Source organism: Bubalus kerabau, chromosome 3, assembly GCF_029407905.1.
Source record: "Bubalus kerabau isolate K-KA32 ecotype Philippines breed swamp buffalo chromosome 3, PCC_UOA_SB_1v2, whole genome shotgun sequence".
Taxonomy (NCBI): Eukaryota; Metazoa; Chordata; class Mammalia; order Artiodactyla; family Bovidae; genus Bubalus; species Bubalus kerabau.
The window spans coordinates 142,258,450-142,385,654 of NC_073626.1; the positions used below are offsets into that span (position 1 = coordinate 142,258,450).

At 38.6% G+C, this 127,205-nt stretch overlaps 2 protein-coding genes and 1 long non-coding RNA gene across 9 annotated transcripts; 1 reads left to right on the forward strand and 2 right to left on the reverse strand.

Moving 5' to 3' along the window:
• Positions 1-21,468: 21,468 nt before the first annotated feature.
• FTCDNL1 (formiminotransferase cyclodeaminase N-terminal like) lies at positions 21,469-64,333 on the reverse strand. Of its 3 annotated transcripts, XM_055573039.1 has the most exons (7): positions 64,231-64,333; positions 61,988-62,114; positions 59,220-59,315; positions 57,535-57,687; positions 32,671-32,856; positions 22,361-22,436; positions 21,469-21,988 (listed from the first exon to the last, which is right to left on the reverse strand). In XM_055573039.1, the coding sequence occupies exons 2-6, from the start codon at positions 62,100-62,102 to the stop codon at positions 22,390-22,392; spliced, it is 597 nt and encodes a 198-aa protein (XP_055429014.1). In that variant the 5' UTR covers positions 62,103-62,114; positions 64,231-64,333; the 3' UTR covers positions 21,469-21,988; positions 22,361-22,389. The 3 variants fall into 3 exon arrangements, with proteins under 3 accessions (XP_055429014.1, XP_055429013.1, XP_055429015.1); XM_055573038.1 differs by lacking the exon at positions 21,469-21,988 and having other exon boundaries at positions 22,064-22,948; XM_055573040.1 differs by lacking the exons at positions 21,469-21,988; positions 22,361-22,436 and adding an exon at positions 57,012-57,058 and having other exon boundaries at positions 32,726-32,856.
• A 30,969-nt stretch (positions 64,334-95,302) lies between these two features.
• LOC129646612 (uncharacterized) lies at positions 95,303-110,149 on the reverse strand. 5 transcript variants are annotated; one of them, XR_008712063.1, is made up of 7 exons: positions 109,939-110,149; positions 104,835-104,921; positions 103,338-103,406; positions 102,320-102,494; positions 100,775-101,000; positions 96,912-97,038; positions 95,303-96,796 (listed from the first exon to the last, which is right to left on the reverse strand). It is a non-coding gene; the product is annotated as an uncharacterized LOC129646612 (long non-coding RNA). The 5 variants fall into 5 exon arrangements; XR_008712062.1 differs by having other exon boundaries at positions 95,303-96,799; positions 109,939-110,146; XR_008712065.1 differs by lacking the exon at positions 96,912-97,038 and having other exon boundaries at positions 95,303-96,799; positions 109,939-110,148.
• Positions 110,150-110,246: 97 nt separating this feature from the next.
• On the forward strand, positions 110,247-124,408 carry C3H2orf69 (chromosome 3 C2orf69 homolog). Its single transcript, XM_055573037.1, has 2 exons — positions 110,247-110,729; positions 121,216-124,408. The coding sequence occupies exons 1-2, from the start codon at positions 110,382-110,384 to the stop codon at positions 122,041-122,043; spliced, it is 1,176 nt and encodes a 391-aa protein (XP_055429012.1). The 5' UTR covers positions 110,247-110,381; the 3' UTR covers positions 122,044-124,408.
• The last annotated feature ends 2,797 nt before the right edge of the window (positions 124,409-127,205 follow it).

A 127,205-nucleotide genomic window follows, 5' to 3' on the forward strand; every position in this document is an offset into this window, starting at 1 on the left:
CTATTGGATTGTGATTGAAAAAACACGAAACTGAGTTAAGACCCAGGGGAAGGACAACACCATAAAGCACTACAGTTTAGTCACTATGGTAACCTGCAAAGTATTTTTGCAGAGCTGTTCTCACAGCTCCCACATGTACAATCAAAACAAATATGCTAAACATTAAAATTTAAAGAGAATTGGTCATTTTATTTGTTGTATTAACACATTTAATAGTGTCATTGTACATAATGTGAAATTTATGTTAAATCCATATAATATTATACAGTCAAGGCCATCTATTTTTGTTTATTTATGACTGTGGTTTGCAAAGGATGGATAGTATAAAGAAAAATTTCTGATGCTATAATACAAGGTGATGAGAGAGGCTACATGCAAATATAAGGTGTCCTTTTCAAACATATACACATGAAGGTATGCATATATACATATTTGCATACACTGTGCTGTTCAGTCACTAAGTCATGTCCAACTCTTTGTGACCCCATGGACTGTAGTACGCCAGCTTCCCTGTCCTTTACCATGCTATACCATATTTGTATATGTTATCAGATTTTAAAAAATCGTATCGCTTATGTGAGTTCATTTCCATAATGGTACTAAAAGAATTAACTATATTACCCGCTTTAGAAGATAAAATTGTAGATGAATAATGTAGAGTGCTTTCCATTATGAATTTTATCTTTTTTCTCCTTATAATTTTATGTACTTGCCTGCTAATGCAGGAGAGGTAAGAGACACAGGTTCAGTCCCTGGGTCAAGAAGATCCCCTGGAGGAGGAAACAGCAACCCATTCCAGTATTCTTGCCTGGACGATCCTGTGGATAGAGGAACCTGGTGGGCTACACCCCATAGGGCTGCAGAGTTGGACACGAGTGAAGCAACTTAGTACACATATTACCCTCTTTATAAGATAAAATTGTATATGAATAATGCAGAATGTTTCCATTATGAATTTTGTATTTTTTCTCTTTATAATTTTATGTATAAAAATAATTCACTGTGAATTTTGTTAAAAAGAAAAAACACAAAAACCCAAAAATGATGGAAGATGAATTTTGGAGAAAGTTAAAACTTTTCTATTGTACTTAGTTTTCACAAGTATGAAGTCCCGAAGCAATGTGCAACAGGGTCTCACAAAGTAGTAGGTCTTTCATTAAATTTAGAAATAATTGTTACTAGATAATTAAAGAACATGGAAGATTGTTTCTCATCAGAGATATCACTTCTATCCAATGAAATCTTGGTATTTCTCTTGTTGAATCTCCCTGCTCTGTTCTTCAAATTCTACCTCTCTTTCAAGAAGCCCGCCCAGACTCCTCTAGAAGCATAGGATATTTTACTCTTACCATCTATTCTAACCTACTGATGCTATATTAGGTGGCTTGCATATTCTACTCCCTGCATGGCTGTGAGCTCCTTGAGGGCAAAAACCAAGGCCTGGGACATTCTAGACCTGCAGTGTTGACTGCATGCTGCTGCTGCTATTAAGTCGCTTCAGTCGTGTCCGACTCTGTGCGACCCCATAGATGGCAGCCCACCAGGCTCCTCCATCCATGGGATTTTCCAGGAAAGAGTACTGGAGTGGGGTGCCATTGCCTTCTCCTACATACATGCATACAAACAGCCCATTTAGGTACCACTTATTTCCCATTTCTGTACTCTTATTTATGGTATATCATTCTTTAATATTCTCACCCTTCTCAGTAATTTGTGTCTCCTAAAAAACTGAATGTATTTCCCTCTGATGATTTCTTATTTCTACTGACCGTTTATGCCCAGCATAGAGATTTATCTCCTTCTTGTGTCCAGGCACTGCTTCAAATTGCTCTCTAATTACTCCATATGTTCATTCTTCGTATCTAAAGCTAGATCCTAGACAGAAATCATGGGGACTGCTTTTTAAATTTTCAAATATCCTAGTACCAAGCACAAGTATTTTAATCATTAATTATGGTTAAATTAAGGAGCACAAATGTATTTTTCACTCTCTAGAGTCTCATTGTACTCTCAGATATGTTATTAAATTTATAATTCTTTGATTTGTATTTAATGGGTGGATTCGGGAGCATACACACCAACACAATGACTTCAAAATGCTGCTAGAATCACACAATGGCCCAAGGAAACCCTAGGAAAGTGATGAAATGAGTCTTTTTTCTTCATATCCCTACAAGATGACTCAAACTCCTAAACTAGAGATAGTCCTTGATCTTAATTGCCATCCTTATACATATGAAATTAACATCTCAAACTGCCTGCAAGTATCTCTCTGTCCAGACTTCCCTTAGAAGCACAATGAGACTGTTGGAAATGCAAAGAATACATGAGGTTGAAAAATAATAATAAATTAGGTGAGATAGGAATAAAGAACATATAACCCAAAGCATAATTCTTATCTGGTTTTCCACAGAGACTCTCTGGGGGTTAGTGTGAATTGCCTGGGACTAGATCAAGGAGGAGGGTATTTACCTGAGAAGCAACTGACAAAAATATAAAATCTACATGAATGATCATCAACTTAAAAAATAATAAAAGTACCAAAAAATGACTAGAGAACAAAGAAAGGATAAAAGTGCTGAAGTTTTAAGTACATTTATACACTCATTTTGCTTTTGTGAATCTTTACTACAAAATCTTATTCACTCTTCAAAACTAACCATGATTTGACTACAAAGACAGTTATAACTCTAAGCCAATTTTGAGCTAGACCTTTGCATTAAGAAGAAAAAGCAGAATCCAGTATTAAATGCACAGCACACATGAATGAAGAGAGGGTCTAAATGACTACTGAAGTGATATTTTCCCCTACACATATGGCATTGACATCAAGAATTCATAACCACTTGGACCAAGACCTAAAACCAGCTGTAACATGAAATCTGCTAAAGAAGTAAAGAATATTTCTGTATTGCATTAAACTTTGGTATCTTTCCAGAGCTATTATTTTAACAGATACTCATTTAACAAAGCACTGCACTTTGCTATCACTTTTTTCTCTCCAAGGTTAGTTCAAAGTGTAGGACCAAAACCTTACAGAAAGACATAAAGAGGAAGATCTGCATCTCTAATCATCCCAGTCGAAGATCACTTTTCCATACACTGATGTTCACATGAATCAGTACCCCAGCTGACATGTCTTAGATGGATAGAAATACCTAAACTTCATCATTTAAAATACAGATGCCTTAAAAAATGTATAATTCCAGATGAATAGTAATGGCTATTAACCTTACTAATATATATTTGAGTACAGACTGGAAAAGGTGGGAGCCAGCAAATCTTCAATATATTTTCAAGTATGCATAAAGGAACTGGGTAGTTTTTACACATAATAGTGAATTGTCTATATCTTTTTTAAAAAAGAATCTTTGTTTATTGACTTATGGTTGTGCTGGGTCTTCATTGCAGCACGCGCTTTACTCTACCTGCTAGGAGCAAGGGCTACTTTTCCTTGCATTGCACAGGCTTCTCATTCTGGTGGTTTCTCTGGTTGTGGAGCACAGGCTCTGGGGCTGGTGGGTTTCAGTAGTTGCAGTGCCTGGGCTCAGTAGTTGCAGTTCTGCAACTCTAGAACACAGGCTCAACAGTCCTGGTGCACCTGCTTAGTGGCTCTGTGGTATGTGGGATCTTCCCAGATCAGGGATCGAACCCATGTCTCTTGCATTAGCAGGTGGATTCTTTACCACTGAGCTACCAGGGAAGCCCCAGTGAGTTGTCTATATCTGTATAGATAAACCAACATACCTAATAAGGTACACAAGTTTAAAGATAAAAAACCTTTGCGGCTAAAGCAGATATTTCCTACTTAAGAGAAGAAAGAAATTACAGATTATTTGAATCAGTGGTCCAAAAAGTCAAACGTACAAAATAATAGCCATGCTACCACTTCTCTGTGGCTAAAAATCCTGGGGCCTCTAATGAAGCCAAACCAAGGTTGGTAGTCATTTGCTATTGTGACTTTTCCTAGTAGACAATTCAACTTTTCTCACTCAGTTAAGAACTCTAACATTTGCCGCATTTTCAAGCTATTTTAATAACGCATTCATATGGCCATTTCCCCAGGCATTTTACCCTCTTGGGTAGGCAAGAGCATACAGGAAGGGACTTTGGGGTCAGACTGACACAAGGGCACGTGCTGGTTCCACCATTCAAAGCTATGTGGGTCTAAGCAAGTCACTTAACCTTGGTTAAGCATCAGTTTCCTTGTTAGAGAAAAGCATATCATTAACACTGGAGTGGCGGCTGCGTGGTACTTGAGCAACTGTGAGGAGATACCCCACATCCAAGGGCAGAGAAACCCCAGCAAGATGGTAGGCACTGGAGCAGCGGCTGTGTGGTGCTGGAGCAACTTTGAGGAGATGTCCCACATACAAGGGCAAAGGAGAAGCCCCAGCAAGATGGTAGGAGAAGTGAAATCACATTTAGAATCAAACTCCATACCTGCCAGAGATGCTCAGAGGGCTCAAATATACCTTGTGTGCACCAGGACCCAGACACCCACAGAGACTGAGCCAGAACTGTGTTTGAGTGTCTCCTGTGGAGGCACATGTCAGCAGTGGACTGCTGCAGGGGCAGGGGCTCTGGGTGCAGTAGACCTGTGTGTGGCATAAGCCCTCTTGGAGGAGGTCGCCATTAACCCACCATAGAGCCACCAGAACTTACACAGGACTGGGGAAAGAGACTCTTGGAGGGCACAAACAGAATTTTGTGTGCACCAGGACCCAGAAGAAAGGAAGAGTGACCCCACAAGAGACTGACTTAGACTTGCCCATGAGTGCCCAGGGCTGAGGCATGGGTCAGCGATGGCCTGCTGCAGAGTTGGGGGCACTGAGTGTAGCAGTGTGTGCATGGACGTATTGAAGGAGGACATTATCTTCATAACCTCCACCATAGTTTGGCCTCAGGTCAAATAATAGGGAAGGAACACAGCCCTGCCCTTCAATAGAAAATTGGATTAAAGATTTACTGAACATGGCGCTGCCTATCAGAACAGGACCCAGTTTCCCTCTCAGTCACTCTTTCTCATCAGGAAGCTTCCATAAGCCTCTTATCCTTTTTCATCAGAGGGTAGACAGACTGAAATCACAATCACAGAAAACTAACCAATCTGATCACTTGGATCACAGCCTTGTTTGACTCAATGAAACTGTGAGCCATGCTGTGTAGGGCCACCCAAGACGGTTGGGTCATGGTGGAGAGTTCTGACAAAACATGGTCCACTGGAGAAGGGAATGGCAAACCACTTCAGTTGTCTTGCCTTGAGAACCCCATGAACAGGATGAGAAGGCAAAAAGACAGGACATTAAAAGATGAACTCCCCAGGTTGGCAGGTGCTACTGGAGATCAGTGGAGAAATAACTCCAGAAAGAATGAAGAGACAGAGCCAAAACAAAAACAACACCCAGTTGTGGATGTGACTGGTGATGGAAGTAAAGTCCGATGCTGTAAAGAGCAATATTGCATAGGAACCTGGAATGTTAGGTCCATGAATCAAGGCAAATTGGAAGCAGTCAAACAGGAGATGTCAAGAGTGAACATTGGCATTTTAGGAATCAGCACACTAAAATGGATTGGAATGGGTGAATTTAGTTCAGATGACCATTATATCTACTACTGTGGGCAAGAATCCCTAAGAAGAAATGGAGTAGCCATCATAGTCAACAAAAGAGTCCAAAATGCAGTACTTGGATGCAATCTCAAAAATGACAAAATGATCAGTTTGTTTCCAAGGCAAACCACTCAATATCACAGTAATCCAAGTCTATGCCCTGACCAGTAATGCTGAAGAAGCTGAAGTTGAACGGTTCTATGAAGACCTACAAGATATTCTAGAACTAACACCCAAAAAAGATGTCCTTTTCATTACAGGGAACTGGAATGAAAAAGTAGGAAGTCAAGAGCTACCTGGAATAACAGGCAAATTTGGCCTTGGAGAACAGAATGAAGCACAGCAAAGGCTAACAGAGTTTTGCCAAGAGCACTTGTCATAGCAAACACTCTATTCCAACAATACAAGAGAGGACTCTACACATGGACATCACCAGATGGTCAAAATCGAAATGAGATTGATTATATTCTTTGCAGCCGAAGATGGAGAAGTTCTATACAGTCAGCAAAAACAGGCCTGGGAGCTGACTGTGGCTCAGATCATAAATTCCTTATTGCCAAATTCAGACTTAAATTGAAGAAAGTAGGGAAAACCACTAGACCACTCAGGGACGACCCAAATCAAATCCCTTATGATTATACAGTTCAGTTCAGTCACTCAGTCATGTCCGACTCTTTGAGATCCCATGAATTGCAGCACGCCAGGCCTCCCTGTCCATCACCAACTCCTGGTGTTAACTCAGACTCACATCCATCGAGTCAGTGATGCCATCCAGCCATCTCATCCTCTGTTGTCCCCTTCTCCTCCTGCCCCCAATCCCTCCCAGCATCAGAGTCTTTTCCAATGAGTCAACTCTTCACAGGAGGTGGCCAAAGTACTGGAGTTTCAGCTTTAGCATCATTCCTTCCAAAGAACACCCAGGGCTGATCTCCTTCAGAATGGACTGGTTGGATCTCCTTACAGTCCAAGGGACTCTCAAGAGTCTTCTCCAACACCACAGTTCAAAAGCATCAATTCTTTGGCTCTCAGCTTTCTTCACAGTCCAACTCTCACATCCATACATGACCACTGGAAAAACCATAGCCTTGACTAGACGTTACTTTGTTGGCAAAGTAATGTCTCTGCTTTTGAATATGCTGTCTAGGTTGGTCATAACTATTCTTCCAAGGAGTAAGCGTCTTTTAATTTCATGGCTGCAGTCACCATCTGCAGTGATTTTGAAGCCCAGAAAAATAAAGTCTGACACTGTTTCCACTGTTCCCCATCCATTTCCCATGAAGTGATGGGATACAGTAGAAGTGAGAAATAGATTGAAGGGATTAGATCTGATGGACAGAATGCCTGAAGAACTATGGACAGAGATTCATGACATTGTATAGGAGGCAGTGATCAAAACCATCCTCAAGAAAAAGGAGTGCAAAATGGCAAAATGGCTGTCTGAGGAGGTCTTACATATAGCTATAAAAAGAAGAGAAGTGAAAAGCAAAGGAGAAAAGGAAAGCTATACCCATTTGAATGCAGAGTTCCAAAGAATAGCAAGGGGAGATAAGAATGCCTTCCTCAGTGATCCGTGCAAAGAAATAGAAGAAAACAATAGAATGGGAAAGACTAGAGATCTCTTCAAGAAAATTAGAGATACCAAGGAAACTTTTCATGCAAAGATGGATACAATAAAAAACAGAAATGGTACAGACATAACAGAAGCAGAAGATATTAAGAAGAGGTAGCAAGAATACACAGAAGAACTATACAAAAGATCTTCATGACTCAGATAATCACGATGGTGTGATCACTCATCTAGAGCCAGACATCCTGGAATGCAAAGTCAAGTGGGCCTTAGGAAGCATCACTACAAACAAAGCTAGTAGAGGTGATGGAATTCCAGTTGAGTTTTTCAAATCCTGAAAGATGATGCTGTGAAAGTGCTGTACTCAATATGCCAGCAAATTTGGAAAACTCAGCAGTGGCCACAGGACTGGAAAAGGTCAGTTTTCATTCCAATCTCAAAGAAAGGCGATGCCAAAGAATGCTGAAACTACTACACAATTGCATTCATCTCACATGTTAGTAAAGTAATGCTCAAAATTCTCCAAGCCAGGCTTCAACAGTACATGAACCGTGAACTTCCAGGTGTTCAAACTGGTTTTAGAAAAGGCAGAGGAACCAGAGATCAAATTGCCAACATCCGCTGGATCATCAAAAAAGCAAGAGGGTTTCAGAAAAACATCTATTTCTGCTTTATTGACTATGCCAAAGCCTTTGACTGTGTGGATCACACCAAACTGTGGAAAATTCTGAAAGAGATGGGAATAGCAGGCCACATGACCTGCCTTCTGAGAAATCTGTATGCAGGTCAGGAAGCAACAGTTAGAACTGGTGGAACAACTACAGAATGGTTCCAAATAGGAAAAGGAGTGCATCAAGGATGTATATTGTTACCCTGCTTATTTAACTTATATGCAGAGTACATCATGAGAAACGCTGGACTCAAAGAAACACAAGCTGGAATCAAGAATGCCGGGAGAAACATCAATAACCTCAGATATGCAGATGACACCACCCTTACGGCAGAAAGCGAAGAACTAAAGAGCCTCTTGATGAAAGTGAAAGAGGAGAGTGAAAATATTGGCTTAAAATTCAACATTCAGAAAACTAAGATCATGGCATCCAGTCCCATCACTTCATGGGGAATAGATGGGGAAACACTGGAAAAAGTGACAGACTTTATTTTGGGGGGCTCCAAAATCACTGCAGATGGTGACTGCAGCCATGAAATTAAAAGACGCTTACTCCTTGGAAGAAAACTTATGACCAACCTAGACAGCATATTAAAAAGCAGAGACATTACTTTGCCAACAAAGGTTCATCTTGTCAAAGCTATAGTTTTTCCAGTAGTCATGTATGGATGTGAGAGTTGGACTGTGAAGAAAGCTGAGCGCCAAAGAATTGATGCTTTTGAACTGTGGTGTTGGAGAAGACTCTTGAGAGTCCCGTGGACAGCAAGGAGAGCCAACCAGTCCATCCTAAAGAAAATCACTCCTAAATATTCACTGGAAGGACTGATGCTGAAGCTGAAACTCCAATACTTTGGCCTGCTGATGCAAAGAGCTAACTCATTTGAAAAGACCCTGATGCTGGGAAAGTTGAAGGCAGGAGAAGGGGATGACAGAGAATGAGATGGTTGGATGGCATCACCAATTCAATGGACATGAGCTTGAGTAAACTCTCGGAGTTGGTGATAGACAGGGAGGCCTGGTATGCTGTAGTCCATGGGGTCGAAAAGAGTTGGACACAACTGAGCAACTGACCTGAAAATTTGTTCAACTTGGAGACTGCTGCAAAATACCCAACCCAATACCTGCCACACAAGACATTCAATAAATAGTAGATCTTTTGGTATTTACTGGAGAATCAAGGACCGTTTGACCTAAATACTCTTGTAAGTTGTCCCTTCCCCAGTTGTGATGCCATGTCAAACACATACTGAACACAAGGCAGCTAGAGAGGAGGATTTTGTTTGTTTTATTCCAGCTGTCTTATTGCCCTGCCTTTCTTTCATACAAGTACTCTTTCTTTCTGCCCTGTCTCAGCTCAAAAGGCATCTTATCAGTGAGGCATTCTCTGACCACCTTACAAAGATGCAAACTGCCCTAGACAACCACATCCTCCTCATTCTGCTTTTATTTTTATGTCAAACTTCATCTGACAGGTGTGTAGGGTCTTAGTTGTGGCATGTGGCATCTAGTTCTCTGCTCAAGGATCACACCCAAACCCCTGCATTGGGAGTGTGGAGTCTTAGCCACTGGACCACCAGTTAGTACCCTGACCATTTTTTCTATTCACTTATTTATTTGTAGACTATTACTAGAAAGCAGTGGAAACAGTGGCAGATTTCATTTTCTTGAGCTCCAAAATCAATGCAGATGGTGACTGCAGTCATGAAATTAAAAGATGCTTGCTCCTTAGAAGAATAGATATGACAAACTTAGACAGTGTCTTAAAAAACAAAGACATCACTTTGCTGACAAAGGTTCATATAGTCAAAGCTATGTTTTTTCCAGTAGTCATGTATGGATGTAAGAGTTGGACATCAAGAAGGCTGAGCGCTAAAGAACTGATGCTTTTGAACTGTGGTGTTGGAGAAGATTCTTGAGAGTCCCTTGGACTGCAAGGAGATCAAACCAGTCAATCCTAAAGGAAATCAACCCTGAATATTCATTGGAAGGACTGATGCTGAAGCTAAAGCTCCTGATGAGAAGAGCTGACTCACTGGAAAAGACCCTCATGTTGGGAAAGATTAAGGGCAAGAGGAGAAGGGGGCGACAGAGGATGAGATGGTTAGATGGCCTCACTGACTCACTGGACATGAGTTTGAGCAAGCTCCAAGAGATAGAGAAGGACAGAGAAGCCTGGAGTGCTGCAGTTCACAGGGTTGCAAAGAGTCAGACATGATTAAGTGACCAAACAACAACAACTAGAAAGCACGTTCCCTGAGCGCAAGGGCCTTGTCTCATTCACAGCTCTATCTTCCAGGACACTGCCTGACACACACAAGATGTTCTATAAATAGTTATTGAATAAATACTCTTCTGAGAAGAATAAGCTGCCTCCTGCCAGGTAATGACCTGAAAGCAACAATAGACAGGCACTTCTTCCAACCCCTCTTTGGGGTCTCCTTCAAGGAGGGGATCTCTGTGCTCACTTTCAGGCTGAAAATGCAGAATTTGGGGAATGCTGGTCGCTCTGATCTATTTATCACATTGTTATTCACCCTTCTTTTACTTTTCTAAATGCCATCTCTCTTAATTTCAAACTTTTAGGAAAAAGCACTGGGTCTATATTATTTTCTACCACCAATAACTTTTAGGTGCTTAGTAAATGCTTAGAGGTTAGGATTTTTCGCTCTGTGGAAAACACAAAGCCCCCTGAATTTTAGTTTATTAAAGATAATCTTTATACTCTGGAAATAGTACACAGCATGTTTGATGATATTTCCTATGTCTTTGAGATTTATGTTATAAAAATGACACAATAGAACACATGGAAATGACTGCAATTTTAATATTTTACAACAGATTTAAAATAAATTTTTTATTTTTTTGTTACTGTCATTTAAGGTTTTGTGTAAGCTCATCATGGTGACAATAAAAACAATGAATATACCAAGTAATTCAGAAAAAGCATAACTTTACCAGAATTATTTATAATGGCTGCTCCAAATTGCTACTTTCCTATGTATCACATTAAATAATGAACTAAGAAAATATTAATAATCAAAATATACTCATTCAGTGGACTTATTCTCAACTGAAGTATCTTTCTCTAGCAAATAGTATCACCATCAGAGTCAAAACATGTGAACTTTATTTATAAAACTCACAAACTCTATACTTCTTAAAGCTGACTTCACTGGATTGCAATTAAGAGACTATTGACCTTCTGGATGTTGAGTGCACTTGGTTTTAACTTTAAACAATCAACTCTAGGTCAGTCATTGCTTCAAGTCTAGATTTTAATGCGTAATTGAAGATTTCAGATCACATACTCATAAGCTGATTAATTGTGACTGACACAGTCTCTGCTGCTAAAGTCTGGATCAATAGCAAATTTACTCATATTACAAAATTTGTTCATGCAGTGATTTTTTTAAGTGCTATTCTTAAAAAAAAAAAAACAAACAAACAAAAAAAAAAAAACAAAAGAAAACCAATCTGCTTACCCTCAAATGTCCCTTCTGGCTCAGAAAAAAAGCAGTAAATATTTAATAGCCTTTTAAATGTCTAATTCTTTACAAAGTAAGCTGTATTAAATGGTAGAACTCAATGCTTTTAGCCTCATGAATCAACTCTACACTGGTGAGATCTAAATGTGACCAGTAATACTCTTTCCTTTTCAGCTTCTCAAGAAACTTAAACTAAATATACCAGAAAAAAGTAAAACATAAACAAATCCTACATTTTATTTTATTAGAATCACAACCACAATTATTGCAATAGAGCATTATTGATAGGTAGTATGTTAGCTCATAAGCTATAGAAATCGTTTCTAATGAGAAATATGATATTGAATAGTGATAAAAAATATACTTTCAATTTCCTTTTCAATCTATGCTCATTAGCAATAGTGGAGGCTAAATCAAGTAGAAATGAATTTCAATATGCAGGATGAATGAATCAATTTATATTGCAGTTGAAATTCCATGAGATAAACATATATTTACTCTAAGAAGTAAAAAGCTATGTCTTCCACTGTCTGGATAGGAATACCTGAAATTTCATGCTTTGGAGTGCTTTAATTTTTTTTATTTACAAAAAAGTCACACACCCAAAATGCTATTTTAAAATCAAAGAAATCTGTTCGGAATCTCATTTTACTATTTAATAGAGCAGCTGAAAAATGACTTAAAGATGTGGCCATATGGTGTGAAAATCCAGAATCAAGGAAAGAATGAGATACTGTAAACATGTAGAAAGCAATAAGAAGAGGCAACTCTGAGCTCAGTTAATGAAAAGCTGATGATGGAGACTGTCTTTTATTGATGACATTTGAGGACAGTGACTCACTGGTGTTTTCCAAAACATGAATTCTGCATTTCAAGTGTTGGAGAGATTCGGCTACGTCTCTTTGCCTCAGCCTGCAATTGTTTGCACAGAAAGACTCCATAGAATAAATTACTGAACCTTACAGCACAGCTCAATTAACTGAATGAAACAGGGAGAGAAAAGCTCCAATCTGGTACCCACAGAACAGAAACTGGCATCATTTTTACTTAAAGACTGTTCAAGTGGATCTACAGGACATTTAAAAGACAGTCTGAATCTAAGTAATGCCAACAGGAAGATGTGGGAGGCACTCACACTAACACGTTGCCCTCTGCTGACCTTTCCATGGGGAGTTAAGAGTCAGGTGTCTGCATCTGGAGTCACTTTCCTGTGTGCCTTCATGAAGAATTTCAGTGCCTCCACCCTGTTTCTGCAGTCTCATACATACACTGAGCCAGACTTTCTGTTCCCCGGAAGTTCCACATGGTTCCTTCCCTTAAATGTACCTCCTCGGTGTAACTTAACTTCATGCAACAAAATCTCAAGTCTGTTGATGAATGATTAAACCATCTATGCTTAAGAGCTGACTAGTTCTGACATTCTCAGTGCTCTGAATTCAGTTATTTGGACATTAATTCATTTGACAAAGATTTTCTCATGCCAGGCACTGGTATTACCAAGGTGAATGAAATAGTCTCAAAGAGCTCACAGTCTAGCGAGGAAAACATCCTTGCAAACAAAATTAATAACAGAGGAGTTAAATATGCCAGCCAAGGTATGCACAGTTTTCAGAGGGGACTTCCGAATTGGGGAAACACTACAGTTTCTGCTGGGTTATGGTTTACCCAAATCCACAGAGCAATTTTAGATTTAATTTCTTAGGAAACACGTGGATGCTTTGAAGGCATCTGAGACATTTCCCTTGCTTCCTTGAGAGTGAAGTGTGGTCCTTCCTACCCAGCCCTTCCCCTTAATTCCAGCACGTGGGTGGGTGGCAGAGGGAGATCCAAAGGGGACTGCTCTGAGGCTGACTTGCAGACAAAGAACTGAAGACTCTGCCCCTTGGCTCTCGCAAACCACTTGGTGACAAGACAACAATAAAGGAGGAATAATGCTAACAATCATAGGGTTTTGCTTACACATTAACAACCGACTATTGCCCTCAACCATACATGATCCCACAGTCAAATAAGTCAGTAGCTGTGGAAGCTGCGAAAACCACAACTTAAAGGCTGAAAGACCCACATTGTACCAATGGTGTTTCCTTAAAAACAGACGACATCCTAGTCAGTAGCAAGTGCTGAAAACACAAAGAATGACTGAAAGAGAGGAGGGGTGGGTGTGTGAGCAAGCTAAGAGATGTTTGCGAGAGTTGAGAAGAAATCCTGACACACCAACCTGACCCCTCCCCACAAAATCACTGGGTCTCCTTTCAGCCCAAGGCCCCCTCCTGCCTGGGGAATCTGGCCTCATTCCAATGGCAGTGCCCTCGTGTGCTGCATTGAAAATAAAACAAAGGATGCCATTCATCATATTTTTCAACAACTGGTTTCTTTTCTTAGTTTGGAAGAAAAACTTGGCAATCATAAAGCTCGGTTTTTTATTTTTATATATTTTTTTCTTACTGTCAAAATAAACTGAAAAAGAAAAAAAAAAATGCCCAATGTTAAGAAAAGAAAAATACACAAAACCCTTCAGAGCTTAGTCGGCCACACACTGCCATTCGGCTGACACCAAAGCGTGGAATGCAACACTCTTAAGTTCTCCCAACCCAAAGGGCTGGCTGCCTTCTGCTTCTGTAAGATGTGGCTACTTAGGGAAATTCACATAGGCTCCCAGTGTTAACTGTGCTGCATATTTACTTTAATCAAAGTGACATTTCCCAGATGGTGTTATCCAGAAAACCTCGTTTGAAATGAGGAGTATAAGAGAACTCAGTTGTACATTCCAGGGAAAATTGGATACAGGTGTTCCCCCATTTTAAGAAGCCTCAGTTTACAAAACCATAAGACGATGAAACAGATACATGTATGGCATGTGGCCAGCACTCTTACCCCCTTAGAACTGGGTACCTGGTACCTAGAATGGGAACCAGGCAGCCATATGAAGGTGAGAATGAAGAAATGATAACATCACTCCTTTACCGAATGTACCACCCTAACACACCCTGGTGTTAACTCGGAGCCTAACATTTTGTGGTTCCCAGACCCCACCACCACCTCCACTCGGGGTGGGGAAGAGGACAGGTGAGAAAGAAAATGTCTGGAGCAAGAAACCACTCAAAGATATCTCTGAAAATTAGTAGACCAAAAGGATCTCAATGGACATGAGTTTGAGCAAGCTCCGGGAGTTGGTGATGGACAGAGAAGCCTGGTGTGCTGCAGTCTATGGGGTCGCAAAGAGTAGGGCACGACTGAGTGACTGAACTGAACTGAAAGGATTATACTGATTATACATGCCAAGACTCTATGCTGCAAATAGAAGGTTTCCTCCATGGAAAGCGAAGCATAATAATGACATTTACTTTAGTATTTAAACTATTGTGATGTGGGTTCTGAAAGAAACAGCAGGCATCATGCAGCCTATATCCTAACCCAATGGTCTTAGAAGATGTTTCAAAGGAAATGACTCATTGCTCCAGACACTAGAGAGCAATGGGTAAAAATCACAAGCTTGAGAAAGGACAAACCTAAATGCAAATCTGGTCTTGCAACTTATCAACTGTATGACCTCAAGGAAGTCACTTAAGCTCTCTGAGCCTCAGTTTTTTGTTTTTACTCAACTTAGGCATTTCTGGTGCTGCATATCAGAGGACGTATTCATTTGTGACAAGCCTCTGGCCCTGTTTTGAGTGTCACAACTGTGAGTGAGCCATCACAGTTGGGGAGGGTGGGGGCGGTAGTTCCTGGAAGCCATTTCCCTACTGGGAGAGTTGGCAGTAACTTAGCTATGAATGGAAGTGACTATGAACCACATACATGTATCACACTAAATCCTAATTATCCCCAACCCAGCCTCCCTTTAACTTGGTCCAAGTGCCCATGGCCACTCCCAGAACCAGCTACACAATCTGTGGGGCCCAGTGCAATGAAAACTTATTCAGAATTTCAATGACAACAGAACACTAAAACACGCAGAGCACCCTGGGCTACTGCGCAGGCTGGAAGCCCATGAAGCTGACCTGGCCGCTCCAGTATCACCTGTCACGAGGAGACGTTTCAAGAAGTATTATTAGGAAGAGACAGCAGTTTCAATAAACTGTGACTAAAGATCTTATGTTTGCAAGTTTTACAAAATCATACAAGCCCATGAGTTTATGACCAGGGCCTGTCCCAGGCCTCACAAGGGCTTCACACAAGCGTGGGCACTTGCAGTTTAGATTTCATTCGCACAGTGGTATATTTGCCCTGCTAAAACACAGTAGGTGCTCAATAAATACGTGGGAATGAAGCCTTACCCTCAGAGACTGTACAGTCTAGCCAGCAAGCCAAACAAGAGATCAATAAAGCCCTGCTACAACTCAGCATATCAAGTCCGAAAAACAGAATTGTATGAAGTGTGGGGACATGAATTCAAAGTAGAAAAAACAAAAGACTCTACAGTCGGCCAGGAGTTCTGGGGTGCTGGCTGCACAATTCAGATTCACCCTGGTCCTAGCTGCAGTTTTGGCACCATCTGGTGGCAGTTTTCCTCCCTGATTTAAATATCGATGGGCACCACCCTGGGCTTCCCTGACAGCTCAGCTGGTAAAGAATCTACCTGCAACGCAGGAGAGCCGGGTTCAATCCCTGGGTCGGGAAGATCCCCTGGAAAAGGGCATGGCAACCCACTCCAGTATTCTTGCCTGGAGAATCCCCATGGACAGAGGAGCCTGGCAGGGTGCAGTCCATGGGGTCACAAAGAGTTGGACATGACCACGACTAAGCAAAGCACAGTACAGCACAGTGTGGATCACCCTAGGTCCTATGGCCATCTTGGCTCTTTCAGGACAGTGGGAAGATTCCAGGAATCTCCCCATTAACTGTGGCAAGTTTTGTGGCTCAAGCCATGGAAATTCATCTGGAAAAAACCTGGGAATAGGGAGATTCATCCTCTACCTCCTCAGTTGGTGAGGCAGGGATGTACTTAGCAGCAGCACTGGATCAGTCCTACAGAGGAGGCGAAGCCAGTCTAGGGGAGGAAACAGTGAAACTAGATGTTGATGGATCTTCCAGGAGGAGGAAGGAATAAACGGGCAAGAACTCCATATACCATAATTGTGTAAAACACAGATCTGAAAGAAATTTTAAATGAGAAAAGAGTACAGAGGCACTGGAGAGCAGTCTAAGTTCTAGAAGTTTCAGGATTTTGAGGTGGGCCATCCTATGAAACTGCCATGAAAGGGGAAGTTCAACCAACTGGATATACAGTTTCTGAAACTAGAGACAAAAGCTGGCCAGGCCTAGGACAGAGAGGCCTGAAGTCCTGACGATGGGGGTCCCCTGCGCTGTTTAGGGTTAGAGTGGTGGTATAAACCTGTAGAATAGGTATTATGGTGGGAGGAGGCTCCTGATTGACTGGATGGGCTAAAAAGAACTTTGGGGATTTTATTTCTTTACAGTCCTCTATGGGTTTTATTTCTTTACAGTCCTCAAAGGGTTGTTGGGGAAAACCACATAATGGTCCTTGACACTTAGTTGGAATTAAGTGAAAGATAGCACAATTAACCATGTGAAAAGAGTTCACTCAAGACTTCTTTCCTGCATCTTGCTCTTTCATCTTGCTTTTATCCTTATGAAATAGTGGAGTGGATATGCAGGAAGCTGAACTATTAAACATAATTTTAAGGTAGACAGAGAGTGAAAAGTGAAGTCGCTCAGTTGTGTCCAACTCTTTGCGACCCCATGGACTGTAGCCTACCAGGCTCCTCTGTCCATGGGATTTTCCAGGCAAGAATACTGGAGTGGGTTGCCGTTTCCTTCTCCAGGAGATCTTCCCAACCCAGGGATTGAACCCGGGTCTCATAAAAATTCTTTATACTTACTAGAAACAATATAGTTTTATAACAATAGGTCATTTCTAGACTACATCAATCATAGAGATTACTTTCTCCAGAGTAGTTGGTTTCATGAAAACAGAGAAGTTAGGAAACTTCTAAGAAGTTAGGAAATGGTGACTAGTTGCATATGGGGTTTCCTAAGAAAAAGTCAGTAGGATGGTGCACAGAAGGTTTGAGAAAGATGTTTGACTAGGCACCTACCACCAGCTAAAAACCATCATCTATCTGGCAGGTGAAGGAAAGGAAAGACATGCCCTATTAAAAGATTGAAAAGATTTTAATTCTTTAAATAATATTAGTCTACATTTTTAATGGTGCAATAAGCTACTATAAGAAAGACATTCACTGGAAAACTCCATCCAGTGATTTACCATATTTCCCATCCTTACCCCAATTCAATACTTGGCTTTCCATTAGCTGAAAGAAAAGCAAGACCGTCAGAGGAAACACAGAATGTGACAACAAGAAAACGATGAAATTCAGAGACTACAATGCGAATGAGAAGGCGAGTAATCATCAACAAGCTGTTTGCATCAGGAACTACAGATCCACACTGAGTATCTTCTGCCTTCTCCTTTCCTTCCATTTGGTCTGTTGATAGTTTGTTTCTGACAAGATCCAGTCAGGAAGACGGAAATCACACTAAGTATTTCAAAAGAAATAACACTGAAATTTTGGGGAACAGTTGTTGGAGAACTAAAAGAGCTAAGAGAGAATCTGGTACCAGACACCTAAGGAACTGCAGGAAGCACCAGGCCCTGAGGCTGGAGGAACATGGGAGGAGGCAGTGTACTTGGAGCCTAGAGGCTTAGAGAGGCCTTGCAGACGAGCTGGGGCTCAGCCACTGCTGGAACTTCTGAGGGGCCTGATGAGGCCAGTTCCGAAAGTACCAAGAAAAAAAGCTAGAGCCTGGAACCAAGAGCCATTGTATCAGGTCAAGAGCCACTGCTGTGGTGGGGCTGCCAGAAACCGCAAGGAAGCAGCAAGAGCAAGCCCCTATGCTTCTTTAGCCCTGCAGCCTCGCGTCTGGCTCCGGGGAACCAGCTAGCAAAGAAGAAAGGCGGTGTGCAGGGTCCTGGCAGCATAAGCAGTGCAGGGAATGGTCGGTGTGGGCTGAGAGACAACAGCTGAACCGTACACACACCATGCATTTAAAAAGAGAAACTCATCGCATAGTTAGGTCTCTGATGCATATCTTAACTCACAATAAACTAATTTGCCCCAAAATACTGTAAATAGGGCAAAAGAAGTGACAGAGTAATCCAACATCAGGCTGAGTTCAACCAGAGCCATGCTCACCAGGACCTTTCCGTGCACCTTAGGGGAGCACTCTCAGAGACTGCTGTTAGTGTCCTAAACGTTCTTACCTATGAAAAATGGGCTCCTGCGAAGCCATGTGCGGGCCTGCTTAAAACAATAAGCTTTTCTAACCCCCAAGCGCGACATACTCCGGGAGCATGGTCTGGATGCTTATCAAACAAGTTCCTGAGCCATTCTCTGAAGTTTCTGGGCAAGTACAAACAACAGAGTCAAATAAATGCCTTTTAAAAGCGAGGCAGTGGAGCACGTACCCTGTCAGTGGGATCTTCATATCCCCACAAAGTAAACAGTAACATGAGAATATTTATACTAAACAAAACTGTATATCAAGTCTGCTTTGGCTCAGCCAGAGGGAATGATAAATTCCTTGCAGATCTCTCATAGAGTGGTCCTTTGTGGTCCACGGACGCCACTTCCAAGACAGTACAAACCAATTACAGAGCAAGGCTTTTCATTATGTTGAGGAATGAAAATATCACCCCCCATTTTGCTTTATTTTACAGTTATGTTTCACTTAGCCCGCCCCTCCACCTTATGTTAAAGACATTTTAACATCGTGGAGTTAAGCCCAAATTCAGGATGGAAACAAATGACATTGCCCCTCACCACCACCAACAAAAGCCCTTATCACCCTCATAGACTAGCTTTTTGCTTTCCTTATCCCTCTTCTAACAAACTAGAAGTTGAAGTGGAAACTGGGGTAGAGTTTATAAAGAGTTTATGAAGTTTATGAAGAGTTAATAAAACGTAAACTCTATTTGTCCACATCAATTCTGTCCCGTTTACAATAGGCACAAGTCATGGGCAAAGTCATCTGGCAGGAGACAGCAGTTAAACAAGCTATGAAGCCACATTCCATACAATGTCCACTTTAAGGTCCAGTGGACAAGATACTGCAGAACATTAGCACAAAGTGTTGGTCTGCTTGTAATAGAGCAATATGAGGAAAAGTTAATATGAATTAGGGTATTTGTTAGTTTGTGTATCTGTAGTTTGGTCAGATTTTCTCAACCCAGTTTGATAATGCTTATCATTATAGATCCAACCAAGCTGCTTCTGTCAGCTTATACATAGAACGAGCTGATGATACCATGTCTGTCCCTACGATAAACCTTCAGCAATTTACAACTGTTTCAGATTTTCTGGAGAAACATGGTGGAGCAAGAAAGAAAGGGAAGACAAAAAGACAATAGAAAAAACAGGGAAATTACAATATGAACAAGAGGTAAGGAGTAAAATTGTCCTGGTTTTGAAAATTATTTGTAACAAAAATAGTAAATTATTGTTTTAAATGGATAGCTGTATCATAGGCCAAATTTAATTAACTCTATTTTAAACCAATGAACTAAGCCTCAAATGTAGTACTTGAGATTATCATAATAGATGAAAAAGGGAAAAACAGGTCTTACATGCTTGTATACTTTAATGGATATTACAAATTTGACAAAATTTTATTTACGAAGTGTGGGGCTAGTGAAATTATCTTATTCAGATTTTTTTTGTTTTAAACTTTTATGAAATTAATATATAATTTTCAATAATTAATTGTAAAATACACATAACATTTACCATATTTAAGTGTGTAGTTCAGTGGCATTAAGTGTTTGTATTACTGTACAATCATCACTACTATCCATCTCCGGAATTTTGCTTTTTTTTGCCTTCAAGAACTGAAACTCTATACACCCATTAAATAGATGTTTGGTTGTAAATAAGCCTTGCTCAAAACCAGCAGTCTGGACTACAGTGATATGAATCTGGAGAGGTTAAGAAGGGAAATGGCAAATGAATCAACTGCTACTACATCCCCAAATGACACAGTGACATCCTGTATTTTTACTCTCAATCACCTGCTTAATGAAAGTGTTAGTCACTCAGTCGTGTCCGACTCTATGCGACCCTATGGTGTGTGGCCCGCCAGGTTCCTCTGTCCATGGAATTCTCCAGGCAGAAGTACTGGAGTGGGTAGCCATTCCCTGCTCTAGGGGATCTTCCCAACCCAGGGATCAGTCCTGGTCTCCTGCATTGTGGGTGGACTCTTTACCATCTGAGCCACCAGGGAAGTCCCACCTACTTAACGGTGATGACCAAAACTGAAGCAAAGCTCCAGGTGAGATCTGGAAAGAGTGCTGATATTTCATTTTTACATTACAGCTTACAAAGTACTTCCATTTAATTCCCCAGAACACAATCTGGGTGGAAACTCTTTTCCCTATTTTACAGGTAATTAAACTATAGCTCCATGAAAGATAACAAGGGCCAGAACCCAAGCCAGAATCTGCTGTCCAGTGCTTGTCCTATTAGGCCACATGGCCTCTGCCAAAGCAAGAGAAAAGCAAGGCATGACTACTTCACAGCTCTCCCAGATCCACTGGGTCTAACTGGAGAGCATCTTCTCTTTTCACCACAGCAACTACACTTCCCTGCATCTGAAAACCACACGTGGTTCATCATTACTCCATCTTTGTTGTATTTATATTGACAGCAAAAAGAAAACACCCAAAAAGTATAATTCTGAAACAAAATTAATGCAATTGCAGTCAAGAGTCAAATGTAAGTCAAAAAAAATATGTTAAGATACAGACTCCCCTGGTGGTCCACTGGTTTTAGAATCTGCCTTCCAATGCAGGGGATGCGGTTTTGATCTCTAGTTGGGGAACTAAGCCCATGGGCTGCAACAGGAAAAGCCCACATGCTGCAACTAGAGAAAGCCTATGCACCGCAACAAAGAGCCCCGCACCACAACTGAAGACCTAGTGCAGCCAATGTACAGATGGGATAGATTACCAGATCCTATGGGCTTCCCAGGTGGCTCAGTGATAAAGAATTTGCCTGCCAGTGCAGGAGACACAAGACACCTGGGTTTGATCCTTGGGTCAGGAAGATCCCCTGGAGGAGGAAATGGCAACCCATTCCAGTATTATTGCCTCTAGAATCCCATGGACAGAGGTGTGTGGTGGGCTAGAGTCCCTTGGGTCTCAAAGAATTGGACACAACTGAGAATGCATGCATGCACTGGATCCTATAAAAAGACTGAGTTCAACCTCTTTTATTTTTAATTAATTAAATTCACATTATGTGCTCTTATTAACCAAAACCACAATTTATTTGCTAAACAAAATCTATGGAAAATTTTATTTCGTTGTGTTTTATAGGTAGAAAAACGCCTTGTACTAAAAAACATAAGCACTAAGGATTTACATAAAATTGCCAGAATTAGCAAGTGGCTTCTTTTAGTTCACAAAAAGGCAACATATTTTGATTTCTTTCAAATAAAATTCTTCCACCAATACCCTTCACTTCACTCAAGAGTAATAAATTCCCTAAACCTTCAGACTTCCATTTAAATTCCAAAAAGGATAAATATAATCCCTTGAAGTCATGCCCAACACCACCATTCCACATCCCCACATAAACATAAAAAAATTAGACAAATCTGGCTTTTGGAATTATCTCCAGAATGAACAGTAGGTCATCCTAAATAAGACAAGAAAGAACAAAAGAACATGATTAGTCTTTTATTTGGTAATTTTAGTTTATAATTCTCCCCATTTAGTTACTTAGTACTTGATTTTTAAAAGTGCACATTAAAATAAAAATGATTACTCAGAAAATGAGAGTTGAATACAGGACTTTGGAATAAAGAGCTCAGGAACACCAAATAAACAGAGTCTATTTTTAGTTTAGTTCATGATAATCAAAGATGATTCCATAACTATGGCCATTTTATCCAGCTCATTCAGGGGGGCTTCTAGTACACCCAAGTGCATGAACTTGATACAGAGGAAGATTTCACAAAGTTTCAGTGATGACTAGAAATATCATAAGGCAATTACAATCTATAAATACCTGTTGCTGTCGTTGGACAGAGAAGGCTTCTAGTTTTCCAATTCATACCTGGAACCAAGCTCTTGGATCTTCTTGTCTTCACATGCCAATAAGAAAAGTTTGCAATGCCTGATATTTTTTTCTTACAATTTCAACGAAACCTTAGATTGGCTCACATGAAAACACCTTCACGTATCTTCCAGAACTCCCCAATACTTTCTCTTATTGCATATTCAGCACAGCTCTTGCACTCTTGGGGTGTAAATCCAATTAACGCTCTCCCTATCGTACCAATTCCTCGATCACTTGCCAATTTTTTAACTTGAGCTTCTATGTAATGAGGAGATACATAATAAAAATGGTCCCCAAGGACACTGTAAGCCATGTATTGAGAGCCTTTGGAGGTTTCTGTAACTTCTTGATCTTCAAAACTCTCTACATTGCAAGCTATCTCAATTTTCCCTTCATGAGGAAAAGCCATCGTTTGGACGCCCTTCAGACCATTCACATTCGAGCCCCGAATGGCACTAGCAATTTCTTTTCCCAGAGCCAAGTCTTGAGAATCTATGGTAACATTGCAGTTCATCACGTATGGGCTAGCGCCGATGCCTGAGTCATTAGAAAAGCATGTTAGTCAAGCAAAGTAAAGCCTCACCTTGAAGATTCTATTCTTTACCCAATTCTCTTCTATTCTATTAACTTTACTTAATTTTATTTTAAAATAATACACAGAAATACTCCTCATTCTCAACTCAAGAATTTTCTAGAAGTCATACATATTTTTTACCAACAGAGTTATCTGAGCTATAAATAGATATTTTTATCTACTCTAAATGTATCTGGATGTTTACTCTAGAATGGTTAAGAAAAGCTCAGACTTTTGAAAATATCAGCAGATATTTCAAAAGGCACGTTTGAAAATTAAATATCAATAGCAGTAAAATGTATTGGCCTTCCATTCATTTCCAAGGCCATCTCCGCAGGGGCTGGAATTCAGTGCCAGGTCTATGGGTCTGGGAGACAGGAATAAATCACACTCTGTATTCATCTCTTCCTCCCCAAACACAGACCTGTCATCACTGAGCTAGGTTAAGATCATATTCGAATGAACCTCAACAGTCTTGGCTAGTAAAGGAGGTCACTAAAAAGTGACAAATAGTCTTGGAATTGGGAAGGACAAAGGGACTCTTGTGTCTCATGATGATGTAGGTTTGGCAGGGCAGGATTTGGAGCACTATGTATACCTTCTTGGTATAACCAGTTGGAGGTATCTCTTTCTTCCATCCTCGGCTTCCCAAGGGACTAGGACTGTCATTGCTATTCCAGAGCCCAGTTACTCTAGAGCATGTTTTACCCTGCCTTGGGGATGATGCAGCTCATATTACATAAATATCCCTGCTCTAATTATAGTTTACATTATAAGATGGACAACTTGGTTAAATTAGCATTGGTATAAAAAGCTTAGGTTTGCAGTTTCCTCATTTTGGGGCAACTTCACATTTCTAAAAGCAAAGTTGACTAGGGATTGATGAGGGATAAAAGGCTGACCTCATCTTCAGCATAAGACACTTTTTTAGCTACTATTTCAACATCATTTTACTGTCATTGCTTTTTCTTACTACTTTCAAACTTACTGCTCACGATGTCAGTATCCAACGAGAGATCCTGTTGAATTCACTCTCCCCTTGACAGCCGTGGTTTGGGGGCTTTGCTGCCTAGCCTGGGTACTCTCATACTAATAGACGTTTTACAGAAAATCAGCACACGGAAACCACATTTCATCTTTTTCCCACACATGTACATAATGAAACATTTCAACTCCCGAGGCTGGGCCTCTTTCTACTGGGAATTCTGCAGGAATGAATCAAATTACAGTATTTCTCCATAATGCTGATTTCATAAAAATTAAATTTCCTAACAGTCAATACATATCTCTCTCAACCTCATACACCAATCACTTACTCTAAATATCTTTGAGAATTATATCAGTTTTAACATTTCACAGAGTACAACTGGAAATTTTTTTTTTTGTCAGTGCTAATGTCATTCATTAATCGAAAGCATCCAAGCATAGTCTCTCTCTCCTCTACCCCTGAACAGGTAGTGTTACAAACAATCCAATTTCCTCGTATCTGATACACATACCCTATTCTGACTCAAGAAGTGGCCTCACCTTTATCACCATTCAAACAAATAGCTAGATCATGCTCAGAGTTTGCTGAAAAGTATGTGTGTGTATATATAAATATACATATATAGAGTTTCATATGGGGGGCGCTTATACTAAGTACTATTCAAAATATCTATTGGGTCTATTGTGCTCTGCTATTCCAGAACTTTGATATGCCTAGCCAATGTTCAGATATTTATATGTAATTTATCAGCTTGGGGGAGCAAGTCACTTTCAAGGCAAGTTCATTCATATGGACCCAGGGCCTCCTGACAATATGGTAGCATGGACCATTTGATCCCTAAATACATGGGACAGGACTTCCTCTAAATCCTCTAGTAGATTGCAAGGCACCTTTTATCCCCATGTGCCCAATAACTGTCCCTTTTGTCACCGAGTTTCTAAAATTGATCATTCTTGCTAATAAATGAATTCATTACCTCAGATAAAAGGTAATGTAAACAATAGTTCACCTAAGATAAATTATTAAATGCATAAGAAATTTAGATGTTAAGTCCAGAGCACAAGAGTGTCACAAAGAATTCACTTGTCCCAACAATGACTTAATCAATTAAAATAAAACTCTACTTAAAAAATTCCTTCAAAAGCATACTTTAAAATTAATTATTTCTTAGAAAAATAAAATTAAACATAAGAAGTAACGTTTATATTCTCTTTTGAATAAAGTAAGAGTAATCACTTATATAGAGAATGATACTTTCTGGTGTATGTCCTTGTTACATGTATTTTAAATTCTTCTATTAAGCTTTAGCTATACAATACTTGATTTTGTTTTACCACTATATCTTATTCAAGCAGTGAATAAACAGAGACAAGTCAATGAAGCTGAGAAGTTTCTGGTCTAAGCAGGTATTAGTTTTCACCCTGAGGGGTTATAAGGCCATGATCCATTTCTGCCTTAGGAAAAAGAAAGAAAGGAAGAAAAAAAAGACAAGAAGAAAGGAAGGAAGGAAAGAAGAAAGAAGGAAGGAAAAAGAGAGAAACTGTTTTCTGCCCAAATGCACACGTTTCTAATTCTTCCATTTAATTCTTCCCAAGTCCAACACCAATATGGTGATCCAATTCTAATCAATCAAATTCTGCATTTAAATCTAGAAGTCCCACTGACCTTATTAAGATGCTGAATTTGACTTTTTATGCTAATTTAAACTTAGTAAAAATTTTTTAAATAAGGGAGGCAATTAATCCCAGCAAATCGTATTTCTAGTTAAATGTCATATAATTAAAGTAATTCCATTTTTTGCTCTAAAATTAGAAACCTGATGTGAAAGTTTGTTTCTCAGTTTGCGGTTTCGCTCGGCTCCTGCCTCCCGCAGATTGGCACTCGGCTGCTCTGGCGGCAGCATGAATCTCACTGCAAAGCTGAAATTCCAATTTTATTCCAAAGCAACTGTCACAACGCCCTGAAGCAAGCTAAAAACAAGGAAAAAAATCTTTGGTATGATTTCACTTTCCATGTGTTCTTTAATGAAAAATTTATCATTCTAAATATTGGTGTTTACTCCTAAATACTTTTTTTTTAAATCAAAAAGAAACTGAGATTCAGTTGCTATTATTTCACAGGGAAATATAACAGGCCTGATGTTTTCCTGACAATTCTGTTATTTTCCTGTGTGGAAACACTGTATTTATCATATACTGTACGGCTGGTGATTCAGATATTGTAGAGACCTTATGGTGAACTGATATAGATGTAAACTCTTTATGCCAGATTGTTTAAGCATAAAAAAAACAAATGCACTTAATTAACATCTGATGTGTAGTTTTTACAAACACAAATGCAATATTTGTGTTTGAGCACTGGCAGTAATGGCTGTGAACCATGCTATTAATGTCTGGTTTAAAGATGCTTGTGGTAGGACCACGTCTGGAATAACAAAAATAAAAAACTGCATTCAGACAAAACAATAGTGAAGAGCCCATTAGAAAAAATGGAAAAGCAGCACTCAGAAAAAACATTTTTTTTCCCTTTAGATCAAAATTATTCTCAAAAATTGTTCCAGGCACCATCACCTTCAATCAATCAATGGTGAAAAGATTCTCAATATTTTCCTCCAACAGAAAAGGTTTTATTTTAGGGGGTCAGAAGTTTGCCAAGAGATGTATTTAAAAGTTCTCTTTATTATATTAAGCTCTTCTTTGATGGCTTAGCTTTAAAAGATGCGTGAGGAGGGAACCGAGGTAGTGTTTTGGAGTATATGGCATTTTTATGTCTGAAGAGAGAACTTCAAATTTATAGATTGCATTACAGTTTGAATAAATAAAGAGATTCTCATGAACTAATGTGTGGCTCTCTTATTAAATATGTTTTTACTGAAACCTGCTGAGTGCCAGGAACCATGCAGGTTACTGCGTGTAAAAACATGAATGTTAAACAAAGATAAAACCTAGCCTAACTGTGGGCCTTGCTTCAGAGTAACAAACAGAGCAAGACGACAGACTTGGAACTCGGGTTCAAAAATATAAACAGCTGTTATTACACTGAAAGCAATTAGTCATCATTACATATTGGTATTTTACATTTTTTAGAACATGTATTAAAGAGAAACCACAGCTGAAACAGGACATTTGATGACTAAAGCCATAAAACTCAAACATAATTGCTAAGTCCGATACTCCCATGGCGGGAAGAACGCAGGACTCTTGTGCATGTGGCCAAATCCACAGAAGAGAAAGCTAAGTGACACTGTGCGGCACGGGGCTGGGAATGGCTCCCCAGGGGTCTGAGTTCAAGTTCCACTTCTTCAGGAACACTGCCTCTGCTCAGCTGTCTTTCTGCAAAATAGCTATGACATTTTCCCACTCTGTGAGGAACCGTTAAGCCTCAATTTCTCAACTCTGAATCTTTCAGAGTAACAGCAATTCAGAGATGAAATCACAGGGGTAGATACATGTTAACATCATCATGGAATGAAGCCAGCCCAGGTGAAAGCAACCTCAGGTGACTTCCCTGCTCCCAGGTTTTCTATAGAAAAGTGCCTTTCACTAGCTCATGCAGAGACATAGTCCTTCATGTTTCAATTACGGGTGACACACTTAATTACACATTGAGACTTTCATCTTCCATCATCCAAATAGATTTACAAGCAAACATAGAAAATTACAGATATAGGCTCCTGAAAACAGGACTCATTCTCAGGCTAGAAATTATTTTTCAAAGACTAGGTAAAATTTGGGGTATGCAGTAAATGGCATTATTCAATGTCAAGAAAAGTGCCTGATGCAGCAGCTTCTCATTTACAGAGAGAAAGAAGTAAGCAGGGGCAGCTCTCAGTAACCCACTCAAATAACTAAACAGAAGTCCCTGATTCCAAGATGCGCCAGTTACCTCCATCTATGATTCCTACGGCATCATGTGAAACTACAGTTCAAAGAATTGTCCCTCATTTTTAAACAATGATGCATATATGCAGGCCAGTCATACAATATATCAGCCAGCAGTGTTTAAATTATCCCATAAATGTTTAGGGTTTTAAAATATATATGTATAAAGTATTTATTTATAGATCTAAAAGTATCAACTATTACTGCTTTGTCCTTATTTATGTTCCTCATGAGTTGGCCAACTACAAACTTTTAAAAGGAATTTGGTTTAAAAGATTTTGTGTGTTTGGCACTGACTCTGGGTGTTAATCATTTCTGAGGTCACTTTTTTCTCTTCTGTTTATAATATTCTCAAGGAACTTCAAAACAGAAACCTGTTCCCTTATAGATTCTGCTTCCTTTCGGGTACTGTATAGATTAATTTGTCATTGGAAAGTTAACTGTAAGTGTTCAGTTCATAGCACCAATCATTTCTATTTAAATTTTTTAGGAAAAGAAATAAACATAGCAACAATGTGTTGAAGCTTTTCTGTTTTGATGGGAAGAGCGGAAAATTATGTTGAGAAACACTGATGTAAATAAAGAATGTTAGAAAAATATATAAAGCCATTAAATTTAAAAATAAGGAGGGAAATTGCCACAGTTGTGAACTAAGCTTGTTGAAAAATTAGATGAATAATATTTCTACCCTAGTGACAGAGGTGCTAGAAATTCTACTGCAATAGATATTACTTTTAAAAATGAAACCATTTTACTCCTTCTTACATATGAATTTCTTAATGGATAACTTGGGCAAGTAAGGTAATCTAAGATTTCAGTGGATCATGTGACTTAAACTCGAATTACAATCTTGTTCATGAAACCATTTATCTATACTCTATGTTCCTCTCTGAAACATTTTAATTTTCTATTAGAATCTGCTTTGAGCCTATTAAATGAGTCCCTCAAGGAGTAACGGTCTACCTAAACTTGGCAACTTATAATTTTCATGTCTTTTGCACAAACTAAAGAGTCTACCACTTGAAAGGAGATATTAGCAAAAAAGACATATGGGGGGAAAGTTGTGCTGCTTTTCCTTTCTTATTTGACTCTTTTTTGTCAGCAATATGAATGAATGCACTGAAATCCAGCTTCTACAGACCTGATAAACCTCAATAATTGCCCTTTATGAAAGATGATGGAAATAATAACAAGATCAATTTAAAGAAATAGTGAAAATAAGTTGGAAGCTTCAAGAATTTCCTTTCCTTACAAACATATAAGATAAATAAAAGAAATAGGTGCATATATATTTTACAATATTGAAATCACACTACACAGCTTTGTATCCTTTGGCCTTGACCCTGGATGTTCCTTCTGCCTGAGTCTCCTGTCCACATTTCCACGTGGCCAACTGCCTCTCTCCTAGTCTTTACTCCAGTGCTGCCTTCACAATGAGGCCTACTTTGGTTTATCCCATCTGAAAACCATAGTTTACTCCCATTCCGGGCACATGATGTCCATTGCTCTGTCTGATTTTTTTATTTTTTTTTTTGGCTGTAGCATTTATTTTCTAGGGACTTCCCCCATGGCTCAGCAGAAAAGAATCCACCTGCCAATGCAGGAGACCTGGGTTCAATCCCTGCGTAGGGAAGATCCCCTGGAGAAGGAAACAGCAACCCACTCCAGTATTCTTGCCTGGAAAATTCCATAGACAGAGGAATCTGGTGGGCTTACAGTCCATGGGGTCACAAAAGAGTAGGACATGATTTAGTGATTAAACAACAACACTTGTTTTCTAACATATCATATAATTAATTATTTATTAAGCTTGTAATTTTCTGTTTCTCTTTTCACTCTCTTCACCTATTCCCCACTGGAATATAAATTCTTTGAAGGCAAATAAATTCTATTTTTCCATTGATAATAGTCCCTGGCACATTTAGGTACTTAATAAATATTTGTTGTGTTAATTAATAAACTAAAAATTTTCTCTACATTGTACTGTATTTTCCACTTGTCTAAAAATTCCTCCAAACCTTCACACTTAATTGCTTGCATAATGGTCTCTCACCAAGGTATTCCATAGTTTATTTAATCACTCTCAAATTCTTAACATTTATATTATTTCCAGCATTTATTATTATAAATAGTTCTTTGATAAACATACTGGTACATAAGTATATGTACCTTTTATTGCTTCCTCAGGAATAAATCTACTTACTTAAGATAAATCTAGAATTAGAATTTCTGCAAAGCAGTTACATATATTTTTAGAGCTTTTGATGCACATCACCAACTCACTTCCAAAAAGTTTATATCAATTGATACTAATTTATACCATTAGTTGCATGAGTGCCTCTAACTGCATCTTTACCAGATGTCATATATTACCTTTAAAATACCATCTTTAAACATTTCTGTGTCAATCTTGGCATTTTAAAGTAAACTTAGGATTTTCAGATGTTGATCAAATTCTCCATGTAAATCACAGATCTCCATGTGGAGTAAAAAATAGAGAAGGAATCAAAATCCCCAATGGGTTGTCCATTCCAAACAAACAATGTAAAATAGGTGAGATTATCAGACAATCATTAGGTGAGATGGGGGATCACTGTTCACTTTGGTTTAAACAGTTACAAACTCAGTCTGTTCTTAGAAGATTGAACATGATTAGTGATAACATGAACATTTAGTTTTTAACTCAGATACGCTTTTCAGAGCAGGTTAAAGTTCTTTCCAAACACCAACCCATTCAGCCCCACAACACTGCAGAAATGAGACTTAAGTTTTCCTAGGGACTGTCTATGCTATGCTATGCTGTGCTATGCTATGCTATGCTATGCTATGCTAAGTCACTTCAGTTGTGTCCGACTCTGTGCGACCCCATAGACGGCAGCCAACCAGGCTCCCCCGTCCCTGGGATTCTCCAGGCAAGAACACTGGAGTGGGCTGCCATTTCCTTCTCCAATGCATGAAAGTGAAAAGTGAAAGTGAAGTCGCTCAGTCATGTCCGACTCTTAGCGATCCCATGGACTGCAGCCTACCAGGCTCCTCCATTCATGGGATTTTCCAGGCAAGAGTACTGGAGTGGGGTGCCATTGCCTTCTCCGAGGGACTGTCTAACCCAGCACTAAATCCTGTTCTTCTGTTCTCTAGTACTAGGATTCCTGCTTCTAATTCCCATCCTCTAACTGTAATCTCAGTCACCCGGCACTGTGCTGACTAGGTTTGTGGAATAATCCTTTCGGTTTTCAGTGAGGCTCAAATTAGAAACCAGGAAATAGCTTTCTGAAAAGTTAGTCACAAACTTACACTTCTCCGTTTGTGAGACAAATCGTGGGAAAATATGTGAGGTTCAAATTGGCAGGGAGCAATCAACTTCTTTTTTTTCCACAAGTAAAGACTAAAACACATTTATAATCACTTTTTAGATAAATCTTTTCTCTAAACGGAAGGAAAAAATGGTCCCTTGGTACCATGTTTGGCACTTAATAGTCATCCTTTCAACTTTAGTCTCATGAGGGAAAAATAATTAATATGGCCATTTTAAAGATATGGGAACTGAGGCTTATTGAGCTAAGGAACATTCTGAAGTCACATGGCCAATGAAGAGCAAGGTCAGGATTTGAGCATAGCCTCAAAGCCTGCACTCTGGGAGTCTCTGGTAGCTCAGATGGTAAAGAATCAGCCTGTAATGCAGGAGACCCAGGTTCACTCTCTGAGTCAGGAAGATCCCCTAGACAAGGAAATGGCAACTAGTATTCTTGCCTGGAGAATTCCATAGACAGAGGAACCTGGTGTGCTGCAGTCCATGGGGTGGTCACAAAGATGGGACACGACTGAGCGACTTTCACTTTCAAAGCCTACACTCTTTTCATTGTACTGCTGTAGCTGATGATGTCATTGGTTTGAGAGCAGAATTCTGCACCAGGGATTAGTAACCAAAAGCCTATGTGTAACTGTGCCTTGAGGAAATGTGTTTCTTAAGGTCGCCCACCTCTTGCTTCTTGGGACCTAGTATTTCAGTAACAGCTAAGATATTAACTATCAAAATGTGGCCTAACATGGTTTAACTAGTGATCCCTACAGAAGATATTAGGGGATAAAAAAATCAAGACTCAAATAAATGGACCTGGGATGGTGAAGTGCAGCGAGTGATACAAGAATCAAGACTCAAATAAATGGCCCTAGGATGGTGAAGTGCAGCAAATGGGGATGGAGTTTTTGATAGGGTGCCATTGCCTTTTCTGAAGATATGCTCTAAGCAAGGTGTGGGCAGGAGTAGCAGAGAGAGACATGAGTGGATGAGATCCAGGGCAAGGGAGAATACTGCTCCCTGTGTTTGTTCTCTCTGTTCTAGAGCCCGCAGTGTAGAAAAGCCTCTCTCCAGGGTGCCTCCACCACTGACTGCCAGGTGTAAGCATCAACCTGGACACTCTGGATGTACTGAAAGCCTTTCTCACCAGCTAAAAGTAAGCTACACCCACATCCTGAGCCGCCAGGTGTCTCCTGATACAACCTCATGCCTGGCCAACAGGACCCATCAACCCAGTGATAACCATTCTCATCATCAGTGCAGCCACTGATGAGCAGGGCTCATTGCCTATCATGAACATCCCTCTTGGGGGCTCTTATCGAGTATCTGATGAGGGCTTCCAGCCTCCCTGAGTGGCTCATGAAGGCGTGAGTAGAAAGAGCTGAGAGGAGAACTTCAAGCAAGTCAAGAAAGCTCCAGCTGTAACCCTCCTGCATTACGTGGGAGAGACCAAATGAAGGCAACCTCAGGATTCTCAAGTTTAAAAACCAAAGCGGAAAAAAAATCCAGACTGCGAACCTGTCAAACCACATCTTCTGGCAGGTGCAGCTCCCAGGTCAGGTTTAAGAGCGCTGAAATCCCTCCTGGTGAACCAGCCCAGCTGCTTCCTTCTCTGGACAAGGGGGCGCTTCTCGGGCAGATCGGCCTCACCAAAGAGAAACACACTGCAGCCAGGAACACTGAGGACCAAATTCTCAGCGAGGCCTATGGGCAGCGGGAAATTTTAACAAGACTAAATTAAAGTCAGTACCGCTGAAAGAAAACAAAGCACAGAATTTTCTTATTGTGGTAAAATACACTTAACACAAAATTTACCATTTTAACCATTTCTAGGTGTACAGTTTAGTCGCATTAAGTGCCTTCCCATCACTGTTATAATCATCACGACTAAAGGGGATATAATTCACACAAATTTTAAAATTCAAAGTTTGAGCATAATTAACTTTTCCTTGGTTAGTCTCATAATAAAATTTATGTACAAGGCTTCCCTTGTGGCTCAGATGGTAAAGAATCTGCCTGTGATGCGGGAGACCTGGGTTCAATCCCTGGGTCAGGAAGATCCCCTGAAAAAGGGCAAAGGAAAATCCCCTAGAGAAGGAAATGGCAACCCTCTCCAGTATTCTTGCCTGGAGAAATCCATGGACAGAGGGGCCTGGTGTGCTATGGGGTCGCAAAGAGTGGAACACCACTGAGCAACACTTTACACTTTAAAGGAGGCTAGAATTTCTAAGCCATTACAAATCTAATTCCATAAGGAAAATTTATCACCAAGGTGAATGAAATCGGTACCTTCAATTTTTGAACAATTTTATAACAGCTCCAAAATGTGTATACTGTTAGGAGAAAGAAAAATTTAAGAATACAAGGGCCAGATCCACACTGTCCAATATAGCAACGCCTAGCTACACATGCCATTAAACTTTAATTAATTAAAATGCAGTAAGTTGTTTTTCAGTTGCAGTAGCCACATTTCAAGCGCTCAGTAACCACACGTGGTCTCCCTATTGGACAGCATAGATACAGAACATTGCCATCATCATAGAAAGTCCTTCTGGATAGCAGCACTGGGACAGATATTCTGTAAGAAGCCTAGTATCTAAATACAATTTTATGGAGGCTACTCTGAATATCAATGCTTTTTCACCTTCTTCTTCCACTTTTACATCTAGATTCTGTCTCTGACCTTATCTTCTCAAGATAGATTACAGAATTGCTTTCCTGTCTTTTTCTAGAGAACTGCTTCAGGGAACTGCTGTTTTCATGTCACTAAGTATAGTCCCCAATAAGCGAGGATAGAGATAACATAATTTATTTTCCCGATGTTTTTTGTTTTTTTTTTAATTTTATTTTATTTTTAAACTTTACATAACTGTATTAGTTTTGCCAAATATCAAAATGAATCCGCCACAGGTATACATGTGTTCCCCATCCTGAACCCTCCTCCCTCCTCCCTCCCCATTCCATCCCTCTGGGTCGTCCCAGTGCACCAGCCCCAAGCATCCAGTATCGTGCATCGAACCTGGACTGGCAACTCATTTCATACATGATATTTTACATGTTTCAATGCCATTCTCCCCAATCTTCCCACCCTCTCCCTCTCCCACAGAGTCCATAAGACTGTTCTATACATCAGTGTCTCTTTTGCTGTCTCGTACACAGGGTTATTGTTACCATCTTTCTAAATTCCATATATATGCGTTAGTATACTGTATCGGTGTTTTTCTTTCTGGCTTACTTCACTCTGTATAATAGGCTCCAGTTTCATCCACCTCATTAGAACTGATTCAAATGTATTCTTTTTAATGGCTGAATAATACTCCATTGTGTATATGTACCACAGCTTTCTTACCGATGTTTTATTTATCTTATCGATAAAACCGATGTTTTATTTTAGGTATTTTATTGTAGGTATTTCGGGAGTTTGGTGGAGAAGGCAATGGCACCCCACTCCAGTACTCTTGCCTGGAAAAGCCCATGGATGGAGGAGCCTGGAAGGCTGCAGTCCATGGGGTCGCTGAGGGTCGGACAGGACTGAGTGCCTTCACCTTCACTTTTCACTTTCATGAATTGGAGAAGGAAATGGCAACCCACTCCAGTGTTCTTGCCTGGAGAATCCCAGGGACGGGGGAGCCTGATGGGCTGCCGTCTATGGGGTCGCACAGAGTCGGACATGCCTGGAGTGACTTAGCAGGGAGTTTGGATGCTGGCCTGGGAGGGCAAGAGTGTGGGCCTCCTTGATTTAAAGGTGCATCATGGGACATCCAAGGCTGAGACGGAGCCTTTAGCCACAATAAGCATAGGAAACCTCAAACTGCAATTCTGAAGTCTGGTATTTGTTTCTTTATAATGTAGACTGCCACGTTGATTGGGAGGGGTGAAATGTGGAGGACATTAAAAAAAGATTGTGTACCTCTGGGTCGTACAAAATCTAGGGAAGTGTTCTTTCTTCCTCTGAGTCAGGTAGAGATGCCAGCATTAGAAACCCATGATATTGTTGACACCACAAAGCCAAGAAAATCTCCCAAATTTACTAAGTGATCTCTGCTTCTTTAACACTACTTTAAGATACTAATGGACCACAGGTTTCTGGGGGGGTGGTTGGGGCCAGATGCCAGGGACACAAACAGTCAACAGAGCTTTAGAAATTGCAGGATAATCTTTAGGCAGTTACCTAAATACTCCCCTCAAATCTGGAATGGCAGAGAGCTAGGGTGGCAGAAGAAAGGGAAAGTGGTTTAGAAGAGCTAGTTAAGACAACTTAATATCTGAGGACTCTCCAAATTATTCCCATCACTGATATTTGGTCCAACCATAATTTACAGTGACTCACACTTTGGCTGTTGCAGGAGCCTAAAGCACAAACTGTGATGGGAAAGCCTCTCCCAAGTAGAGACAATGTGACCTGTCTCCTGGGTTGGCCCAGCTCCTGACCTAGACAGGCCAGCGCCTCCATTTGGAGCTACAGCTCTGGAGTACTGTATAAGCGTACAAAGCCCATGGTGCTGTAAAGGAGGAGTCTTGAAGCTGTTTCCTGAAGAGCAAAGCAAGGGACAAAGACAGTTGCAGTAGCAGTTGACAGGGTTGAGGGCAGGGGTACATAGTAGAAATAGCACGAGCTTTTGAGGCCAGAAGATACTGGTTTGAATACCATCTCTGTTCCTTAATAGCTGTTTGAGATCTTGAGCAATTTTTTTTTTTTTTTTTTTTTTTGGCCGTCTCTGAGCTTCAAGTTCTTTATCTATAAGATGAAAAAATTAAAAAAAAATTCTTCCTCTAACGCACCAAATCCTTATCTAGAAGTCTGGTGATTAAAAAGAATAAAAATAAGCATTTACCTTCCCTTTCCTATATAAACTGTATTTCAGTGTAGCCAGATAGCCTGAACTGATGAGGGAAAGATTTTTTAACTTAGAAAGAAACTCTTAACTAATAAATGTGGAAGAAAGCATTAGAAGATCACTATTTTGGATCTCCTATGAAAATAACTGTTTCAGGGCAAAGATCATCAATGGATGAAACCCTCCTGAAAAGTCAATTACGAACAAAGGTAGTTCATCTTTACATCACTAGATGTGAGATAATCAGAAACTATGGCTTCCTCACAGAATACATACAAAGCTCACAGCCTACCTCTGAATAACTTTTGCCAAAAAACAAAAACAAAAAACCGTTCAAGCCAATCAAACCTCTGGAGCTAACCTAAAGTTTGTAGGAAAAGAAAGGGATAAAGATACAAATTACATGACACCACCAGGGATCCAATCAAACAGATCCAGAATGTGGGAATTCCATAGGACAAGTGACCCAGTTTCTGCAACCAGTGAATCAGAAGGAAAAATGTGGGGGTGGGGGGTGCATGCGGGGAACTGGATTCTATCAAAAGAGACAGGGATACAATAATCACCTCTCTGTGTGAATCATGTATAGATCCAGATTCAGACAAGCCAATCACAGAAAGACATTTACTTGGATTACATACTGGATATTAGATGGTACCAAAAAAATGATCATTTTGATGGATGTGATAATGGCATTATGGTGATATAAAAATATGCTTAGATATTTTAAATAAGCCAGGGTGAAAGAATATGACTTCTGAAACCTGCTTTAAAAAATCTTTAATAAAACTAAAAGAAAAAAGAGGGAGATAAAAAGAGAGGAAAGGGAAAAAAATAAAGGAAGTAAAGAAACAAGAAAGAAAAGAAGCTATCCCATAGAATGGATAGAGAGATTAAGATTAGATAAACTAAGAAAAGCATCGATTGAACACAATGCTGGGTGCACAGTGCCCAGCATACATTGCTTCTTTTCCCCTCTGCAAGCCTACCCCTCTGTTCTGAATTCTGAAAATTCCAAATACCTTCCTGTACTGTTATGTCCCTACTTACTCGAAATTCTCACATATTTAAACAGCACTCCTCTGCCATTATCTCTTCTACAGCAATTCATGATGGAAAGATTCAAACTTAATTTTTATTCTTATAATGAAATTTTATTCTTATAAATTCTTAATTTATATTCTTATAATTCTAATAATGAATAAGACATTTCATTATTCTCATGCAATGAAAGACAACCAAGGCCAAAATAATATTTAGCGTTAGAGATAGTACACTATACTCTTCATACTCAAGGAAGTAACTTTTATGTTTCTAATGACTGTAACCCAAAGGCCCATGGAAGGTTAAGTATTTGTAATGTCGCTGAAGAGTAAATTAGATTGTCTGAATTTCAGAGAAATGTCTCAAATTTGGTCAGAAGAATACTTGCTAGCAAGGCATTTTACTTGTTATATGAACTGCATTTTAAAAAAGGGTTTTAATTTTATCATTTTATTTTCACAATTAGTCTATGTAAAAATTATCCCCTGTACTATAATTACAAATGCTCACATCATGCAAACAAACAGGCCTGTTAAAGAAGATAAAATTATTGAATCTTTAAGCTCAAGTCTCACAGTTTTTAGGTAAGTGGCATTGTTTAAAGGAATAGTTCTGTGTGCATTTCCTGTAAATTGGGTGTTCCCCCAATAGTGGAATCAGGCATTTCCAGAGCAGGGACTTTCCACATTTTCAGTGAGTCCCAGGAAACCAGAACTTCTGAACTTATCCCTGCTTTGTCATTGCACTCCCTCCATCCTCCACTGATTTAATTTCTTCCTCTCATGTTCATATAGTGGGCTTCCTGGTTGCTCAGATGGTAAAAAAAAAAAAAAAAAAAATCCATCTGCAATGCAGGAAACCTGGATTTGATCCTTGGGTCGGGAAGATCCCCTGGAGAAGGAAATGGCAACTCACTCCAGTATTCTTGCCTGGAGAATACATGTAGTACAGCTTTTATTGAGAGAACATCATATCTAATCTACTTGTATTATATAGTTAATCGTGGACTTTTTTCCTCTATCTAGGTTTCAAACTCCCTAAACAATCAACACTTGTTAAGTTGAATGAATTGAATTTGGTTCCTAAGCACTTTGCAGATGTTGGACTCTGCAAACCTGAAATGGCAGCATCCATTCCAAACCTACACGTGGAAGTAAGGGGTCGCTATGCTAACAAAAACGAGAACAGGGTTTAAAGACCAGCAGACATCCGATGTATCCCCAGTGAGAAACCATGTGTTCAGTTTTCCATCACCGGCATCATGTTTTACGAGCTGTCTTCCAGCCCCCAGCTGTCAGAGCCACCCGCAGCTGTGGGCTACCTGAGACAGTAACGTCAGAGAGGAAACATCTGAATCACCTTGTACCAACAGAGTGTGATGTCATCCTGCTGGCTTGAAACAGATAAAGCAAAACTGCAGCTTCCTAAATTGTTCTTTATTAAAAGATCAGTATTTCCTAGTTTCTCTGCCATTCTTGACAACTTTTCCCTACCACTGTTATTTGTATTTCTGATCTTTCCATTTTCATTAGTCATATTCTAAAAAGGCTGATTTAATGACAGTATTTTAAAACATAATGCAACCTTTACAGTTAGCTGATCTTCTGTACTTAAAAATTATTTTTTAGTCATTTCTACACATGTATAACTATCATTTACAGCCTTACCTCTAGAGACTTCTATTAGTTTGGTTATTCCTCTTTGCAAAAGGAGGATCAGCACAATGAGACAGGAGCTTCATATCCCTAACACAAATGCTTATTTCTGAGCCTGTAATGGACTTAACTATGGCTGAAATGTAGTATTTTATTGAGAATGTACAATATTTAAGACAGTATTTAAGAATCCATCTTATAAAATGTATTCACCTGCCTTACACTAACACATACTTCATGTCTACAAAAGTATCTGATTATTCTTTCTCTTTCTGCTTTTGTTTATTTCAGGAGCATTTCAGGACTACTGATGTAAATGGAGTTAAGATTTAACTGTTAAACAGAAACTGCATTTCAGAAGCTCAAAGAACATAACTGATAAGCTTGGGTTTGTTACATTTTTGATGGCAGTCAAAATGCACAGCTAGGAAAAACCTCAAGCCTGTCATTCCCTTTCCACTAGGAATAGATAAATTCTATTTCCCCGGCTCACAGTCTGAAAGTAAGGCTTATTATTATTATTTTTAAACCAGAACTCTAATGATACTCAAAAAAGCCTACTTACACATTCTCATCAGGACATACCAATCAAAAAGTGTATTTTTCAACCCCATCACCTCATACTCAATAAAAAGCAGAGGGAAAAAAAGCACAGAATCTAAAAATTAAACTGAGTGCTAGACTTGAAATCTTACAAGCATCCTCTAGTTTTAGTATAGCTATCTTAATATAGCCAAGTTTCTTGTTTAGTTGATTTTTTTATTTATGTATTTTTTAATGAGAAGGAAAAAAAAAAGATTCTCTACCAGAAGCCATAAAAATCTCTCAGATGGTAAAACAGATAGCCCTAAAAGTTTTTGCCTAAATTCATACACATACCTAAAATAAAACTGGCCGATTAATCTTGCTACACTACTTTGAAAAAGAAGACATTTGAAAATACAGTGTAGTTGTGATGCTTCACTCTCTCTAATTAAGTGCAGACTAGGAAAAATTATTCTTAGTTTAGTCTATGGAAGGGGGGTGGTGGTAATTTCTCTCTTTGCAATTCAAAATTATTTTAAAGATGGAGTGTTTCTTTTCCAATGTCTTCATTAAACAGAGCTGTTAAGAATTGTCTCCCAACCATCCCCAAAGAGCACAAAGCTACCCAGTATTCACCCCATATGCTCGGCTTTGAAGTGTGAAGCTGTGACCATCCCACCAGACTCTTACGCCACCATCAAAGCCATCTCATTATGCCCAGCGCTGAGAGTTAAAGCGCGGGGCCGTAACCACTCCAACACAAACACTGCATTAACAAAGCAACCACAATATTCCTCCCCCACATGGCTAGAACTTGAAGAAATTTTTACCATATGTACACATGCACGAGATACGAAAATTTATTGTGCTAGAACATCACTGAGAAGTACATTAAACATGCTGACTAGAACTGGATGTTATTCTAAGGGACTGGAAAAAAATAAAATGCAGCTGATCTTTATGATGAAAGAGCAGAAACATTATGCTGAAAAACAAGATCAAGTGCAATTCCTAAATTGCATTTCTACTGACACATTCTGTGGCCTGTTCTTTCTTGAGGGAGCAGAAAACAATTTAGCCGGGTTGGGGGCAGGGGGTGCAAAACTGCTGCATATCACTGGATGCTACTGTTTACCCTATCGCATTTCCTTTCTAAAGGACAAATAAGCTTACAAATAATGCTATGCTGACAACAGCGTCTATAATTCAAAATGAATAGTACTTGCTAAAAGAACATCATTTCACTTGTGTCTCTGAGCTGTCAATTAACCATTGGCATGGCAGTAAAAAATAAAATGCAAAGAAAAAACTTGTTATGTATTAATGGAAACAAGGCCAGAATAAGCACTTGATTTTCATATAAAAATTAATCTTTGAAAATATTTTGAAACATTTGTACCTAAAGATTCCATTCTTTTTTTTTGCTCTAAAGAAATCCTTACATTTGTATACAGGAAAGTATATTCAAGAATGTTCACTGCTACATTATTTGTATTGGAAAAAATGAGAAACAACCTGAATGTCTATAAATAGAATAGAAAAAATGTGATATATGTATATTATGATAACTATACAGCAGTTAAAGGGAATGAACTAGATAGATTTCCATGATATCTTGCTGAATATAAAACTTATAGTATAAGAATCTTCAATATTATATGTATACATATTATATATACACTATACATATATAAAACACAATCGCTTTGTTGTATACCTCAAACTAACAATTGTAAATCAACTACACTTCAATTAAAAAATAAAATTAAAAAATTTTAAGTGATAGTACAATAGCATTTAGACTACAAACACATACAACAAATACTGTATGGACTTATGAGTAAATACATAGGTAGAAATAAAAGTATGGGGGAAATTCTTGACTGAATGTGAGCATACTATGCCATAACTCGGCAGGGATGTAGCTGATGGACAGAGGTGAACTTTAACCACATCTGTAATGTTGAAATTTTGAAAAAGAGAATAAAAAGTTCTAGGCAAGGTCGAGTAAATAAACAGCTGTGAGAATCCTCTGTTCTGTTGCTGTCTTGATGGAAAACTATGAGTAAGTTTCTTAATATTTCTAGGTCTGTTTTCCAGCTATAGAATAAAAAAATTGGACCTATCCTCATGTGCCCCAAAAACCTTAGCAAATCATATAATTTCATGACCATATAGGTATCCATAAAAATACATGAACCCGCCTGCCGATGCAGGTAGACATAAGAGATGTGGGTTCAATCCCTGGGTCAGGAAGATCCTCTAGAGGAGGGCATGGCAACCCACTCCAATATTCTTGCCTGAAGAATCCCATGGACAGAGAAGCCTGACACGCTATAGTCCATAGGGCAACAGAGTCAGACAGGACTGAAGCGACATAGCATGCATGCATAATATATTAGTAGTCTAGAACACATTTTACATATATGCATTTACTTTTTATTTCTTGGTTGTGCCACATGGCTTGTTGGATCTCAGTTCCCCGATCAGGGACTGAACCTGGGCCACGGCAGTGAGAGCCTGGAATCCCAACCACTAGGCCACCAGGGAACTCCCCCACACATAGATCTTTATATCCAAGAATCTTACTGTTTCCTTGCATATAACATACACTTTCATGGAGATATGTATACATAGAGCTTGTTATTCCTTTGTAGGAAATATGCTGCAGATTTCGTGCAGACATGATACTCTTTCTTTAAAGAATTACACTTCCTTGAGTGACCTAACATATGGAACTTACACTGCATTCAGTCACTTGCTTTATTGTGTCCCATGTAAACAACAACAACAAAGGGTGTTCTCTCCTATTTCAGGTGCAGATTTCATGGCCCAGCTTTCTTGGGGAGAGGAGCTCTACTATGCTTCTCCTATAGTCCCCATAGCCTGTCCTATGGTAAATGGAAACATAACAAGCACCCCAACACTGCTTGGATGCTCACAAATACCTCTTCATTTATCTGCATGGCAGGTCTCTGAAATGGGAACCAAATACCATTTCAAGATAAGAACTGACATGGAAGAAACTGTCTGCTATAGGACTTAGAATTTTAGAGTTGAAAGCACTTCACAGATCTTCTGCCTGAGAGGTTTGCAAACATCTTGTCGTTCAATCCCTTTCTCAAGAGGTACTTTATTTAGAATCTCAATAACACAAAACAAAGAAGAGGAATCCACTCTCTTTATGGTGGAGGGGGATAACCTAGGCCCCCACTGCTCAGCAACCCCCTCCATAAGGTCATAGAGAATCACTAAAAATAGTGACAGCTCTTTCCTGGTGCAAGGCAGGGGACCAGGGGCTTTACTTATGGGCATTATTTTTCATAACCATCCTGACAGGACGATATTATTCCCCATGGTAAAGACTATAAAAGAGACTAGACAATTTTCCTTAAGTCAGTTGGCAAGTAAGTAGAATATCTAGGTTTGAGCTCAGGTTTACTCAGCTCCAAAAACCTTATTTTGTCCACTTACCATCTGGCTTTCCTGTCTAGCCATTCAATGTGATGTAACTGTTTAGGTCACAGTGATCAAAACCTCATGGGCATATGTATATTATAAAGGGTGGGTGGGATTGAAATTGGCCTGTGGCTTCCTTATAGTGCATCCATTTCACAAGGACCTCTTATTCTCTTTCAGTGAGGATGTTAAGAAGCTGGGACTCCCCAAAAGAGTAGTTCAGTTGAGACATGGCTAAGCTTTGGGGATAGCCAGGAAGCCTTCTGCTGGCCAATGGATCAGCAATGTGTAAACAGCCTTCAGTATAAAGTCAACTTCCCACAGCAAGAGACAGTAAAGGTGGCTCTTCCACACAACCAGAGATACCCAAATGCCAAACAAATAGTTTGCATGAGGCAGTCTGCATGCTCCTCATGCGTGTCTGGCTCTCATACCTCTTCCATCTTCCTGGCCACTGGCCAGTGTCAACACTCGACAACCTCTTAGTAGTCTCATGTCTAGCCCGAACTCTCACCACTTGCCCCCAAAACAGGGCAAGTCTTCCCATCCCCCATGCACAATCTGTCTCCTTTTTATCACCTCTCAGGGGATGCCCATTTCCAGGCACCCATGCCCACCACTTTAAATCTCCTTCTGAAAGTATACAAACAATAAATGCTGGAGAGGGTGTGGAGAAAAGGGAACCCTCTTAAATTGTTGGTGGGAATGCAAACTAGTACAGCCACTATGGAGAACAGTGTGGAGATTCCTTAAAAAACTGGAAACAGAACTGCTGTACAACCCAGCAATCCCACTGTTGGGCAGACACAGCAAGGAAACCAGAATTGAAGGAGACACATGTAACTCAATGTTCACTGCAGCACTGTTTACAATAGTCAGGCCATGGAAGCAACCTAGATGTCCATCAGCAGATGAATGGATAAGGAAGTTGTGCTACATATACACAATGGAGTATTACTCAGCTATATAAAAGAATGCACTTGATGCATTATATGCATATATAAAACGCTTTTGATGCATATAATGCATATATATGGAATTTAGAAAGACAGTAATGTTGACCCTATATGCAAGACAGCAAAAGAGACACAGATATATAAAGAACAGACTTTTGGGCTCTGTGGGAGAAGGCAAGACTGGGATAATTTGAGAGAATAGCATCGAAACATGTATATCACCATATGTAAAACAGAGGACAAGTGCAAGTTCGATGCATGAAGCACAGCACTCAAAGCCGGTGCTCTGGGACAACCCAGAGGGATGGGGTAGGGAGGGAGGTGGGAGGAGGGTTCAGGATAGAGGGACATATGTACACCTGTGGTTGATTCATGTCGACGTATGGCAAAAACCACCACAATATTGTAAAGTAATTAGCCTCCAATTAAAATAATTAAAAAAATAATAAAATATCTCTAACAAGTAAAAATAAATATTTCATAGACTCAATAAAAACAATATTTTATCTACCATCAATAACATGTGTCAGAACTCTGTGCTGTTTAAACTCAATAAAGTGTACCATGTGTGGGATAATAAATAAATAAATAAATAAATCTCCTTTTGAAGGAAAATGCTTCTTGCTCACTACTGATGTTTATTTCCACATGTAGAGAGTACTGCTGGTCTTACTGGCTGTTATGAGTTAAACTGTACCCCTGCCAAATTCATCTGTAGAAGTCATAGCCCCCAGGATATGAGAATGTGACCTTATTTGGAAGTAGGGTCATTGACATATAATTAGTTAACATGATGTCACATATTGGATTAGAGCAGGGCCCTAATCCAACATGACTGGTGTCCTCATAAAAGGGGACTTTTGTACACAGACAATATACAAGAAGGATGCCATGTGAACACGAAGAGAGCCATCCACAAGCCAAAATGGAACAGATCCTTCCTTCCCTCCCAGTGCTCAGAAGGAACCGGCCCTGACGACACCCTGAGCTTGGACTTCTAGCCCCCAGAACTGTGAGATGATAAATTCCTGGAGTTTATATCACCTAGTTTGTGGCACTTTTGTTACTACAGCCTTTAGGAAATTACATCACTTGGCCTTGCTCCCTCCCAACATCCATTCCCTGATGCGGAGTTTGGGAGAGAAGTGGGGTGTGCAGAGGCCTGCTCCTCCCTCCTCTCTTCCTTCTTCAGAGGTAGCTGTCGGCAGGAAACGCCCATTCCACTCCATCTCCTCCTTGCCATTAGCTTGCCAGGGTCAGGCCTGAGCTGTCTAGTGCTGCCTGTAACTGGTTGGATGTCTAATTCTCCAGGTGGGTAAGCTGAGCTGTCACATTAGTTTTTATCAGTAATAAAGTTAGTATTTCCACTTCTCATCTGACTTTCTCTACTATTGAATTGATTCAAGATTTGGGAAAGGAAGACAAGTACTATTTGTAATGCTCTCCTCCCAAAGCCCAACCCCAGTCCTCATCTTCCTGGGAGCAAACAGGGAGGTGGCCTTCCTTCTTTCTCGACTGTATTGCTATGGAATACACTTTGTAACCTGCTTTCACAAGTCCTATCCTTTTGGTTGCCAAAACTTCACACACGAGTTAATGTTTTCCAATTTCTCCATCTCTTCTTTTTTTAAATTTTCTTTCTCAAGCCTTTATCAAAAGGCTTGTATCAAAAGGCCTGTATCAAAACCTTTTGTATACATATATATATATATATACTATATATATTATCTATATTTTAAAACACTAATTTTTGCCTAACTAAAAAATTTATGATACTCTGGTTCAAGATGACAGAGTAGAAGGACATGCGCTCACCTCCTCCTGCAAGAGCACCAAAATTGCAACTAGCTGTTGAACAACCATCAAGAGAAGGATGCTGGAATCCACTATAAAAAGACACCCCAGTCCAAAGACAAAGAAGAAACCACAGCAAGACGACAGGAAGGGCACAGTCACAATAAAATCAAATCCCATACCCACCAGGTGGGTGGCTCACAAACCACAGAACAATAATCCCTAAGAAGTTCTCCCATTGTGAAGATTCTGAACCTCATGTCAGGCTTCCCAGCCTAGGGATCTGATAAAGAGACTGTGGGTCACCAGGGAATCTGACTTTGAAGGCCAGTGGGATTTGATTATAGGACTTCCACAGGACTAGGGGAAACAGAGACTCCAGTCTTAGAGGGCACAAACAAGATTTTGTGCACACCACGATCCAGAGGAAAGGAGAAGTGACTCCACAGGAGACTGAACCAAAACCACCTGCTAGTGTTGGAGGGTCTCCTGTGGAGGTGTGGGTCAGCAGGGGTCACCTTAGCGACGGGGACACTGGCAGCAACAATACTGGAAGGTGCTCTTTGGTGTAAGTCCTCTTGGAGGTCACCATTAACCCTACCATACCACCCACAGACCCCAGAGCTGGGTCACCTGAGGCCAAACACTCAACAAGGTGGGAGTGTAACCCCACCCAGCAGTAGATAATTGGATTAAAGTTTTACTGAGCAAGGCCCTGCCCACCAGGGCAAGACCCAGTTTTTCCCACTGCCAGTCCCTCCCATCAGGAAGCTTACATAAGCCTCTTAGCCACCTCCACCAGAGGGTAGACAGAAGAAGCAAGAAGAACTGCAATCCCACAGCTAGAACAAAAACCACATTACAGAAAGTTAATCAGGGTGAAAAAGCAGGAAGTTATGTCCCAGATGAAGGGATAAGATAAAATCCCAGAAAAACAACTAAATAAAGTAGATACAGGCACCTTCCAGAAAAAGAATTCAGAATAATGATAGTGAAGCGATTCCAGGATCTCAGGAAAACAATGGAGAAGATGCAAGAAATGTTTACTAAAGACCTAGAAGAACCAAAGAACAAACAAACAGAGATGAATAATACACTATAGTAGGAATCCATAGTAGAATAACTGAGGCAGAAGCATGGATAAATGACCTGGAAGACAGAATGGTGGAAATTACTACCACAGAACAGAATATAGAAAAAAGAATGGAAAAAAATGAAGACAGCCTAAGAGACCTCTGGGACAACATTAAACACATCAACATTCACATTAGAGAGGTCCAAGAAGCAGAAAAGAAACAGAAAGGACCAGAGAAAATATTTGAAGAGATAATAGCTGAAAATTTACCTAACATGGGAAAGGAAATAGTCAACTAAGTCCAGGAAGCACAGAGTCTCAGGAAGGATAAACCCAAGGAAGAACACCGAGACACATAGTAATTAAACTGATAAAAATTAAAGACAAAGATAAAATATTAAAAGCAACAAGGTAAAAATGACAAAAAACTTGCAAGAAAATGCCCATCAGGTTATCAGCTGATTTCTCAACAGAAACTCTACAAGCCAGAAGGGAATGGCAAGATATATTTAAAGTGATGAAAGCCAAGAAGCTACAACCAAAAATACTCTACCTGGCAAGGCTCTCCTTCAGATTTGATGGAGATATCAAAAGCTTTCCAGACAAGCAAAAGAAAATTCAGTGCCACCAAAACAGCTTTAAATCAAATACTAAAGGAACTTGTCTAGGCAGGAAACATAAGAGAAGGAAAAGACCTACAAAAAAAAATGGTAACAGGATCAGACATCTCAATAATTACTTTAAATGTAAATGGACTAAATAAATGCACCAACCAAAAGACATAGACTGGCTTGGTGGATGAAAATGTGCTTGTATGTACTTCCACTTATCACATCATTCAGCTTGACCCCCCCCAAACTGTATGTAATTATTTTATATTGTTAGGTTAATCATGTTTCCATTATGGCTTGCAATTGTAATTATCTTTTTTTGTCCTGCTGTTGACTGTAAAAACCGATTAACATCTTTTACTATTGTGATTACATAACTATTACTCACTTAATACCACTGTATCATGATGGTCAACAGAAAAATAATAGAATTCTATATCACCAAAACTATCATTTAATAGAAAAACCTGTGATCACTTTTTAACATCCAGATGACAATCAGAGTTATCTTGGAATTATTTGAAAAATACAAAGGCCCAGATACTGCTTTTTTTCTCCAAACTCCAGATATATTTCTAATGAGTACTCATGTTTAAAAACAACTATGTGTGTGTGTATATATATATATATTTTATGAATAATATGTATATCTTAGAAAACTTATGAATGTTTGCCTAACTAAAAAATTTATAACATTTTGACTCACGTGTTTGACTTAGTGTGAAAAGAATGCTAGATTTCTAATGAAAAAAATAGACAGGCAATAAGCAACAAAGATTTACTGTATAGCACAGGGAGCTATAATCAACACCTTATAATAACCTATAATGGAAAATAATCTGAAAAATAATATATATGCATAACTGAATCACTCTGCTGTGCACCTAAAACATGTAAGTCAACTATACTTCAATGAAATGTATATATTAAGAAAAAATTTAAAAATTAAATGGCTCCTAAAAATTCACACACAAACACTGATGGCTACTTCCTCACTCTCATTATAACAATTCTATTTCCCTCAAGGTAGCAGATAACTTAGACTATCCAGGAAACTGTCATGTATAGACTATGAGGGTAAGAGAGGCACAACAATTTTTATCTTGAGACATTACCTGATGATATATTTTGGTTAATTAAAAATGGAATGTGAGTTATTCAATATATGCAATTTTGAATCATACAATAAATGAAAATCTAATAAATAATGCTATAATTATTATAAAAGCATTTCAGGATAACCCGTGTTGCCATCATGACTATTATCACATGCTCTGGGTCTCCTGAGAAGCACACCCTCATTTGCCAAGTGGAGAGCAGGTGGATAGGCTGGCAACACATGAGGGTGTACAGAGACTTGTGCTGATGCACTTAATTTTACAGGCCCATCAATGCCACTAGCATCACTACATTATTTCTTCAGAATTTTTTTATCCTAGTGGCCTAGAAATCACTGCATATACTAGGAAGGACAGATGGAAAGGAATTCAGGAAAAGCATAGCCAAGGTTAGAGGTCTAGGCTCAAAAAAGTTAGCATCATATCAATCATTTGCTATAAATCCTCTGTTAGGTCAATATTGTCTAAAACAACATTAGCAATGACATAAATGTAATTTCTGGGTGCTATATACACACACATACACACACACAAACACATACATATATATATATACTGAAAATCAGAAAACTTAGAACCTCTAAACTTTAAGACCCCAGACCTGCCTATGCTAGTATAGGGTGAGTGTTAATATCTCCCACAGTGACCCATGACTAATCCTGAGTATTCTAGGAGACCCCTTCCCTAGGTGAAGTGGTGGTGGGGTAGGGGTCTCCCAGTTTTAAACTATAGACTTTTAGACTAGGGAAGAATTATGAAAAGTATAAAGTCAGGCAGCAAAGATTTCATGAACTCCACCTACTCATCCCAATTAGAAGATTCTTATAATACACATGTGTGCTGTGCTAAGTCACTTCAGATGTGTCTGACCCTGTGCGACACTATGGACATTAGCCCACCAGGCTGCTCTGTCCATGGGATTCTCCAGGCAAGAATACTGGAGTGGGTTTCCATTTCCTTCTCCAGAGGATCTTCTCAACCCAGGGCTCGAACCCATGTCTCTTACGTCTCCTGCATTGGCAGGTGGGTTCTTTACCACCAGCACCAACTGGGAAGCATAACAATTATTTTATTAATTAAATAAAATAATAATACACTTATTCTTGTCAAAATTTTCAATAAAGTCTATTCAGTACACACCAAGAGTGAAACAGGAAAGAAAGAAAAGCCAGTACAAGGGTGTGTTATCACACCAGTCATTGCTGTGAGCAACTGGGGCTTGGTCTTGCTGGAATGGGCCTTAGAATTGTCCATCCATGGCTCAGGTACCCCACTGGCCAAGGGGTGGCCACGGAGTGTTTGTTAATGTACTTGGATTTCAGGTTGCTGCAGAGCCAAAGCGATAGAAAGAGAGCAGCTTTTGCAAGTTTGACTGTGTGTGTTGGTAACTGCCAGTCATGGGAGAATAACCTAGTTTATCCCAGTCCTTTCATTTGGCCTTTTTCTTCCTCATGAGTAGCTCTGTTTTACAGTGGTAGATATAATCTTGTTGCATTTATTAAGCCTGTAGCAATATGCATTTATGAACAACCTAATAACTCTTCTTTGTAGTTAAAGTATACTCAAGTTGCTGGAAATCAATTTGGATATTTTAAGTACTTTCCCAATGCATAATCCCTTTTTACCAGCTTTTTGTCTGATGGCAGTATTCTGTAAATCTCAAAGTAAATGCTATGTCCTTAAACTATGTTAACATATGCTTGTAAAATCAACCATTGTTTTTATGCTATGGCAATGAGGGTAGTGTTAATGGTAGAGAGAACAATATCAGAACTCAACATCTATACTGATTAATAGCAATGAAATCCAAGGCTGTTTTATGAGATGATCTCCATAGCAACTGGAGAATCAGAGTAGGAAATTCTTGAAGTAAAAAGTTGTTCCTGATTTGCCAGATCAGCCCATGTTTTGACAATCTGTAATAAGGTAATCGAAGGGTCTTAAGACTACCACACAAGTGTTGATGTCGTGTGAATCTGTCATGGCACATGTTCTCCAAGACATAAAAACACTTGAAACATCACCTAACAAGGCTGATAAATCTAATCAAATTCATTAATGGTCATATATTTTAAGGTAAATTAAAAAAAAACCAATCATGTAAGTGCTAAATCTTTATTTATGTAACTTACTTAACTAGCATTTTATCTTTCCAATCTTCTAAATAATGTCAATTCACAAAGCATTATATAAACATCATTTCATTTGATTAATGACATAGCACAAAAAGCAAGTTTCCATATGATTTACAGTACTCATAGCTATGGTCTAGACTTTCAAAGCAGAATATTATGAAATCACAGGTTAGTTAAGCCCACTTTCACTGGCAAATCATTGGGGGGATTTGTCTGAGCACCTCCTGCTCTGACCCCACCCCTCCATCTTCATTTAGTCCTTCTTAGCAGCAGCAGGAAGGTTTGAGTGTGAGTGAGAAACAAGGTCACATTTCAGAGACACTGTCTCTGGCACGTGAAACACTGAGCAAGGAACAAGTGGAAAACATACATGCAGCGCAATGGCCCACAGTAATCAGTCTATAAAAAAATAATTGAAGTCTAGAAATTGAGACTAAATACCTTTGATTATGAGGTAGAAGTCAGAAAAAAGAACAATGTTCCTGTAAATTTATCTTTGGTTCCAATTAGGTGAATTCATTGCACTCTTGAAGGATCCAAGATAATCAAAATCACCAAGAGGAATCAGAGAAGTAGGGACTTCCAAGTAAAGATGAGAGTGTAGATCCATCCCTATGTTTACATTCACTTCTTCCAAAAATCCCAGAAAAAAAGATGTCAAAGAGATCTATTTGCAAAGCATTGATTCCCTCAAACAAACAGAAATGGAAGAGGAAGCGACGGGACTGGAACTTGGAGAACGGATATAAGACAAGCAGGAGACCCTGGACAGCAGAGAAGCGGCCTGACTTACAGCACAGGCACCTGGAAATGGTCACAACTGGTGACCTCACTCCGGGATAGAAGCTAAAGCCATAGATCCGAACAGGGAGACTGGTGGAAAGTCTGTTTAAGCAGCAGTTAGATCCCACCCCCTCCATACGGATGGGGAACTGGCAGAAGACATAAGAGATAAACACTGTGTGTGTCTGGACTAGGGGATACAGCTGAGGGCAGTGGGGATTCAGGAAAAGAGGGGAATGAAGGGAACATTGGCATACTAACTGCTGAGACTCTTCTAGTCTCTTCTGCAACTCAGTTCCTAAATCATGGACAGCTGAATACTCCAGGCTGAAGACTGGTGGATTCTTCTTTAGGAAACCAGAAAAACCCAAGAAGAAAGACCCCAAAGATACTGAGATAGTAGAAGTTCTCCAAAGAAACAACCCGGCCACAAACCTCACTTACATCCTCAGATTATCCACTCAGTCTTTCAGTGTCCACTCTTGGAGTAAGCAGCCAACCAATGATCATCTGACATCTGAGGAAGGTATTAAAACAAAACAGGAGAAAGCAACCTGGGGGTGTAAGTGGGGTAGGGAGGTGCGAACAGACAACATGCAGAAAGAAGAAACTGTCAAAAATTATACATTGCTACTATACTCATGAGATGTGACCAGGATGTTATTTAGAAAAATGAACACTCAGAGAGTAAATAAAAGCACCTGGAAACTAATATAGAGGAAATGAAAAACTTATTGAAGGCTTTCGATATAAAGTAGAGGACATTTGCAAGTAATTATTGTAAAAATACAAAGTGATTTAAAAAAAAGGGAGAGAGAGAGAAAGTAAGTGTAGAGAACCAGTACAGAGTTCCAGTAACCAAATAATGGGGCTTCCAGAAAGAACTGAGAAAACAGAAGTCATCAGTGGAATAACGCAAGAGAATTTCCAGCAATGAAGGATGAGTTTCAAGGACTCAAAGGACCTACCATGTGTCCAACATAATGGATGAAAACAGATGCATGCAAAGGCACATCATAGAAATTTGAGACCACTAGAAACAAAGTGAAGATCTTACAAGCTTCCAGAGAAGGGACAGATCATATACAAAGATCAAGAATCATAATGGCTTCAGAAGTCTCAACAGCAACATGGAAATAAGAATTGATACAATGTCTTCAAAATAAAGGAAAATAATTTCTAACATATAATTCTATACCTAGGCAAACTAAAAATTAAGTATGAAGGTAAAATAATGGCATTTTCAGACATGTAAGTTCTCAAAAATTTATTCTCCTCCTCCCCTCTCATTTTTTATAAAGCCAGAAGAGGATACATTCCACTAAAACAAGGGCATAAAATAAAGTGGGGGTGGGGGGGAGAGAAGATGTGGGATTCAGGAACCAGGATATCCAAAATGCAGAAAGATGAAGGGAAAACCTAGGAAAATAGTAATAGGAAATGCTATGATGACAGTTATCCTTAACAAATTTAGAGTAACTGGTTCTAATCAGATCAAAGAGTTCTAGAAGATAGTTGTTTAAGAAGACAAAATTTATAGAACAGTCAATACATGATGTGTTTTATCTGAATGCAGGGATAAATGTTATTACTGACAGAGTCTGGTGTTAAATCAGTGGTAAGTATATAAACAACCTGAGTAAACAAACAATCAAAAAGATAACAATCAATTCTAGCAAAAAAGAAAAGGTTTTACAGAAAGACTTCCCCAGTGGCTCAGATGGTAAAGTGTCTGCCTACAACGCGGGAGACCTGGGTTTGATCCCTGGGTTGGGAAGATCTCCTGGAGAGGGAAATGGCAACCCACTCCAGTGTTCTTGCCTAGAAAATCCCATGGACGGAGGAACCTTGTAGGCTACAGTCCATGGGGTGGCAAAGAGTTGGACACGACTCAGCGACATTTACTTACTTACTTAAAATAATAAAAGTCGAAATGCTTCATTGTGAATAATGTTTATATAGTGATAATAACATGACCACTAAATACTGATCCAAAAAATGTAAGTGTGTGTGTCTGTGTGTGTCTGTGTGTCTGCACGCACACTGGAGGTGAGGGATGTGGTGAAAGGAAGCTAAATTCTCATCTTCTACAGTGAGAAGTCAATAGACAATGCCTAACCAGTCCATTCTAAAGGAGATCAGTCCTGGGTGTTCTTTGGAAGGACTGATGCTAAAGCTGAAACTCCAATACTTTGGCCACCTCATGCGAAGAGTTGACTCATTGGAAAAAACTCTGATGCTGGGAGGGATTGGGGGCAGGAGGAGAAGGGGACGACAGAGGATGAGATGGCTGGATGGCATCACCAACTCGATGGACATGAGTTTGGGTGAACTCCGGGAGTTGGTGATGGACAGGGAGGCCTGGTGTGCTGTGTGATTCATGGGGTCACAGAGAGTCAGACACGACTGAGTGACTAATCTGAACTGAACTGAACTGAAAATTGAAAAAAAAAAAAAAAAAAGTACCAAAATAGGATTTGAATCCTAAATAATAAGATAAAAGAATTGAAAGACCTGGCTCAGGGGAGAAGGAAATAGAAGGATGTGCATAGTGAGGGGGAAGGGAAGTTATGTAGGTCTTCAGAGTTTGGGGAACAAACTATGTACATTTGACTTTTAACCATGTTTATGCCAAGGGAACATTTCAGGCAAAGATGGGCTTGATAAAGGACACAAATGTTATGGATCTAAAAGAAGCAGAAGATATTAAGAAGAGGTGGCAAGACTATACAGAAGAACTATACAAAAAAGATCTTCACAACCCAGATAATCATGATGGTGTAATCACTTACCTAAAGCCAGACATCCTGGAATGTGAAGTCAAGTGGGCCTTAGAAAGCATCACTATGAACAAAGCTACTGGAGGTGATGGAATTCCAGTTGAACTATTTCAAATCCTGAAAGATGATGCTGTGAAAGTGCTGCAATCAATATGTCAGCAAATTTGGAAAACAGCAGTGGCCACAGGACTGGAAAAAGTCAGTTTTCATTCCAATCCCAAAGAAAGGCAATGCCAAAGAATGCTCAGACTACTGCACAATTGCACTCATCTCACACACTACTAAAGTAATGCTCAAAATTCTCCAAGCCAGGCTTCAGCAGTATGTGAACTGTGAACTTCCAGAGGTTCAAGCTGGTTTTAGAAAAGGCAGAGGAACCAGAGATCAAATTGCCAACATCTGCTGGATCATCGAAAAAGCACTGGGATGACCCAGAGGGATGGTATGGGGAGAGAGGTGGGAGAGGGGCTCAGGATTGGGAACATGTGTATACCCGTGGCAGATTCATGTTGATGTATGGCAAAACCAATACAATATTGTAAAGTAATTAGCCTCTAATTAAAATAAATAAATTTAAATTAAAAAAAAAGAAAAAGCTAGAGAGTTCCAGAAAAACATCTATTTCTGCTTTATTGACTATGCCAAAGTTTTTGACTGTGTGGATCACAATAAACTGTGGAAAATTCTGAAAGAGATGGCCATACCATACCATCTGACATGCCTGTTGAGAAACCTGTACGCAGGTCAGGAAGCAACAGTTAGAACTGGACATGGAACAACAGACTGGTTCCCAAAAGGAAAAGGAGGACGTCAAGGCTGTATATTGTCACCCTGCTTATTTAACTTATATGCAGAGTACATCATGAGAAACGCTGGGCTAGAGGAAGCACAAGCTGGAATCAAGATTGCCGGAAGAAATATCAATAACCTCATATATGCAGATGACACCACCCTTATGGCAGAAAGTGAAGAAGGACTAAAGAGCCTCTTGATGAAAGTGAAAGAAGAGAGTGAAAAAGTTGGCTTAAAATTCAACATTCAGAAAACGAAGATCATGGCACCCGGTCGCATCACTTCATGGAAAATAGATGGGGAAACAGTGGAAACAGTGGCTGACTTTATTTTTGGGGGCTCCAAAATCACTGCAGATGGTGATTGCAACCATGAAATTAAAAGATGCTTACTCCTTGGAAGCAAAGTTATGACCAACCTAGACAGCATATTAGAAAGCAGAGACATTACTTTGTCCACAAAGGTCTAGTTAAGGCTATGGTTTTTCCAGTGGTCATGTATGGATGTGAGAGTTGGACTATAAAGAAAGCTGAGCGCTGAAGAATTGATGCTTTTGAACTGTGGTGTTGGAGAAGACTCTTGAGAGTCCCTTGGACAGCAAGGAGATCTAACCTGTCCATCCTAAAGGAGATCAGCCCTGGATGTTCATTGGTAGGACTGATGTTGAAGCTGAAACTCCAATACTTTGGCCACCTGATGCGAAGAGCCAACTCATTTGAAAAGACCTGATGCTGGGAAAGATTGAGGGCAGGAGGACAAGGGGACGACAGAGGATGAAATGGTTGGATGGCATCACCGACTCAAAGGACATGGGTTTGGGTGGACTCCAGGAGTTGGTGATGGACAGGGAGGCCTGGCGTGCTGCAGTTCATGGAGTCGCAAAGAGTTGGACATGACTGAGCAACTGAACTGAACTGCGAGGTGGAAGTTCTTAAACTAAAATTATATGCAAAAATATGTGTTTGTGTAGCTATGTATGTATACAAAAATATACATCATAAAAAACTGCAAGTGACTCTAACATTATTTATAAGTTCCCTGAATACCAAGTTTGGACCCTACTTTAAGAACCCCTTCCTTAAGGAATAAGCAAGCTTCCAATTGTTTTCAAAATGTTTGACATATATCATTCAGAATTTTTGCACATAAAGCATACGTGAATCAGACATATTGACTATATTCTTCATCACTGGAATGTTCTCCACTGCCCTTCTTCCCAAAGAAAGTTAGTTAAATTATTATTTTAATGTAGTTTCCATGAGAAGCAGTTACCCTAGTAGAAAACATCCTGTCACTGTTCTGAGAACAGTGAGATCCTAGAATATGAACACTTCTTCCTCATAAGAATGCCTGAGCATGCTGTTACCAAAAAAAGTTTAAAAACTTAAAAAAATTGGATGATATTAGATGAACAGCTGTGTAGAAAGGAGAATATAAAAATAAAAACTGCATGTTGGAGCATCAAAATAGTAACCATGTACAGTATATGACTGTTTTTAATCAGATGAAGATTGAAGCTATTACATTTCAAATTGAATGTTATAAATTAGTTCAAGAATGCAGCTGAGCTCACATTTAATTAGAAATGTCCATGTTTAAATCATGAGGTACAGTAGCTGCCAATGAAGTAAAAGGGCAAAGGAAGGGAGAAGTACTCAATCCAGACCCTCCTGTTGTCAACTGTCTCCTACGCTGGCCGAGAATCTGGGGTGGACCAGTCCTGATGTAATGAAGAACTTCATGTACTAGCTAATTTGAGATTTAATATAACCGAACATAATTGTTTTGAAGACAATTAAAATCACTATTCTGGTCTGAACAATTCTGAACTCTTCATTTTCATGTGAAATGTATTTTTCCCCATGCTGAATTTTAACTCTTTCTTAGAGGAAAAGTAAACCAAATTTTGGGCCAAGATTTCCCCAGAGAAATAATCCACAGATTGTCAGGTCATGTTAAAAATGCAGCACAAGCAGTGAGGTACACCTTTGGAAACAAGCCTCCTTTCCTATTTCTAGGGCTTGACGTAGCTCAGCTAGAGTCCAAATCTACATCCCAAATGTTACACACCTCCCTGTTACCTAACAATGAGGCAATACCGCAGAGGATTTCTGAGGTCATACAGAGAAGTCTGCAATCATCCTACAGCGGACTTCCCCCCAAAGCTTATGGGCCTCTGAATCTCATAATTAACCAGCGAGACAGTCCAGGCAAAAGGTCTTTCTTTTCTCCCAATTTGCTTAATTCAAAAACACCTCAAGTGACATAGCTCAAATTTTCCAAATTAAACTTACCCCTGGGGCTGAAATCAAGCATGTGACAGTTCAGTTCTGAAGAAAATCTTAAAGAGAGAGTTGTACACAAGGAAAAAAGAGAAGAAAAAAAAAATCAGAGGAAAAAGGGGTAGGAGTTAACATTTAAGTGGGTTTTCAACCTCATCATTACCCCTGCTCGAGAAAATAGAACCCAGATGGGCGAAACACACCATCGTTCTGCCCTGAAGAGTCTAAGGAACTCATTAAAAACTAGTGTTGTTTCCTCATGGTCTATCGTGGATTTGTAAGGGGACGCAATGATTGATTGGCTGCATCCCACAGCATTGAGTGTTCCACAGCATCATGGGATAGAAAGTGGAAGGATGAGTCACAAAGACACTGTGTGTGCCACTGCATCCCATGAAAGCTTATTGTTGACACAAGTCTTCAAGGTCGATTTTTCCCAGGGAATGGAGGAGTGATTATATTGTCACAAGCTGTTCTGATTTGTAAAAATGGTTTCCATTAAGGAATAACCCACTTCCCCCAAACTTTCTCTTACTTCTGGCCACAGCTCCACACTCTTCCACTCCGACACCAGAGAGAGGGTAAATGGGAATCAGGTCCACTGCTCCCAGGAAAGGATGGATCCCCTCCTGAACCTCCATATCAATAGACTGGAAGGCTTCCAAGCAGGCAGCCAGAACAGAATTGCCTTAAAAATGTAAAATTAAAAAAAAATAAGATCATTAAACTTTCAATTGCATCTAAGGAAGCAGCTATAATTATCACTGTCCTACCAGTTTGTGTTCCTTTCGTAAAATGTACAGAAGATTGTTTTTTTCATCCAAAACAAAGAAAAATGTAAGATCCAACATTTCCCCTCTCCCCACTTCCCAAGTGTTATGAAGTTTCACATTTCTTCCAACTCTTTACTTCCCAAAGTGGAAGAAGAAAGCAAAGTTTACTGGCCTTAAAAAAACTTTGTATCCTTTTTTACAATTGGTTACTTTTAATTTTTTCAACTTTATCAAATTAATCTGACAAAATTCTTTGTTATCTTCAGAATATTTTATGAGTTTATATTAAAATAGACAAACATAGCATAGCATCACCAATTCAATGAACATAAACTTGGGCAAACTCTGGGAGATAGTGAGAGACAGACCTGGTGTGCTACAGTTCATGCAAAGAGTTGGACATGACTTAGTGACTAAACAACAAAGACAAAAATATGTTTTTAAAAGTATACCATAAGTATTTTAGTTTTGCTCTTATAACTAGATTTTCATTAAATTTTGTGTGTGTGTTTAGTCGTTTCAGTCTTGTCTCTTTGCAACGCCATGGACTGTAGCCTGCCAGGCTCTTCTGTCCATGGAATTATCTTGGCATGAATGTTGGAGTGGGTTGCCATTTCCTTCTCCAGGTTTATTAATTATTCTATCTAAATACATATAGACACCTCAGAGTGTTATTACTCTTGAGTTTTCATTAGCAGTGCAGTATGACCATTTTGGTCCTGCATTTGCTGAGAATCATCCATCAGCTCTTTGCTTTCCAAACAAACGTACCTTTTGAGAAAAGACAATCTGCTAAGCTGAAACCAAGTTTATCTGAAAATAATTTAAATTCTTTACCAAGCAATGCTAAGGATGATACAGATTTTTGTTTAATCAAGTATGATCCTTCAAATTCAAGCTGTCCCACTAAACCTTACAGCAGGACACATGAAACCCATTTCATTTCACCCAATGGACCATCTCAAGATTTCAGGCTCCTGACTCAAAACACAACTGCTTAGCATGTTTCATTTCAAGTCAACTTATCAGTGAAAGCAAATTCAACACTACGACTTCACAGGTTAAAATCTGAAGATATTTTACAAACTCTTTGACTTGTTCTTTTTAAGTAAAATAAAGGTTAAAAGTTATCTTTATATAAATAATGAAAAAAAAATCTGAAGATATTTTTCTTAGCCACAAAAAATATGTGATCATCTTCAGGGAAAGAATGTTATTAAATACTGGACCCTAAGATTCATTTTAATGAAGATGAAGTAGGAAATGCATATCTCAAAGATGTACCTGTTCAGAAAAACAAAGGAATGCAGTTTTGAGGTAGACTTCTTATGTATGGAAAAGAGTATTCAGATTAACACAGGAAATCAATGATTAAGGAGCATTTGGGTTTACTGGAAGCTGACCCTTCACCAAAAGACATATATAGAAAAAGAAACTGAAATCTTACCTAACTCATCAATAGAAGCTGCTACTGTAATGACTGATCTATTGTACTCTGGATCAGAAAATATATTGAGCACTGATACTTCAGGATGTCTCTGTCCTATATAAAAAAACAACACATAAATGCAAGAATTTTTTTCCTCTGGTGAAACCTTAATACTTTATTTTTCTTGATACAACAAAATTTAGCTTAACAGAAAAATTTGGGGGAAGGGGTGACCTCTGAAGTGACACTGATTAGTCAGGAAATTCATAGACAGTAATGTCCACTTCCTTCATTGTCTTCCTTTACAATCGATGGCTCAGCTCAGATACTAGGCTTCGGTGTCTATCAGAGACCTTCTCTTGCACTTGCTTCTGAATTTGTCAAAGCTCTCTTAACTCAGTCCAAGATGATAGTCTCTTTTATTACCAAATCGTATCACACTAAATTCTGTTCCCTTTCAATCTCATCTTCTATGCCTTGTCAATTTTTCCTTCCAAACCCAGAGATCAAACCGGATCAAAAAATAACATCTGGAAAAACTAGGATAGGCCAATTAGTGCCTAGAGCAGAGGTTCCTGGGATACATGCACCTGCCTATTAGAAACTGTTCTGACTCCAGCATGTCCTTTTCAAAGGCCACCAACAGCCTTCAGATGTTAACAACTCCCAGCCTTCAGCCACGTGTGACTCACTGAAACGTGTAACCTGGAGGAGAAAGCTGCCATACCCTTGTATGGTGACCACCCATAACCCCGTAGTTATTTTTGAAGTTTACAAGCCTTGCTCAAGCTCCTTAAAAGTTCCTCATATGCCTACAAAAGCAAATTCAAAGTGAAGGACAAAAGTTTTCAGGAGGTAATTAAGCCTTTCACTATGCCATTATACCTTTGTCGCCCTGTCCCCTGGCAGCTTAACAATTAATCTTTTCAAGGAGAGGGAAAATAAGTTACATACGGAACTACAGAGCTTAAAGCAGCCCTATGCTATTAATTTTAATAATGTGAAAAGATAAACTTATGTCACTCACTCATAGCCAAATGAGCATCTACAAAGACCTACCCTGGTGTAAGTCTAAAATTTATAACTCAGCTTTCTTTACATAAGACCTTTCAGACTATTTAAATGTTTTCACATTGCTTAATTGGAAAAAATATAGGTGATATAGTTTGATTCCACTCACTTAAAAATAAATGCCTTTAAAGTATCTGTAAAACAGCAGGTCATTTTCTTAACTAGTGCTACCTTCCCTGCATTTTTAAAACTATGAAAGACTGAGCAGGAACGAGATCATACAACCTCCTTTTTATGTGTTTTTTTCAACATACTTTAGCTTTTAGACGAAAAGAGATAATTTTATTTTTTTCATCCGAAATCTTCTTCTGAAAAGCTTTTATTCTCAGTTTCATATGATTCAATTGATTCAAATACTGAAAGAATGAAACACTCTCTCCTGCAATTTCTTAAGCATGCATATAGAAAAAAAAAATTACTTCTGGCAGGAGGAGCTGTCAGTATGAATCTCAGCAGAAGTAAATTGTTTGGTATTTGTAATAGAGTATAATAGCTATAATTCCATTTGAGCTGCTGCCACTAATAAGCTGATAAAAACTGTGAGTTGAGACCCAGGTGTCCATCAGTGTATGACTTCCACAAATGTCTCTGCCCAGTCACTTAATCACAGAATGTGTCTCTGCACATTCACCCAATCCCATTAGATGTACTATCTAACAATGTGGGGCCCAAGCTGGCTCTTCCCACAAAGAGAATGCAAAAGCACAGCTGCATGCTGGCTCCAGAGGAGTTTTCCTATCAGCAATTATCAGGAATTTTCACAGACATTCCTAGCCCCTCAAAGTTGCTAGATGGTAACTTAAATGTGCTCAGTGTTAGAAACAGGCCTAGGAAAAGCACCTCTCTCTCATGAAAAGCAATAACCAAATAAAAAATGACAACCAGAAATTAAAATAGACTGTTTCAAAGGCTTCAGGGCTATGACCCTAATACTCACCTGTTGCCAAAAAAGCTGTTGATTTAATAACAAAGCTTTTGTATTTAAGTGATGTAAACCTGTAAATACACTGTGTTTTGTGTATGTGTGAAAGTAAAAACAAATAATATTTAGAACTATATGTCATCATATGAACATTTTAACAAAGGTTAAGAAAAGAGAGAAAGAGTAGCATCTCTAATAGTAAATACTGGTGCAGGGGGTAAAGGAGACTTGAGTTTCAGTCTTCTGAATCTGAATGGCTGAATGATCTTACACACATCACTTCAACGCCTAAGAGTCTTTATATGGAGAAAACGGAGTAGAAATATTAATGCTGTAATGACAGCCTGGGCTTTGCTGGCAGGAGTGCTTTTGAAAAGTACTTGGTATGCAACAGGTTTATTTTTTATTTAACCTGCTGAATAAAAAGCATAATGAATTATGCTCTTTCTATTAATGATCATACACATGGCCCATGAGGGAAACATTAAACCTGTATGTAAATATATCCTCTTCAGGAGTCCTGTCAATATCCTGAACAATATGCATTTCAGACACCCTCTCCAATGTGAAGAAATATGCTTATGGATGGTATGCAGGCATTTGGAAGAGAGTGTTATGTATACATCTGAGTAAGTGATCTATCTCAGCATTCTGGAGCCAAGCTATGATAGCCCAAGAACAGGGAGAAAATTCAGGAAGAAAGGAGGTGTGTACTATGGACACTGTCAGCAGAATAAAAAAATTATTCTTATTATCAAAACACTACATATTCACATCTATTGCCTTTTCCTACCATTTCTTTCAAGAAGAGCAGCTTTCACTATGTTCTCAACAATGTACTTTTTTCTGGCTTCTGAAATGTTTAATAAACAGGCAGCCAAACGGAGCCCCACTCGACAAGAAGACATGGTGATTTTCTTCTAGAAAAGGAGAAAAACTAGTCTTCATTTTGGTTTCTACAGTTTATTCATATTTTCACATTCATTAAACATTTAAAAAGTCATAGCTGTTTGGAAACCAGGTAGCCATAACATGAATGCTTTACTATTTCATTCGTAGGTAACGCATAAAGGATAATATCTCACATTGACTCAGCCAAAAAACCATGCACATGTGGTCATGCACATATGAACATGTGAAGACAGTAACACACTAGAAATATCCATCAAGTACTCCGTCTGAATTCTGTCACGGGAAACTTTTTCATTAAAGTATGTCACTCTCTTAAATATTGCCTTCTATAGTTTAATCTTGTTTTTGAAGAAGCATGATACTTTTGTTAAATAAGATTTCTGGGGAAATACAGAAAAGAGAAACAAGAGATTACTTAATATGCTGATTCTTATAAAAACTATTCTGACAGAAAGGGTACCTCCACCAGCCATGCCATGGATAGTACATGAACAAATAAAGGAGATTCTCCTGGAGGTTTTAAATGACAACTATTTGACTAAGTTCCTCTTGTACTTTGATCTCCATAGTCCCTAAACCAGTTTAAAATCTTTCACAGGACTTTGTACATTGAACTGAAAGCTGACATGGAGTACTAGGATATGTTACTCAATAATCAGCCAAAAATGTGACTGGTTTCTTTGAAAATAGAATCATCATACAAGTTTTGGAGGTTGCTTTGACTTTCTTCAGTACACCAGAATGGTATTTTCAACTAGTTATCTTTCCAAACTTCAAATGATATTATGAAATTAAGTTTAAATATTACAAAACAAAAAATTCCCCTTTTTAAAGATCAGGTCATCGTATTTCCACCTCTTTTAAATATAGCTAAAAGTGAACGTGGCCCTCATGAACTCATTCAGTAAATTTTACTGTGGAACATTTTCTGACAGGTAAAGTCCTCCCTGTGAGGGATACTGCAGAGAATGGTGTACAACTCTGAGACACACATTAAGCTCATAAGTTAAAGCCAACATGCTGTGGTGTAATTAATAGTGTTCTCCGTGTATAAATCCAATGGCTTCTGTTCACTAGGGCTGTTCGTTGGCCTGATCATTTTAACCTAAGAGGAGATAACAGGGCTTCACCATTAGTTCCAAGTTTTCACATTGTGACCATCATCTCACAATTGAAAATTCAGAAAAAATAGGGTCATTAGGATTCTGTAGACATTAATAACACTGTTGCAATAGAGCAGCTCAGACCTCTCTCGTTTTTATGTAAACAAAAAATTGCTTTACACAAGGGGTGTGGGCGTCTTCTGGCTTTCATTTGTTTTCAGTGTGTTTATGTAGCTTAATTGTCTCATCAGGCACTTTCCCAACATAATTATGCTTTTTAACAAATGGTGTTTATGGCAACCCCTAACAGTGCAAAAGAAAGGATTAGTTTCATCCTCTCATTCCACATTTTGATTCCCTGTGGACAGCTAAATCACACAAAGATGGTGTTAGAAAAATCTACCTTCATTGCAAAAGCTGAAATTAGCGGCAATATCAGGCTTTTGGCAAGCACTCAGGCTTATTAGTAGAAAGGGCAAATTTTTCTCTTCTTCCTCCTCCTCCTCTAAGAATTTGACCCCGAGCAAGACCCCAAACATTTGTGGTTTGAGAGGATGATCGTAATTCGCCCACCCCTTCGATCACCTTTGGGATTACTTCCGGCTAGAGACCCAAACCTGCCTCCCTCGGAGGAACTGGGTGGACCTGTGCGGGGCAGAGCAGTCCCCAACGCTCTGCCACATCACCTGCGTCCGGCGCACGCACCACCGTTAGCACATTTAGGGCCGCAGAGGCTCGTCCAGGAGGCACAGCGCAGTATGGGGCAGACGCCGCCACTGGCACTCCCTGTGCGGCTCCACGCGGGTTCTAGCGTGGAGTGGCCCAGAGCCACGTGAGACGAGGGGTGGGCCGAGGGGTAAAACCTAGGGACTCGCTGTGGGCTCCCGGGGAAAACCAGCAAGGGGATCAGCGTCCGCGGCAGGCGGGGCCGGGAGCCAGAGGAAGCCTGCGGCCGCGCCTCCGGAGGCCCGCCTCGAGCTTGCAACCACCTCGGCTGCTCCGCGGTTTGCGCGGAACCCACCTGCGCGCGCGGATGGCGGCGGGGTAGGACGGCGCCGAGCCCCAGTCGCCGCGCGTGACCAGTGCGCCGTTTCCGCCGCCGGCCCCGCCTCCCGGGCGCGCTCCAGCCCCACAGCCCGCTGGCTGGGCTCTGAGCTTCTTTCCTGACTCTACCCGACCCGACCGCGTGCAGCGTCCGGGAGAGCTTAACCTTTCTTCTAGAAGTGCCTTCCCACCCCGCCTGCTTTAACTTGGAACTCTCCACGGTTTTCTTGTAAATGAATGACTTTTTAAAAGGGAATTAGAATCTAATGATGAGGTCATTACTTATTGATCGTACACCAGCAGGGGGCTCTTTTCTCTATTTACACAGAAACACACGTTCCCGCTCCCCCCCCCCCGCCCCCGCCCCCGCCCCCGCCTCGCCCGGCACACACACACCCCTTTGATAAATTCCCTCCTGAGAAACACTGTCCGCGAGCGACTGTGAATATAATCTGGACCAAGACAAAAGCATATACCCGTTTAGTCAAAATTACGAGTAGGAACCAGGCATTAGGCATTTCCCTTTTTTCTAGGCCAGTGAACCTTGAGAATACATTTCTCTTAAAAAAAAAAAAAAATCAGGACCTGCTTTTTTTCTTTTTAATGTAACAAGGATTAAATGTCACCATTTTGATCCAATTTTGTTTCTGAAGTGAAATAATCACTAAATAACTACTTGGGAGGAATACATTAATTTTTAAATCTATTTTTTATTTTCTAATTATACTTTTTAAACACAGATTTGAGGAAATTAACATTTATGTGGACATTTGGTTTCTAGCCTAATGTGGCATAAAAATAAGTAACATAATGAGTGTTAAAAAAAATCAGGTTCATGATGCTTCTCACATCATCATCATTGTACTTAGATGTCACAACAGTATTATGTGCGATTGTGTCAGATCCAGCCTTCTCCATCTCAGAGTGTTGGCAGGTAGGAGGGTTGTTGGCAAGAGGAGGGGTGTTAACCTCAGGATCCTGGATCCTTTCCAAGGCTGGTAATTACATTCTGCCAGCCAAAATTCATCCCATAATTTTAATTGGATAAATCCTTTCTGGCCTAAGCTACTGCTATGCCTGTCAAACTGTTGCCACATTTCACCCCAGAGGTGTCTGTGTTTTAGTTGCAAGAATCAGTCCCTTTGAGGTTGGTTTATCAGTTTAAATCCTCAAAGCGCCTTGGGACCCTAAGGAATTAAATATATATTTGAGGGTTTTTTTCCTATTGAATCTGCATAGAAAATGTATAAAATAGATTTATATGCATGTTAATGTCTGTTATCTAATGTCAGCAGATAATTTTGAGAGCTCTTTAACCAGATCAACATCCCTACCTTTCTCTTCTTTCCAGAAATTCTTATTGCCCATAGCTTTAACTTCCAGTTTCCAAAAAGCATCTAAGTATCCAAAGTTTCTTTCCATGGAGGACAATAGAAGTGAAGCCCTTATTTTTCACCTTTCCAACAATCCCATGAGATAATTTGCTGAAACAAAAGACAGAGTAGTAACATTACATCTAGTCTTCTCATATCCTTCCAGAGAAGACAGGGGCTTCATGTGTTATAGCTGTAGCATCTGCCAGGACTAAATCTTCCTCGCCATATCTCCTAATCCTCTTTGTGAGAATCACTCTTGCTTCCAGGACTGCTGGGGCATCAAGTAAGATAAGGCCTCTCAAAGCATCAACACAGAGGAGTTACTCAGTAAACCTTGTTCTTTTCTCCACTCTAGTCATGTCAAACACAATGGAGAGAAAGCAGGGCCCAGGGTTCTTTTAGAAGGGGGGCAGCCTCTGCCCCTGCCTGAGGATTATAAACATACCTTTTTGAAAAAGACAAGGAGACGGATAGCAGCAAGGCTGATGAGAAGTTTAGCATTGAGATTGAAAGTCTTTTGCTGTCTTCAGGAATGGAAAAGTACCCTCGGTGTTAGTTTATCACATATAATTCTGCCCTGTTTTAAAAGAGTGTATGTCACATTTACAATTACATATTATTAAACACCTCATTTTTGTTTAACTTAGCATGCTTCGGAGGGACATTTTCATACTTTTTGGGTGAATGTGTTACTTTGATTCCTCATTTCTCCTGCTGTAAATCCACATTCTGGGCATTAGTTGTTTTGCTTATCATGGATTCTGTCCAGAAACAAGTAAGTACTGGAAAGAGAGAACAGCTCAAAGTCCCAGTGTCACTTCCATCAATGACAACTGCTTCTGAACCCTCCCATAGCTTCCCTGTGAGACAAAAGGACACTTTTCTATATTCTTCATTTTCATTTTTGCAAGCAGAGAGAAAACAGTTCTTGTTCTTGGCCCATCAGAGTTGAGGCGGGTCAAAGGGGGAGGCTGCGTTCAGGCAGGGCTCCGCAGATCCACTTGAATCCAGAGCCCAGTGCTGCTTGAGTGGGGCTGGGACTAGGGTGAGTGAGGGAGCCATTCAGCTCAGGCACAAAATACAAGTGGTGCCAAAAACTTCAGTAATGCAATACTTTAAGAAGTCAATACAAAACAATAAATCGGTGCTGAACAAAATATCAAAATTTTAAGTAACATCAGGAGCCTGTTTTGCACTTGTCGGCTCAGTCACACTCACCTCACCCTGTGGTTGTATTCCCCTTCTTGCCAGCCCATTTCTGATTGTAGGGTTGAGAAGAAACTATGCCACTCTGCCTTGCCTACATCCTTTCTTCTGCCCCTGAAATGGGCAACAAAACCAAAAATATCAAGGGTAGAAATTTCCAGGCCAGCAGATACATATAATTTATAGTTTGTTCAAGAGTTTCATTATTCTTGCCTGGAGAATTCCATGGACAGAGGACCCTGATGGGCTATAGTCCAAGGGGTCGCAGGGGGTCAGACACAACTGAGCAACTCACATAACACACACACAAGAGTTTCATGTATAGGAGACTTGGCCAATTTGAAGACAAATCCTTATTAGGACAAGCAAAAGAGTCAACTCTACTAACAATCCATTTCGCTACCTACTTACCTGGTGCATTTCAGAATATGATAATCAGAAAGCTTCCTATTGTGCTGTGGAATTTTGAAATAATGTTTTAAAGAATATTTTAATTAATACAATGAATAATTTTCTCTTTTCATATTCTAGCATTTATCTGTATTCAGGGAAATGTGAGTAGAAAATTTCTCTTGGAAAGACAGACAGTCCAGTGGCTACAACTCTGAGCTTCCACAGCAGGGAGCACAGTTCGATTCTTGGGGTGGGTACTAAGATCCCAAGCAGCACAGAAAAAAAAGAGGAAAAAAGAAGTCTAATTCCTTGTGCAATTTTTCTAAGATTACACTTTCACCATATTTTTGCACTATGTCAGATTTCATTCTGCCTTCTTCCCTCCTCTGGGAACTTGAGAAGAATTTTGTTTCTTCTTTCATATAAATGTGGTTTGACAAATGAAGAATTAAAAAAGAGCGACTTTAGTTGTCATTCTGGGACAAGTTAAGTGCAGAAGCGGATTTACTTGTTTGGATTAAATTATTTGAATTTAATGTGATATTATGAAATATGTGTTCTATTAGTCATTTTCTAACTAGCAGATAGGCTTCAGTGCTGCTTTATTTAGCATGGGGAAACTGTGCTATTCATTTATTTTAAACAAAGAAAAGGAGCTTGATATCTAGAAAGAAGTTACAATAAACAAGAGAAATAATTCCATTGGCCTTACATTTTTACCTTTAATTATGGGAAATGGATCTCTGGCCATTTTTGTCTTAATGAAGGAGGAAAAAAAATACAGAGAAATTGCCAGAATTAACAACTTTTCATCTTTATTAATATTTGGGAAATACTGTTCCCTTTACACAACATGGACTGGATTCTTCCTCTTTAGTTGAGTGATCTCTTTATTATGAAAGACCAGTAGACTACAACGTAAGCATAGTTATTAGCTTAAGTTGGAATCCCTTGTTATGCATTCTGTTCCTTCATAGCTGGAATATCTCCTGTAACTAGCCAAAAAAAAAAGTAAGTCTATGATCTATTCATCCTTTAATTCATTCCTTTCCTTTCCTGCCTTCCACATGGTCATTTCTTTATGCATTCCTTCATTATGCAGCCTAGGTGTCAAATGGAAAAAAGTGTCTCCCAGAGCCTCTCTCCAAAGCTGTTGTTTTGTTTAAAAAAAAACAAAAAAACAACCTATTGTTTATACTGCAAAGGAAGAGCAATCCCTAAATTGACTTTGAGTTTTTGCTGAAAATTTGTCTTAATTTATGAGACTAACATTAATTCATAAAATGTATCTTATTTTGTCCACAAAAATGCTGAGAATGTTTAGAAACATTTCCTCTAAAAACATTTCCTCAAAAAACATGAATTTTTGATGCATTATGAGGTTTAATCGGTATCTACTTAAGAAATCCAACTAGTAGGTGATGACTGCCAACTTTATTAAGAAAATGACACATCTTGTGACAGGCAGTCCAGTGGTGTTGTCATGCTCTGTGCACTTGTAGGCACTTTTGTGTTATTGTTGTTTAATGTCCTAGGTACATGCAAGTGAATGCCAGCTCTTATTGACACCAACAGGATAACCTCTCGCATGCACCGGAGTTTGAGCAGAAGCATCCTGTGATGTCTGCGGGCCCTAATTCCCACTTGTGTTCAGAGCCATCCCTTGCTCTGAAAAGGAGAGAACCAGTTCTCCTGTTCTTGGGCAGATCTGCAAGGTCTGTCTCTGCAGGGAATTCAAACTGAAGGTTCAAGGGATTTTGAATGTTCTGGATTTGTACCGCTGATTTGTCTTTTACTGTCTGGTTCAGTGTTTGAAAGGATTTAACCTTTTAAAATCATGCCTTTTCATTACATTTAAATAGAAAATGTCTAATTTCAGAGGAAGAATTGGAAAAGTTAAAAATTTTTGGTATTGTTATTTTTAATCTTTTCTTTATCCTACCTTTTGCCTCTCAGTTATTATTGAAATCTTACTTGAAGTTCTGTGTTTTTAAAAATGATTTGAAAATAAAAAATCATAGAATCTAAGGTCAGAAAGGACCTTAGAAATTCTTGTAAGAATTTCATTGTTCAAAAATGTTGGACCTGGAACAAATAGGCAGTAGGGTTGGAAGCAGAGTTTGTGATAAAGTAGGGTTAGGCTAGGCAGTGGGGGTGTCCCTGCAGTCCTGCACTTTAACCCCCTAACTGCTGCTTCCATGGGCCCTCTGAACTCTAAGGTGCCTTTGAAAACAACTGACTAGTTCAACTACTTTTCTGGGATTTGAAACGCTTTTTGTAACATCATACAAAGTTCTCATCTTTTGAAGATTAAACTTCTATACTGAATCGAATCCATGATACTGTCTCAAAACACAAGCACTGTAGAAAATCCACACTACCTTTTAAAATTATTGGATTGTGGAGGAAAATAAATACGAATGGATATTCAAATCTGAAATGATCCATCAAGGGTTTTAATTAATACTTGTGGAAATGTGGTACAGAAACCAGAAGGATAAAGATTCGGGGGAAGAAGAAAAAAAAGACTCAAAAAGATACAATCAAATAGAGTAGACAGTTATAGTCAGACAACAGGCAAGGATGAGAGTGGTTTAGATATTGTTTCACTAACGGGTTCAGGAGACTGTAATACCGCCTAGCCCTTCTCGGTGCCTCTGTCACTTTTGACATCAGTATTTTCGTTTCCCTATTTGGGGCAAAAGAATGGCAGTGCTCCTCATAGGAGATTTCTGTGTTTTATTTATATATGGAGCCCATTTTTCTGTTTTGAAAACCCCCTTTCAATTTTTTTCTTTCATTTCATGTTATGCCATTTGATCGATAGGCTTAAATTCTGAATGACAACAGAACTGATCTGTAGCAGCGGTTTCAGCTACTCATATTTTAAAAATGAATTTAAATTACAAATGTTAAAATATTAAGTGAAAAATATATAATGAAAATACATTTTGTAAATCAAGATCAAATATCCACTTGATAGCTACTAATTTACTCAAGTAAAATTCAAATAATTCTTAATCTTTGAGTTTTCTTCATGTAGTAATGTAAGACATAGAAAAGAGCCCACTGTTTTTTATGCCAACATGAATGGACCTAGAGATTATCATACTAATTGAAGTAAGTCAGACAGAGAAAGGCGAATATCATATGATATTATTCTATGTGGAATCTAAAAAAATTGATACAAATAAACTCATTTACAGAACAGAAATAGACTCACTGACATATAAAACAAACTTACGGTTACCAAAGGGGAAAGGTGGGAAGAAGAGATAAATTAGGAATTTGAGAGGAACATATACATACTACTATATATAAAATAAATAAACAACAGGGGTCTACAGTATAGCATGAGGAACTATACTCAATATTTTGTAATTACCTATATGGGAAAGAAATATGAAAAAGAATGTAAATATTCTTTTATATATATCATATATAAAACTGAATCACTTTGCTATATACCTGAAACTAATACAACATTGCAAATCAACTATATACTTCAATGAAAAACATTTTTAAAAGACCCCAATGTTTCATTTCCCTAAAACATTTTTGAAGTAACTATTCAAAGTATAAAGCATATGTTAACTATTCCAATCTAATTATATTGTTTAAAACATTGATAAAAGTACAAATAGAGAAGACTGTGTGCAGAAAAGATATTTTAAAAATGTATCCTGGGTCAACCTATAGTAGTTACTGGTATAGGAATAAACTAATCAGAAGACTGTATATTCTGCAAGATAACTTGATCTTCTCAAATATGTCCAGCCTTAAACACCAAATACATTAATAGGAATATATTATACTTTGTTCATTACAATGAAGTTAAAATATCTATAATAATACAAATTTTATAGATGAAAAGTGGTATTTTCTTTACAGATATTGTGACTTTGATGGTTGTAATATAAATCAAAGAATATATAGCATTTAATATATCTAATGGATTGACTTTATAACTATAAAACAGTGTTAAAGCTAAAAATAAACCTGAAATATATTTCATCAAACTCTTTAAGGATGTGAAACCCAGACCTTAAAAAGTTAAGTGATTGCCACATGTCTTGTGTGTGTGTGTGTGTGTGTGTGTGTGTGTGTGTGTGTTAGTTGCTCAGTCATGTCTGACTCTTTGTGACCTCATGGACTGTAGCCCATGGTAGGCTCTTCTGTCCATGGAATTCTCCAGGCAAGAATATTGAAGTGGGTAGCCATTCTCTTCACTAGGGAATCTTCCTGATTCGGGGATTTAACCCAGGTCTCCTGCATTGCAGGCAGATTCTTTACTGTCTGAGCCACCAGAGAAGCCCATGTCTAGTATCAGTCTTCTATTTTAAAAAATCAGTGTTTGGAAGATGGAATCCAAGACCCTTCTCAATGGGGTCCCATCTATATACTTTTAACAGATTTTCCCCTTTCCTTTTCCTAACCCTCCTCCTTAGTCTAATCTCATAGCACAACAGTATACTGTTCACCAGAACACACTTTGAACTACTGCATGTCTCTGGCTTTGCTTGTGCTTTGTTCAAAATTTTATTCTATGAGCACCCTCTCCCCACCTAGTAAACAGTCCCCACCTCTAGGACGCCTTGCTGAATTCTACCATCTTCTCCAAAATTCATCCTACTCTTCTGTGTTCTCAGAACATCTTAACACTGAAATATTCATCACATATTATTTTTATATTATTTCATAAGTGTCTCTCTTCTTCTGTTAGACTCAACAGGAATAAGGTAATTCTTGTCTTTTTAATCCCTAGAGTTTAGTGCAGTCTTGAGTTGTAGACACTTTGTAAGAATTTGTTGAAGAGTGAATTAATGGACTGATGGGTAGATTTATCCATTTATGCATAAACTTATATATAGGAACTATTTGATGAATGAACTGACAAACCAACAAAGGAGTGAACAAATAGGTCATTTTTTTAATCTTAGCACTATCAATATTTAGGGGAGGATAATTCTTTGTTGTGGAGGTTGTCCTGTGCATTGTAGAGTGTCTAGCAGCATCCTTGACCTCTCCCCACTAGATGCCAGCAGCAGCAAACCCCTCAAGTTGTGACAATCAAAAATGCCTTTGCTGCTGCTGCTGCTGCTAAGTCGCTTTAGTCGTGTCCAACTCTGTGCGATCCCATAGATGGAAGCCAACCAGGCTCCCCCATCCCTGGGATTCTCTAGGCAAGAGTACTGGAGTGGGTTGTCATTTCCTTCTCCAATGCATGAAAGTGAAAAGTGAAAGTGAAGTCGCTCAGCCGTGTCTGACTCTTAAGGACCCCATGGACTGCAGCCTACCAGACTCCTCCGCCCATGGGATTTGCCAGGCAAGAGTACTGGAGTGGGGTGCCATTGCCTTGTCCGAAAAATGCTTCTAGTCTTTGCCAAAAATAAAACTGCCTTTGGTTAGGAACAGCAGGAGTAGATGGAATGATGGCTGGAGGTGGCAATTCAAGTCTAAGGCAGAGATTAGAACTCTGGTCTCTGTTTCATTCCAGTACTTTTCCTATTAAGGCTTCTCCCTGCTGAGATCCAAGTTCAATTCTTAGTCCTCTCCAAAATATCCTTAAAACCTGAGATCAATAACAGAGTTAACGGAAGTATTATCTATGGGATAAATTATTAAAAAGCAATATGAGGAGTAAAAGTACGCCTTTCTTATATCAATGGATCTGGTTTTGCTTTTTATAAAAACAGTATATTATCTCAGTGGATGTTATTAAATGGTACTTATTTGGCCTTGCCTAAAAATTGCTCCTAGAAGGCATATGGTTTTTAAAATTTTTCTAAATGCCACTTCATAGCACCATCTTGTGGATTTTAGAGGAATTCATTGATTTCAGTTTGAAATGTCTAGTTATAAATATTGTAGATAAAGAGAAAAAGAAAATAGAGAAACTATTTTAAGAATTTCCGACATTCTTTGCTCATTGAAATGCTCTACTGAACTCTGAATTAGGAACTTAGTTGAAATTTGACTTCGACTTTTGATATTTGGCCAAAATTTCTCTTTGGCTTCAATTACATCCTGCCCTTTGGCTTTTGGAAAGTCAAATAGCCATATACCTACGTCATCACCGTCATATCTGCATCTGTACAGTCAGCAAAGGAGCGCGTAAGGCCAACAAGGAAGGACATTCTAACACACTGGTTATATTTGAATATTAACTTTGAATGTACAGCTACAACTGGAATTAAAAGTTCCTTGTATGCCGGAAGTACTGGAAGAGCAAAGTGTTACAAAATTTGGGAAGATTGTGGAAGCAGATGATCTTGTTAAAAAAACAAAAAAACTTTTAAGTTGTTAAATGGAGAAATGGGGACTAGATTGATGATAATATGAATATTTATTCCTGTATCATGATATCAAATTTATAAAATTTTATTACTGAGTTTTTTTTATTGTAAAAGGATAATTACAAGTATACTTCACATTTCTTCTTCTATCCAAGAAGTTTATTCTATGATGATATCCAGCTTCAGCCTCTGAAAATTGTTGATATAATACTAAGTCATTGGGCATTTGATCTAAATATGTATTTATATGCCTCTATTCTAAATCTAAAAGGAAAGTAAAATTGAAAGATGACACAATAGACTTAAAGTTTCTTCCTTTTTTTCAAACATGTGCATTTTTCTCCTCTGACTTGAAAAAAAATATTCAAGCACAAACTATGAGGAGCATCAAATGCTAAGGGCGCTACTGGGAACCTACATGGGATTATTGATGTTGAAAAAGCATTTCTACTAACAGATGTAATTAAAATCTAATTTTATAGACAAAATGTTTAATAGTCTATAATTCTTATTCATTTTTCCCATCCCAGTACACAATCTTCTTCTCTTCTCCATGAGACAAACTTAGCATAGCCATATACTAAAAGATTCCATTACTTGATCATCTCCTTTGTTCACCTCTTCAAATGTAAGAATTGTCAGTGGGGTTCAGCCTAGGACAATTGGATACCCAAGCTCCTTTCTTCTTAAGAGAAGGTATTATTACTTTGGGAAATGGGAGAAGGCAAGGTGTTAAAAAGGGAAGAAATTTTCCTGCAGGAAATTTCACATAATTGTTTTGATCCCAAAGTAATTATTTTATCGTTCAGGACAGTGGACTGCTTTGCCTATCTGTGTAGCTTAAAATAGAGCCCCAGCAGGTGGATCAGGAAGTGAAATCTAACAACCACAACGACAATAATTGCAGTGGCATTTAGCTCTCTTTAACCCACATTATCTCTGTAAGTAGGGAGCCAATGCTATGAATAACACATTTTTGGCTTTGAGTGGATACAGAGATTAGTCAGTATTGCACAGTGGAACAAACTGCAGATCAGAGATCAAGTAGCCATAGTTTTATTCCCTCCTGTCACCAATGGTATGAATTAGACAAATGACTCAGATTTTCTGCACCTGGGTTTCCATATCCGTAAGTTGAAAGAGCTGGACAAGGTGTTCTGTAATGTCATTTCCAGCCTGACAGTTTAAGATTCTATGAATTATCCTATTGGGTAGGAGTACAACCTCACCTCCGTATTCTCTTTCTGGGAATGGTACTGAGGGATGATTCGAATAGTGTTGCCTGGCACCATTTAGGGATCTAACAAGACCATCTCTAACTTCTCCTTCTAGTCACCAAAGGTAGAAGATGTTACATTTAAAGCTTAATACTATTTATTTTCGATATATAACACATCTCCACAGATGTGTTATATATTTACATTTTACTTGTAAATATTTTCTTCAAATTTCATAGGATAGCACCTACTTCTAACTATTCAAAAATCTAGGTTTCAAATTTCTGAACCTTTCTATAGCTCACATATTTTTTAAACAGTCTTTTCCTGAAGAGGACCTACAGAATATATCTTCCTTGAGATGCTAAGTTTTCCACAAAGAAAATGAGTCTGGATCTCACCACATGGTATATTGTTTTCGGGGATATTCACCATGCCCATTATCATTTTAATGATTATGAAATCCACTTCTATCTTTATTTTCTGCTTGTTTTTATTTAGTTTATTTTGGTTTGGTTAATCTGGCAGAACTTTTGGGGGGGGGGGTTGGGGAAAGCTATTGTTGAGGGAAATGGCTTTATCTTTCTCAACCTACTTCAGCCTGATCCAACACAGAAGACATTCGTGGCAAGACATGATGCTTCTAGATAGGTTTTCCAGTTTTTTTGTTTTTTACTGTATTTAATTATTTCTTTCTAGAAACAATAACTCCTGAACTTTCTCTTTAACATGAGGAAGACTGTTTGGTAGAGTACATGAACTACTTAAGTCCAATATTTAGGTACTATCAAAGATTCCGATATCTCCTGCTTACTGCAACTATCCCTGCAGGTAATTCAGAACTAAGGTAATACAGGTAACTAACAACATGCCTGTGCATGTGTGTTCAGTCAGTAAATTGTGTCCAGCTCTCTGCGACCCCATGGACTGTAGCTCACCAGTCTCCTCTTTCCGTGGGATTTCCCAGGCCAGAATACTGGAGTGGGCTGCCATTTTCTCCTCCAGGAGATCTTCCGGACCCAGGGATCAAATCCGAGTCTCCTGCATTGGCAGGTGAATTCTTTACCACTGAGCCACCTGAGAAGCCCAAACTAAGAATATCTGAAACATATTTGGTGGGTTCCGTTGTGCTACCTTGTTCAAACATGGTTTTGGTAATGAAAATCCATATCCGATATTCACTGGAATAAAAAGTACTTGGAGTGTGAGAATTTTTAAAGAATATACATACATACATACAGAAAAGTTACATATTTACGAGAACTAAGATCAGTTAAGGACTTGGAACCTGCCACAATAAGAAGTAAGAAGGGATAACACTTCTATTTAACGCTAATTTCCTACCCTAAACCCTAAACTACTGAAATAAGGTACTAACTTGGTGAAACCAGAATCCTGACCTGATTTATGTTGAACATTAGGCAACAGTTGTAGCAAAGGTGATGAGTGAGTCAGTTAATCTCAAAGTCAGGCATGGTTTTAAATTTAACCTATAGACACATGATGATAAGCAGTGTTGGGGAAACTAACATTATTTATTGTCATTGTACATGATGTTATATTATCAAATATTTTGATTAAAATAACTAGTCAAAATATTTTTGGTAAATGAATTTCATACCATTTCTATATCTTAATTAATGCCATAATATGGTCCCACATATTTTAGTTTCTTATGACAATTGTCATTGTGCTTATCATTAGTATCAAATCATTACTAATGATAATTTTGCTTCTATTTAATATTTCAAGAAAAGATTCTTATAATGTTTTTCTCTTAAAGTTATACACATTCATATTATTTTTACCTTATTTACAAATTAAGCACATTTAAATTACTAATCTACTTATAATTTTAAATGAGAAATGCTTTTTTAAAAAAGTAACAGGAATTAGAGTGCCCAAAATATTGAAAACATAATCCCTTTAAAAATATCCACCATCCCGCTCCTCTTTCTCTTTCTAATTCAAACTAGTTTCCTTTGAAGACGTCTTTTGCCAACGTTTCTGCAAACTATTTTTGTTTGAAAATTTCAGGGTGGAATAGTTTTTAAGATGAAGGAAACTGTATTTGCAATTACAGCTTATAAAGAAAACCATAAACTCCTTTTGGCATCAATTTGACTGAAGGTCAAAATTAGATTTCCTCTTCCTATACTATTTGAATTATAAACCTCTCTTCTTGTAAGGAGATTTGAGGGATCAGCTGGAAACTGCAATATATTGTGTGAATACTAGAGTTAAGGTACCATTTAAAGGGAACAGCTCACTTAATTTTGACCTTGTTCTGTTACAGTAATGATTTTTCACTTTTAGTACAGATGCCATTGAGCGTGCGTGCTAAGTCATTTCAGTCATGTCTAATTCTTCTCGACCCTATAGACTTGTAGCCTACTAGGCTCCTCTGTCCATGGGATTCTCGGGGCAAGAATACTGGAGTGGATTGCCATTCCCTCCTCCAGGGGATCTTCTCAACCCAGAGACTGAACCCGCGTCTCTTTAGTCTCCTGCATTGGCAGGCGAATTCTTTACCACTAGTGCCAGCTGGGAAGCCCATGCCATTGTATATTTTCTTAATTCAATAACAAGACTGGCTTTTAAAATTTCAGATTAATACTATTAAGGATTGGAATAATTTCATGTCAGGCTATATGTTGATAGTGTTGGTAATAATTGCAAAGAAAGGTGTTGGGGTCTACCATTTAGCAGAATTATTTATTAGGTGCTATGAGAAAATGACGGAGAAGGCAATGGCAACCCACTCCAGTACTCTTGCCTGGAAAATCCCATGGACGGAGGAGCCTGGTAGGCTGCAGTCCATGAGGTCTCTAGGAGTCAGACACGACTGAGCGACTTCACTTTCATGCATTGGAAAAGGAAATGGCAACCCACTCCAGTGTTCTTGCCTGGAGAATCCCAGGGAACAGGGAGCCTGGTGGGCTGCCATCTCTGGGGTCGCACCGAGTTGGACGTGACTGAAGTAACTTAACAGCAGCAGCAGCATGAGAAAATGAAAAATGTACTTATGGAGAGATAATTCCTGCCCCTAGGAGTATGTAATATATAGCTGGGTTCTTTTTTCTTTTTTAACTTCTATGCCAAACACTTCAAATCAATCTTAGTGAAAATGTCCTCTGAGTAGGAAAAAAAGTCACCTAATTTTCCTCTCATCAACTCTTATTTGAATGCATCACCTCACTTGTAATGGTGCCAAAAGATTAACTGAAAATTCAAATTATTTTACCTTAATTACTTAATATCTATTAGGCTGTTTGTTTATGAAGTCCTCAGTCATTGAGGGGAATAGACATGAAAAAACCCTCTGAAGAGGCAGGAATATGCATGTGTCACTTGTTAAGGAGTTAGATTTTAAGAGAAATGGTAAATCACTGAAGGGTTTACTGTGGTCTGAATATCTGTGTCCCCCCAAAATTCATGGTTGAAAACCTAGTGCGCAAGCTAATAGTATTAGGACGTGGGGCCTTTCAGAGGTGATTAGGTCTTGAGGATCGAGGCTCCTGAATAGGATTAGTGCTTTTATAAGAGGATACAGAGAGCAATCTGCAGTCTGGAAGAGGACCTTTCCTAGAATCCAAACACGCAGGCACTCTGATGTCAGACTTCCAGTCTCCAGAACTGCGAGAAATAAATTTCTGTTCTGTATAAGCTACTCACTCTATAGTATTTTGTTGCAACATCCTCAATGGCTTAAGACTGAGTCCAGCACTTGATTCTCTTAGGCCACACCTAAGTCTTTTCTGCAGATGGCCAACAGCAGATGGGTTATCAAGGTTACCGTTATTTAGTTACTTTTCCAATAACTTAAGTTATTGGACTTCTTCAGCCCTCATCTAAGTGAATGTGAAGATGTGCTGAGGATGACTTGAAATTTGTGTAAAATAAGGCTATGCATAGCTCTTTAACTTTCCCCCAAGATTATTAAAAATCTGATATTAGCAATATAGTAACAATTAATGGGGCTTCCGTCGTGGCTCAGACAGTAAACAATCTGCCTGCACATGCAGGAGACACAGGTCCGATCCCTGGGTCGGGAGGATCCCCTGGAGAAGGGAATGGCTACCCACTCCAGCATTCTAGACTGAAGAATCCCATGGACAGAGGAGCTTGGTGGACTACAGTACATGGGGTCACAAAGAGTCAGACACGACTAAGCCACTAACACACACATCTTTGCTTGTGCAGTGGAAGCATGGAATCCTCACACCTGGACCACCAGAGAATTCCCTTATCTATAATTTTAAGAGGAGGTTTTTGATGTCAGTAGATCACTGGTCTTTCCATGACTTATACCTGTTTTCCCCTCAAGAATCCCTGATCCCATTCATGGTTCTGTTCTCTCAAATATTTTCAGTGTCTGTACTTTCTATCCCACTCACCGATCAGTGGGATTACCTTCAATTTACCCATGACTATTAATGTTAATTTGGTAATTTGACTTAAAAGATGTCCAAAGAGCATCTTCTATTCATCCATTCATTTACTCTTTTGTTCATTCAACAAATATTTGTTCTTACAAACACCTGAATGGAAATGGCTACTCACTCCGATATTCTTGCCTGGAGAATCCCATGGACAGATGAGCCTGGTGGGCTACAGTCCATGGGGTTCCAAAAGTCAGGCACAACTAAGCCACTTAGTGGAGTGGTACAGTACTGAGCAAATCAGACAAAGAACTGCTCTCTAAACTTATTTTCTAGAGTTTTGACAAACAGGCAACCACTACTTGGAAGATTCCCTTTGTATGGGCATTGGTGTTCCTGATTCTACTTTCTTTTCCCTCTGGGAAACTCTTTATATCCTCACAACAAGCCCATGCCTTTCACATACAGGTTAACAAGCTTTATATGTGTTTATTGCCACCCACCCCCCAACTCCCACCCCTTGCCCTGCATATTGCTCCAGGAAGATCTGGAAAAAAATGTAAATGGCCACATTTTCATCTCAAGATAAAGTATTAATAGAAAAAAATAGAATAACCTGTGTCCAAAACTCATGGTTTTGAGAATATAGTTTCTAAATAATTATATGACAGAATTCAAAAAAAAGTATGTCTTTACATAAAACTACGTATAATTTAGTAACTATAATGTATTATTTTAAAATGAGTGATTATGCAAAATTAGTTCCCTTGTATATCAATCTCTAATTTAAAACTTGTGTTTAAAGCTATAAAAGTTATCATAGCTTTTTGCAACATTGAATACTATCTAATTTGAATCCCTTTAGAAAGCCATCTGTAGTATTTTGAGTTTTGGCTGTTTCAAAATGGACTTTCTTTTTCGACAGGTACTTGATAGAGAAAAACTCAATATTTAAGCACACAATCTATGTCTGTTGTGAAAAGAAGTAAAGTAATAAACTGTCACATAAAAGTTTTCTCCCTTTTTAAATTTAAATTAAACTGGCTTCAGCTATTTAATTTCCTCAATCAAAAAAATTAAATTGTAATATGTTACAGTATAAGGTACTTTCTATTGTTGCTTTTTTGGAGAATGAGAATAGAAATGATTTTTAATTTTAAAGATTGAAAAGATTTAATAACTAGATGAATTATATTTTTAAATTCCCATTAATTTATTTTCAAATGAGGAAAACCCATAACTTTGAGAAACTGATTATTATGGGGAAAAAACCTTGATTTGCAATTGTACCCAAATATGAAAGCCTACATTTTGTAAGCATAAAGATTACATTCTCTTCAAAAGATTTGCAGTTCTCATAGGCCCATAACTTAGAGAATGAGAGGATTGTAATTTGAAAAATTACAGATTTCATTGTTTTTTTGATGTGTGAAACCTATAAACAAATATCAAGAGATTGTATTCCAAGACTGAAAATCCCTTGTTTAGTTTTATAAGGGACAGTGCCCTGTGTGGCTTATAACCCTGACTTAAAAGAAAAATGCAGAGTAATGCAAAAGACACTCTAATCATTGCATCTAATTACAAAGAAGAATAACTCTGTAAAAAATGTAAGTATCCTTGGGCAGGCATGTGGTCTGGTGGTCAGAGCATGGGATTTCAAGTCAGTAGTCTAAATTTCTATTTTAAACACCAGTTCTAAATGTCTCCATGATTTTGGGAATGACATTAACTTTATTTTTAAATACAAATTTGAGATTTGTGCTTGACAATTACAAAGTAGCTTTTAATCCTCTATCAGAGGTATAAGTCTAATCCTGTAGAAAAATTGACAGGTGTTTTCATGACTTCTTGGTGGTAAAAAACTCACTTGACAAAAAGAAAGGTCAGGTAAATATAAATGAATTCAGAATTTTTTTCTTTACCATTTGCCAGTAGCATTGCTATACCCATGTGCTATTTCAAAGTTAGCTCAGGTCATTATTTAACAATCAACCTACTGATAATGGGGGTATTTTGTATAGTTTTCCTCCAAATTGCTCCTTTGTTTTTGAGGAAATGGTAGTCCTCAGTGGAGCCAACACTGCTCTTTTTATACTAATTGTTATTGTCACTCTAAGGAACCTGTACTCCACAGTGAGGAGTCTGCTTTGTATTTTTGTTTATGTGTAGCGTTTTTTAAGTGTTCCTCCAAGTGTAGTAAGTACAGATAAATTACCATGTAAGTTTTATTTAAATTACTGATAGATTTCTAGGGATAAATGTAGGTAAGTAATTCAAATTCTAACACACCTCTATAAATCAATTACCACAGTAATTTTCACTGGGAATAATTAACATGTGAATTCAAGGAATGTGACCTGACTTACAGAGTTGTTCTATTTCTTTCTGTTTCTATTTCTTTTCTGTTTTAAAGACAGAGTTTGAGTACTTTGTGGATTTTTTTGAGTATGATAATATTCTTCTATACTTTTTAGTCCTAAGTTTAGCTAAAGATTATGCTTAATTGTTTGTGAATCCACCCAGTCTAATTTGCTAATAGTCAATGTACAAATTAGAAACAAAGAGCCAAATCAGATATATCGTGGAGTCCTGCTACAGCAGGCAGGGAGGTTGCAAAACATGTGGCCAAAATCTCAACCCCAACAAGAACTTTCAGTGCCTAATCTATTGCACACTTTCCAGGCAAATGGTGATCTTTAAAAACAGCAATTTATCAAGATAATGCCTCATGAAAGGAAATGGAAACCATTATAAGGCAAAGTAAAACAGCTTAAGGACAGATCTTGTTTTATGTTTCTCTGATTAGAAATGCAGTGTAAGAATGCCTTGCTAAAGTACTTAAAGCACTATTAAATGGTCCAAATCTCAGGTAAGAAATCATGGAGTCAAAGGATCAAATCCCAACAGGGTCAATTTGGTCTCCTGGTATTATACAGGAGGAAAATTAGAATTGAGCTTTCCTTAAATTTGTCCTCTAGGGGAGATCTCAGAATGGAATCCTTGTGTGGTGGTTTGCAGTAGCTCTAATAGCTTCATGGAGTGCCTGTAGGTTCCAACTGAACTTATGTTAAATAAAAAAGGGAGAAATCCAACTTCTTAAGTTCATAAAATTAAAGTTATACCTATTAAAAAAAAAAAAACTCAAACAAGTAGGGAAATAATAGTACTATCTATGCAAAATACCAAAATTTAGTCCTGTAATAAGTCCACCAAAGTCCACTTCTCAATTCCCTACTTGGGTTGTTCAATGCATCTTACATTCAAAAATAATAGCAAGAAAGGGAAGATTCTTTGAAATTTGTCTTTAGTTATAAAACACTAAATTTCTCCTTTTTAAATCAAACTCTGAGTCTATGGGTTCCCAAATCAACCCCACTTTACTTCCCCATCGCCTAAAGATACAGTGGAAATAAGTTGAAAACAACAACATTTCCTATACATGTGATGCTGCACCTCTGAAAAGGGAAAAAAGAAAAAAAAATTTTAAACCATTGGATAAAAGTCTACCATAACAGAGTTAGATACAATAGGTCAATTTCTAGTATTGAAAATACAGGACTTTGACCTTCATTCCTCAAATATCCTTCATATCCAAAAAATAATGTTGGGAAGACATTTTTCTAAGTACCAATTATAATGATAAACTGTAATTCTTGACTAGTTTAGCTGACACTTGAACTTTCTCCAAGAGTTCAGATTTCCTCCCATTAGTACATTTTACCCAGTATTACAATGTAATTTTTGCATTCCAATCCTAAATCTGCTAGAGTACTTTATATGGATATGGGACATTTGGCCTGGTGTAACAGAGCCAGAAACCTGGTTGAAAACTTTGGAAAAAGAGAGAGTCCCTCTGCTGTCCCAATATATAACTCATCCTATAAAACTCAAGTTTTATTTCTGACATAGCAAAGCTGTCTCTAAAAGGTTACCATGGAATCAGAAATAATCATTTAACAATGGATTTATATCATTTTCATCTTGAGTTTATTTTAAACTGAAGTGTGCTATGAACAATTCTTACGTGGGATTGCTAATTACAAAACAGACTTTTAATGACGGTAACTGGGAACCTATAAAAATGGCAACGTGTATTAATCGCCATTAAAATACCACATTCTTATTGTTGGGTTAGACTTTTGAAATGGTATCAAATACAGTTTTACTGACTTTTACAATCATTATTTATCATGATAAAATAACTAACAGTTTTTCATGATAGAATTTTATAACAGAAGTAATTACTGTTTAGGATTAGGTTCAACTGTGAGACACAGAAACCCCAAATTATCAGGTTTAAATAAGAGAAAAATTTCTCTCTCTTATAAAATCCAGAAAGCAGTTCAGGGCTGGTATTATGGATGCACATTCAGACTCAGGCGCTTCATACCATCCTCAATATTCACTTTCCAAGTGATTCAAGGTGATTGCTCTACCTCATTATTACATTCATGGTCCAAGTGCTGCTACTGCTAAGTCGCTTCAGTCGTGTCCAACTCTGTGTGACCCCATAGACGGCAGCCCACCAGGCTCCCCCGTCCCTGGGATTCTCCAGGCAAAAACACTGGAGTGGGTTGCCATTTCCTTCTCCAATGCATGAAAGTCAAAAGTGAAAGTGAAGTCGCTGAGTCGTGTCCGACTCTTCGCGACCACATGGACTGCAGCCTACCAGGCTCCTCCGTCCATGGGATTTTCCAGGCAAGAGTACTGGAGTGGGGTGCCATTGCCCTCTCCAGCAGTCTAGCAGCCATGGTCCAGGTAGTAGGAGACAAAAAGGGAGCATGTTCTACCCAGACCACTGCATTGTCATTTTTATGACTAGTACATGATTCTATGGTGTATCAGGTATGACTAGCACAGATTCTATAGTGTAATTAGCAACTTCATAATTTTCAATTCTTTCATCATTACGTTTAATTATACATTTCTTATGTTAGATGATAATTTTTAGGAACAGCTAAAATAATGACTCACAGCAAAGCAATCTTGAGAAAGAAGAACAAAGTTGTAGGCATCATGTGTCCTTATTTCAAACTATATTACAAAGCTATAGTAATAAAAACAATATGATATTGGCATAAAAACAGACACATAGATCAATGGAACAGAACAAGCTCAGAAATAAATCCATGCATCAGTTAATTAATGATGAAGAAGCCAACAATATATAATGGGGAAATAATGATCTTTTCAACAAATGATGTTGGGAAAACTGAATAGTCACATGCAAAAGAATGAAAGTGGACCACTATCTTACACCATACACAAAAACCAACTCAAAATGTATTGAAGACTTGAACACAAGATCTGAACCACAAAGCTCCTAAAGAAAACACAGGCAGTAAGTTCCTTAACATCAGTCTTTATGATATTTTGTTTGGATTTGACAGTAAAAGCAAAGGCAACAAAAGCAAATACAAGTAAGTGGGACTATATCAAACTAAAAAGCTTCTGCTCAGCAAAGGACACCATCAACAAAATCAAAAGGCAACCTACTGTGTGGAAGAAAATATTTGCAAAACATTTTTCTGACAAGGGCTCAAAAGACAAAATATATAAAGAACTCACACAACTCAATAGCAAATAAATTCATTTGAAAAGTGGATCTGAATGAACATTATTCCAAAGAAGACAAACAGATGGCCAACTCGAACATAAAAACATGCTTAACATGACTAATGATCAAGGAAATGGAAATGAAAACCACAATGAGATATCACACTTGTTAGAATAACTATTATCAAAAAGATAAGAAATAATAAGTGTTGGGGAAGATATGGAGAAAAGGGAACCCTTGTGTACTGCTGGTAGGAATGTAAATTAGTGCAGCCATTATGGAAAGCAGTATAGTGGTATCTCCAAAAACTAAAAACAGAACTACCATATGATCTAGCAACTCCACTTCTGTGTATTTATCTTAAGGAAATGAAAGCACTCACTCAAGAAAGATACACACACCTCCATATTCATTGCATCATTGTTTACAACAGCCAAGATATATGGAAAGAAAGTGAAAAGTGAAAGTGAAGTCGCTCAGTTGTGTCCGACTCTTTGCGACCCCATGGACTGTAGCCCACCAGGCTCCTCCCTCCATGGGATTCTCCAGGCAAGAGTACTGGAGTGGGGTGCCATTGCCTTCTCCAGGGGATCTTCCCAACCCAAGGATTGAACCCAGGTCTCCCGCATTCCAGGCAGACGCTTTAACCTCTGAGCCACCAACCTAAATATTCATCGATAGATGAATGCATAAAAAATGTGATATATGTAATATTCTATTATACAAATATATATGTATGAATATTATTCAACCATAAAAAAGAAAGTCTGCCATATATAGCAACATGAATGAACCTTGAGGTCATTATGCTAAGTAAGTGAGACAGAGAAAAACTAATATCTTACTTGTATGTAGAATCTAAAAAAAAACGTTAAACTCGTAGATACAGGGAACAGATTGGTGGTTGCCAGAGGTGGGGGGGATGTGGATGGATGAAATGGGTGAAAGTGGTCAAAAGGTACAAAATTCTCATTATAAAGTAAATAAGTCCTGGGAATGTAATATATAGCATGGTGACTATAGTTAAGAATACTGTAATGTATATCTGAAAGCTGCTAAGACAGTAGAACTTAAAAGTTTTCATTATGAGAAAAAAAAATTTAACTGTGTGGTGATAGATGTTAACTAAACTTATTGTGGTGGTCATTTTATAATATATACAAATTGCTTTCCTGGTGGCTCAGACAGTTAACAATCTACCTGCAATGCGGGAGACCTGGGTTCAATCCCTGGGTGGGGAAGATCCCCTGGAGGAGGGCATGGCAACCCACTCCAGAGTTCTTGCCTGGAGAACCCTATGGACAGAGGAGCCTGGCAGGTTACAGTCTATGGGGTCGCAAAGAGTCAGACATGACTGAGCGACCAAGCACACACAAATATTGAAGCATTATGTTGTATACCTGAAACTAATAAAGTTATATATCAACTATGTCTTAATGAAAAAACAAATTTGAATGTGCTTAATCAATTTGTCTGTTTTATTGTTTGCTGCACACTATGAGATTAATATAATCCTATATACATATGGTAACATTTATTATATCTAATAGCTATTTATGCTAAATTTAAAACATGTGTCATGTCATAGCTCCTAAAATCCAGGGTAATGAAGTCAGATGTGGACTCTTCTAGACTGCCTCTTCCAGTTACCAGCTAAGTAGCCTTGGGCAGTTTTCCAACTCAAATCTCAGTTTCTCTCCTATAAAGTAGATATTAGAAAACCTACCTCAAAGGGTTTTTATAGGAGTAAATCAACTAATGGCATGTGTATGTAAAATTAGAGCATAGCATCAGACACATAGTATGTGCACAAAAATGATTAATTCCCTCACTATTTTTAGGAAGCAGAGCCAGAGTTGTGGCTTTTTAAAATTTTACCTTGCCTAAGAAGGACCTTGGGAGTTGTTAAAATGGAGATTCCTGGGCCATGTCTCCTCAATCTGTGAATCCTCAGTTTGGAGAAGAAAAGCAACAAGAGTGCAAATGGTTCTTAGGTCCCCTCTTGAAAAAAATATAAAGGTTCAGGTGATAAGGGCACCAGGTGGTAGATGTGGGGACAATTGGTCTCTAATCTAGTTTGGCTTTCTAACAGACTTAACACATGGTTTAAGGCAATGTATTTTCCTTTCTCTCCTTCTTTTAGCCATTTGTAAAATGTGGATAATAATTACTTCTTCCTGAGAAAATACTAAATGAGAACTTTGAGATCAGATCTATTGCTTTTATCCCAGGTGAAGCCTTTGTAAATAGTGACTAAGAAAAGGGGAATTAACGTTTAAAAAGGAATAAAACCAGAAGAAAATGTGTTTGGTAAAGGGCATAAAATTATGTTTGGAATGAGGCGGGAGATGAAGAAACAAACTGAAAAGTGACTGGAGACAAGCAGCAGAAACATGGGGCAAATCAGCAACAAATACCAAGTCTTGTATGTTTCTTTGGGGAATTGGGAAATGAATAGCTACACTCTCAGAGAAGGGAAGGAGTTAAGAGGAAAAGTGACAAAAGAACAGAGAGAAAAGGAATGAACACACAGGGGAGGAAAACTGAAGGTCCAATGCAAGAAAAGGCAGGCAAAGTGGTTCTGGAATTTATATCTTGCCTAATTGTTCCCTTAAGATCCATGAGAAAAGAGAATTCTGCTGAAGGGAAAGAACTAAGCAGAATTTCTGAAGGCAAGAGCACAGAACCCATAACCTAAAGGCCAATTTGTAGTTGGGAGATTTTTCTTTTAAGCCAGCAAATACCCACACAAGGATTTCATTGAAGGAAATTTGATTACGAAGTCACTAGGGATGATTTAAGGCTTTTTCATTGACTCAGATGCCAGGATGGAAGACTGAATTTCAGAATAGACCAATTTGAAATAAACTATAAAAAGTATTTGGGAGGGAAAAAAAAACTTCTGGCTATTAATGCTGTTTAAATAGGATATAGAGTTTTTAAATGAATATTATTTATAATAAACTGATGGGAAGGAATCAGTTTGGTTAAATATTTTGAAAAACATTGAATATGGAAAGAAAAATTATATAAAAATGTAATAGAACATCTATAACAAGGTAATCTGAGTTGTTAGTTTGCGCTTGTCCTCTTCGTATTTCCCTATATTATTCTCTCCCTCCATTTCAAGCAGACAGCTATGCTTTAGATTCCCTTTGTCAGGGGAGTTTTGTAGCTGGTTTAGTTTAAAACCAAAAGTTGCTCTTTCCATCTTTTGTAAAAGCCAAGATTCATCAAGATATTACGTTAGGAATGCCATCAGAGAGGGGAGAAAGGGCAGCCAGAAAGAGAGGTTATCAACTATACCAGCTGAGTTTTGAAATGTTCTAAAGGACTTTGATGGTTGAAAAGGAATGCAGTACTTAACATCTGTTGCACTTTCAATAGCATCCAATGTATTCAAGTCATAAGTATAAAACTAGTTTTTCTTAAGACTTGAAACACAACTGAGAAATCTGATAAATTCACTTTATTTAAATCTGCGGATTTTTTAAAATTATAAATTATCTCATATTTATAAAAGAATGTGTGCATATATGTGTGTATACACACATACAATGAGACATAAAATAATATACATGGCTCAAAGAATAATAAAATACATATGCATGGAGCCACAACCCAGCTCAAGGAAAAGATTATCACCCTTGAAGCTTTTTGAACCTCTCCCTGATCAACTCCTCTTCCCCTACCATCTCTTCCAGAAACAACTACCTATTTTCTGTTTATAATCCCCTCACTTTCCATAACAGTTTTATCTACAAATGAGTGTGTATATGCTGAAATCATATTGTTTAGTTTTATGTTTTTGAACATAGATGACAGTATGCTTTATCTGTGATTTGCTTTTTTTCTTTATTTCAATTAATTTATTTTTAAATTGAAGAATAATTGCTTTATAGAATTGTGTTGGTATGATTTGCTTTTTTACTCAACACTATATTTCTGAGATTTATTTTAGTTATTCCCACTCATTTTCACTGCTGTATAATATTCCATAATTTGAAAAACCAATAATTTACATATCCATTTGCTGTCAATGGACATTGGGTTGTTTTCAGTTGTTCTTCTGTTTTATTTTGATATTATGATCAAGGCTACTATGAACATTCTTGAAACATATCTCTTAGTATATACATGTAAGAACCTTTCTAGGATAAATACCTAGGAATAGAATCATTGAGTTGTGAGGTCTGTCAAATTGTGTCTCAAAGGATTCCACCACTTTGCATTCCCTTAAGCAAAGAGATCTTCATCTTTCTAATACTTGATATGGTCAGACTTTTTCATCATTATCAATACTGTGGGACATAAAAATATATTATAAATCACTTTTATTCATTCTTTGCTTAATGTTCAATTAATTCATAAGTTCAACAGATTATGATTCCTTAAAAAGATAACTCCTCATTTACAAAAAAATTAAGTCTTTTAAACCATATTAACACATTTAAGATATCTGATTATCTGAGCTACTTTACCCAACTGACAAGGCAGACAAACAATTCAACAGGCAAAACCTAAGATTTATAACTATTAAAAATCTAATGAATTAATAACAAGACAGACTCTATAGCCCAGGGAACTATACTCAATATTTTGTGATAACCTATATGGGAAAAGAATCTGAAAAGAAAAAAAAAAATATATATATATATATATGAATCACCTTGCTGTATACCTGAAACTAACACAACATTGTAAATCAACTATACTTCAATGAAAATGAATCACAATCAAAAAATCTAATGAATTAAACTCATGCATGTGTTAAATTAGGGCTCTCAAACATTCAAGCACAATTCTTATTCTTTTTACAGTTGAAATTAACACCTTAGGTCTAACATCTAAATCAGAAAAGTTAAGAAGGTTAGATGTTAGACCTAAGGTGCTAATTTCAACTGTAAAAAGAATAAGAATTGTGCTTGAATGTTTGAGAGCCCTAATTTAACACATGCATGAGTTTAATTCATTAGATTTTATGACAGTGATTCATTTTCATTGAAGTATAGTTGATTTACAATGTTGTGTTAGTTTCAGGTATACAGCAAGGTGATTCATTCATATATATATATATATATATATATATAACTCTAGTACTTTGGCCACCTCATGTGAAGAGCTGACTCATTGGAAAAGACTCTGATGCTGGGAGGGATTGGGGGCAGGAGGAGAAGGGGACGACAGAGGATGAGATGGCTGGATGGCATCACTGATTCAATGGACGTGAGTCTGAGTGAACTCCGGGAGTCTGTGATGGACAGGGTGGCCTGGCATGCTATGATTCATGGGGTCACAAAGAGTCGCAAAGAGTCGGACACGACTGAGCGACTGAATTGAACTGAACTGAACTATGTAGTATATATTTTCACTCACAGGCAGACCAGATAAGAGATTGCAAACTGCTATATGGATCAGTGCATTGGGATACTCCAATGTTCCAATGTTCACTCCAGTGTTCACTGCAGCACTATTTATAATAGCCAAGACAGAAGCAATCTGAATGTCCATCAACAAATGAATAGATAAAGATATAGTATATATAGTTAAATATTATTCAGCCATAAAAAAGAATGAAATAATGCCATTTGTAGCAACATGAATGGACCTAGAGATAAACATACTAAGAGAAGTAAGTCCAACAGAGAAAGATAAATATCATAAGATGTCAATCATATGTGTAATCTAAAACAATGATGGAGAAGGCAATGGCACCCCACTCCAGTACTCTTGCCTGGAAAATCCCATGGACGGAGGAGCCTGGAAGGCTGCAGTCCATGGGGTTGCTAAGAGTCGGGCACGGCAGAGCGACTTCACTTTCACTTTTCACTTTCATGCATTGGAGAAAGAAATGGCAACCCACTCCAATGTACTTGCCTGGAGAATCCCAGGGACGGGGGAGCCTGGTGGGCTGCCATCTATGGGGTCGCATACAAATGAATTTATTTATAAAACAGAAACAGAATCACAGACATAGAAAACAAACTTATTTTTACCAAAGGAAATGGGGAGGAGGAGATAAACTAGGAGTTTGGGATTAACATAAACACACTACTATATATAAAATATGTAAGCAACAAGGACCTGCTGTATAGCACATGGAACTATATTCAATGCCTTCAAATAAACTATAATGGAAAAGAATATGAAAAAGAGTGTATATATATTATATATATATATATACACATATACATATACCTGAATCACTTTGCTGTATGCCAGAAACTAATACAACATTGTAAATCAACTTATAAGTCAATAAGTAAATAAATAAAACCCTTAAGGAGAAAAAGAAATATTCCTAACTTTCCACAATTTACTGCACAAAAGCCAAGTCAAATTTTAGAAATTACTACTTGTTTTGGCCAACATAAAATTTTAGATGAAGGCCACCTTTCTTCTCAGGCTGTGACTTGTGGACAGCATCTTTGTTCCTCCAGTCCCATACATAAAGTCCAGAAGGATGGAGGTAGTTCATAATTTTTGAATGACAATTTGAGAAACTGATGAAGGTATATATACCCTCACCCCAGAAAAATGCACATGGTCTTTTTGTTTGTTTGGTTTCAGAGATTCACAGATTCCCTGAAGTCAACCATGGGCCCAGCTTTAAAATCCCAGGTTGAAATAGCAGTTATTAGAGATGGTTTAAAAGTTTCCTTTTTGTTCACCTTTATATTTTCCAAGATGAAAATGGATTATTTGTGTAAAACACACAAATGTTTTCTAGAAAATCACTTCATGTCATATGATAGTTAAAAGATCTTGCAAAATCAATTCATTTTGTGGTAAACTTGTCGAAGACTGACAGACTTTGAATTAGAAATGTTTGTCATATAAGGCACTCAGTTTTCTCATCTGGAAAATGGAGTAATTAATATTAATTAGTCATATGTTATATGTTAATACTTGAAAAATTCTGATAATTGTGATTTATCTCTGCTGCATTGGAAAAGTCTCTGTTATTTAGGTTGCAGTTCCCTTTCCTCTTGAAGCAGATAGAATGCCACAGCTGTTTCTTCAGCTATTCTGTTTTCTGTGAAGGAACACCTGCTTAGAATGTACCTAAGGAGTTATTTCTTTGTTTTTTGATAATTAAAGCACTGCCGTGGTGATGACTGACATCTGGATTCGCTTTTAAAGACTTCACTGTGTTTTTCTGGCTCCTGGGAGATTCATGAACCATAATGCATTAGATGGAAATGCGTTGATGTGCTTCATTTTGCAACAGCAATTTTACTCTTGCTTTGTTACTTCCCCACTGCAATGAGTGAGAGCTGCCACTCTGTTACTGCTGCTAAGAGATTAAGGGAAATAAGTTGAGCTCCAGAAATTTAATATGCCATATAATGCCTGATTTATTTTGATTCTGGCTTTGACAGAATTGATGAACTCACCTGAGACTGCTTTGCAGAATCAGTATCCAGGGATTAAATTTTCTTTATAAACTGGTTCTGAAAGAATTTCTTTGGGGGACATGAAAGCCTAAATTCTCTTAACTATTTCCAAGAGCTACAGAGAAAAACATTTGACAAAAGTATTCTAATATTATATGTAATTTCCTCAAAAGCTATATTCCTCAATCTCCAATTATAGTTCACCAAACTTTTCTGGGATATACTTTCCAGAATTATGTACTTTTATTTAAGGTGATACACTACTGCCTCTTCCTTGACATTCTGCTTAACCTGCTACTCAAAGGAAGCAATACTAATGATGAAATATGTATCAGTTAAGGCTCACTGTGGCAAGTAACATATGCTAATTCTTACTGAATGAGCAGAAAGGAAGTTTAACTGGCCCAATGAGGAAGTCAGGGTACTACATACTTCTGCCGCAACAAACACTAAAAGCAACTGCTGCCACTCCCACTCCCACCAAAGTGACTTCTGCCCTAGGAATTTAGCCTAACAAGCACTGCCATCCCCAAATGTCAGATGCCTTTATCAGCAAATTGATTTCCAAACAGAATCTTGGCTTCCTCAAAGCTGCTAACTTCCAAATCAAAGTCTATGTAGGTGTGCTGAATGTTGAAGCTTAGGTCACATGTCTGTCCCTTTACTATGAGAGTCTGGAAATTTCATTTTCAGAGCTTACCTTGGGGAAGCAGCACTTTAACATTAAGATTGGAAATTTCTCAAACATAAAAAATATATTCAAAATATCTTGGGAAGCTATAAAATATAAAAATAGAAGATAATTAATATTGTTGAGAATATTTGCTAAGTGTCAGATACTTTAAATACATTATTCCCCAGGTGGCTCAGCGATAAAGAATCTGCCAGCAATACAGGAGACCCAGGTTTGATGCCTGGGTTGGGAAGATCCCAAGGAAGAGAAATGGCAATCTACTCCAGTATTCTTGCTGGGAAAATCCCATGGAAAGAGGAGTCTGGTGGAGTACAGTCCATAGGGTTGCAAAGAGTCAGACACGACTGAGCACAGAAAGTTTACATTATTTAATCCACAACAAAATAGGTATTTAAACCCTGTTTTAATAATGGGAAAACTGAAGCTCAGAGAAGTTGTTATCAGCCCAGATCATTTTGTTGGTGAAATGAAGAACATAAATTTATGTCCAAGTTTCTTTCTTTCAGTAATTTTCCCTGTCTCACAATGTATCTCTGATTTCCATTTCACAACTTCTAACTCAGATGTAGGCAGTGGTGTACTAACTGGGGCAGAGGGGAGAGAGGAAACTATCAGCTCTGAGAGCATGTAATATGGGATGCATTAGCTGAAAGAAAAATTTAAAGACAATAATCAGATCAGATCAGATCAGTCGCTCAGTCGCGTTCGACAATAATAAAACCAACTAAAAATAGGTCTACTTTTTTATTACCATTGTCATTATGTGACAGCAGCTCTCAAGAATGTCAGCAATAAAATATTACTTCTTGCTGAGGTTAACCATTCCCTACTCCGTTATTCATCAGTATATATATAAGAAGACTTCAACCGAATTTGAAGTTTTTTTTAAAAGAGGAGGATGTTTAGAACTTGTCACCCAAGTGGCATAAACAGTTTCATGTTCCTAGAGTAGACCATAAAAGGGACATTTAACACATGATATATCTAAGTACCTATCTTTCAACATTATTTCAAAAAAGATAAGTTCTAATTTTCATTTTTGGAGTATATCTCGCTCAAGTTAGGCAATGTGAGCGGGAGCTCTTTTATCTACTAGAAGCGGACTCTGATAATAAGGCAGAACCTCCTAGGCAAGTTCCTTTGGCAATAGAGGCTCTTTTGGCCAGGAGGCTATTGGTGATGAGGAGGGAGATGGATTCTAGTAATTTATACAGTAGACTAGGAAGGAGTATCTCTTCAAAGTATCAGGACAAAGATAGTGTTTAGATGAATCCCCAGGTATAGAGAACTTGAGATCTTAAAGAATTACACTATCCCATCACCAAGTCTTATACATTCCACACTTGATCTTAGCCAAAAGCCCGAGAAGCAATATAAATTCTATCTCCTAAACATCTCTCAAATTAAGTCCTCTTTTCTCCTTGGACTGCTGCTGCTGCTAAGTCGCTTCAGTCGTGTCCGACTCTGTGCGACCCCATAGACAGCAGCCTACCAGGCTCCCCTGTCCTTGGGATTCCCCAGGCAAGAACACTGGAGTGGGTTGCCATTTCCTTCTCCAATGCATGAAAGTGAAAAGTGAAAGTGAAGTCGCTCAGTTGTGTCCGACTCTAGCAACCCCATGAACTGCAGCCCACCAGGCTCCTCCGTCCATGGGATTTTCCAGGCAAAAGTACTGGAGTGGGGTGCCATTGCCTTCTCCGCTCCTTGGACTAGTCAGATCCAAATACTATACAGCCTAGATTACTGTAACATTCTGCTAGCTGGTCTTCCTTCCTGTCATTAGTCTCAGCCAATTCTGATTTATTACCCACATAACTGTCAGCATGATCCATCTGCATGAATGAGATCATGACAGATCCTTGTTTGAAACCTTATACTGAATTTCATGTCCTTCATGCTTCCTCTTTTGCAAGACTCAGACATTTCCTTAGCATGCAGTCCTTCTCTGCTTTTTTGGCGTCATTCTTTGCCATCCTTTAACTCAATCACTATGGTATAGCTAATCTGAACTACATGCACACCAAATGTGTTATGATCTCTTAGGCCTTTCTGCTATTCCATATATTGCTAGTCAAGATCCTAACTCTTATCTGTTGTCCTCTGATAAGTCTTCTCTCCTTCCCAAACTCAAACTGTATTAAGTACTCCACACTCCATACTCCATCCCACAGTATGAGAGGTTTACTTTCATAACAGAACTTAAATTACAGAAAAGTAACTGCTTCCCTGCTGGCTCAGCTGGTAAAGAATCCACTTGCAATGCGGGAGACCTGGGTTCGATCCCTGGATTGAGAAGATCCCCTGGAGAAGGGAAAGGCTACGCACTCGAGTATTCTGGCCTGGAGAATACCATGGACTATAGTCCATGGGGTCACAAAGAGTTGGAAACAACTGAGCGACCTTCACTTTCAACTGCCTTCTGATCTGGCTTCTACTATTCTGTACTTTTTTTTTTTTTTTTTTTTTTAAGGCAGTGGCCATGTCTTTTATCTTTGCCACTCCAGCATTCAGTGCAGTTCTTGGTATAGATATTATATACTCAACGAATATTTTTAAATGAATGCCAGGTTCTATATACTAGACAAGCTGTCGAGGAGGTGGTGGTCTAGTAGTAACAATAAATTAAATTCACATAACAAAACACAAGGCATATAGATGTACCATAAGTGAGGTTTAAAAGAAATGCTTTGGTTATTTTAAGGAGAAAGTTCTCAATTCCAATTTTAGTGTGAAGTTGGGATACAAAATGGAGAAGGGTCAAGGGAGAAGAGTCATTTGAGATGAATTTTGACAAAAGGAATTTTAATACTTGGAGATGTAGCAAGTATAGGAATAGGTTAGGTCACATACTGACATATTAAAGCTGAGAGGGTAATATAAAATCATAGAGCAGTCCAACTGAGCAAGTAAGAATACTGGGGGAAAAAAGCTGGAGAAGTAGGTCAGGCTTTAAATGTTGGCTGAGAACTCAGTATTTAATTTAGAAGACAACTATAGTATAATTGGGCTTCCCAGTTAAAGGCAGTAATTAGCAGAAGAGAGACTATTAGAGAGATTGTAATAGTCCGAGTAAGGAGTAACAAAGTCCTCTTTGACAAATAATACAATATAGACAGGCAGAGTCTGGATCACTTATAAGTGGTATGATTTTGAACATGTTACTTAAACTGGCAAACCCCAAGTTTCCTCGTTTATTTCAAAAGACTGCTGTGGTTAAATTTATGTAAAGAGATTAGCACAGTGCTTGGCATGTACCAAGTGTTTGAATTAATCAGTGATATTTCAGCAGGAACTGATAAAAATTCAACTCAAATCAGCATAAGAAATTAAGGAAAATTATTAAAAAGCTATTGACAAGCTCAATAGAATGGGACGAAGAGCCCAGAAATAGAACAACACAAATATAGTCAAAATATTCTTTGACAAAGGATCAAGGCAATACAATGGAGAAAAGATAATCTTTTCAACAAATGGTACCAGCACAACTGTATATCCATGTATTTAAAAAATGAATTTACACACAGATCTTATACCTGACACAAAAATTAACTCAAAAGATATCATAGTCATATATGTAAAATGTAAAACAGTAAAATTCCTTGAAGATAACATACAAGAAACTCTAGGTGACCTTGGGTTTGGCAATGACTTTTAAGAAACAGTTCATGAAAGAAAAAATTGATAAGTTGGATTTCACTAAAATTTAAAACTTCTTCATTGTGAAAGACACTATTAACAGAATGAAAGACAATCCATAGGCTGGGAGAAAATCTTTGCCAAATACATATCTGGTAAAGGACTTGTATCCAAAATGTATATAGAACTCTTACAACTCAGCAATAAGAAAAAAAAAAAAAAACCATGGCAAGTAAGCATATGGAAAGACACTCAACATATGTCATCAGAGAATTGCAAAACGAAACAATGAGATGCCATTACACGTCTATTAGAATGGCTAAAAGCCAAAACACCGACGATACCAAATGCTGGTGAGAATGTCGAGCAACAGGAATTCTCATTCACTGCTAGTAGGAATGCAAAAACAGTAGTCATTTTGGAAGACAGTTGGCAGCTTCTTACAAAACTAAACATACTCTTAGCATATGATCCATCAACCCTATATGCCTTGGTATTTACCGAAATGACTTGGAAAATTGACGTCCATGCAAAAACCTCTGCACAAGTATTTATAGTAGTTTTATTCATAATTGCCAAAACTTGGAAGCAATCAAGATGTTCTTCAATAAGTAAATGGATAAAGAACCTGTAGTACAGCAATACAATGGATTAGTCAGCAATAAAAAGAAATGAGCTATTAAGCCACAAAAAAAACATGGAGGAAACTTGAACGCATATTGCTAAGTGAAAAAAGTTAATCTGAAAAGCCTACATACTAGATAATTCCAACTACATGACATACTGGAAAGGGCAAAACTATAGAGACGACAGAAAGAACAGAGACTTCCAATAGTTCTGGGGAAGGGAGGAAAGGAAGGATAAAATAACTGGAGTATAGGAGATATTTAGAGTAGTGAAACTATACAGTTTGTTACTACAATGGTGGACACATGACATATATATCTGACAAAATCCACAAATATAAGAGACAAAAGTTGAACCATAATAAAACTACAAACTTAAGTAATTAACACTATTGGCTCACCAATTGTAACAAATATACCATTGTAATGGAAGATGTAATTATTACCATAATAAAACTAGAGTTGTGGGGAAGGGGAATATGGGAACTCTCTACACTTTCCATTCAGTTTTTCTGTAAATATAAAACTTTTCTAAAAATTAAGTTATAAATTTAAAAATTCACTAAACAGGGACTTTCTTGGCAAGACTCCACACTCCCAATGTAGGGGGCAAGGGTTTGAGATCCCTGGTTGGGGAAGATCCTGCATGCCATGCAGTCAAAAAAAGTAACATATATAAAATATAAATAATATACATAAAATTCATGCATTTTAATAAAATATGAAAAAGTTGTTCTTAAAAAAGGCTAGTGAGGTAATTCCCAGAAACAAAGGTGGCCCAGGACCTCAGGGACTAAAACTAAGATGTGATTCTCTTTGCTTTCTTTTGCTTTCATTCTCTGGTAAGTAAGGACTTTCTTCACATAAGAGGAACAATGACATTTCCTTTCCTCTGCAAAAAAATGCCTAGATGGATTTCGGAGGCTGGTGGCAGTGTGGGGAATCCAGAATATTAAATCAATGACAATTAAATTGAACCCTTGAAATATGGTGACTTATGTTATGTGATAGCAAACAACTGGCAAAACTGTTGCCTGCAGTAAGATAAAAATTAGCCCAATGAATTTTTTTTTTAATTGAACTTATATCCAAGCAGTTGTAGAAGTAATAACAGAGAGATCCCATATATCATTTGCTCAAGTTCCCCTAAAAATAACTAAAGGTAACATCTTGTACAACTATTCTTTGTGCTGAAGTCTATTTTACTTGATATTCATATTGCCTTTATTGCTTTAACACCCCAAAAAGATGTCCTTTCATTATGAGAGAGTCATTTCCTAGGCAAGTTGATAAGAAGTCTAGGGGTCCCCAAGGAGAGAGGGGTCTGGAATTCCCAAGGAGGAAGAAAGGACAAATGTTTTTTCCCTCTATATTCTTTATGATTATATAACAATAATGTATCCTGCTTAAGGACAGTCTCTGGATTAAATCTTCTGGCTAATCCTGTTAACTTAAAATGTAAATTATGGAAGTAGCTCTGGTGAGGTCTTTCAGTCAGTTCAGTTCCGTTCAGTCGCTCAGTCCTGTCCAACTCTTTCCAACCTCATGCACGGCAGGCCTCCCTGTCCATCACCAACTCCCAGAGTTCACTCAAACTCATGTCCATCGAGTCAGTGATGCCATCAACTTGGAGAAACCCTCTCGAGTTGAGATCCAGCCGTCTCATCCTCTGTCGTCCTATTTTCCTCCTGCCCCCAATCCCTCCCAGCATCAGAGTCTTTTCCAATGAGTCAACTCTTCGCATGAGGTGGCCAAAGTACTGGAGTTTCAGCTTTAGCATCATTCCTTCCAAGGAAATCCCAGGGCTGATCTCCTTCAGAATGGACTGGTTGGATCTCCTTGCAGTCCAAGGGACCCTCAAGAGTCTTTTCCAATACCACAGTTCAAAAGCATCAATTCTTCGGTGCTCAGCTTTCTTCACAGTCCAACTCTCACATCCATACATGACCACTGGAAAAACCATAGCCTTGACTAGACGGACCTTTGTTGGCAAAGTAATATCTCTGCTTTTCAATATGCTATCTACTACTACTACTACTACTAAGTCCCTTCAGTCGTGTCTGACTCTGTGCAACCCCATGGACTGCAGCCCACCAGGTTTCTCCATCTATGGGATTCTCCAGGCAAGAACACTGGAGTGGGTTGCCATTTCCTTCTCCAAATATGCTATCTAGGTTGGTCATAACTATTCTTCCAAGGAGTAAGCATCTTTTAATTTCATGCCTGCAGTCACCATCTGCAGTGATTTTGGAGCCCCCAAAAATAAAGTCTGATACTGTTTCTACTGTTTCCCCATCTATTTCCCATGAAGTGATGGGACCAGATGCCATGATCTTCGTTTTCTGAATGTTGAGCTTTAAGCCAACTTTTTCACTATCCTCTTTCACTTTCATCAAGAGGCTTTTTAGTTCCTCTTCACTTTCTGCCATAAGGGTGGTGTCATCTGCATATCTGAGGTTATTGATATTTCTCCCAGCAATCTTGATTCCAGCTTGTGCTTCCTCCAGCCCAGCGTTTCTCATGATGTACTCTGCATAGAAGTTAAATAAGCAGGGTGACAATATACAGCCTTGACGTACTCCTTTTCCTATTTGGAACCAGTCTGTTGTTCCATGTCCAGTTCTAACTGTTGCTTCCTGACCTGCATATAGGTTTCTCAAGAGGCAGGTCAAGTGCTCTGGTATTCCCATCTCTTCCAGAATTTTCCACAGTTTATTGTGATCCACACAGTCAAAGGCTTTGGCATAGTCAATAAAGCAGAAATAGATGTTTTTCTGGAACTCTCTTGCTTTTTCCATGATCCAGCAGATGTTGGCAATTTGATCTCTGGTTCCTCTGCCTTTTCTAAAATCAGCTTGAACATCTGGAATTTCATGGTTCACGTATTGCTGAAGCCTGGCTTGGAGAATTTTGAGCATTACTTTACTAGCGTGTGAGATGAGTGCAATTGTGCAGTAGTTTGAGCATTCTTTGGCATTGCCTTTCTTTGGGATTGGAATGAAAACTGACCTTTTCCAGTCCTGTGGCCACTCTGAGTTTTCCAAATTTGCTGGCATATTGAGTGCAGCACTTTCACAGCATCATCTTTCAGGAGTTGAAATAGCTCCACTGGAATTCCATCACCTCCACTAGCTTTGTTCGTAGTGATGCTTTCTAAGGCCCACTTGACTTCACATTCCAGGATGTCTGGCTCTAGATGAGTGATCACACCATCGTGATTATCTTGGTCGTGAAGATCTTTTTGGTACAGTTCTTCTGTATATTCTTGCCACCTCTTCTTAATATCTTCTGCTTCTGTTAGGTCCATACCATTTCTGTCCTTTATCGAGCCCATCTTTGCATGAAATGTTCCCTTGGTATCTCTAATTTTCTTGAAGAGATCCCTAGTCTTTCCCATTCTGTCGTTTTCCTCTATTTCTTTGCATCGATCGCTGAGGAAGGCTTTCTTATGTCTTTCTTGCTATTCTTTGGAACTCTGCATTCAGATGCGTATATCTGTCCTTTTCTCCTTTGCTTTTTGCTTCTCTTCTTTTCACAGCTATTTGTAAGGCCTCCTCAGACAGCCATTTTGCTTTTTTGCATTTCTTTTCCATGGGGATGGTCTTGATCCCTGTCTCCTGTACAATGTCATGAACCTCCGTCCATAGTTCATCAGGCACTCTATCTATCAGATCTCATCCCTTAAATCTATTTCTCACTTTCACTGTATAATCATAAGTTATTTGATTTAGGTCATACCTGAATGGTCTAGTGGTTTTCCTTACTTTCTTCAATTTCAGTGTGAATTTGGCAATAAGGAATTCATGATCTGAGCCACAGTCAGCTCCTGGTCTTGTTTTTGTCGACTGTATAGAGCTTCTCCATCTTTGGCTGCAAAGAATATAATCAGTCTGATTTCGGTGTTGACCATCTGGTGATGTCCATGTGTACCATCTTCTCTTGTGTTGTTGGAAGAGGGTGTTTGCTATGACCAGTGCATATAATCATTAGTACAGAGCTTAAGGAAAAACAAAGATGGTAAAGCATTTGCCTACAATGCGGGAAACCCGGGTTCAATCCCTGGGTCAGGAAGATACTCTGGAAAAGGAAATGGCAACCCACTCCAGTACTCTTGCCTGGAAAATGCCATGGACAGAGAAGCCTGGTAGGCTACAGTCCATGGGGTCACAAAGAGTCGGACACAACTGAGCAACTTCACTTCACTTAAGGAAAAACATACCTTTGAGCAAAATGAGCTGTTTTCTTGTATAATCATTAACTCTGGGCTTAAAGAAAGTTAGTCTTAAAGATGGTTGTCATAACAACTCATTGTTTAAGAAAAAACGTCTGATGTGACTAAGTTAGGACAAAACAATATAGAAAAAATGTTTGTCCCTTTTACCTTGAGAACCCTGGACCCCTTTTTCTTCTCCTTGAGGGCCCTGGACTCCTTATCAACCTACCTAAGAATTAGCTCTCTCAATGGTAGCTATCACTTTTCTGGGGCTGGAGATGGAGTGGCTAGAGACAGAGCCATGTGTAAGTTGGGGATTGTCCTATGTTCAGTGGGTGTCACTACCTATCGGGGCGGTATAGGGTCCCAATGTGTAGAAGCCCTGAGGATTAGGTCTGAGCTGATTTTGTTCCTTCTAAGCATAAGATCTATCCCCTCCTGGTAACAGCACCTTTGTCTCAGAGGGAAGGGGAGCTGAAGCAAGAGGGGCCAGAGTGAATACCTAGTGCTATGTAGGTTTTTAATTTCTTTCAGCAATGTTTTATAGCTTTCAGTATACAAGTTTTTACTTTATTTATTAAGTTCAGTTCAGTTCAGTTGCTCAGTCGTGTCCGACTCTTTGCGACCCCATGAATTGCAGCACGCCAGGCCTCCCTGTCCATCACCAACTCCCGGAGTTCACTCAAACTCACGTCCATCGAGTTAGTGATGCCATCCAGCCATCTCATCCTCTGTCGTCCCCTTCTCCTCCTGCCCCCAATCCCTAAATATTTTATTCTTTTTGATGCTATTATAAGTGGAATTATTTTTTTAATTTCATTTTTAGATTATTCATTGCTAGTGTAGAGCAATACAATTAATTGTTGTATATTGATCTTACATCCTGCAACCTTGCTGAACTTTATTATTTCTATTATTTTTTAGTGTATTCCTTAGGACTTTTGATATACAAGATCACATCATCTGCATGGTATTACTTCTTCCCTTCCAGTCTGGATGGCTTGTACTTCTTTTTCTTATCTGTCTCTGCTTAAGCCTCTAGTACAATGTTGATTGTTGTGTGTTAGTACCTCAGTCATGTCCAACTCTTTGCAATCTCATGGTCTGTAGCCCAGCAGGCTTCTCTGTCCATGGAACTCTCCAGGCAAGAATACTGGAGTGAGTAGGCATTTCCTTCTCCAGGGGATCTCCCTGACCCAGGAATGAAACCCAGGTCTCCTACACTGCAGGCAGATTCTTCGCCGTCTGACCCACAAGGGAAGCACAATGTCAGTTAGAAATGGTAAAAGACATCTTTACCATGCTTGTGTTCTTAGGGGGCAAATATTCAGTCTTTCCATTAAAAATAATGTTAGTTATGGGTTTTTCACAGATGTCCTTTATCAGGTGGAAGAACCTATTGAGGTTCTATTTTGTTGAGTTCTTTCAAATGCTGTCTCTGGGTCTATTAATATGATCAAGTAATTTTTGCTTTTTATTCTATTGCTATGGATTATAATGTTAATTGAACTTCTGTGACAAAGATTGAGAAATGCTGCATAGGAATGCTCTGATGTATTCAGCTTATAATGATTCAAGTGTTAATTAATATTTCCTTTTGATTTTATTACTAAGGTAAAGCAGAATAGAAATTTAATAAAGATTGTAACCTTGCTGAAAAAAAAAATGTGAAAACAATCTTGCATTCCTGGGACAAATTCTACTTTGTCAAGGTGTTTAATTCTTTATTGTATGCTGCTGGATTTGGCTTCCAAGTATTTTGTGGAGGATTTATTATGTTTCTAACTGATATTTCCCATCCTCTTCATACTGGGTAAAGTACAATGCATGCAAATATGGTCAGCCAAATCATTGCATTTGAGAGTTCACTGAGTGTTAAAGATAATTCTTAAGGTCCTGACATGTAGCAATTTGTATTTCGCTAAAGCTTGGATTTTGCCATGCACATGTTTCAATCATATGCTACAAGTGTCACTTAACTAGCAAGATTAGTCAAAAAATAAGCTTTCAAATTCCCAAATAGCTTTATCCTTTAATCTTGTTTTATCAGGCATTTGGGGGGCAAAATTATATGCTAGAGTTCCATACCTCATGTGAAGTTCATTCCTCTCAATGTCCAGTTCTGGTAGAAGCTTATTAAAACACACCAAAAAACACCTGTCCAAAACCAAGAAAAATTGAAAAGAATTAAAACATTTATTGGAATCTCTCAAAAAATATCAGATGGGATCCAATTCAAATCCCAACAACAAAAAAACTTGTTAAAATCATCACCCCTCTCCCATTCTTTTCCATTAAATTCCTCACAGGAACCAATTTTAAGATTTCCAGTATCCATTCATTTTACCTTTTAGTAAAGAAATAGCACATATGTGGCCCACAGGCCATATTTGGCCTATGCATACATTTAATTTGATACATGTTTTAAAAATAAATTTAATTTGTTGTCAACATTGGTAAATTGAGAAATGATACATAAAAATCTGATATATCTGATGTCCCTTGAAAAATCTGAAAGTTTGGCTAAATGTTGCCTTCATTTTATAACTGGTGGGTGGTAAACAGTGACTGCCTCCTTCAAATATGACATGTCCTTTCAATCTGCTACTGTCTTTACCACTCCCTATTATATTACAGAGGATCAGTTTTATTATTTATGATGTAGGCCTATCCTCTGTAGACACTGGAGTTTGTGACCTTTTAATGCTGTTATTTTCAATGTAAATTAGTTTTTCTAGGATTCCTTTCAATTTTGCAACTTTTTCTATTTATTATATTAAGTTGTAAAACAAAAGTTCTGAGAGTCCGAAGGACTGCTTGAGAACTGTCAAGAGTCCAGAGATGAGCCATGGCCTTCTGGGCACTATAAGCATAATAAAATCCTTGTAGAGATCTCTGTTAGAAAGGAGGGGTAAACTCAAACAACTGGTTACAGTAGCTTTGTATATGTAAGACATCTAGCAAAAAAGGAAAGTGCAGCTCTCAGAAAGAATAAAGAGAAAGTAGGGCTGTCTGTGCTCATGATTGTTAGAAAAGTTGTTGCTGTTTAGTCACTAAGTTGTGACCAACTCTTTTGAGATCCCATAGACTGTTGCCTGCCAGGGTCCTCTGTGCCATAGGATATCCTAGGCAAGAATACTGGAATGGGTTGCCATTTCCCTCTCCAGGCGATCTTCCCAACCCAGGGATTCAGCCACATCTCCTGAATTGGTAGGTAGATTCTTGACTACTGAACCACCTGGGAACCCCCTGTCAGAAAGTACATGTGTGCTAAGTCACTTCAATTGTGTCCAACTCTTTGTGACCCCATGGACTGTAGCCTGCCAGGCTCCTCTATCCTTGGGATTTTCCAGGCAAGAATACTGGAGTGGGTTCCCATTTCCTAGACCCAGGGTTCCCAGGGATCAACTCAAGACTCTTATGTCTCCTGCAACAGCAGATAGGTTCCTTATCACTAGTACTACCTGGTTAGAAAAGTAGTGATTTACAAAATAGGAAAAAAGAAGAGGGGATGGAGAAAGAAAATAGGTATTACAGTAATATTAATGCGACCTATGAGAAGGAATTACAATGTTAATAACTTACCTTAAATGACACAATTCATACAGACATATGATGGAGAGTTATTACTTTTTCCAGAAGTGGCTCCTGTAGGGTTGTGTAAATTTTTCACTGTGGGGGGAAAATCTTGTGCTTACTTTAGTCTGTTTCTTTATTCTGCCCTTTAAATCTTTATTTGTATTTCTCATAGACTTTAATTACCATAGAGTTACTGAAACAACTGTATATTTAATGGTTACTACAATTAATACTCTTTCTAAAACATAAGAACTCCCCATCTCTATCAAGAGTGACAGACAATTAAAAGGTCAATCTAAAAATAAGAGCAAAAAAGTCAAAATTTGCATTTGGAGTATGTGAACATGTTTGAGCTTTTGGATTATATTTCAGTACCTTCTACCTAACAAAAGATAGTAATGTGATTCACAGAATAGGATGGATGCTGATGGCCAAAATATGGTTCAGTTCAGTTCAGTTCAGTCGCTCAGTCCTGTCTGACTCTTTGCCACCCCATGAATCACAGCACGCCAGACCTCCCTGTCCATCACCAACTCCTGGAGTTCACCCAAACTCATGTCCAATGAGTCGGTGATGCCATCCAGCCATCTCATCTTCTGTCGTCCCCTTCTCCTCCTGCTCCCAATCCCTCCCAGCATCAGAGTCTTTTCCAATGAGTCAACTCTTCATATGAGGTGGCCAAAGTATTGCAGTTTCAGCTTTAGCCTCAGTCCTCCCAAAGAACACCCAGGACTGATCTCCTTTAGAATGGACTGGTTGGATCTCCTTGCAGTCCAAGGGACTCTCAAGAGTCTTCTCCAACACCACAGTTCAAAAGCATCAATTCTTCAACACTCAGCTTTCTTCACAGTCCAACTCTCACATCCATACATGACCACTGGAAAAACCATAGCCTTGACTAGATGGACCTTTGTTGGCAAAGTAATGTCTCTGCTTTTGAATATGCTATCTAGGTTGGTCATAACTTTCCTTACAAGGAATAAGCGTCTTTTAATTTCATGGCTGCAGTCACCATCTGCAGTGATTTTGGACCCCAAAAAATAAAGTCTGACACTGTTTCCCCATCTAATTCCCATGAAGTGATGGGACTAGATGCTATGATCTTAGTTTTCTGAATGTTGAGCTTTAAGCCAACTTTTTCACTCTCCTCTTTCACTTTCATCAAGAGGCTTTTGAGTTCCTCTTCACTTTCTGCCATAAGGGTGGTGTCATCTGCATATCTGAGGTTATTGATATTTCTCCCAGCATTCTTGATTCCAGCTTGTGCTTCTTCCAGCCCAGCGTTTCTCATGATGTACTCTGCATATAAGTTAAATAAGCAGGGTGACAATATACAGCCTTGACGTACTCCTTTTCCTATTTGGAACCAGTCTGTTGTTCCATGTCCAGTTCTAACTGTTGCTTCCTGACCTGCATATAGGTTTCTCAAGAGGCAGGTCAGGTGCTCTGTTATTCCCATCTTTTGAAGAATTTCCCACTGTTTATTGTGATCCACAGTCAAAGGCTTTGGCATAGTCCATAAAGCAGAAATGGATGTTTTTCTGGAACTCTCTTGCTTTTTCCATGATCCAGCAGATGTTGGCAATTTGATCTCTGGTTCCTCTGCCTTTTCTAAAACCAGCTTGAAATATGGTTATATATTCATTATTATATAATTAGCCTCTGCTTCTTTTTAACAAGCAGTAGATAGATTTATTTAGTAATAATAAATACTTTTGATTGGTCACACTATTATGATGTCTTGTGGAACTCAATAATTTAGAGTAGGCTAGCATATTACACAGGAGAGGCAATGGCACCCCACTCCAGCACTCTTGCCTGGAAAATCCCATGGATGGAGGAGCCTGCTGGGCTGCAGTCCATGGGGTCGCTAAGACTCAGACACGACTGAGCGACTTCACTTTCACTTTTCACTTTCATGCATTGGAGAAGGAAATGGCAACCCACTTCAGTGTTCTTGCCTGGAGAATCCCAGGGGCAGGAGAGCTTGGTGGGCTGATGTCTATGGGGTCACACAGAGTCGGACACGACTGAAGTGACTTAGCAGCAGCAGCATATTACACTGCTATGAAGTTACTTACATATGGGGAATATATAAGAAAATTACATTTTATCATTTGCTCATTTGTGCTATTTCAAGGCTATTAATACTTGATATATAGAGTAAAGAAAACAGTATGTGTACTCAAGCACACACATATATAGACTCAGAACAGTTAATATATGAAATGACTAGTTCAATCCCTGGTCTATAGTATGCCTCAATAAGTGTTGGCTGTAATATTTTAATTCTCACTAATATTCTCTCCCACAAGATTTTTTAGAGTTCCTTGCCTCACAAGCACTTGAGTTTAGAATACTGGACTCTGTCTTCCCTTCTCTGTCTTTAGCATACATTTTGCCAAACCTTATTCATACATAGAGCTTTCCTGGTGGCTCAGTACTAAAGAATCCACCTGCCAATGCAAGAGACACTGGTTTGATCCCTGAGTCAGGAAGATCACCTGAAGAAGAAAATGGCAAACCACCCCAGGATTCTTGTCTGGAAAATCTCATGGGCAGAGGAGGCTGGTGGGTTACAGTCAATGGTGTCCCAAAGAGTTGGACACAACTTAGTGACTAAACAACAATAGCAATTTATTTATAAACAACTGGCCACAGATTAATATATCCCCATGGAAAAGAAATGCAAAAAAGCAAAATGGCTGTCTGAGGAGGCCTTACAAATAGCTGTGAAAAGAAGAGAAGTGAAAAGCAAAGGAGAAAAGGAAAGATATAAGCATCTGAATGCAGAGTTAAAAAGAATAGCAAGAAGAGATAAGAAAGCCTTCCTCAGCGATCAATGCAAAGAAATAGAGGAAAACAACAGAATGGGAAAGACTAGGGATCTCTTCAAGAAAATTAGAGATACCAAGGGAACATTTCATGCAAAGATGGGCTCGATAAAGGACAGAAATGGTATGGACCTAACAGAAGCAGAAGATATTAAGAAGAGGTGGCAAGAATATACAGAAGAACTGTACAAAAAAGATCTTCACAACCCAGATAATCACGATGGTGTGATCACTCATCTAGAGCCAGACATCCTGGAATGTGAAGTCAAGTGGGCCTTAGAAAGCATCACTACGAACAAAGCTAGTGGAGGTGATGGAATTCCAGTGGAGCTATTTCAACTCCTGAAAGATGATGCTGTGAAAGTGCTGCACTCAATATGCCAGCAAATTTGGAAAACTCAGAGTGGCCACAGGACTGGAAAAGGTCAGTTTTCATTCCAATCCCAAAGAAAGGCAATGCCAAAGAATGCTCAAACTACTGCACAATTGCACTCGTCTCACACGCTAGTAAGCAATGCTCAAAATTTTCCAAGCCAGGCTTTAGCAATACATGAACCATGAACTTCCAGTTGTTCAAGGTGGTTTTAGAAAAGGCAAAGGAACCAGAGATCAAATTGCCAACATCTGCTGGATCATGGAAAAAGCAAGAGAGTTCCAGAAAAACATCCATTTCTGCTTTATTGACTATGCCAAAGCCTTTGACTATGTGGATCACAATACACCGTGGAAAATTCTTCAAGAGATGGGAATACCAGACCACCTGATCTGCCTCTTGAGAAATTTGTATGCAGGTCAGGAAGCAACACTTAGAACTGAACGTGGAACAACAGACTGGTTCCAAATAGGAAAAGGAGTACGTCAAGGTTGTATATTGTCACCCTGCTTATTTAACTTCTATGCAGAGTCCATCATGAGAAACGCTGGGCTGGAAGAAGCACAAGCTGGAATCAAGAATGCCAGGAGAAATATCAATAACCTCAGATATGCAGAAAGTGAAGAGGAACCCTTATGGCAGAACGTGAAGAGGAACTTTCATCAAGGAACTCTTGATGAAAGTGAAAGAGGAGAGTAAAAAAGCTGGCTTAAAACTCAACATTCAGAAAACGAAGATCATGGCATCTGGTCCTATCACTTCATGGGAATTAGATGGGGAAACAGTGGAAACAGTGTCAGACTTTATTTTTGGGGGCTCCAAAATCACTGCAGATGGTCACTGCAGCCATGAAATTAAAAGACACTTACTCCTTGGAAGAATAGTTATGACCAACCTAGATAGCATATTCAAAAGCAGAGACATTACTTTGCCAACAAAGGTCCGTCTAGTCAAGGCTATGGTTTTTCCTGTGGTCAGGTATGGATGTGAGAGTTGGACTGTGAAGAAAGCTGAGCATCGAGGAATTGATGCTTTTGAACTGTGGTGTTGGAGAAGACTCTTGAGAGTCCCTTGGACTGCAAGGAGATCCAACCAGTCCATTCTAAAGATCAGTCCTGAGTGTTCTTTGGAAGGACTGATGCTAAAGCTGAAACTCCAGTACTTTGGCCACCTCATGCGAAGAGTTGACTCATTGGAAAAGACTCTGATGCTGGGAGGGATTGGGGGCAGGAGGAGAAGGGGACAACAGAGGATGAGATGGCTGGATGGCATCACTGACTCGATGGACATTGAGTCTGAGTCAACTTGGGGAGTTGGTGATGGACAGGGAGGCCTGGCGTGCTGCAATTCATAGAGTCACAAAGAGTCAGACACAACTGAGCGACTGAACTGAACTGAACTGGCCACAGATTGTTGTTGGACATCTACCACATTCCTATTTTTCAAGCTGGTTTTTGAAAATCCTAAAAAGCAAATCTCGTTGGTGGCAAACACCAATGACAGGAAATATGTAACAACTAACGCTTTTTCTGTGTCCTGCTCCCTGATGCCAATCAGAGATGCATTAGACTTCATATCTAAATCCCCAAGAATCTAGAAATTTTTGTGTACCTACAAAAAAACTCAAGGGTGTGAGAAAAAGGCATGTAGAAGGGGATGACAGAAGATGAGCTGATTGGATGGCATCACCAACTCAATCAACTTGAGTTTGAGCAAACTCCAGCCGATGGTGAAGGATGGGAAAACCTGGAGCGCTGCAGTCCATGGGGTCAGAAAGAGTGGACACGACTGAGCGACTGAACAACAACAAGACTTCCCACAGATTTCTCTAAGAGGACAGAAGTACTCTAATGTCTTCGGGGTTGTGTCTCTTTTAAGGCTTCAAGGACTAGAAAAACCTCACCTGAAAAGTTGAGCCTAGAGAAAGGGAAGCATGGTTAACTCCAAACTCTACCCCATTACTGGACGCGACTCCCTGCTGCAGCGCTGGTATCACAACTGTTACCCTTTTTGCCGGGGATTCTGGGCTCATTCCCTCGCCTTTTCTCTTCTCAGACCTTTCCCCAGACTTCCGTTCAAACTTCCCGGCCAGGACAGAATCCACCAATCACAAACGTCCTTCCTCGGACCACGCCCCCTCATGGCCCCCTCCGGGAACCCGAGTCATATTTCGCGCACACCCCTCCTTCCCTTACGCACGCAGCGTGCGGACGTCGGCCTCTGACGCAGTCGTTGCCCCTGGTCCGGCTCCCGCCCAGGTCGCTCCCGCTGACCATTGGCGCCAGGCTGAAGTTCCTCCCTCAGGCCCACCCCCCACCCTCCGAACCGCTACGGCGGCGGCGACCCATGTTGGGGTTCAGGCTCCTGCGGTCGCCGCCGCTGCTTCTTCTGCTGCCGCAGCTCGGAATCGGAATCGCCGCGTCCAGCTCTCACGCCGGAACCATGAACCTGGGCAGCAACAGCAGCGGCGGCGCGCCCTGCTCCCCCTCGGCCGAGCGGCGCCGGCAGCAGTGCGTGCAGCTGTCCACGGTGCCGGGAGCCGACCCTCAGCGCAGCAACGAGTTGCTTCTGCTGGCGGCGGCGACGACGGCCGGGGAGGGACCAGGACGACGGGACCTCTCTGAGGACCCGGCGAAGGAGGAGGTGCAACCGCCGCCCCAGCATCACGTTCTCTACTTCCCCGGGGATGTGCAGGTAACCCGCGGCCTGCCTGGGCACCTGTTCCTTCCTCTTGTGCATATGCGAATTCTCTAGATTCTTCCCTCCTACCTGGTGCCCGGTTCCTTGCCTCGCCTGAACACACCCACACATATGCTTCGCGGTCTGGCTCTGCGCAATCCAAAACCGCCTCTTCCACGCCCCGACCCCCTCCTCAAAGAGCCCTAGAGAGGTGTCCTTGGAGGGCCGCGACCTCGGAAGAGCCAGCTGTCAGTCCAGGTTTCGAGGGAGTGGTATTCAAGACATAGATATGAGACAGTGTGTATTTATTCTATAACTTGGTTTCTCAGGAGGGTGTTGGGGGAGCAGGAGACAGAGAAATGGCTTTTAAATTAGTATGTAGTGTTCAAAAAACGCTGGCAGTTCTTAAAAAGCAAACAGAAAACCTAGTACTATGGTGTGACACTCTTAGTAACACTAAGAAAGGGAGAGTGGGTGGCAGTTTTCTGTCCCCTTTTGGGACAGTAATTGCTAAGCATGGCAATACTTTGATGCTTACCTAAATTCTGTGCTTTTGTTTTTGTGTGAGATTCTGTTTTTATTACTAATTTTGCGGCTGCAGATAAATATTCATAGATAGGTTGTGTCTTAATCTAGATCTTTATCTAGAACTGCTTTGTCTTGAGTGGGTAGCCATTATATGTGACTGACTATATGCACTTCAAGATTTCTAATTTGAACAACTAAGCAGGAAGAGCTTCCATTAGTTGAGAGACAAGATGATGAAGACTACAGGAAGAGCAAGTTTAGTGGCAAAGAGATTTTAGATTGGCAGTATCTATTAAATGTTCAAAAGGAAATGCATATGTGTAACTAGCAAGTCTAAAGTTGCAGGAATAAGTCTAGGCTAGAACCCAAATGTTGAAGGTTGTCAGAATATAGGTAGTATGTAAAGCCAAGAGACCAAGAAAGAGATCACAAAGGGAGTAAAGGTAGTCAGGAAAGGTCTAAGAACTGAGTGCTACAGTACTCCCCAGTCATTGAGTTTATCAGAAAGATAAGAAAGGAGTGTAACTTATTGGGTATTCACATATTTAATCCTCATTGATATTATACATCATTATTCCCATTTTGTAGTTGAGCTGGCTGCAACACAGATTTAACAACTGGCCAGATATTTCATAGCTAAAATGTGCAGAATCAGGGATTAAACCTAGGCGATCTGGCCTCAGAGCTTTTGATGCATTATTCTCTATTTCTTCCCTAAGATACCTGCGTTTTTGGAGAACTTCATACTCTGCATAAATCAACAGTATATCACTGTCCAAAAAGCTAATGGAATCTCGGGCTATGTAAAGAAATGGATGAGGTCAAAATGAAAGGAGGTATTAGACTAACTATATTTAGCACTTTATAGACTTCATCAGAAGATATGTGCTATATTCCGATTGGCACTCTTTAAAAACCTTTAGTGGGCATGCAGTGAAGGCTAGTTACCATTATTATCATCGTCATTGTTATTATAGGTGCACGCTGCAGCTGGCCCACAAAACTCGGGAAGTCACTGTCAGCAGTGCCATGCTGATTTGCCAAACTGAGCAAAAGGGCATCAACTGAGTAAATTAAGTTCCTTCTCTTAAACTGAAATACTTGATTTTTTTCATAGTTTTGATTAGCAGCCAACTAGACCAGTCAGTTATTTGGAGAGCAAGAGAAAAAACTATATATACCTTCATCATTATCTGACTCCAGGAATAGTTTGTTAGCATATTGTTTTAAAGCATTAATTTCAAAAACAATAAACTAATTGTTGCACGGTTTAAGAAACACATCCAGCTTTATTTTAGCTTTACCTGTGTATACTAGCACTACCCAAGAGAACTTTCTGTGATGGTGGGAATGTTCCATGGAAATGCTCTGTATTTGCACCATGACAGCATACAAAAACCTTAGGGGCTACTGCGGACTTGAAATGCAGCTAGTGCAATTCAAAAACTGGACTTTTTAATTCTAAATTTAATTAAATAGCCACATGTAGTTATCCTTTTGTCCACTCGATACATCAGCATATAAAGTGTCTTTACCTTCTAAATGTATCTAGAAGTGACAATAATTATTTAGAAATCTTAAGTCAAATCATACCACACCTCTGCTGAAAACTCTCCACAGCTTCCGATGGCACTTAGAGTAAAAACCAGAGTCCTCTTGATGGCCTGCAAGGTGCTTCGCTATATTTACCTTTCCCACCCTGTAGCTTCTGTTTTTTTAGGCGCCTCACTTAGGCATGCAAGATCTAAGTTCCTTGACCAGAGCTCCAACCTGTGGGACCCCTGCAGTGGAAACGCGAAGTCTTAACCACTGAACTGCCAGGGGATTCCCATCCCTTGGCTTTTTTGACTGTCTCCCCAGAAGGCTCAGCCACACTGACCTTATTGCTCATGTTAGGCACACTTGACCCCAAATGCTTTGCCCATACTGCCTGGAACACTCTTTCTGCAGATGTCTGGAAGGATTCATTACTTCCCCTTTCAGTTGCTCAAAAGCTGCCTTCACAGTGAGGCCTTTTCTGACCATCCTATTTAATAATCATACATGTGCACAGGATCTCTGTCAACTTTCTCTTTTGTTTTTATCCATTTCATTTACTGTTTTAGTTATTCATCTTGTTTTTCATCTGTCTTCCACTAGTATGATGAAAGATTCATGTATGTTTTCTTTACTGTTACATCTGTGATGCTTAGAGAGTGTCATGAAGTAGGTGTTCAGTAGATAGCTTCTTGAATGAATAAATGTATATAAGTTCCTTTGAGCAATGCCTTAAGTGCTACTTGGTTGTTATTATATGAAGTGCTTTTAGGTTCAGATTTCCTTATCTGTGCACTTGATTCTTTTAAGTCTAATGTTTATCCTTATGAAATTTACCCTGTTCATACAGCTCATCTTTTTAGTGTATGGATCCTTTCAGAACTCTTATTTCCATTTATATCACATATAGATTAAGTAAGCATTCTTTCTATGTCTTTATTTTTAATTTGGATAAATATTGAACAGAATAGGGCCAACAGAACTTTGTAGGATACCTTTAGAAGTTTTGTCTTATCTTAACACAAGATTCATAATTTGGGGTTAATTGGATCTGGTTGACAGTGTAATTTTAAATCCTAATTACCATTACCTTTTTGATGTTCTTCTTGTAGTCATCTTTTATTTTATATCCTTTTTTATGCCACACTTGTCCTTTTATCATTTGAATTACAGGAAAGTTGAGGCCACAGTAATTAACTTTTCTTTAGGTACCTCTTGATGTGTTTCTTATCAGTAATGATTTTGGAGGGGGATCAGAATTTTTTTAAGTAGGTATTTTCCAATTTTCTTGTGTTTCTTGCTTTTTAAATCCTCAGGATATAGAATTGTACTTACCTCTTTTTTTAAGTTTACAATTTGATGAATTTTGACAAGTACAATTATGTAACCATCAAAACAAACATATAACCCAATATTTCCATTACCCCTAAAGAGACCCCTGTGCCCTACTCCAATCAGTTTTCTCAGCCACAGGCAATCACTGATCTGCTTTCTTTCACTATAGTTTTGCCTTTCTAGATTTTCATTAGTTAGGAATCATGTATGTAGTCTTGTCTTTCTGGCTTCTTTCACTTAGTAGTCTGGCCTCTTTCACTTAGTCTAATGCTTCTGAAGTTCATTCTCTGTGGTCTCTATCAGGAGATTATTTCTTTTTAATGCCAAGTAGTTTTCTGTGTGTGGGCATATGATATAGTTACCCATTCAGTAGTTCATAAACATTTGGGTCATTTCCAATTTTAGCTTTTAAAAACTTATGCCTTCCTAAACAGTAGGATATATAGATGAGCATGTCCTAAGTGTATGTCTTGGTGAGTGGGAAAAGACTCACTTCTCCTGTGTGACTCTCCTTTACTTCTTACACTGTTATCACACTCAGGACATTTCTAACAATAGACCCCCCACACCAAACAATTCTCTACACCACCAGTTAGGTATCTTATAATTCAGTTCAATTCTAGAGTTATCCAGTCTCCACTATCTACCTGCAATTAATGTCAGATTCCACATCTTAAGGCCTCAGTCCCACAGGTCTGTTCCCCTCCCTACTTCATATGCCAGTCACAAGTCTCAGGTTGTCACCTGAACTCATGACTGACCAGCAATAGATTGAGGTTTAAACAGTCCACTCCTTGGGTTCAGTTAGTTGCTAGAATGGCTCACAGAACTTTGGAAAACAATTTACACTGTTTACCTATTTATTCTGGAAGGATATGATAAAGGATACAGGTGAACGTTCAGGTGCAAGAGATGCATGGGGAAAGGTACGTGAGAAGAGGTGCAGCACTTCCATGCTCTCTCTGAGTGCACCGCTCTCCCAGCACCTTCGTGTGTCACCGGCCTGGAAGCTTCCCGAACCTGTACTTTGGAGATTTTTATGGAGGCTTCACTGCATGTGTATGACCAGTCATTAACTTTATTTCCAGCCCCTCTTGGGAGAATGGGAAGTGGAGCTGAAAGTTTCAAACTTCTGATCATGTCTTGGTCTTTCTGGTGACCATCCTCTGTCACCCATGAAGTTTCAAGGGTTTTAGGAGCTCTGTGCCAGGAACCATGGGCAGACACACATACGCATGCATTCTACTATTTCTCATCTGATTGATGAGAAACCCTGGGGTTTCATGTGCTTGTCAAGCAGCCTTCTCAGGCTGGTTCCTGTTAACGGTCCTTCTAGCTTGCTTGAACACAGGATGTCCGCTTTATGCTCAGTGAAGATAACCCCTTGACCCATCTTTTTATGCAAGTACAGCTTGTAGCTTATATAGCTTTCCTCACGCTGGTATAAGAGTGGTCCACCTAATTAAGTCTTTATCATGGAGATACATGGCAAGTTTCCCTCAAAATCCTTGGTACCAGTACTTCAGTACCAGTATGGGGTGGGCCTTTACATTTTTGCAGGTCAGCCAGCATCATTCTTTGGAGTAAGCACCAGGTAGTCTCTCCAGGAGATTCTCTGGCCACCCGCCTCACTGGGGATGAAGAGAATCAAGCCGCCTACCCTTTAACCCCTACAAGGAGAGTAAGTGCATTCCATTCCCAACTGGGATGAAAGCTCTCTCAGAAGAACCTTCCTGCATTCTTCCACCTCTTCTATAGACTGGCCTTGGGTAGTAGCCTGGGTTGCAGAACTGGTTTTGACAACCTGTTAGCAAGTCCTTAGGGGCTGTCTGGTCTCTGTTTTTAGAAGTGCTTATCCATTGTTCTTCTGGGCTTCTTAGACACAAGAGTAACAATTTTATTTTTACATTTTAATACACACAGTTATGAAGTATGAGCATTTTCTTCCTCTGATCATGTAATGTGGGGCTAATCAAAGAAAACACAAAGTTTTTAGGTTTACCATCTCCTGTGTGGTAGAGACTAAACAAAGTCATAGAATCTTGTTCATTTTAGCTCATTTACTAAATAACTATATGTAATAAAAACAGCTGTGTGGTTGGTAGGGCCTATTTTCCTTGGCTGTAAAAAGAGTTTAGGTATTTGTGCTTTCTTTTGTATTTGACATTTATATCTAATTATGAATCCATAGAATAATTCAGTGTTGGCTCTGTTCTTCCCAACGAATATTTGGGTATCTTTATGAAGACTTGACTAATATTCCTCCTACTTCAGACATAATAGGAATTCCACTTCATAATTCTGGAATTTCTAACTAATACTGCAAAACTGAACTCAGATATTTATGGAGCTTTCCCTAATTTCCCAGAACATGGTTAGAGTCTCCCTTCCTCTGTGTCCTCCCACAGATATCCCTGTTTTACAGCAATAACCATATTACCTTGTAATTGCTTATCTGTCTCTCCCACTGGACTTTGTTCTTGAGGGACTATGCCTTACTCATCTTTGCATTCCCAGAACTGTGCTTAGTGCCCCCCAAATGTCAGTTGATGAATATATGAAGAAATGGAAATCAAAGTTTAATAGGCAAAGTTTTTAGTTTGTATTGGAGACATGTTGCTTCCCTTTCTGATGATACCCATGTGTGCATATGCATGCCCACCTACACTCCTCCCCGAGGGATATTTCCTTTCATGTCCATCCCTCTCTTCTTTACATTGGTGCCTGAATTGCAGATTGTTTAATTCTTTGGAAGATAGGGTTCTGTATAGAAAAAGAGGGTAGATTTCTTATAGGTAGGGACAAGGGAAAGGGCCCAAATTTGCTTTCTCACTGAAATAAAATAAGTATTTATCCAAAAAACAGGATTTAGATGAGCCCTTTCAGATCTAAGCTCCTATGATAATTTTACATCTCACAAATCTGGATGTGCAGAAGGCAGTAGCAGAATCCATAAAAAATGATAGCCTTCTGGGAATAGATATTTTTTTAACATATATGACAAGCTTAATATTAATGAGATACAAACTGTTAAGAACTTGAGCATCCTGTTGGGAAAGTTACTGAAGAATATGAACAGAGAATTAACAAAAAAATGAAAATTGCCAGCAAGCATAGAAAAATATTCAACCTAATTAGGAATGAAAATATGCAAATTAAATCAAAAGTAAGACATCATTTTATCTTAGTAGCAGAGATTTTTTTTAAAAAATTAATGCTAATAGTCAGTGTAGGTAAGGATATGAGAAAAGAAGCTCTTGTATACTTCTAGGGGAGTAGAAATTGGTATTAATCTTCCTGACAGGAAGTCTAGAAATTATACAAATCTATACTTATTGATGAGGAATTGTGCCTGTAACATTTTAAAGTGAAAACTCTATGTATAATTTTGTTGAGGGAAGAAATAAACTTAAAAACATTCTTGTATATGTGTATGTATACTAAAGAACACTGGAATTCTAGACACCAAAATTTTAATAGTGATTGTTTCTAATGAAGGTTTTATGGATCGGTGGTTTTTCTATTTTCCTTATACTTTTATATATAGACTTTATATATATAAATTTTTGTAGTATTACTTTTATTAGACTTAATTTTTTCACAGAAAAATGTGCGTATTGCTAAAAATTCAGTTTATTCAAGATTATACATTGAAAAGTAAGTCTCCTTTTCATCCCTTTGAATGACTGAAGGCAGTTTCTGATTTTCCATTCCTATGGCTAACCATTGTTGGGGAATTCCCTGGTGGTCCATTGGTTAGGACTGTATGCTTTCACAACCAGGGGCCTTTGTTGTATATCTGGTCATGGAACTAAGATCCCACAAGACTTCCCAGGTGGCGCTAGTGGTAAAGAACCTGCCTGCCAATGCAGGAGATATGAGACTTGGATTTGATCCCTTGGTTGGAAAGATCCCCTGGAGAAGGAAATGGCAGTCTACTCCAGTAATTCTTGCCTGGAGAATCCCATGGACAGAGGAACCTGGCAGACTACAGTCCATGGGGTCACAAAGAGCCAGCCATACATGACTGAAGTGACTTAGCACACATGGAGGGCTGACTATTGTTACTGATTTATATGTCCTTCCAGAAACAGTCTATGCTGATGCAAACTTTTTTTCTTTAAACACAAATGATAGTTTATCAGTACAGGGGGTTTTTAGCCTTTATATTACAAAACATATGAGTACTTATAGAGCTGCCTCATTCTTCTAGAGCAGGAATAAATGTCCTTATACATATTTATTTATGCATATGTGCAAGTATAGCTCTGAGATAAATTCCTAGAATTAGAATAACTAGGTCAAAAGAGAAGTGCATTTAAAAATGTTTGGTGTATGATTGATTGTTATAAATAAGGAAAAGTTACAGTTCTCTTTCTCTTTTTTACACCCCCATATCCAGTCCATTAGCAAATGCTGTTGCTGACTTGAAAAAAGGCACATGAGTTGCGAGTTGTTTTATTAGGGGCAAAATGAGGACTACAGCCCAGGAAACAGCATTTCAGATAGCTCTGAGGCACTGCTCCAAAGAGGTAGAGGGAAGGTCGGTATAAATGTGGTTTTAGTGAAAGGGAAGTACATGCAATCAATCACATTTTCTGCAGAAGGTTTCTGCTAGTCACTAGGATCAGTCATCACCATGAAGGGTTTTAGTGCTTTTGTAGATACGAGGAGATGCAAGAATTGGGCTCATAAAATCAGCTCCTAAAAATACCTAACTATCTGAAGACCCATTCTGCCAGTTTTTCCCGAAGCACAGAGTGTCTCATTTCCGCTTTCCATCCTGAACTCTTTCCAGGGAGTGTTCAAGTCAGCAGCTGCAGTGGCACCTGAGTTAATCCTTATAGAGGTAGATGACAAGTGCCAATTTGTAGTTGACACTGTTGATTCTGCCTTCAATATATATTCAGAATCTGACTGGTTCCTGCCACCTTTTACTTCTAATACCACTCTGGTTCAAGCCACATTCTCTAATTGGGCTTATACTTCAGTAGCCACCCACTGCTCTCCCTGCTTCAGACTGTTGCCCCTTCGCACATAGGAGTCAGATTATTCCTTGCAAGGCAGATTATATCAGCCATTTACCTCACACCCTATCAGACTAAAGACCTCAGGGTATCGTACAAGGCATGATTAGCACCTCCCCTCTTCCCCACCAGGGGCTTTCCTGATAGCTTAGTTGGTAAAGAATCCACCTGCAATGCAGGAGACTGCAGTTCAATTCATGGGTCAGGAAGATCTGCTGAAGGGATAGGCTACCCACCCCAGTGTTTGGGGGCTTCCCTTGTGCCTCATCTGGTAAAGAATCTGCTTGCAATGCAGGAGACCTGGGTTTGATCCCTGGGTTGGGAAGATCCCTTGGAGAAGGGAAAGGCTATCCACTCCAGTATTCTGGCCTGGAGAATCCCATGGTCCATATAGTCCATTGGGTCACAAAGAGTCAGACACGACTGAGCGACTTTCTCTTCTTCCCCAACAATCTCTGTGACCCTCATGATCACTTTTGCACCTTCACTTCACTGGTGGAACACTGGTCTCACTGCTGTATCTTAGTTACATCAACCATGGTTCCACTTCAGGTCATTAGGTCCTTTTGCAGTTCCTTGTGCCTGAAATATTCATGACTCACTCCCTCAGCTCCTTCAGGTCCTTCTCAACTGTTGCCTTAGTGGAGACTACCCTGTGTTTTAAATAATAATCTTTCACCCTCTCCAAAACTCTGCAGCCCTTTTCCTCTACTTTTGTTACATTCCATTGCACTTAACCACCTTAAAATATCTTGTGCTGTCTAGCTAGTAGCTACTTGTAGCTGTTGTCCATTTGAAATTTACTCTAATCAAAGAAATATATTTTAAATTGCATTTAACTTTAAATTTAAATCTAAAAACTGTTACTCAGTTCAGTTCCTAGAAAACTTTTTTAAGTGTATTTGAGCAACTTGGGTATGTGAATCTACTTTTGCAGCTGTAAATCTTATGAAATCTAAATTCAGATCAAGTATTTCCGATGAAAATTTAGCACCCAAATTGAGATGTGTTATAAGTGTAAAATATACACTAGATTTCAGAAACTTAGAAAAAGAAATGTAATAATTTCAGTACTTTTTATGTTGGTTACATGTGGAAATAATGTTACACGTGGATGTATGGGGCTCGATAAAATATATTATTTAAAAATAATTTGGGATTTTCCTAGCAGTCCAGAGGTTAAGACTCCATGCTTCCACTGCAGGGAGTATGGATTTGATCCCTGGCTAGAAACTAAGATCCCGCATGCCGGAGGGCACAGCCCCCCCAAAAAGAAAAAAATTCATCTGTTAATGTCTTACTTTTTAATGTAGCTACTAGAAAATTTTATGTGTGGCTCACTGTATTTCCGTTGGAGGGTGCTGTTCTGTTGACTTACAGAGTTGTTTATTACGTATCTCTATATTAGAATGTGCACTCTCTGTGGGCAGGGGTTTTATCTGTTCTGATCCATGACTGTCCAGGAGGTATCCAGTATATTTTATAGAATAAATGAATTTGAATGAATTTCCCTTTTTTAAGGATATTATGAATAAAAGTTAAAAGGAAAACCAAATTTACATACATGTCCTAGAATGTAAACAAAAAGTATTAATATATCAAGAGTACTTATAAATAAATAGGATGCAAATTTAAAAAGGCAAAACAGGCACAGTAGAAATCTAGATAACTAATAAATATATGAACAAAATTCATTTAAATTTTTAATAAAAATTAGAATAAGTTATCCTGTGCCAATGAAATTTAACAAAGATAAAAGAAAAACTATACATACTTCTTTGAAAGACAGTATTGTAGTCTATATAATCAATCTTAAACTACGAATATTCTTGAACCTAGTTTCTCCACATCTAGGAATTTATTTTTAAGGATGTAATCACAGTAATGTTCACTGTAGCTCTGTAATACTAAAATCTTACAACCAGGAAGTAATAAATAGATTTATAGTTTTCATTTTGAGTACATTAACCATAGGTCATTATAATGTACCAACTTCCTCCACAATAAAAATGGCAAACTAATTTTGTGGAAATAATTTTATATAAATGTGTAATGTTTATCTTTTTTACTTTCAGAATTACCATGAAATTATGACTCGTCATCCTGAGAATTATCAGTGGGAAAACTGGAGTCTAGAAAATGTTGCCACCATCTTAGCCCACCGGTTCCCCAATAGTTATATTTGGGTGATAAAGTGTTCCCGAATGCATTTGCACAAATTCAGCTGCTATGACAATTTTGTGAAAAGCAATATGTTTGGTGCTCCAGAACACAGTACTGACTTTGGAGCTTTTAAGCACCTTTACACGTTATTAGTTAATGCTTTTAACTTAAGTCAGAAGAGTTTGCTATCAAAAAAGAATGTGAAAGATTCGAATAAGGACTCCAAAGCATCTAATTGTCGATCCACTTCTTCTCATACTACCAATGGTTGCCAGGGAGAAAAAGAGAGGACCTGTGAAAAATCTGATGAGTCTGCTATGAGTTTTTATCCACCATCATTAAATGGTGCTTCTTTTACTTTGATTGGATTTAGTAAAGGTTGTGTTGTTTTGAATCAGTTGCTTTTTGAATTGAAAGAAGCCAAGAAAGACAAGAACATCGATGCTTTTATCAAAAACATAAAAACAATGTACTGGTTGGATGGTGGTCATTCTGGAGGAAGCAACACTTGGATTACTTATCCAGAAGTCTTGAAGGAATTTGCACAAACAGGGATAATTGTTCACACCCATGTAACACCTTACCAAGTACATGATCCAATGAGATCTTGGATTGGAAAGGAGCACAAGAAATTTGTTCAGATACTTGGAGATTTTGGTATGCAGGTGACTAGCCAAATTCATTTTGCAAACGATGCTCCTTCCATAGAGAATCACTTCAGGGTTCATGAAGTATTTTAGACTATAATATTATTAATGTAGAAGAGCAGAAGCACTTTCAGAAAGTGTTATGAATTCAGATAATGAAGATGTAAATTCATAGATGCAGTGTCAGTTTTTTTTCCTGGGCATGGGGGAAGGAAGCACACATTCCTAAAATATGGGTGTAATGTGCAATAATGTTCCTTGTTTGTAAATGTATTTAATTGGGACTGGGTTGGAATTATTTCATTTGAAATTTAAAAGGTGATTTGTGATAATCCTACAAGGAGATATAAGACCCTTAAAAATGAAAAGTTACAATACAGTCCTTATAAAAGGCAGTGAAGATTATTATTGTTGGAAATAGTTTATTTTCTGAGTAATGTTTGAAACTAATTTTGGTGATACTTTAACAGTAAATAGCTCTTTTGGACTCAAAACTTTTGAGTGGAAATACTATCTCTTCAAACAAAGTGAAGGCACACTGATGTTTTCCAGCATTTTGCAATAACTACACCCTGCCTCTTATGTTTATAAACTCATGAAGTTATTCTTCAATGTGCCATCAGTTGTTTTTTCTTAAGAGTCAAAATGTCTTTGTTTCCACATATCCAAGAATATGCAGTAGTACAGAGTTGGTTTTAAAAATATTACACTTAAGCACTGTGGCTTAATTTTTAATTGACAACTTTTGGATAAGACATTTTGGAGTTTCTTAAAATTTGGCAAGAAAACAGTTCTTTTAGAAAATTGTTTCAGATTGAACATAATAGTGTATATTGGGTAAAAATACAGATTTAAAATCATTTCATCCTATCAGTCTTTTGAAAGAGATCAACTTAGGTAAAATGTAATCCTCTACTTTGGTACAGCTCTATTAAAAAGGAGACAGATTCTATAGATCAAAGTCACTGTTTCTCCTGCAGCATGATTTTGTCTGCCAAAAGAAAGCAGTTCTCCTTGGCCAAAATGCAAAATTATATTGCTAAAAGAAAAGTTAAAAGGGAAAGTTTGAAGATACAAATGATTTTATTTTGGCTCAAAAACTGAATTTGCTTAACACTGCTACATAAATTGGGTGAGGTTTCCTTCTGCCCATTTTTCTTGACCTAGATAAATACATTTTGAGAAACCAGGATCTAATAAATGTCAACCAACACTGAAACATAGCTGTGTGATTACAATAAAAGGTTAATGGTCTTCTAAAAATTGTTTATTAATAATTAGCTTTTATGGGTCATGAAATAATTAAGCAGGGAAGTAACATGCTGTTTTCAGATTGAAAAAACAGACTGAAGCTTAATATCTTAATAAGCCAGAGGGTCTCAATATATAAAACAATAATTAAAATGTTAATTTCTTGGTTTCTTCCCAGAATTATATTTTAATGACTTTGTAAGTACATTCCAAATATTCAGACTTATAAGAAAGGATTTTTACTTAACAGATAACTTAAAATTAATATCCCCTAATTCTGTGAATTGCAGAATAGTATCTTTCAATGGTTTTCTAAACGGATAAAGTACAATAGTTTTATGTTGCTTTGGTTTCTTTTAAATACCTGCTGTTTCTTTTGAGACCAAAAATTCCCAGCAAGGAAACAAGTCAGTCTGATTCTAGCATTTTATTTATTACCTTGTCTTAAAACACCATTATTGATTGGATAGCTCCTTTCAATATGTTTTAATAATCCTTGGTTAAATTTATGTATATCTAATGTAAATAGCTAAGTTACTAAGTATTTTAATGCAGGAGGAAGGAAAGGCATTTCTTTTTACGAATTAACTAAAATGGAAAAGTATGACTTTCAATAGAAGGAAGGATTCATTTAAAAATCTGAGGTATTTAAAGATCTGGTCCTTGTAGCTATCCCATCTTAACTATAATTGTTACATGTTGAATGGATATTAAGAATTACTCTCTGGGACACCTGGAATTGCCATTGCATCAAAATGAGACAGTGTTGAAAAGTAGAATTATTTTCTTGAATGAAAATATATTCAAGTTGATCTATACTCAAATATTTTAATACTTAAAAATTTGTTCTTTTTCCACATTTGTTTAAAACTGTTACAAATGTTAGTGTTTCCTTTTGGATTGTGCTTTTGTGTTTGTGTCATGAGTCAATTGAGAAAAGTAGTCAAATAATGTTAAAGTTGTTACCGCCACAGCATGAATGTACAATTGTATTAAATATAATCCACAGAAGTGTATTTGGATGTGTGCTGTATGTTAACTAGATTTGTTTAAAACTTTAGATTGTTACTTAGAAAGCAGCTATTTCTCTCCACTTTGCCAGTTTGGATTTGTTAATGTTTTCATTAATGTCCCTAATTTTTCGTACAAGCAACTTTGAAACCTTTCCTATATAAATACATCTTTCCTTTAAATTGCTCTACAAAAATTAGCATTATTTCCTTCTGTTGGATTTCCTAGAGAACAAAATCTCTCAAAAATAAGTACTTCCTTTTCTGAGCTAATCACCCAAGGTATCTGTATTTCTTTAGCTGTCATCGAGGGACCTGGTTAAAATATGGTGTGATCTGTTTTTCATTTCATTCGTGCAATATCTAAGCCCCATCGAGGGTAAAGAAGGTTTAGGCACAGGATACAGTGTAGACAAAACAGTCCCAGCATGTGAGTATGGAAATGTATAATATATTAAGATTGAAGAGTAATACATGAAACAAAAGATACTATTCTTAAAAGAGCTATTATTCTGTTACACATCATTTAAGGGCTTTTAAGAGAAACCTGCTTTAGAGGATAAGACCTCTGTGAATCCAGGTTGCTCTTTATAAAAGCATAGAGGCCAAGGATCTCTTAGTGGTAGAGACAGCCAGAGTCACTTAGGATGCCATTTTAGTATTCCATTTAATGGAACTTGAAAAAATAGAATATAACTTCGGTGTATTTAAGACACCCAAATAACCGTGGCCTGTATGTGTCAAAAAAGACTTAGGTAACCCCGGCAGAGACATGTATGAGTGCCAATCTGTGTTAGTTCCTCCTGACTGTCTGTTTTTCAGCACAGGGGGCAAGAGTCAGAACAGCACAGTTTCAACTCCATCTAGACATGAATCCCTGCTTTCTGCATTTTTGGGGGTGGTCAGCTTACAAATAGATTCAACCTTGATGTCCGTTGGTAAATTTAGATCGGTGAGGAAAGCCTCATTACTGAGGTTCTTTTCAAATGTTCACATAGCTGCGGTTCAGAAGGAAGGAAAGATAGGGAAAAAGCCGTGTTGACCTATAGTTTCCCTTGTTCTAATATTTCATCAGTGACAAGTTTGAAGTTACTGAATAATTAGAATTCAAATGTAATTATGTGCCAAGACAAATACTATTGTTTGTGAAAAGATAATAATTACAATCTTCACCGGGGGTATTTTTAAATTTTATTTTGAAATAGTAATATATACCAGGGCAACAACAAAAAAATCAGATAATAGGTAACTGCAAATTCCAGTCTGCCCATCTGCGTATAACCTCAGAGGTGATCACTAGTTTCCTATGTATCCTTGCAGACTTGGGGCTTCCCAGGTGGCTCAGCGGTAAAGAACCTGTCTGCTAGTGCAAGAGACACAGGTTCCATCCCCCCCAGAGAAGGAAATAGCAACCCAACTCCAGTATTCTTGCCTGGGAAATCCCATGAACAGAGGAGCCTGGCTGTTACAGTCCATGGGGTTGAAAAAGAGTTGGACTTGATTTAGCAACTCAACATCCACACACAGTGTTTACTTACAGCATACGTTTCTTTTATACAAATGCTATCATACTGTACCCATCATTTCAAACTTTTTTTCTCATTTAATTACCTTGGGAAAATACCTTGCCAGTACATACATACACCTGTGTCATTCTTTGACTGCACAGTACTTCTTTGACTGCATACTTAGTCTTTCTTTGTATTCCTTGCCTAGGTAGCAAGCAATGCAGTGAGAAGTTTTGCTAGCAGAGGAAAAAATTCCTATGTGCCCCTTGAACTGTAACCAAAGAATAACTATATAATGTATTCCTAAGTATTTGAGATGAGCTGCACCTAAGGGAGAATGGAGAATTACTAATCTGGTCACCACAACTATAATTTCAGTTTCTGTCACCCAGCTGTTTGAGCCAGAAAATGATTTAAGCAATCTGCACTGACTAGATGATTTCTAAGATCCCTTTCAGCAACAAAATTCTGAGATTTGGAATTCCTGAGAAGTTGTAACATACTGTGTAATAGTTTACATATTAAAAACATCTCATTTGGTCTCAACCATGTAGGCAAGAAAGATTAAAATACTTTGCATTTAAAATAAAAGACACACTAAAAATTATGACCAGGAAAATAATTTTAAAGCATCCTAAAGGATTCATCTCTAGATATTACAATTTAATGTTGCAATAGGAACCACCTCAATTCTCTCAGCAAAGGAATATAATTAAATGGGAGCCAGCACCAGCCATCAACTATGTGCCTGCCCTTGAGCTATCCCCTTTATTTTTGTAGCAACCCTATAAAGTTCAAGTTTTACTTTAAAGATGAGGAAAGCGTCTTAAAGGATTATATAATTTGACTAAGGTCATCCAGTTTACTTTCCAAGTAAAGTGAATTAAAATGATTATTCATTAGGCAAATTGTAATCTCACATTTACTTCCTAGTGTTCTACATGATTCTGGACATAGGTATTTTGTTGATTCTCTTATTGGCTAACAAAAAGGGCGGGGGGATGGTTATTAAAGAGTGGACATAAATACTGTTCAAACTAAATCGTTTTTTTAATCTTCCTTCCTCAGGGAAAAGACGTCTTTGCTTATCCTAAGAAATAACCAAAGATCAAAATCTAGTAATTAGCTATAAAACAGTTTATTTTCTGACACTCTAACTCTGTTGACCTGAGTAACTTCCATCTTTCTTCCCAAAGATGCCTAGGAAGTTTAGAATAATTTTCTTTGTATTTTTCCTTTCTTATTTCTCATGCTGCTGCTGCTGCTAAGTCGCTTCAGTTGTGTCCGACTCTGTGCGACCCCATAGACGGCAGCCCACTAGGTTCCTCTGTCCCTGGGATTCTCCAGGCAAGAACACTGGAGTGGGTTGCCATTTCCTTCTCCAATGCATGCAAGTGAAAAGTGAAAGTGAAGTCGCTCAGTCATGTCCAACTCTTAGCGACCCCATGGACTGCAGCCCACCAGGCTCCTCTGTCCATGGGATTTG

Coding starts and splice junctions, on each gene's coding strand:
- FTCDNL1 (XM_055573038.1), bottom strand. CDS start 62,102: ATGTCTTCTTGTCGAGTGGGGCTCCGTTTGGCTGCCTGTTTATTAAAC. Junction 59,316..61,987: donor TGCTCTTCTTGAAAGAAATG/GTAGGAAAAGGC, acceptor TTTTTTATATAG/GACAGAGACATCCTGAAGTA. Junction 57,688..59,219: donor AGCTTCTATTGATGAGTTAG/GTAAGATTTCAG, acceptor TACATTTTTAAG/GCAATTCTGTTCTGGCTGCC.
- C3H2orf69 (XM_055573037.1), top strand. CDS start 110,382: ATGTTGGGGTTCAGGCTCCTGCGGTCGCCGCCGCTGCTTCTTCTGCTG. Junction 110,730..121,215: donor ACTTCCCCGGGGATGTGCAG/GTAACCCGCGGC, acceptor TTTTACTTTCAG/AATTACCATGAAATTATGAC.